The sequence below is a fragment of the Gastrolobium bilobum genome, unplaced genomic scaffold (assembly GCF_033153095.1).
Source record: "Gastrolobium bilobum isolate Gb01-03AN ecotype WA unplaced genomic scaffold, APGP_CSIRO_Gbil_v1 utg10138, whole genome shotgun sequence".
Lineage (NCBI taxonomy): Eukaryota > Viridiplantae > Streptophyta > Magnoliopsida > Fabales > Fabaceae > Gastrolobium > Gastrolobium bilobum.
Window position 1 is genome coordinate 86,145 of NW_026898403.1, and position 144,179 is coordinate 230,323.

The 144,179-nt window shown below is 33.7% G+C and overlaps 11 protein-coding genes across 18 annotated transcripts; 6 read left to right on the forward strand and 5 right to left on the reverse strand.

Moving 5' to 3' along the window:
* Positions 1-3,933: 3,933 nt before the first annotated feature.
* Positions 3,934-5,775, reverse strand: LOC133315802 (CCG-binding protein 1). The gene is made up of 3 exons (XM_061517474.1): positions 5,504-5,775; positions 5,180-5,253; positions 3,934-4,372 (listed from the first exon to the last, which is right to left on the reverse strand). Exons 1-3 carry the CDS (start codon positions 5,709-5,711, stop codon positions 4,061-4,063), a joined length of 594 nt encoding a protein of 197 aa, XP_061373458.1. The 5' UTR covers positions 5,712-5,775; the 3' UTR covers positions 3,934-4,060.
* Positions 5,776-16,880: 11,105 nt separating this feature from the next.
* On the forward strand, positions 16,881-26,750 carry LOC133315776 (uncharacterized). The gene is made up of 15 exons (XM_061517438.1): positions 16,881-17,228; positions 17,807-18,209; positions 18,298-18,475; positions 18,560-18,699; positions 19,680-20,547; positions 20,715-20,815; positions 21,130-21,274; positions 21,374-21,442; positions 21,566-21,611; positions 22,334-22,806; positions 23,627-23,706; positions 24,503-24,638; positions 24,992-25,181; positions 26,118-26,200; positions 26,324-26,750. The coding sequence occupies exons 1-15, from the start codon at positions 17,129-17,131 to the stop codon at positions 26,447-26,449; spliced, it is 3,138 nt and encodes a 1,045-aa protein (XP_061373422.1). The 5' UTR covers positions 16,881-17,128; the 3' UTR covers positions 26,450-26,750.
* A 2,270-nt stretch (positions 26,751-29,020) lies between these two features.
* Positions 29,021-36,479, forward strand: LOC133315767 (uncharacterized). The gene is made up of 5 exons (XM_061517429.1): positions 29,021-29,298; positions 34,546-34,785; positions 35,437-35,520; positions 35,740-35,869; positions 36,235-36,479. The coding sequence occupies exons 1-5, from the start codon at positions 29,021-29,023 to the stop codon at positions 36,406-36,408; spliced, it is 906 nt and encodes a 301-aa protein (XP_061373413.1). The 3' UTR covers positions 36,409-36,479.
* Positions 36,480-37,890: 1,411 nt separating this feature from the next.
* LOC133315785 (uncharacterized) lies at positions 37,891-50,092 on the reverse strand. 2 transcript variants are annotated; one of them, XM_061517455.1, is made up of 15 exons: positions 49,871-50,092; positions 49,556-49,775; positions 49,198-49,277; positions 47,694-47,732; positions 47,516-47,534; positions 45,028-45,081; positions 44,068-44,195; positions 43,923-43,991; positions 42,677-42,762; positions 41,987-42,096; positions 39,771-39,821; positions 39,153-39,211; positions 38,863-38,907; positions 38,634-38,708; positions 37,891-38,224 (listed from the first exon to the last, which is right to left on the reverse strand). In XM_061517455.1, exons 1-15 carry the CDS (start codon positions 50,045-50,047, stop codon positions 38,105-38,107), a joined length of 1,332 nt encoding a protein of 443 aa, XP_061373439.1. In that variant the 5' UTR covers positions 50,048-50,092; the 3' UTR covers positions 37,891-38,104. The 2 variants fall into 2 exon arrangements, 1 of the variants encoding a protein (XP_061373439.1); XR_009752144.1 differs by lacking the exons at positions 37,891-38,224; positions 38,634-38,708 and adding an exon at positions 39,306-39,450 and having other exon boundaries at positions 38,861-38,907.
* Positions 50,093-50,351: 259 nt separating this feature from the next.
* LOC133315786 (protein THALLO) lies at positions 50,352-61,203 on the forward strand. Of its 2 annotated transcripts, none has more exons than XM_061517456.1 (16): positions 50,352-50,532; positions 50,698-50,789; positions 50,991-51,075; positions 52,635-52,780; positions 52,945-53,091; positions 53,245-53,348; positions 56,995-57,082; positions 57,913-58,092; positions 58,634-58,807; positions 58,908-58,985; positions 59,144-59,283; positions 59,362-59,482; positions 60,091-60,356; positions 60,509-60,569; positions 60,662-60,730; positions 60,828-61,203. In XM_061517456.1, exons 1-16 carry the CDS (start codon positions 50,415-50,417, stop codon positions 60,951-60,953), a joined length of 1,995 nt encoding a protein of 664 aa, XP_061373440.1. In that variant the 5' UTR covers positions 50,352-50,414; the 3' UTR covers positions 60,954-61,203. The 2 variants fall into 2 exon arrangements, with proteins under 2 accessions (XP_061373440.1, XP_061373441.1); XM_061517457.1 differs by having other exon boundaries at positions 59,147-59,283.
* Positions 61,204-61,827: 624 nt separating this feature from the next.
* On the reverse strand, positions 61,828-67,509 carry LOC133315779 (eukaryotic translation initiation factor 2A). Its single transcript, XM_061517448.1, has 14 exons — positions 67,408-67,509; positions 67,102-67,148; positions 66,651-67,005; positions 66,043-66,229; positions 64,897-65,131; positions 64,734-64,802; positions 64,225-64,326; positions 63,962-64,002; positions 63,207-63,340; positions 62,928-62,991; positions 62,742-62,838; positions 62,540-62,658; positions 62,373-62,395; positions 61,828-62,280 (listed from the first exon to the last, which is right to left on the reverse strand). Exons 2-14 carry the CDS (start codon positions 67,139-67,141, stop codon positions 62,193-62,195), a joined length of 1,554 nt encoding a protein of 517 aa, XP_061373432.1. The 5' UTR covers positions 67,142-67,148; positions 67,408-67,509; the 3' UTR covers positions 61,828-62,192.
* Positions 67,510-81,601: 14,092 nt separating this feature from the next.
* On the forward strand, positions 81,602-87,258 carry LOC133315808 (uncharacterized). Its single transcript, XM_061517481.1, has 7 exons — positions 81,602-81,871; positions 82,823-82,894; positions 82,988-83,052; positions 84,808-84,943; positions 85,022-85,105; positions 86,307-86,402; positions 87,116-87,258. Exons 1-7 carry the CDS (start codon positions 81,602-81,604, stop codon positions 87,119-87,121), a joined length of 729 nt encoding a protein of 242 aa, XP_061373465.1. The 3' UTR covers positions 87,122-87,258.
* A 5,432-nt stretch (positions 87,259-92,690) lies between these two features.
* Positions 92,691-93,904, forward strand: LOC133315793 (uncharacterized). Its single transcript, XM_061517467.1, has 3 exons — positions 92,691-92,803; positions 93,001-93,484; positions 93,527-93,904. The coding sequence occupies exons 1-3, from the start codon at positions 92,691-92,693 to the stop codon at positions 93,902-93,904; spliced, it is 975 nt and encodes a 324-aa protein (XP_061373451.1).
* A 9,138-nt stretch (positions 93,905-103,042) lies between these two features.
* On the forward strand, positions 103,043-108,589 carry LOC133315777 (transcription factor bHLH153-like). Of its 6 annotated transcripts, none has more exons than XM_061517444.1 (7): positions 103,048-103,508; positions 104,269-104,325; positions 105,476-105,601; positions 106,779-106,844; positions 107,140-107,205; positions 107,573-107,620; positions 108,134-108,589. In XM_061517444.1, the coding sequence occupies exons 3-7, from the start codon at positions 105,503-105,505 to the stop codon at positions 108,284-108,286; spliced, it is 432 nt and encodes a 143-aa protein (XP_061373428.1). In that variant the 5' UTR covers positions 103,048-103,508; positions 104,269-104,325; positions 105,476-105,502; the 3' UTR covers positions 108,287-108,589. The 6 variants fall into 6 exon arrangements, with proteins under 6 accessions (XP_061373425.1, XP_061373424.1, XP_061373428.1 ...); XM_061517439.1 differs by lacking the exon at positions 104,269-104,325 and having other exon boundaries at positions 103,050-103,202; positions 103,327-103,508; XM_061517441.1 differs by lacking the exon at positions 104,269-104,325 and having other exon boundaries at positions 103,043-103,512; positions 105,483-105,601.
* A 1,486-nt stretch (positions 108,590-110,075) lies between these two features.
* On the reverse strand, positions 110,076-112,083 carry LOC133315800 (uncharacterized). The gene is made up of 4 exons (XM_061517473.1): positions 111,865-112,083; positions 111,565-111,623; positions 111,063-111,244; positions 110,076-110,438 (listed from the first exon to the last, which is right to left on the reverse strand). The coding sequence occupies exons 1-4, from the start codon at positions 112,043-112,045 to the stop codon at positions 110,366-110,368; spliced, it is 495 nt and encodes a 164-aa protein (XP_061373457.1). The 5' UTR covers positions 112,046-112,083; the 3' UTR covers positions 110,076-110,365.
* Positions 112,084-112,855: 772 nt separating this feature from the next.
* LOC133315784 (BAG-associated GRAM protein 1) lies at positions 112,856-130,300 on the reverse strand. Its single transcript, XM_061517454.1, has 18 exons — positions 129,865-130,300; positions 129,380-129,430; positions 129,137-129,234; positions 128,210-128,285; positions 127,324-127,452; positions 127,152-127,198; positions 126,864-126,978; positions 126,580-126,696; positions 125,724-125,753; positions 125,523-125,622; positions 124,577-124,683; positions 122,983-123,126; positions 122,793-122,897; positions 115,188-115,334; positions 114,942-114,995; positions 114,028-114,091; positions 113,231-113,292; positions 112,856-113,117 (listed from the first exon to the last, which is right to left on the reverse strand). Exons 1-18 carry the CDS (start codon positions 130,087-130,089, stop codon positions 113,001-113,003), a joined length of 1,788 nt encoding a protein of 595 aa, XP_061373438.1. The 5' UTR covers positions 130,090-130,300; the 3' UTR covers positions 112,856-113,000.
* Between the last annotated feature and the right edge of the window lie 13,879 nt (positions 130,301-144,179).

Sequence of the window (144,179 nt, forward strand, 5' to 3'; positions counted from 1 at the left end):
GTGCAAATGATGGCAAAAAGGTACTTGTGGCGGAGAGGTTGGTTCCAGATCCCTTTTTGGCGTTGATCTCTTAATCAACGGGTTTGAAGCTATGCATATGTATTGGTCAATTTTAAATTAGATGACGATTTCTAATTGAGTTATGTGTAGCCAGTGCAACACCCCTGAGTTCCCGGTTTGTTAATATCATAACGGTATCAAGCGCAACGTCAGAGGGTGGTTAGTCGAAGGCAAAACTCCACCCTATTGTTATGGGGACCATAGATCGAGCCCTATTTTCAAATCTTCCTTTCTTTGCTTATTTTTCTATTATGATTAGGGTCAGCAAAATGGGCTTGGTTCGATGGGTTAATCAGTCCCACCCGTTAAATGGGGCAGATTGGTCTAAGTTTTTCAATCCATATCAAAGTGGGGCATAGCAGAACAGGCTCATTTTTTTGGCGGACATAGGCGGGACAAGATGGGTTAGTATAAAATAGGTTCGGGCTAACGAGCTAACCTGCCTAATCCGCCAAACGGGATGGGATAAGCCGAATTTTTCAGCCCACTTTTAAAAGCGAGGTGGGTTGTCTAATTTTTTGACTGGTTAATGACGGAATGAGACGAAACATGCCGTCCACTTTACTACCTCTAATCATGATGAGTTTATGTCATTCTCTCTTTCTTCGACTTATCACCGGCAGTTTGCTGGATTCCAAACTCAATGCAACTAAACATAAAGGTTGCGCTCACTGTGGACTTAGTTCAATGACACGAGCCGACGGTAATCATGTACTTCATATGTCTGCATTCTCAAATGAAATTCTCAAATAAAATAAGGAAAATTGGAGAAAACGTGAAATTATCACTCATTTTTCTTATTCATTTTCCATAAAAAAAAAAAAAAAAAAAACATGCATGTATGTAGGCCCCAAATGTACGATGGTTATACTTTAATGCACAAGTATAATGGTTACATTGTACACCAAAAATTATAAGACATAAAAAAAAAGTACCATACACATAAAAATGCATGTTTTACAATCCTTTTTATTTTTTGGAAATATTTTTCTCATTTCGTTAGAGATAACTATCTTATTTTATACACTCATCGAATTTTGTGCTAGCTTTTTCTATTTCTTTTTTCTTTTGTTTTAAAGTGTAAACCTCATATATTTATCTCACACACATGAGAGAATTATCTCAAGCAACATGAGATTAGTAACTCTCTTTTTTTATATACATAACAATTATTTTTTAAAATTTTTCTTTAAAGAATTCAATATATTATAATCGGATGCTATCTACTTAAAAAACATAGTAATAATCAAATGACTCGATACGAACCAACCAAAATTGCTTAAGTTGGCTCCGTTCGTGTTCAATTTTTTTTCTTCCCAACCATACTTTACAATTTTAATCCGTTTGAATTTTGATTCTCCATAACCCAACTAAATTTGACCCATAATTATTCCTACTCATCTTGTTAAAAAATTAAGCCTATTTTTTAAAATTTACATTTGACTCTTTCTAAGCTTGATTGTTATTATTATTTTGGTAAATTAGAATGTACATGACAATCATTATGTTCCCTAACACTATTTCTGAAAAGAAACAATTCTTTTCTATTATTGTACCTTATAATAATTTCTGAGAAAAAAAATATGTTTAATAACATATTCTATTTTTATTCCGAAAATGAAAATTGTATTTGATAATACAACAAATAAAAAATCATTTCTATTAAATATAAAAAAAAATTGGATCATCACTTTCCTTTTCATATGATATAATGGTGGTGGTTGTGGCATGGTGGTAGTGATAGTGATGGTGTGGTGGCAATGATTGCAGCAATGGTGATAGTACTAGTAGCGATGGTGATGGCATGGTGGTTGTGATGACGTTGGTAGTAGTGGCGGTGGCATAATAGTAGTGGTGGTGGTGATAACAATGGCTGCAGCAATGATGGTGTAATGGTGGCTATGGTGGTGGTCGAGGTGATGGTGATGATGATGGTGATAGTGACAACAGTGGCTGCGACGATAGTAGTAGTGGTTGGTGACGATGGTAGTGATGGTGGCACTGGTCATATAGAAATGGTGATGACGATGGTAGTGGTGAAGAGTGATTGAAAGAGATAAGTGTTTCTCGTTTTGAAGATTTGTTTTAGTGATCCCAGTACACATGTCCCATTCCAAAAATAGTAAAAGAACAAGGGAGTGCGAGGAAATTTTTAAAAAAGTGAGGGTGAAGCATATTTTTCCAAAAATAGAAAAAGGATCACCCAAAAAAAATGATCCCGGATCACTTTAAAAAATCTCCTCATTTTGTGTCCAATAACAAAAAAGCATAAATTTTTTGATTTCCTTTTTATGTTCCCAAACATAAAATTTGAATTGATTCATTCTCAGAAACAAAAATAATCCAATTTTGTCAAACATTATTTTTATTATCGAGAACAAAAATTGAAAAAAAAAAACTAATTCTGAGAAGGTCATCATGCACACCTTTAAATTTAATAATTATTTAAATATGATGAGTTAAACTCAAATAATATAATTATTTTAAATTTTTATATATTTTAATTGAAAATATTTGACCAAATTTTGAAACTAATCAAAATCTCAAGAGGGGAGAGAAAGATAAAAGTTATTTGAGATTCTGATCAAATAATATTTTAAAGTAACACAAAAATAGACAGAAAAAGAGGTAGATAAAATAACATATCCTTACCTGAAGATATAAAAATTTTAAGATCGATTTGCCTAATAAAATATTAAAAGTATACTTTAAGAATATTTGAAATTACTCTAAAAACAGAAAGATTATAAAAGCATGTTTCCGGAGTCAAACCAAAATATAAAAATAGGGAACAAGTTTTAACAATAGTGGAATGCAACTTCCATTCCAAATAATTAATTGCTTAGATAATGTCAAAAGTCAAAACACTCTTATCTATTATTTTATAAACACAATTTTAGGCTTTATTATGCAACTACATTTTATAATTCTAAAATCTAATATAACTTCAAATATAATTCTAAATTTGATGCAAGTTTCAAAAAATCAAGAGCCTAACCTATAATTTAATAAGATATTTTATCTTATTAAAGTTATAGGCACGGATCATGATTTATTAATATGTTTAATTTTTTGAAATCATATTCCTTTTCTTTTCTTTTAATAAAGAACACAAAGTCATGCATGATTATCGATAATTCATAGATAAAAGTTGTATTTCACATGCATGATATTTTTTTCTTTATTATATTAAAAAATATTAAAATTTAACATGACCAAAACTATGTCTTTATTCCTCTCCATAAATTTTAATTGAATACTATCTATTTAGAGCCCGTTTGAATATATTTTTTTCTCAAAAAATTACTTTTTTATAAATAAATAAAACACTTCTAAAAAAAATCTATTTAGAGATCTGTTTTAAAAACAAAAGAAGTCAAATGTCAAATGTTTTTTTTTTCAAAAATTATATATTTTTTAAAAATCTAAATAGCTATAATTTTTGTAAAAAAAAAAACACTCTAAAAATAAGCAAAGCATAAAATAACTTTTTTAGGAAGGCGAGACTTCAGGGGACGTTTGGTGCAAAACTTTTTGTAGGATTTCCGAAAAATTAATTTTTTCTAAATTTTTAATTTTCGAATATTATCTTAAATTGAATGTTTTCGTCATATTTCTGAAAATCGAGATTCTTGGGTAAAAAATTTCTCCTCTACCAAACATCCCTTAATGTCAATGAAGAGAAGTACAAGTTTCCATATAATTCTATTATGTGAACTTTTAGAATTCATTCTGAAAAATATTAATAAGTTATGCATCAAGGATCCAAATTAAAAAAATTAATAATAAAGATAAAACATATTTAAACAAAAAACAAACATATTTATAGATTAAAAAAAAAAACTTGACTAAGTCATGGATCAGATCCAGAAACAAAAAAAAAAACCCCACAAATTTCACACTAATTCTATTCACATGGTCATTCACACAGGGAATAGCTAGGCCACTAAATAGAGACATTCTATTTACTATTTGCTTAAAGATAAGGTGGGATTAATTATCAATCTGTTTCATGATCAGGTGCAGGAGAATACCATGCAGGGAACCTGCCTTTGCTTCTAAGAAGCCTAGTATATGGCGAATCAGGCATTCTAGCTTGCTCTTCTTCCATCATTTCATCAGCAGATCTTGGCAATCCATCTGGTATAGGACAAAGTCTCTTACCTTCATCTGATTTTACATCCTTGGCCAAATTCAAATCGCCCTTCTTTAATTTATGCATAAGTGCAATCCCGTGCAAACATCCTATCAAGGATTTTACACCACCAGTCTCAAGAATCAACCTCTCTACGTCTGCTTTTGGTGACTCTTTCTGTAAAAGATTACGTGAAGAACTGATTTGTTAAGGCACCAACAAATATCCTTTTGTGTTTTTTCAAAACACGATTTCAAAAGACAACATAACAGAACATGGCTTATAACATAGGAGGATGCAAAACATATCATGCGAGAAGAATTGCAATAAAAAAGACTATCAGCTAACTAATATAATATGTTTTCACTCCTATTGAAACATCTTTCCATTATTTTTCTTGAAATATATAAAATCATTAATGTAGCTTGACCCAACAGCTTAAAGCTTTTGAGTTGAATTGGTTCTTTACATGGTATCAGAGCCTCGTGTCTCGGGTTCGATCCTCGCCGCCCCTCACTTTCTTTAGTGGAATCTCTTTCTTCGCACATGTAAGTGAGCATGTGCATCGTCCATCCTTCAAGCCAATAAGCTCTCGTGTGAGGGGGCATGTTTAAATATATAAAACCAGCCTCACCCAACAGCTTAAGCTTTTGGGTTGAATTGGTTCTTTAAAAAAAAAAATTGGGGCTGAGACATTATTAGCTTAATATTTTTTTTTAAGTTTCTTCCCATATAATATTTCATAAAGGCAGAGAAAGAAGTTTCTTCAACTTCAATTTTCTTCCTCTTATTACTTCACAGATTTGAGAAATAAATTTGTCCAGAAAAGCTTTATTTTAGTCTATAAACAAAACACAGAAAAAAGGTTAACAAAAAAAAAAAAAAAAAAGCAATTTCTTTCTATAAACTAGATCTGAATTACCACAGAACAAACAAGGAAAAAAATAAAAAATAACACCACAAGCTGAAGAAAGAAAAACATACTTCAAGATCTTTCAGCTCAAAATAAGCCTGCCAGCAACTATAGGATTGGTCACCTTCAAGCGTTGAACAATAATCTGTAAAGTTTAAAACAAAATATGAATATAACCAACACAACATAACATGATAAAAATTATAATCAGACTTACATCTTTTCCAGCAAGAAAATTTTTGCTTGCAAAAACTCATATCATTAGCGAAGGAGGGGGGAAAATCATAAATTGATAAAACAAAATAAAAATACATAAAGGGATCTTTGGAATCGTTATAAAGTTGGAAAATTTGGTAACGAGAGATTCAAAGAGAAAAGAAGAAGACGTAAAGCACCTGCGAGCTCTTTCTCAGATTTTTCGATCAAAGGAGGGTCTTTGACGAGCCTTTCAAACTTGGTTCGGCTAAAAGGTTCAAGCTTGGGGATATAAGGGTGGTTCCTCGATGAACAACAAATAGTGAAAGCATGTGTTATTGAAGAGGCTCGGTGATGAAAATTCTGAAGCAGCGGAGCAGAGGAAGGACGAAGAAACGATGTCTTCATTGTTAGGGGTGTTAATGATCACAACCTCTGTTCTATTGAAATAAAAAAAGAAATTAGAAAGAGAGAATGCTTAGGATAAGGTTATATGGAATGAGGACGCAAGATATACTATTTTATACTGTGAAATTCTGTGGGAGTGTCTCCTTGGATAAGGATGATAGTATTGTAGATTTTTATTATTATCATCATGAATCCGTGTAATTAACAAAAGATATTATGAAAGATATGTATAATTATGGAAAGGATCAATTTACATCCTGTATAATGAATTTATATCCAATTTAATCTAATTGCATATGGTGAATATAGCAATAATTAGAAAAACAAATATATAACTTTTTTGGTAAATTAAAAATGAAAAAATGGAAGTATAATGTTGTTAGGTTATGTTATAGAAATAGGAATTGTGGGACCCACACTTGTTTTACTTTTTGTTTTTTGAAAATAATTGTGGGTCCCACAATCCCTATCGCTATAACATAACCTAACAATTGTCCTACAACATTATTCTTCTTTTTTCCATTAAAAATATATAGTTAACTTAGGAAGTTTTAAGCTTAGGGTTAAAAAAGTTGATATAAATGTTTTTTTTTTCAAATGTAATAAATTAAAAGATTATCATTCCAAAAAAAAAAAAATTGGTTTGGTTCTTGATTGGTGCTTGCTCTTTTTGGTAAAGTGGGACCATGCTAGAGTGCACTTTTTTTTTTTTTCTCTCTCTTTGGGTAATCCTTTATGGTTGAGTTGAATGGTATATTATTGGCTGTGGGTCACCCCATTTGGTGGGGAGAGAATGAGTTTGGCGTGTAACGCAAATTCGAAATAATGGTTAACGAGGGTGGCGGTTTGTGAGAGTCGATGTGCGGACGTACGACCCATTCTTATACCTTATCCTATGCCAACGGGATATTTTTACTACTCGTTTAGATATTTTCTCGCGTCGCCCATGGTTTTTTGTCTTTTAATTAATAGAATATAAATTAAACTGACGAAAAATTTAAATTATAGTTTAATTAGTTCCATCAACTAAAATAAAATTAATACATAGTTAAATTGAATAATATTAAAATTAAAAAAACTAATTTCTAGTTCAACGCTTTAAGCTGATCAAACTGATTTGAATTTTAAAATATTACTTTTTAAAGTACTCAATTTTAGATACGTTTTTTTAAAGAACAATTTGTTCATTATTAATTTCAGTTGTGAATCAATAATTATGAAAATAATAAATAGTTCTTTAGTAAATTATCCACATAAAATTTATTATTTAGTTTTTTTCTTTTATACTATTATTTAATTATTTTTTGGATATATCTATCAATTCATCAATTATCCCACTAGTTCGATTCGACAGTATCGGATTTATTATCCAAGGCACAAATTAGAGATATCTAATTAAAGAAAACAAACTCCCAATCATAATTTTTATTAAACTGTTATTACTAATTGTTCGGTCTTATTAAATTGTATAAAGATACCTTAAGGGTATACGCTTAGAGATATCTAAGAAATAGATATCCGATTAGCTTATAGCCAATACTCCAATCACTAAGCACTATCAACGAACGTGTAGCCAAGACGTGGGTGTGTGCACGGTGTTGGCAGTAATAATAAATTGATCAAAAGTGTGTACCTGGATCTTTAGCCTCTTATATATAGGGATTATCTCTTAGGCTTAGGCTGTTTAGATCTCACAGTTGATGTGGCTGTGCCTCTAGTTGCTAGGGATAAGGGTCTTATCCTTTTATCTTTATCATATTTATTGTTGAGATATGAATAAAATATACCATAATTCTCTAATAGATATGCGATTAAGATATGGATCTAGTCCATAACACTAATTATTTAAAAATAGATAATATTAAGTTATAAACATATTTTATTTTGTACTTCTAATTTGTAGCTACCATTAAACACCTTATAATTTCACACTTGCATTTACAATTTACTAGTCACTTCAAAAACTTTTTATTCATTTTGAAACTTCACTAAAGAAAAATAAAATAATGAGTATGTAATAATACTCAATATCTTTTAGGGATATGTTATTCTCTCCACTCTTAATTTGCCTACCTTTGCCTATCTCTCTCAACATCGTTAGATTATAATCTCATCCAACGGTAAAGATTTGCAAGATAAAATAAACCCTTTTACACAATTTTTTCTCCTCACTTCCGCCTACCCTTTCTCTCTATTGATGAAGATAGAGACACAGAAGCACATACAATCCAAATACCTTATAAGTCTGAATTGGTTTCTTGTTCACATATCTTTTTTATGACTCTGATAAAATAATTCTGTTGAACGTGGTTGATGCCAATAGTATGACAGTTATTTGAATACCAAATCCCTAACTCTCTTTCTCTTCAATGGCGCGCAACTAACTGAGTATCAACGCAATTGACTTGATAAGATCGCATGAGGATGAAATCAACAAATTAACCAAAGATCCATAATTAATAATAACGTGAATTTGACATATATGATTAATTAGCAAACTCGAACAAAATTTGGAATAGTATCAATTACAATGGGTCAAGGGAAAAAATAATCGTTGGCGAAAGAGAAACGCCTTTTAATTTTGAATTTTTGACTCTGCCCTTTATAAAATTTCAAAATTGATGGTAGGCTTGACGAAGATGATGGTCGTTCAAGGGGGTGGGAGGTAGTGAGGAGAAAGAAAGGGATAAAAGAATTTATTTTATCCTGCAAATCTCCAACATTGGATGATATTATAATCTAACGATGTTGAGAAGGGTAGACAAATTAAAAGTAGGCAGAATAACATATCTCTATATTTTATAATAATATATGAAAAGTTAAAAAACTTCCTATGTTTGAATCACTTACCCTTTTATAATTTAATTTTTATAACTTATCTCTCATATTATTTTTTTAGAGATATTCTAATCGGTTCATCGTTTCGTGACTAGTTTGATTCGGGACGAGTTTCACAATTAAGACTTTAAACTCCTATAAAAGATGATACTGGGAGGATCAAATATATGCTCTCACCCCACCTGCTCAATTTCCTATCACCAATGAGCTACTATTATTTGATTATCTCTCCTATGATTTCGGCTCATTGATCGGTGCCTCTCTCTCTCTTTTCTTCTTCTCTACTGCTTGATTTTCTCTTCCTGCAACTCATTACCCATTTAACATTTGAGCTGCCCATTATTATGAAAGTTGCAGCCAATCGTTTTCCTTTCCTTTTAGGAAGATGGATTTCTAAATGTTTTATACTTGTATTGCAGGGATTTTCAATATTGGTGGAGAGAACAAAGTGAGGTTGTACAGGACACATTCAAGCAGTTGGTCAACTGGAGCTCATGTATTCATCCATCTAATTTTCCTTCAGTACAAGGGTATACTGGGCCGAGTAAGAAAAAAGTGGGAATTGATTCTCTCACATAGAAAAATGATTATGTGGTCATGTTATTTGATCACAGTCACTCATTAATAATGAGATAAGAGAGAGAAAAGTGCATAATTTTTAAATAAGTGATGTGATCAAATAACATGACTACATGATTACTTTTTCACATGAGAAGATACATTCCTAAAAAAAGTGGAGATATGAAATATTTGTAACTTAGTCTTCCACATTCCCACTTTCCATCTATTCAACGAGGCACGTACTTAAAACTTAAAAACAAAAGTATTTTTTGTTTTGTTGTTGCAAGTCATGAAAATTGATCAATGATCATTATTGTTGTGCTTCGAAGTAGTATAATCACATTCAATTGCAATTGTTGAGAATTTAAATGTGAGTAATAAAGTCTCATGTTGATTGAGAATGGAGATGCAGATGATTGTACAATTAATTTGTTAATGAGTTAAGGTATTTTTTTCCCACTTAATTGAATTTAATTAATACTACATGTGCACAACTTACATTTGTAGATGTCAAACTAGATGATAAACCTTCACTATACTTTGTTCACTGTCAAATTCATGAAAGCATATTATTATTTGATTGGTTTTTGTGTTCGTAAATTTTCTTTTGAATTTCTTGTTACTGCCGTATTATCTAAGGTGAAGAGGAGGGTAGATTCTAAAAGTACTAAAAATAAAGCTCTACTTGCTAGAAGGAGGAGCAATGGGAAAATGAAATCTGGTTAGATAGGTAAATATAATAGAAGGTCTAAATTTTGTGATAAATCTACAGTACAGTGTAAATATGTTGGGCAGTTGAGGTAAAAATCTAGGTATAGAGAAACGAGATAAATCATCATCTTCTAATACAAAGAAATGTGACCACGGAGTTGAAACTCTTTGAACCAAACGATGATAATTTAGTTGGCGTATAAGAGCTGAAATGGTAGGGGTGAGAGCTTGCATTTGATCCTTGTTAGTATCACTTTTGGGAGGAGTTTAAAATCTTAATCTTGGACTCGCCCCGAATCAGACTAGTCGCAGAGTGATGAACCGATTGAAATATTTCAAAAAAAAGAGAGAAAGAAATATGACGACGATATTATTCTTTTATATTAAAATAAAATATATTTATTATTTTAAAGGACACAACTTTATGTTATTTTAAAAGAAACTATTGTGTTTTAATGCATATTTAATGATTTTTTATATTATCTCGGTTTTATGGAGGAGAGAGAAAGCAAATGAGAAAAAAGAAAAAAAAAACTACCAAAACATAGTAATTTCACTTAAAATAATACAAAGGTGTGTCTTTTAAAATAATAAATATTTTTTTCTAAAACAATACATGATAATATTATTTTAACATGTAATATTATACACACAAGTTTGGAGATTACCTTTTTAGCCTTTTGTTGGAGACAAGCAGATAATTTTCAATAACTTATCACAAGGCATTTGATTTCTTACACAAGTATGAACCACCAAGACAGGGGAAAGTGTCGGGAGAATTATATGTTGCAAAGACATGACACATATCCATGTCCTCCTCCCCGTTCTTCATTGTTAGGAATTGAAGTAAAAGTGCGAAAGAATCATATTGCTCTCTCTCTTTCACTAACTCAAAAACACCCCATCTTATCTGGGTGGAAAGCTCCAAAGTTAAAGGGAAAAGAGGAGTCTAACCATGTTGGTAAGTGACTGCTTCGCACAAAGAAAAAGAAGACTTATTTAAACTAGAGAAAATAACTTTACTAACTTCGTTGGTTTAATTTCAATACTTGGAAAAGTGAAAAAGAAGAGTCATTTTGTGTTCATGCTAGTACTTAATATCAATAACACTTAATATAAGTATCAAAGATTCGGTAATTAAGAAATGTTTTAGACCTAAGCAACAGACTCACAACGTATCTCTTTTATTAGACCGATGTTACGCCCCAACATCAGAGGTAACTAATCATTAATCAACATCAAATTCGCTTGTTATAACATTTTATTAATGCACATTATCTCACTTCTCATCATTTCACAAATAGATAATTTTCAATATGACCAGCATCACTTGGACACTACAATTTTTTTGTGTTCATGCCAACCTATATTTGAATGTGTTGTATTTGTATAGACCAACAAATGACTTGAATAAATTCATGTCATATTCGTGTTAAAAGTATTCATATCCCTATAAATTAAATAATTATATGTTTACTCCACTTTTAATTATTGATTTAAAGTTATTTTAATAATTTTTATTCAGAAAATAAAATTAATGAGTTAATCATGTTGTGTTAAACAAGTTATATTCAAATCGAGGTTTAAGACGAATAGCTATTAGTATGATATTCATGTTAATAGTATTTGTATTCAGATCAAATTTGTGTCGACTCAAACTCGATCCATTTACCCAAATCTATCACCCCTATCTACAAGAGTCTTAACTTTCATTTATACACAATTTTTTTTTTCGATCCTTCGCCTCATTGACATACCGACTTTGTTTGGCCTTATAACAAAGTCATTTAATAAAATTTGAGCATTTAACAAATCTCAAAAGCCATAAAATAAGTGAGATACATAAATGGAATTTAATTTCATCGTAGAAATCATGTGAACAGTTGAAAAAATTGAAAATGAAACAAGGACACGGGACAAACAACACCATTTGCAATATTTTGAAAAAAAAATAATAATATAAAAGTTGGGTTAGCTAGTTGTTTGGGTTGGTCATAACCCGACCCAAATTTTGCAGGTTAAATATATTTAAATCGCAAACTTAAATAATTCATTATTTTTAGACTGAATCAAACTAATGAATCAATGGGTTAATTTAGGATTATTTTACGTTTGGATAAACTTTTTTTAAAAAAAAATTATGCATTGTTTTTTTTAAAAGGTAAAATTATTTTACGTTTGGATATATGATTTGAAAATCAATTTTACATAAAAAAAAGTTGTTTGGATGTTAAAATAAATAAATAAAAAACACTTTTAGATATACAATTATAATAAAGGATATGTTCAGTCATCTTTATAATGAATTTTTTCAAAATCTCTTAAATTAATTTTGCTCCTGAACTACGCAAAAACCTGTTTCTTCCACACACGAGCTCAATTGTCATTTAGATGTACATTTATAAAATCAATTTAATACAACTAAATTTTCCATACCATGTTAAAAAAGTTATTTAGATATACATTTATATAAATCAATTTAATTAAAGGCAGCACTTGTAGGACCTAGGTTTCAATCATCCGTAATACGCATTATTTTGGTGAAGGAGAAAATGGCATGGAATAGCAATCCACTTGATAAAGTGATAGGTTGTTCGAAGACTAGCTAAAAAAAAATAGCGTGCGATAAAGAGAGATAAAATAAATATAATAGGATGAGGTTAAAATTATATTTTAAAAATTTATATTATCTTTTTTTCAATAAAAATAATTTATATTATTTTTTAATTTATGTTTTTTTTAAAAGTAATCAACTACTAGCTAAAAAAAATAGTATTTTAACTTTTATTTTAAATTTTTCTTTTTTAAAAAATTGTTATTCAAATATCTAAAAATTCTCAAAAAAACTTTAAAAAAAAATAACTTTTTTAGGAATAAAAATCTATCCAAACATGCACTTAACCGAACAAACATACCTAAGTAGTTTTTGACTGCATCCTATTATGGGAGAGCTACCTAGTTTTCATTTTTGTTTTATTGTATTGCTTCTCTGTTTTGCGGGTTTTTGACTAAAAAAATGCAAATTTCAAAAAAATCTACCTGTTTAGTTTGTTGACCAAATGTTATACCGGACTAATATAGGAAGACACGTTTTAGATGGTTACGTGTTTAGTCGCGTAACTGACACATGTGCGTTTATGATAAATCTGAACATGTCTGTACCAGGTACGTGTCTGAACACGTCTGTACCAGGTACGTGTTTCTGACTAGTCTGACGAGCACAATACCAAGATGTGTCATATTCAGGCACGCATGTCGCATCACAGTCAGAAACGTGCACCTGGTACAGACGTGTTTAGACACGTACTTGGTACAGACATGTTCAGATTTGTCAGAAACACATATGTGTCAGGTGCGCGACTAAACGCGTAACCATCTGAAACGCGTCTTCCTACATTAGTCCAGTAAAATGTTTGATCGACGAACTAAACAGGTGGATTTTTTTAAAATTTGTTTTTTTTTTGTCAAAACCACCTGTTTTGCTTTTATTTTTTCTTGCGTAGTCTTTCTCTGTCTAAATGGGAAAAAAAAAATCATGATTAAACATCTTATATATCAATGCAATTGAAAAAAAAAATAAACAATTAACAATTATTAAAATAAAAATTTCGGTCAAATCCAAAAAAAGAGAGAGAGAATCATAATGATAAAAGTGCTAATTTAGATTGCAATATCATTAATATTAAACAGTAGATAACTATAAATTGATCTGCAGTCACTGCAGAGCTTTGTCTTCTCCTGTTGAGACAAAGACATGGTGTGGCTCATTATGTTTTTTTTTTAAAAAAAAAACTAAAACTAAAAATTTGGTTGAGTGTTTCCCCCTATAAATTTCTCTATATTAAACACATTCTAAAAAAAACATATAAGGAAGAATTTATAAATTCCTATGATTTACTCTTTTATCATTTACATTCCTACACTTTTTTCTTATCAATTATCTCTTGTGATTTTTTTCTTATCAATTAACACCATTAGTAATTGAATTAACTTGCTCATTTTAATATTTTGGCTAAATTATATTCGTATTACAGAATATTCAAATCTGTGATGGAAGAATCGAAGATAGCAATAAAGGCAAGAGAAAGAGAAGAAGAGAAAGAAACTTGGAAAGAAGAAATGTTGAAAAAGAGTACAATAACATATAAATATAATTCAATATGAATAAAACTACCATGCCAATCCACAAGTAAGCCTTTTAACCGAGAACTATAAATTCATAAATTAAAAAATCCATAAATCCTGTGCTTATAGAAATTAAATTACTATGATTATACCACATGTTTAGGCAAAATCCTCCATGCCAGCAAATGACTCCCATCCTTTTAAGGGTGTGTTTGGTACATGAGAATTTTTTTGGTGACCGGGAATCATGATTAATGGGAATTCAGTAGAAATTGAGTTTACTTGGAATCTTACGAAATATGTGTTTGGTTCGCCAAAATATTACCGGGAAATACTGGGTAAAAATTACTGATTCCATATTTGGTTTAGAACGAAATATGACTTAGAATATGAGGTTATTTTACAAAAATAACCCCAAACTATTTTTACTTTTGTAATTGATAGATTGGGTCTAGATTTTTATGTGTATTGGGGTATTTTTCTCAAAATTTATTGTTGTGCTTTCCTTTTACTTGGTATTCTGATTGGTATTCCGAATTACCATATTATTTTTGGTAATCTGAATAGTGACTTTTCTTTATAAATCAAATTACCGGTAATCCTTGGATATCCGGGAATCGTAATTTATTCCTTCTACCAAACGTGGTAATTACATTTACCAAAAAAGGATTACCGGTAATCCTCTCCAAAAACTTGAACCAAACACCCCCTTAAGGTTTTGGGTTGAGATATGGTGTCGGATCCACTTGCTACGGTTGAAGTAGCTTAGCTCATTGGTGGTGGTCTCCTGCTACGGGCTTCCCTTTAGACCCGCCTGACATTGGTATCAAAGCCGGGTTAGGCTCGAGCTAGCCTGATGATTGGCTAGGAGGAGGGTCGAGTACTTTGCGCTTGTGGTACTCGGTTGAGGGGGAGCATATCAATGGTGGGTTTCACACTTGAGGGGGAGATTGTTGGGATATTCAAGTGTGCTGAGTCCCACATTAGTTGGTAATGAGCTAAGTGAAGAGTATATAAGTAGAAGGACCCATGAATCCAATGCCTTAAGGTTTTGGATCGAGACATGGTGTCAGATCTACTTGCTACAGTTGGAGTAACTTAGCTCATTGGTAGTGGTCTCCTGCCACGGGCTTCTCTTTGGACCCGCCTGAGAAATAGTTGTTGTGCCCCAAACCTTTTTATATTAGATTAATTAGTAATATTTTATACAAATAAAATACGGATAAATAAACAAGTTAGTTTAATTTCTAATAGTATTAAAATCAGTGGCGGCGGAGCCACAAATTTTTTTTGTGAGGGGCAAAAATTCAGAAAAAAATTCAGCGAAAACCCTCCTAAAATCATTCGAATAGGCTCGATATAGTACCCACCTAAGGTACAATTCTTTGTGAATTCATGGGGGCTGAGAGTGGCCCAGTCGGATACACTCGCAATGTCTCTTTAACTACAACTTGAAGGTATACTAATCTATTAATGTTGAACTTTCTTCAAAGCAGGGCGATTATTCAGCAATGACGACAGCGCCCATGTTATAGTAAATGTTGTAGTATTCGTTGCCCCAGCAATTAGCGTCTGCAAAATGCCCTGACCATAACCTCAGAATATGGGCACTCCATATCTGCAAGCACCCTTAGGTGTGCCTGCTCCAACAGGGTGACTATGTTGAAACCCTTTGTCAAGAAAAATGCCAAATTCAACGACTTCGACTTGCATATCCCTCTGCTCATAAAGTCCTTCACAAAGCGAGCATGTGCCATCGGATCATGGTTAAACAAGTAACCAAATGGCATATTCAGAATCTCTTCCTCAGCTGGCCTAGATGACAATGACCCGTCATATTTGGGCTTAGATTTTTTTTTTTTTTTTGTCGTGATTCTCTTTGAAGGATGTCTTTCAGCCATGAATTTCAATTGCAAACCTGCAAAAGCACATAAAAATAAAAATTAATCAACAACACAAAACATAACATAATAAAAAACCAACAAAATAGTGAAGAAATCGTCCAAAAAAAATGAAATTCAAAACCCAAGGTTCATAACAAAATCGAAATTAAAAATCAAACAAACAACCCAAAAATCTAACAAAGAAAGTAAAAATTCAATAAAAAAGGGGGAATTTCGGTTAGGTTTCATAAGAAAAATCTAAATACATACCTAAATGTGATTCCAATCGATTGAAGAAAAAGAGACGGATGATGAACAAGGAAGGACCGATTGATTTCAGCAAGATTTTTGGGTGATTGCACAAAATTTTAACTCCTATTCGAAGGAGTACTCGAGTATATAAGACATTGCTTTTGGCTGAGATGAGAGTTTTATTAAAAAAAAAAAGAACCAGCTCGTGCAAGATACTTTTTTAAAATATTTCAATCGGTTCATTGTTTTGCAATTAATCTGATTCGAGGCGGATTCAGAATTAAGACTTTAAACCCTTTCCAAAAGTATTACTGGAGACATTCAAATATATGTTTTCATCCCCATCTATTTAACTCCTACACACCAAATGAGCTACCACCATTTAATTCGTGCAAGATAGTTAAGTATTTTAATGTCACTTTAAGTCATGTATTCAAGTATATAACTCAATTAATGGTCTAATAAGGACGGGGGAGTGAAATATTTTGATACGAGGGCTAAATTATTATAATATTTATTTTAATCAGCGTCAATCACCCTATATTTACTTAAAATTAAATAAATTTTAACTAAACATTAAAATATCCGATTTTACCAATTTGAAGGCGGGGTATTAGTTTGACAAGATTCGTTAAAAAGAATAAAGAAAACTAATAAAAATATTTATTAATCGGACGTTACCTATTAAATGAAAAAAAGAAAGAAAAACAAATATAATTTACATTACCGAAATATTGTTGGAACGAGAAGTACAAATTCTAATACGAAACAGGACATGTCGCGCACGTTATCATTATCCCCGTCATCTCCAATTCGAAGTTTGGGCATGTTGAATTGATTCTTTAAGGAGAGGACCAACTCACGACTCATAAAGAATATTAATATCTAGGTGTTCGATATCAAATTCCAGTTGTTATTGTTGCTTGAAAACCCTCGAAGGAATCAAGAGTGAAAAATCAAACCGAACATCTAGGTTGTCCGTGATTCTCTGTCGGTGTTGTCTCTTGAGATTCTTACAGAAAAAATTGGTCAAGTCCTAGAAATAGGATGAAGCCCATGGAGAGTGTGTATGATCTGATCCAAGAAGCCAAGGTTCGCACTCTCTGGTGGGCCCTCTCTATATTCGCCGTTTCCTATTTCCTAACTCGTAAGTGATTCTTCCAATTTTTCTTTCACTTCATTTGATTTCTCAATATCTATGTTTACTAACTCCTAACGAATCTTGTGAATTTAGAATTGGTAGCTCGAGGTTTATCAATTTTGCTTGCATAATCTTTATCATTGCTGCTTTAGCTCATTGGTAATAGTGATGAATTAGTATGGAATTTCATAGATGAACTGAACTTACTGTGATTGTTTAAGTGCCTATATGTTTTGGGGGTTGACTCTAGTTTGACTATTCATTATGGTTTTAGTTGTGACTTCAAATGGGGTGTTCCTGTCTTTGTTAAAAGGAAACAAGGAATAATAGAAAACCACTTCCCGTTCAACTCGGACTAGTGAGGGTGTGGTGACGGAAATTCTTGTAATGCTGCCTTACCCTTGTATGAGATTGTTTCTTGGATTCGAACCCATGACCTTTCAGTTACAAAGGAGCATTATTACCACTACTCTAGGCCCGCCATCTCTAAAACAAGGAATAATATATTATGATTTTCATTCAAGTGGCCTGCTATTTTTTTTTTTTTGGGTACTCATGTTTTATATGATGATTATCTGTCACAGATACAAGTAAATCAATGTGGATGAATGTACCCATGTCAATCCTTTTTGTTTCTGCACTGCGTATTTTTTTCAATAAGGTGGAGTTCCGTTGGAAGGTTAAACAGCCTAGAGCACAGACTTATCTATCTCATTTGGAGAAAAAACAGTTGTCTCTGAATGATCCACGCCTCTCCAGTTCGCCTCCCCCTGCGAAATGGAAGAGGAAAATTGGTTCTCCTGTTGTGGAGGCTGCAATGAGTGATTTCGTTGATAAGATATTGAAGGATTTCGTGGTTGATTTGTGGTACTCGGAAATTACTCCCGATAGGGAGTTTCCTGAGCAGATACGTGCAATAATCATGGATGTTCTCGGTGAAATATCAGGAAGAGTTAAAGAGATAAACCTTGTTGACTTGCTGACAAGGTATCTTGTTTTCCCTCTCTTATATTTGCTGCCAGACGGAAAGTATTAGAAAAACTACTAATTGTCTTATGTTTCACTCACATTACAGGGATTTAGTTAATTTAATAGGTGATCACTTAGAACTTTTCAGAAGAAATCAAGCTACTATAGGTGTTGATGTTATGAAAACATTATCTTCTGATGAGAGGGATGAAAGATTGAAATTCAATCTGTTGAATTCTAAGGAGCTTCATCCGGCACTAATATCTCCTGAGAGTGAGTACAAGGTGTGAGTGGAGTGTCCTGATGTTATATACGTTTCTTTTGAGAATTATGTTTCGTATCTTATCTAATGAATGCTCTTCTTGTAGGTTCTTCAGCGGCTAATGAGTGCAGTTTTAGCTATAGTACTGAGGCAACGAGAAGCTCAGTGTCCTGTGGTTCGTTCTATTGCTCGGGAACTTTTAACTTGCTTGGTAATGCAGCCTATTATGAATTTGGCAAGCCCTGGGTATGTTGTTGAATACTTTGTCTTATATTAATTTTTGTAATAATTCATTTCGGGGGGGTGAGGGGATCTTAACAATATCTACTCTATGGAAGGGTTGCTGCACTATATTCAAGGTTTAAATACTACTTTTTAAACTTTTGTGTGTTTTCTAGGGGGTGGGGGGTATTTTTTTTTTATTGTTCTTGGTTGAAACCATAGTTTGGGCCTGCATGGTTAAGCAGGTGGAAAGTGGAAAGTTGCAAAATAGAGGACGGAATGGAAATTATATCAAGCAAGTGTAAAGTGATTTTCATTCCAAATTTTCCACATACTTTACTCAACCAACACAAGAAAACCTCCCTGCCATGATTCTGTTCTGGCTGTATGCTTTTGAAGTTGTAGATTTGCAACTACGAGGCTAGAAAAAGTGGGAGGTTATGGATGATAAGCTTGGAGGTTGAGAGGTGAAAGGGTAGCTACTGGACAGAAAAGTTTTAATATATTTTGAATGTCAAAGCAGAGTGTGAGGGGAAATGTTATGGGATTTAGGGTATTAGTAGTTTAGTGATGAGTCTTTGAGTATGCAAGAAAAATGGTACAGAACTTAAGGGGCTGTGAATTATTACCTGGGGATTAGATATGTATGGATTAAATCTAAAATGTACTAATCGACTAATCCTAATTATTATGTTTCCATTTTGAAACAATGGGTTTGGGCTTTTCCCATCTATCATCTGTTAAACCCTCCTGTTTCATCAAAGAACAATTCCTAAATAAAAGATTTATAAATAGGTTTAAAAGAGCAAAACATATTGTTTAATAGAGACAACTGATAACATTTCAATGCACAAGTATTTTAGAAAATATTTGCTTCCTAATTTCTGAAATAAACATATCACGTTGTCATCTATGAGACTGGAAATTGTAATAGCATTTTAACTATGTTTCTTTATATTTATTGCAATTCCCATTCATAATAATATATTTATCTTTATGATCAGGTATATTAATGAGCTGATTGAATCCCTTCTACTTCTCCTTAATGATGATGGTGCAAAATGGATGGGTGGTGATCAGTCAACTAATGTAGCAAGTCATCATCATGGTCATTCTTTTGCTAATGGGGGTGAACATGACAATATCAGGGCCTCCGATAAACATTCATCTCTAAATCAAGGAACTGATATTAAAGTGGCTAAAACGAGTGATAAGGGAGATACATCATTACAATTTAACACACTCCGTCAAGAACCTTTGCAGGTCAGACATGCTGATTGGGCTCAGTTGTTGGAGGTTGCAACTCAGAGGAGAACTGAAATTCTTATGCCTGAGAATCTTGAGAACATGTGGACAAAAGGAAGGAATTACAAAAGGAAAGAGAACAAAGTTATCAAAACTGGCATTCAGGATGTTCCTGCAAAGAATCCTCCCATTGACAGTTCACTACCTTATAGAAAATTGGCTCATGAAACATTGGTGAGTGAACTTGGAAAGTATGCAGTTGCAGAAGGGAAGTCTTCTCCGCCACCAATGCATGCTTTGGGTTCAGATCCCGTAAAAAATGTTGGAAGTACAAATAGTTCAGAATCTTCTCGAAACCCTTACAAGGAATTATCTTTTGAAGGAGAGCTTGGAGTTGATAAAGGGAAGGGTATTAGGGATCTTACTTCTGATGGGTATAAAAGTCTGCTGAAGAGGTCAAACAGTGCTTCTGCCTTGGAAACCCTACCTAATAAAGATGGAGGCTCCATAATTTCAGAGTTGTACAACCCTGAATTTGAGAGGCACAGTGAAGGATTTCGGGGAAAGAGTTCTTCTGACATGATTGTTAGGAAAGAGGTGCAATTGCTTCCTAAGCTCCGGTGCCGGGTATGCACTTTTGGCTGTAAAAAAGTTTTAGATATAGTATTCTAAAAATCGATTTAAAATCTATTTTGCATACTGGTATACCCTTTATAAATCAGAATGGATTTGACTTCCACATATTTCACTGTGAGTACTTGTTGATTGTTTTTTTCTCTACTGGAGCATTGCAGGTTATGGGAGCATATTTTGAGAAACTTGGATCCACATGTTTTGCTGTCTATTCAATTGCAGTTGTTGATGCACAAAATAGAACTTGGTTTGTAAAAAGAAGGTTTACTTCTTTCATACATTCTTATAGCAGTGAGAGTGAACAATTTATCGTTGTCTAAAATTTGAAATTTTACAGACAATTTAATTGAACTGGGTATATACAGGACGTAATGTTTTAAGTTCTAACCATAAAATAAACTGCCAGGATCACTGAATTAGATTTTTTTTTTCTAATCTTTCTCTTTCCTGTTTCCCCCATTTTGAGTTTAAACTGCCTTATCATAGAGAATAAACATGTTCAAGTCTCAAAATTGTTTTTTTTCACCTTTATATCTGTGCTTTGACCTTATCATAAATACTTTTGGTGATATTCAGATACAGGAATTTTGAGAGATTGCATCGGCATCTTAAAGATATTCCCAATTATACATTACATTTGCCTCCCAAAAGGATATTTTCCTCAAGCACAGATGACGCCTTTGTGCATCAACGTTGCATTCAGCTTGATAAATATCTCCAGGTGTTCATTGTCTAAAAATAAACCTCTTTAAAGACATAGTTTCCTTTTGTACTTTTTAAATAATCATGTCCTTGCTTAAATTATGCTGTCTTGCTTCAGGATCTCCTGTCAATAGCTAATGTTGCAGAACAACATGAAGTATGGGACTTTTTTAGTGCTTCCTCAAAGGTGCGCATCTGCTTGTTATTACTTATCATAACTTACATGTTATCATTTCTCTTGGTAATTTTTGGATGCGAAAATTGACAATCTAACAAACTGTTTTTTTTCCTCTCTGTTTTACCCCTGAAGAACTACTCTTTTGGGAAATCTTCTTCAGTGATGAAGACCTTGGCAGGTATCTAGTTTTAGGTTCTAACATTTTAGTTTTATGTCATTATGCAGTTTAAGTACTCAGGATGTAGCTATTCTATGTATGGTGGCCTCTCCTGTTAATCTTCTCTTGAGTTAGTGGAATTTTGATTGGCAGTTCTGTTTTTTAAACTTAAAAGTCTGGGTACAGTTAAAATATAATAAAAAGAAAGATTGAATAGAAGTGGGAGAAAAAGCTTCCTGCTTTACCTACCATTCTTGTATACCTCTTCTCTGTTATTTGAGGATTCAAGCCCATGAGATGGAAAGGTTGGACAGGATAGAATAAAGGGCTAGGCAGCTATAATATGATTGAACATTTTAGTTGAAATTAAATATAGCTCTTCTTTGTCTATAATAGCTGCAGTTATTTAGTTGGAAATCAAAACTATGTTAATATAGAAAATTCTCTTTCAATGAATTTATTTACCTCTAGTTTATAGAAACTTTTGCATGAAGGGATTTTTCTTTTATTTTCTTTGTAATGTGGACTGGAATGCTGTATAGCTACTTATAAGAGGATTGTGTTGAAATAAATATGTCATTTTCTTATTCAAAAATCAGTCCTTTCTTTGTTTTTCAATGGTATTGCATATTTATTTTTTGAATTTAATCCTAATTTGCAAAAGGTTTTTAAATGTGGAGATTTTTATTGGCTTTTGTGGGTATTAATTCCAAGTACAACATTTGAATTTTTTATATTAACAGTCAATGTAGATGATGCTGTGGATGATATTGTACGCCAGTTCAAAGGGGTTTCAGATGGTTTAATGCGGAAGGTTGTTGGTTCAACATCCCCCTTCAATGAAGGTTCTTCTACATCTACCACACACAACTTGTCCTGGAATGCAGATGAAATAGATAAAAGTATTCCAAGGCTAAGTCCTACCGAAAGTGTGTTAAGCTCTGATAATGAGGAAGGTGAAAAGAACAGTAATTTTGGCCATGAGAATATTGATAGAGAAGTAACACAAAATAATAGGTGGCATTCTGACAAAGCATCGATCTTGAAGGACACATCAACGGTTATAAATCGTGCTGAAGAGTCTGGCAACTTAGATTTAGACAGAAGGCATGATGTGGCAGTGGAAGCTAGGGTTGGTAATGATGTTCCAGCTACAAATTTCATTCTTGTTCATGATAATTTGGAGGATCCAGTTGGAGTGCCAGTGCCACCAGAGGTCTGTGTAGTCAACTGACTTTGCTTTTCTTTTCTGGTTTACACGTTGCATTTTAACTGATGATTGATAAACCTGGTTCTCTGTTATCTATTGTTATGTGCTTAGATTATTTATTAGCTGTTTATTGTTTCTGGGACCAGGCTGCTGACTAGAATGCTGCCTACTTGGCCAATTTGGGATTGGGAATAGCATTTATAACTGAGACATGATGAAACCATTCAACATTAATACTTCTGTTGCACTCTTACCTTCCTTTATGAAAAAATAGTGATCCCTCCAAATAAAAAGTATGAAAAGAATCTGTACTTTTACTGAGTTTAGTCATGAGCTGGCTAAAAGCTAGTTCTACTTTCTTGCATGAGCTTTTGATTGTCCCATCAGCATGTATCCACCAAATATTTGAGGAAGCTGAGCTATTATCTGTCATCCTAGCTTTCATAGATTTGTTCTGGTCTTTAAGTCCCTGTTCCCCCAAATATTTACCAAATCCTTAGGACGGAAGTTGTTTCCAGTGTTTCTTTTTCATAAATTAAAAATGAGAAGCAGGGGGCAAACATATTGGTGTTCCAGAAAATGTTTGGAAAACATTCTCAGTGGTGTATTGTAGCCCCTCCTTTTCACCTTCTCTCATTCCAAGGGAAAGAATTATGATTTAAGAACCAGAAGAAAGCAGGACTAGAGTTTACTTGGAATTTCAAAAGCAGGATGTTGTCAGGATCTTTTTGCTTTCCGTTTTTCTTCATTCTTTGATGAGAACTTTTTTGTTTGTTTTAAAATACACTATGAATATTCATAAGTTTGATATTTTTCATTTTTGCAGTGGGCCCCACCTAACGTGAGTGTCCCTGTTTTGAATTTGGTTGACAAGATATTTCAGCTTAAGAAGAGAGGCTGGCTAAGGTATACTACACTATCTGGTTGCTCTGTAATTCAAGTCAAGTAACTGCTTGAACTTGTGTCTGTAACTCTATATATTGTCTAAAATTTTAATCTTATATCAATTTGCATAAGCTTCTGATGGAACCTAATATTATGTGATTATGCATGTTGTTAGAGACAAGAATCATTTCTAGGCTTGCATTGCACCTAACGTTCGTAGAATATAATCTGGTTTGTTACACCACACGAACCAGCCCCTTGGCTGTGTTTCACTCTTTTTCTTCTCTCAGTCTGTTAAGGGTAGTTTTAGAGTGGGCAGAATAGTAGAGAAATGACAGAGAGAAGGAACAGGGAGGAAGGATGAGAGAATAATAGGAAGGAAATAGTTTCTTCTTGTTTATTCCATTTGGCCTTTATAACATGGATTTAAATACTAAATGGTAAACCCAATAAATGGTAATCCTAATCGATACCAATTGGGACCAATTGATATCAATCTAATCATTTTATTAATGCTAATTGAAATGCTAAAAAGGGTAAAGCTAATAAATGCTAATGTTGATTGATAGGGATCAGGGTTAATTGATAACAATCTAATCCTTTATTAATGAAAGCTAGTAAATGTTAATTGTTGCCGCTAACGATATGATTAGAATCTCCCATAGCCACTTTTAGGAAGGTTTCTGTGCCTGGAGTAAATGCGCAGACCCTGGTGTGTAACACAGTCCTTCTCTATTTCCTTGTAGAATCGTATCTAGACTCTTGCCCTGCACCTGTTGATTGGAAGTTGATAATATTATCATTTCTGTACTTGCAGAAGACAGGTCTTCTGGATATCAAAACAGATATTACAGCTGGTGATGGAAGATGCTATTGATGATTGGCTCCTAAGGCAGATTCAATGGCTCCGGAGAGAGGACAGTATTGCCCAAGGGATTCGATGTGTCCAAGATGTAAGTACAGAGCCAATTTTATGCCAACTCAGAGAAATGAAGCTTTTTATACAAATTAACAGTAGTAAAAACTAGGTTTGACTTAATTCTCAATAGGTTGATTAAATAACCACTTCTCTGTCTGATGTGTGCATCTAGAGCACGGTATAGTTGTAATGGGCTAATGGTTGTCTGTTAATAGATACCATGATTGGACAAAATATCCGACTCACCTGTACACCTAAGAGAAGCCATATAAACAATCTTGTACCGTACCAAGAGTAGTAAACAATTGTGCATTCCACTCAAACTAAAGACACCAAACAACTGCATGTTGTGTGCAAATGTTTCATGTTGTTTGCTCATCCTTTCAGGTCCTCTGGCCTGGTGGTGCGTTTTTTTTAAGAGTAGGGACTCCTCAGATAAGTAGTAGTGGCAGTGACCAAAAGCCTCCTACAATAAGAGGATCTGGTGGAAGCAATATCACCAAATCTCAGTTGGGGTCTTTTGAGGAAGAGCTTGAGGCTGCTCGTAGAGCAAGTGACATCAAGAAACTGCTTTTTGGTTAGTTTTATTTTCAGTAGAGTCCTATGTTGAATAATTTGAGATTGGTTACTAATGGATATTCTTGCACTTTCGAAGTTTTATTTATTCTTCTTTCCTGTATATTTCATCTGTCTTCAAAGGTGAGTGCACAAACACGCCAATTACTTTTACTCATTTGCACAGAGATCTCAAGGCTTATTTGTTGTGAACACACCCCATGTTTAGTTATCTTGTAATTAGACCCTTTCTATATACTCTCTTTACAAATTGATTGCCTAAAAGTAATATGTTAATTTGTCAAATGTTCAAATTGTTTAATCTGGTTATTACTTCATAGTGATATGAATGAAGAAATTTATATAATTCTAGAATTTATCGTTGATCATCAAATTTTTAATGTTCTTTTGTTGTGTTATTTAAAACTTCAAATAATCATATGTATTGCTCAAATTGCACCAACTTCTATAATTTATTTACGAATAACTAGACCACACAGGGCGTGTAAGTGTACTTGCAAGTTTGCAATAATTGAAACTTAATGTGGTAGTTGGATGAAGTTATAGCATATATTTCTTTTACCTTGTACATAACTTGGACGTTATATCTCATCTTATTTATATAGTTATGGAATTTTTTGTTCCTTAATATATCTTTTGTTATTTGAAAATGCAATTGAATTATGGGTACCATTTCTGCAACCATCAGAAAATGTGAAAGGATATTTTTTTTTATCATCACTAATTAGTTGAAATTCATGATTTATCTACATTTAATATTCTCTTGAGGAGAGGTTTTCTGGTGAACTTAGCGGCTGAAGGTCTTTGAATGTTACTGTATTTTCATGTTCTTTATATGGTCTTTAGAATCTTGGGATGGTTGAAATAAATAGCTGTTCCATTCTCAGAATTTACATCACCAGACTCTGACATATAAAGTTTCCACCGTTCTTATCAGATGGAGCTCCAACAACTTTAGTGAGCTTAATCGGGCATAAGCAATACAGACATTGTGCCAGGGATATATATTACTTTAGTCAGGTTAAATCCCCATCCCATTGCTGTGTGGTGCAGATTTCTTTCTTGTGTTTTTGCCTTAATTTTTGTTCTGTCTGCTTGAAAATTTTTCTGCTAAACTAACAATTCTACCTTCTTGCGTTTCAGTCTACTATATGTGTGAAGCAACTTGCTTATGCAATTCTGGAACTTCTACTTGTCTCCATCTTCCCTGAGATACGGAATGTTGTGTTGAGTGTTCATGAGAATATGCATGTTCACCAACCTGTATAGAGTTCCATATCACCTGTTATAGTGGCCTGCATATGCTGTAGATGAAATTGGGAATAACACGTTTTTTTTGTCTGGTGTCATTGGTTTTATGGCTTTGCTGGCTTGTACCCTTTCCAGATACAAGAACAGGAGCCATAACTAATGATTTGGGAACTTGGTGATTGGTTTTGTATCTAATGCCATGTCAACTGTATAAAACTTAGATTTAGGGCGTGTACAGAAACAATGATTTTTGTGGATTCATTGTGCTTCTTTGTCAAGGCATACCCCATTTCCATGGGGATTTTTGTATTGTTAGAGACTCGAGAAAATGCATCTAGTGAATATTCTTTATTCGTTCACCATTGGGATTTGAGACTTTTTCATGCTCCTCAGTAGTACTATAATGTTTTCTATTTCCAGTTTCGCGTATTATTTAAGGTAAAACGTGTACGATGTTCGGGACACAGCACCATATGTCTCTTCATATTATATTATGGGGTTAAGACTTTAGAGTTTAGACATTGCCAACTCAATCTCGCTGGTACCGCACTTGTCTCCTTTATTGGAGTCAATTTGCCTCGCTCGTTCTTAATACAGTTATCTAAAAAGTTATTATATTAGTTAATTTTTATAAATTTTGTAATTTATATGAAATGATGGATTAATTTTAAATTTGTCATTTGTTATTATATAAATTTAATATAAAATAATTTTTAGTAAAAATGTAATAGGTGTGTTTTAATATTGTTCTTGAACGTGTTTGGATTTTTATCCCTAAAAGATATATCCTAATGTTAACTATCCACCCTAATTTTCTTATATATATATATATATATATATATATATATATATATATATATATATAATTGTTAACTACTTAGTGAGAATAAATATTCACTCATCCATTCACAAATTTTTTAATAAGGATATTTTTTTATTATTAAAATTTAATATTTTTTTTCTTTAAACAAACTTTGTATAGTTGTTCTTAATGATTTAAATTTTTTTTATGTCAGTCAAAATTAAATATTTGTTTAATGGTATTTAATTAAACTTAATAGTCAATAAACATTTGATAAGTCACTTATGCTACAAATATTCAAGAAAAAAAACTGACACCAAAATAATCCATATAAATGTTTTTTCTATCAAGTTTCGTGTTTCATATAACGCATCATTTTGATGTTGTTTTTAAATATTTAAAAGTCTAGTTTCATGTCAAGTTTTTTAAAGAACTAGATTAGTATCAAATTAATCTTTAACAATATGTTTGAAAGATTTAAAAAAATGGAAATAAATATATGATAATATAATGAAATGAAATTATTAAAATGGCAAGCAAAATATACATGTTATTCTATCATTTGGTTACTGATCAGTCTAATAAATATTGATCTGAGCTTTAATACACGCAGTTGAGAAAAGAGGATGTTGATGAAGAGAAAGAAAGTTGAGCAGTGTATTGCCGAGATGTTAGGAAGCTTGGCGAGATGGTTTGGAGCACTTTGAGTATTTGGGCAATTTGGAGGAGACTGGGGGTACCTGCATGGCATTCTGACACTCAAGTCAGTTCAATATTCAATATGGTCAAAGTATTCAAAGAGAAATATCATATCTGGGCTAAATGACTCTGTATTTATAGTGTAGAGCACCTTTGTTTCATACCACCTTTTACATGACGGTGTTCTTGTTTATTAGTGGAGAGGGATGACATCTCTCAGGCTATTCCTTAGCGGTCAAGCCTAGGGTCAAGCTAGATTCAGTAGACGTAGTGGCAAGCTAGAGCTGTCATTCGTTCATTTGGTTCAAGTGGTGGCCAACTTGTCTGAGCTATTGATCTCGACAATGATGATTCCTTTCATGTTAAGTCATGTTTGTCTTGTTAGTCAAGTAAATGAGATCCCACAAATGGATTGCCTTTGTGGTCAATTACAATGGGTTTTCCGGGCCATTTGAACCTTTATTGGTTTGGTTCTGTATCTCGCATGTAGTAGGTCCATATCAAATGCTAAACTCCTTTATTTGAAGGGATACAAATTTAGAGTTGTGAAGGGATAAATATCCGAAAATCTCTCAGTTATTATTCCATTATTTCTCTTCTAAAAAACTCTCAAATACCTAATTCATAAAATTTACCATGTCATTTGGTGGCATATAATTAATTCCTATCCGACCAGACCTACTACAAACGGAGCACAATCTTAGTCTAAATTCAGAGCCAAGTATAATCATCTTTCTCATATTTACACATTTTTTACTTGCTAAGCATATCTTTGAAGTTTTATCAGATAATGGATCCTTCACCACAGTCTTGTGGGCTTGTGACGATTTTTGGGCCTGAAGTATTGGTCCAGATTATCATCCATCCAAATATATTTAAAAGAGTAAACTGTTAGTTTAATCTAAATTTTTTAAATTAATCTTTTTGATTAGTGAATTGTGTGTATCCCGCTACTATTTCCCATAGGCTTAGATTTCCCACCATTTCCTCTTCTCACTGTTGGCCAAAACAAAAAGCCCCATAACTGAGTCAGTCACAGTCACAGAACCACACACACTGACTCTACACCTTCTTCATCAACAGAGAAAATGAAAATGGGCACTCGGAGAAAAAAGAGTGAAGAATCTTCTGATTTTAAAGATGGTGACACTGAGAGTGAAGGAAGCAAAAGGGCAAAAAAAGAAAGTGACTTTTCACACTACGAGCAGATAAGGGACCAAAGGATCAAAGAGAACATGGAGAGAATGCAGAAGCTGGGCTTATTGGACCTCTCTCTTAAGCTCAAGCACCAAAAGAAAAACTCACACGACAAGAAGAAGATGAAAGCTTTACCACCCAGCCAATCACCCTCAAGACGTTCTTCCAGGTATTTTAACTTTGTTAACACAAGTTTTGGTGAAAATGAAACGTGAAAGGAGCAAAAAAATTTCATGGGTTTGTTTTTTTGTCTTCAAAGATGTTAGCTTTTAAATACAAAAAAAAAAATGTTAGCTCCCACTTCCAGTTTGTGTTTGGTGACGACAAAGTTGGCGGTGGAAGCTAAAGGAGAGCAAGTGTTTCACATTTTTTGTTTTTTCTTGTTATCTCTGTTGTAATGTAGGAAATGATACAGATGTGAGACATGGAATGGACTTTAAAATTTTAAGTTATTTGTGTGTAAAAATTTGGTTTCTATTATAGGTAGTACCCTATCATTTATTTAATTGTTATGGTATCTTAGTGTATGAAAATTTTAAAACTAATTGAAAGATTAGAACTTAAAAGTATTTACTGCTTAAAGGTATTCGAAGAGTGAAGATTTTTAGACAAGATACTACTAATTTGACATTGGTACCACAACTATTTTGAAATGACTTGAAAGAAAAGGGTATTTGAAATATTATTGAATTGTGTTAATAATCTGGACAAAGAGGTCTCTATTTATAGAGAATGAAAACCCTAATACTTGACCTAATGGGCTTGGTCCAATACAACAAATATTAATAATAATAAAATAACAAATATTTACAACACTCCCCCTCAAGCTGAGGAATAGATATTTATCATTCCCAGCTTGCTAGTAAGTTCTTGAAATCTGTCTGAAGGAAGTCCTTTTGTCAATAGATCAGCTAATTGACACCCAGTGGGAATGTATGGAGTGGTAATCAACTCGCTATCAAGTTTCTCTTTGATTAAATGGCGGTCGACCTCAATATGTTTAGTGGATCATGTTGAACTGGATTATGAGCTATACAAATAGCGGACTTATTGTCACATAGCAGCATCATAGGTCCCTCACATTTTATTTTGAGATCATCAAGTATAATTTTCAGCCACAGTAACTCACAAATGCCTTGAGCCATAGCTCGAAATTCAGCTTCTGCACTTGATCTGGCGACCACATCTTGTTTCTTACTTCTCCATGTCACCAAGTTACCGCAAAGAAACATGCAGTAACCAGTGGTAGAACGACGGTCAGTCACGGATCCAGCATAATCAGCATTAGTGTAAACTTCTAAAAAGAGATTGCCATCACGTCGGAATAACAATCATTTACCAGGAGTAGCTTTAAGATACTGTCTCTCTACTGCCTGCATGTGTTTCTCCTTTGGATTGTGCATAAACTGACTGACAACACTAACAGCATAAGCTAGGTTTGGTCTAGTATGAGCCAGATATATCAATTTCCCAACTAGCCGTTGATATTGTCCTTTATCAACTGGAGGACTCTCTTCTTCATAGCCTATCTTGTGATTCTGCTCAATAGAAGTATTAGAGGGTTTACACCCGAGCTTTCCTGCTTCTTTGAGAAGATCAAGAACATATTTCCTCTGGCTAATAAAAATTCCTTTCCTTGAATGAGCTACTTCTATCCTAGGAAATATCTCAGTTTCCCAAGGTCTTTGACTTCAAACTCAGAGGCAAGCCGTGTTTGCAGAATCTGTTTCTCCACAAAATCATCACCTGTGATAATAATATCATCAACATATACAAGGAGCACAGTAAGCTTCCCATTATAGGAGTGCTTGAAGAAAAGAGTGTGATCTCCTTGACTCTGTCTGTATCCTAAGGTCATCATAACCTTAGTAAACCTTCCAAACCAGGCACGAGGTGACTGCTTCAATCCATACAAGGCCTTTTTTAATCTATAAACTTTATTTTCTCCCTTCACAGAATCAAAACCAGGCGAGATTTCCATGTAGACTTCTTCTTCTAACTCACCATTGAGGAAAGCATTTTTTACATCAAATTGATTTATATCCCGATTGTAATGGGCAGCAAGGGATAACAAGACTCTCACCGTATTCATCTTTGCAACTGGAGCAAATGTTTCTTCATAATCAATGCCATAGGTTTGAGTGTAACCTTTGGCAACTAATCGAGCCTTGTATCTCTCAAGAGTTCCATCAGAATTATATTTCAGGGCATAAACTCATCTGCACCCTACTGCTTTCTTTCCATTAGGTCTATCAATAACCTCCCATGTTTTATTTTTCTCCAACGCATTCATTTCCTCTTGCATGGCTTGAGCCCAATTCCTATCTTTCAAGGCTTCATGTACTGATTTTGGGATTGCAATAGAGTCTAGTGCTGAAACAAAGCTTTTGTGCTGCACAGAAAGATTAGCAGAGGAAACAAAATGGGAGATAGGGTATTGAGTACAAGAGGGACAGGAGGGACAAGATTTCTTGGGACAAGCTCTTTTTCCTTTTCTAAGAGCAATGGGTAAATCATGAGAATCAGTAGTAATGGGTAAGTCATCAGAAGTATTAACATCATGATCAGAAATATGAGATTCAGGACTTACCAGTGGTTCAGACGATTGAGGTTGCTGCTGAGACAATGTGGGCTGTTTCCTTCTTTGATATACCAACTCAGGTGTCATAATCTTCCGTATCTCTGGTGTACTTGATGTATCAATCACAGGAGAATCAGTCACAGGAGGATTACTCACAGGAGGAACAGGACCAAGAGGAGGATACACTGACACAGGTAAAGGAGTAGACACTGAAGATTCAAACTCAAAGAAGGGAGGTGATGAGATCTCTGGTGAAGGATTCTCCCCCTGAAGATGAGGACCTTGGAAAAAGGACTCAAATTCCTGAAATGTAACATCCATAGAAACAAAAAATTTCCTACTACTAGGGTGATAGCACTTGTAGCCCTTCTTATCAGGAACATAACCAAGAAAAACACATTTAATAGCCCTAGGGTCCAACTTACTGCGATGATGTTTATGAATATGAACAAAAGCAACACACCCAAACACTCGTGGAGGAAGACTCATAGTTGGAATAGAAGGGAAAAAAGAAGTCATAGAGTGAATAGGACTTACATGGTCAAGTACTCGAATGGGTAAACGGTTGATCAAGAATGCTGCAGTAAGAATAGCATCTCCCCAATAGTATTTGGGTACATGTGTCTGAAACATTAATGCACGAGCCACTTCAAGAAGGTGACGATTTTTTCTTTCAGCAACCCCATTCTGTTGGGAGGTGTCAACACAAGTAAGTTCATGAATCATACCGTTATTTCTTATAAATTGGGAAAAACTGTGATTAACATATTCAGTACCATTATCTGTTCTTAGTCTCTTGATTTTTTTACCAAACTGGGTCTCAACCATTTTATAAAATTGAAAGAACAGTTGTGATACCTCAGACTTTTCACGCATTAAGTACACCCAAGTTACACGAGTGCAATCATCAATAAAAGAAACAAACCATCTATTTCCAGAAGCATGAGGGACCCCAAACATCAGAATGAATAAGATCAAAAGGTTCAACACTCTTAGTAATACTAGAAGGAAAAGACACACGATGATGCTTAGCAAATTCACAAACATCACAATGAAAAGACTCAACAGACTTAGACAAAAACAATGACGGAAATAAAGATTTGAGTAAACTAAATGGAGGATGATCTAAGCGCTTATGATGAAGCCAAATCAAAGAATCAGCCGTTGATTGACCATGAGACATCAAGATGTGATCTGTTACTTTATTTGCAGGAGGTTGTGACACCAGATAGTACAACCCACCTTGCTTTTTAGCACTACCAATCGTCTTCCCGGTGGCGAGATCCTGAAAAACACAATGGGTAGGATAGAAGGTTACAGTACAATTCAAATCTTTTGTAATTTTATGAATAGAAAGAAGATTCGTGGAGAGTTTAGGAACATGAAGAACATCCTTAAGATGTAAGGACTGCTGTAAGTTTATGTCACCAGAACCCGCAACTGATGTATGAGAGCCATCAGCTACGGCTATTGTATGAGTTCTAATGGTAGGATGATAAGAAGTAAAGGAGTCAGCACAACAAGCCATATGATCAGTAGCACCAGAATCAACAACCCAAGAATGTTTAAAATCAATACATGAAGAAAGGAAAGAATAAGTTTTGGAGCTCATACCAGTCATAGTCAAAGCACTAGTATCAGATGGCTTACTCATAAAATCAAGAATGGTTCAGAGCCGTTCCAACTCATCTAGCGAAATGCGCTTGACCACGCAACCTTGCCATCTTTTCTAAGACAGTTTGCTTTCCATGGAGGCAAAAGCATAGATCTTTGATATGACCTGTTCTTTTACAATAAGAACACCATCGATCATCTCTTCTAGAAGATGCACCATCAGAAAACTTGGTAAAGGAACTCCTTTGAGAAGAAGCCATACTGCACAAAACTTGTCAAAGAATAGCACCAAGTATCCAAAAAATACGGAAAAAATACCAAACGACGTCCGATCTGAGAAAAAATCACAGATCCAGAAAGAGGATGAAGAGACGATCAGAACGCCGTTGACCGGAGCTGGAAAGAAGTAGTCACGCGCCTCCACGCGCCGGTGGAGGTGTTTGCAAGTGGGCCTCACTCGCCGGGAGTGTGGAAGCGCGTGGGAGCGCGTGCGGCGGCCGCCGGAGCTGGGATTTTTACCGTGAGGTCGTCCGGAGGTGGCGGTCCCTTCTGTGGCTGAGCGGAGTCCAAACGGTCACCAGAAAGTACTGTTCCAGTGATGAACAGTAGTGGGTTTGAGTTGTTCTTGAGAGATCCGGCCGTCAATTGATTGTAAAAGGTCCACAGACTGATAGATCAGAGAAAAAAGGTTTGAAAACAGGTCCTCTCGGTCCAAAAAAGGTCCCCGAAAAAAATTTCCGGTGGCGGCTGATGGGCGGCGAGAGGAGGAAAGGAGAAGCGGTAATTGCGGAAGCAGGGCCCTCAGGATCGAGAGCTCTGATACCAACTTGAAAGAAAAGGGTATTTGAAATATTATTGAATTGTGTTAATAATCTGTACAAAGAGGTCTCTATTTATAGAGAATGAAAACCCTAATACTTGACCTAATGTGCTTGGCCCAATACAACAAATACTAATAACAAATATTTACAACAAAATGTCATTACTTCTTTGGGGTCTGATTGATTTGGTGTCTTAGATAGTATGGAAGCATTGCCTCTTCTCACTCTTACCATTACATATAATACAAAGATAAAAGAAAATAAAAGGGATAATTTTTTCAAACTTATTTTCTGATTTAGAATTTGGTTTTGCATTATTACCAGAGTTGAATTCTTTTGTTGTTTGAATTTTGGTAGCTATGGTTGGTAAATCTAATTTTTTTATTTTATGGGGTTACAGATTATTGAGCGTGGCCCCAGTTGACTATAATGAGCGTCATTCATCTATTAAGGAAGAGAAGGAAGAGAAGGAAGTAAAGATTTTTATACCAGAAGGTAGAAACCCTGAAGTTTACACTGAAGAGCATGAGAAGCTTCTGGGAGATTGTGAAACCATTTGGGAATTGTATGTAGATGGATATGATGAAGATGGGGAACGTATATATGATGCAGTCAAGGGAGAGTCATGCCATCAATGCAGGTGATATATTGATTTCCTTGTATGGTTTATTAGTTTCTAATTTCTACATGACATAATTTCTATTGAAACAAGAAATCAGAAGCTTATATTGTTACAAGAAGATACAGAATTCTTACATTAGAACATTGCCGTGTCTTCTCCCTGTTTTATTTATGTTTCCATTTATTAAAACTTTCCTCTCTTTGACTTATGTCCTGTATTTCCAAAATATTCCTATTGTAATACACCCTAGATTCCAGTTTCATTACATGAAGCATTTTATCATCCCTTGTGTTGCATTTTTAGATTGCAAATTTTCTTTAACATGCTTGGCACATAGACATATTTTATTTTATAAAAGGAGATCATCATGTTTGATCTACAACATCATGGGTTCTGTTGCTGTTATATCAATAAGTTGGAAACTTGGAATAAGAAGGCTCTTGCAATTTAGCTACTCATTTTTTTCTGCAATTAGTACTTGTATGCCTTTACAATGATCTTGCCTCAGGGAAAATGGTTTTAGGCATTGGTGTTTTGATTGAAGAACTAAGATCCAGTTCCTTTCGTCGTTAATCTATAAAGTTGACACATCAAGTCTTACATAACACATATGATACTTGTTTCCTTGATCATGGTGAAGTTTTTGGTAAATCATTTGTTTTCTTGCAGGCAGAAAACTCTTTGTCAGCATACCAGTTGCAACAAATGCGAATTATCTCAAGGGCAACTCTGTGGAGATTGCTTGTACACGAGGTAACATTGTTTAAGCCGAGGTTCAGTTCAGATTTTGAAAAGGACTTCTCTTTTCATTAATACTTCAAAAAATGCTGGTGTCTGTTATTATATTACCACACAGTGATGAAATACTGTGGCTCCATCTAAAACTTAACAAGTATAGATATTGCCTTGTGTCTGCTGCTTCTTTTATGCTGTCAAGTTTGATGCTAGTCATTTTATATTGATGTTTTGTAGATATGGAGAAAATGTGATAGAAGCAAACCATGATCCCAAATGGACTTGCCCGGCTTGTCGGGGAATTTGCAACTGCAGTCGTTGTCGAAGGGAAGAAGGTTGGATGCCTACCAGTAATATATACAGGAAGGTTAGTTATTGCACAATCTAACATTTGCTTTTTGTTCTATTTTCTTCAGACTTCAGAGTATGGGATAAAAATAATTGCAGGTCATCATAAATGAGTACATATATTTGCTTCAACATTCTTTCAAGAAAGTGTTTCCCCTTCTCTTTTCTTTTTGCCATTTGGGGTTTGGGATGGAGGTGTTGAGGAGGAGAGGGTTGTGTTTATATCTCTCTTCATAAATATTCACAAATTTTAATTGGATTCCACCACATATTTAGTGCTTATAAAGAGAGATAAGTACAAAATTCCGTCATGTGAAATTTGAACATAAGAGGATTCATTTCCATTCTGAAATTAATTGTTCCTTTTTGATTTGTATTTATAAGGTGACAAAACTGGGTTTCAAATCTGTGGCTCATTATCTGATTAAAACCCGCCGCTCTGAGATATGCGAAGGGTCAGGTGCTGAAAATATCGTAGCCGAAGAAGAATTATCAGAAACCTCTGCAGATACGACAGTGAATACACCAGTTCGCACAAGGAGGTCCCTGAGAAGTTAAAAGGTGATCAAAAGGATGCAAAGACCAGAGCTGAGTAAAAAGATTGGCATATACATCTACATGAAGATGATGACGTCATGTTTTTATAATGGGGAAATGCTATTTTTTCTTATTTTGTTTGAGACTCGTACAAGGTAAGCCATTTCACGGAAGAAGTTTGTAGCCATTTGCCATGAATTTTGACAAACATTTTGCTAAGATAGCAGTTTCATGGAGTATTAAAAGTTGCATATAAGCTACATGTAAAAGACCTATTAGACATTTTGATCCTGAATTCTGAGATACTCCCGATTTCATCAGGGATTGTGACTGTATTTACTTTATGTTAAGGATTGCATATTAGATAATACCCTATACCCACACAAGTATTGGATGGTTTTATTTTATTTTGGAACAAATGAAAATTAAAAAGGGGAAACAACTCAAAGGAGTATCATACAATAGTAGGATGATGTCTCTGTAGATGTGTGTTGAAGATACCAAGAACCAAAGTTGCTCCTTCCAATGAAGAACCATAGTTTCTTTGGTTTATGTTTCTAGTATACATGATTCTTCAGTTTTAGTTAGTAGTGATCTCTTTTATTAGTTATTTTTATTTAGTCATCAACATTTAATTAGAAGATGATTAAAGATAAAAAAGAATTAAGACAATTTAGGATTCCCTCTCTAGTCACGAAGGACCTAATTCTTTTCCGAAAGAATGACGCATCACGCTAAAATTATCAGATTGTATGATTAAACTCTATATTGTGATACCCCGTTATCTAGCAGGCATGGAGAAGATGAGTATTAGGTGGAACTCTTAGCTCTGGGTTGCTACATAGGTAGAGGTTGTTGGGATGAGGTCATCAAGTATTAGGTTATTCACTGACTATCTATATAATCATTCTGTTAATTGGATGTGTATAAATATGAATAAAAGCCTCTTCACCTTCAACAGATATAGATTTTGTTGAGTTTAGTTACATTCCATCATGGAACATAATATCAGTGCGTTTTGAGTCTTGACTTCAATTTGGCAATTCCCTTAAATCTTCTGCTACAAGTTTCTTAAAAGTTGAGTCTTCGACTTCAATTTGACATTTCCCTCAAACCTTCCTCGACATGTTTCTTAAAATCTACCGCCATTTAAATAAATACAATGATCCCTATTTGTGCCTCTATCTACTGTATATGCTCTTCACCTTTTTGTTGAGATATATAAAAACCATTAAAAAGCCTTTATCCACCAGCTTAAGTTTTTGAGTTGAATTGGTTCTTTACATGGTATCAGAGCCTCGTGTCCCAGGTTCAATCCTCGTCGCCTCCCACTTTCTTTCAAGTAGAATTTCTTTGTTCGCACAGATAGGTGGGCCTGTGCATTGTCCACTCTTCAAACCCAGTGGACTTTCATGTGAGAGGGTGTGTTGAGATATATAAAAACCATTAAAAAACCCTCACCCACCAGCTTAAGCTTTTAGGTTGAATTGGTTCTTTACAACCTTAAACAAAATTTATTCTTTCGTCCTGAGAAGAACAAACTACAAAGAATAACCAAAAAGTAAATTTGGCCCACCAGAATGCATTGATTTCAGAACAAGAAAAACTCATGCTCTGTTTTCTATATACACTTAAATACCCTCGTGTTGTTCCAGTACTGGCATGTTCTATTCAAAGAATCCCCTCTGTGCAAGAAAAGCTTATGACTCAATGAACTTCATCTTGAATCCAACTTTCTCCACAAATGACATGCTCTCCTGATGATAGGATCAGCTGAAAACCCTTCTGCGTAGGCACCGATAGCGGTTAAGAGACTGCTGAATTTGCTGCCATTGTCCTGTGCACAATTTATTTTTACAATGTTTAAAATACATTGTGCAATGTCAAGTATAATAGCATTCCACCAAACATCCATAGTACTGATATATTATTGAATTTGATAACATGTATTCAGAAATGCTTGATCATGTCTTAAGTGAAGTTCCAACTGATAATTTGATCATAAGTTATCTTTTTATTTATTTTCCCGAAAATATTCAAATAATTATTCCCAAACATCTTTGCTGTTGCTTCTATTCTCAATGTCATCTACCAGCACAGTATTAATGCAAAGACCAACCAGTTATGGCCGTAACATGGTTATGCCTATGGCATAAAAACTTGATTCAAATAGAAATGTAAAGACCCCGCCAAAAACTAGTAAAAAATATAAACGGAGAGTTTAAAGTGCCTTCGATGCCACAAACCTGTGGTTTATTAAATGCGAGGTCTCCTACGGCAAAGGGCACCATGTAGAATGGAAGATCAGAACGCAACAATGCCTGTCATAATTTAAAGCACTAACGTATGAAGACAAAATAGTAGATTACAGGGGGGGGGGGGGGGGGGGGGGGAATGCTAAGAAAAAGAAGAAATAGATAAAAAAAAAAAAAAATGTAGAAAGAGAAAAAGAATATCAGAGATTGAGATGCTTGCCAGTTCCTTGCTTAAGACAGCCTGCTCAGCATTTGCAATCAAGGCCTTCAACGAAAATGGCAAATGAAGTCACAATATCAGTATTGCGGTAGAATATGAAGGTGAATTAGATTAACTTTTAAAAGGTAAAACCACTATTGTCATAATTGTCATATACAGTAAAGTTTCACATAAATGCATCAAGAAACCTTATTAATCATGTTGAACCAGACATAACAAGTTCCAAAGAGAACATTATAACCATCACGTGAATAAAATTGCACCAGAAGCATAACATTGATCAGGAATACCTTTCTAATACGATCCTCTGTAATTTGATCAACACATTCCAACAACCTCTCCAATGTGCCTGTTCATACAAGTGAAGAGATATGGCTTACAACCATACATGCATACATTCAAAAGTATATGAAGGTAAAGACCAAGTAACTACAAACAAATACTTTTTTCAAATGAGTGTCTTCTAGAAAGTTAGAGTCATGAACAGATAATATTTCAAAACCATGGAAGTGGCATGCTGACTTGCTGAGTCCTATTCGACTGTCCTCTCACAATTTTGGCCATCCACTATTTTACTAAACTTGTAATCTAGCAATAAAAAATATAAGGATCAGAAAAAAAAATTATTAATTACATCAATGAGCCAAAAGTTCTGAACTATCAGAGTCCATAACTCTCCTTAGATGCTCACTTTGGGCATAAGCAAATAAAAATGTTTGCTTATTAGATAGGAAGACAGACTATTCTTAGCAGTTGAGTTTGTGGAAATCAAATCAGAGACCACAGTACTGGGTGAATATTGACTTCTCATGATGCCAAAACATGCTTTACCACACTGGATGAAAATCCTCTACCTAACACGATGTAAACTTTCGGAAAAAGAATGAAAAAGTTCATAAAAATCTCACCAAATTTACTGATCAATTGCACAGCATGAACGTCTCCAATTCCATTAACTCCTGCATTTGTAAAGTACTGAAAGTATTAAATGCTTGATAAAATTCCAGAAGCTTATATAACTAATTATCCCCTTAGAGCATGCTTGTTACAGAACAGTGATCCCATTCTTGTCTCTATGCTGTAGGAAGGATGATTCATTAGTCTGTCATGTAAAAAGAAAGGGAAAAATGATTCGAATCCAGACCTTGATTCTACAAAACAGGAATAAAATAGAGGACGGGACTCCCTGTAGAATGGAATGAATTAATGCTGCTACTTTTTTACCTTATTTACTGTTGTTATAATTATAATTCCGTAACATATAAATTCCATGTACCAAACATAACAGTAGAATGGGCTATAATAAAATAGATTGTATTCCTGAGCCAACCAAACAGAAAACGAATGATCATCCCATTCTCATTCCAAATTGGAATAAATTGATTCAATGCAACAAACATACCCCAAAAGTAATGTGGTCAACCAAGTGTTGAAATCTGTTAGCTTTCCTCATTTCCCATAAAGAAAAGCTAAGCTTTATTGCTCTAAATTAGTTAGCTATGAACAAGTTTTTCTACATTTAGGAAACCCCAATTTTTATGAGTTGGCTAAAGAAGTTTTCTTTTCCTTTCCAACAAGGTTAAAGGAGTATATTGAGAAACAATCTACTAAATATGGGAGAGCAACATTCCAATATTTTTAAGTAAGATATACCATGAAAATGAGAAAGTAAGATATACCATGAAAATGAGAAACACCTGAGTGCATAAGATATACTTAAAAGATGCCAAAGACATGGTGCGGGAAAACAGTAAGCGCACCTACTTACATTTTTTATGTGATTCCAGTCAAGAATTAAGTTAAGAAGTCGATGATGAGAAGAAAAAAGAATGTCAATTTCATATTGATAGAAGAGTTACACAATACTTCAAGTCTATCATGTTTGACAAGTGACTTCCTCTTTTACCTTTTCTACAATGTTAAAGGATATTGGTCATATTGAAATTATAGGGAAAAGATAGAAAAGAGAAAAGGGAGAATAGATTTTACTAATAGGACTGAGATGTTATGATGATGTATTAATATAAAACACTTAGCTAATTCTACTATTCGTACTAATAATCCAGGTTAAGTACTAGTACTAAAGTACTAACACTTTATAAAAATATTAACATCAACAACACCTTTATCCCAAACTAGTTGGGGTCGGTGGTAGACAAACCCAGAAAAAGGTACGGAAAGATTGAGAAAAAAATGATAAAAATAAACTTTAAGTATATATATTTATATATAATATTATCCATACAAAAGTAGTACACAATTATAAGGAAAAATAAATCAAAATAAAATACAAATAAGGATATACAAGGTGACAAAAAAGAATAAGAAGGTAAGAAATAAAAATTAAAAAATAAATAAATAGATAAATGAAATAAAAATAAAATAAAATAACATAAAAAGGAATATAGGGAAAGAAGAAAAAGAAAAACACATAAGTAAATAGGTAAGAGAAAAAAGATTGAAAGGAAAAATGGAAAAAGAAAATGACTAAAAAAAGACCGTCTGGAACATAGGAATAAAAATGGGTCTACCCCTCCACCATGCTTATATAAGCTTTTCTCCATTCCGTCCGAAGTAAGCTTTGGTCTACCTCTATCTCTCTTTATGTCAAGCTCTTGGTAACAAACTTTTGTTCTTAGAGGAGCATCAAATGGCCTTCTCATTACGTGTCAAAACCACTTCAATCTATGTTCTCTCATCTTTTCTGCCGCCGGTATTACTCCCACCTTTCGTCAAATATCTTCATTTTTTATCTTATCAATTCTCGTATAACCACACATCCACCTTAACATCCTCATTTCCGCTACTCTCATTTTATGCTCATGTTGCCTATATGCAAGCCAACATTCAGCTTTATATAACATTGCAGGTCTTACTGCCGTTCTATTGAATTTTCCTTTTAGCTTAAGGGGAATTTAGCGGTAACACTTTATAATAATATAATACTAAAATAATAATCCTAATATTCTAACAGGTCAGATTACCCATTCATTACAAAGGTGACTAATAAGAAATTAAGCATATCCTCAAATTCGAACAGCTTCTCAGGCTCTATATAAACCTTTTCCATTTTCCTTTCTCATATTTCAGAAATGATATTCCAGACAGAGGAGCACAAAATAACCTGGAATATTGTCAGATCTGTCACCAGAAAGTGAAATCATATCAGCAAACTGGGATGGTTTCAGGCCTCCATATCGCTTTTCAAAATCCTCAACTCCAAATGAAGCCATCCTGTTGAAAAAAATAAATAAATTGAAATAGTCTGAAAACATAAAAGTAAACTACTTTGTGATTTGCAACCGTAAATAACAATCACGTAATAAGGCAATTAAATATTTAAAACCTTTCTTATTAGCCTTGTTGCAATTTGTTTTCAATTTGATTTATGACGAGGCATATTACTGAAATGTTATCCAGCATGCAGCACCAGCTTTATTCCATGGAATAAAGGTTTTGCATTATTAATAAGTGAAAAAATTCATGCAGCACTCAAGAAGTGATAAAAATGACAAAAATTGTTGGAGATATAGCAACATGGGGTAGCATAATAATTATATTGCCAATGAGTTATAATTGTGCACACTCTGTAAAAGAGCACAGCTAGGGAGTTTAAATGTAAAATGGGCCTCTTTCTTTTTCAACTTCTTTTGCCTCTGGTAATGTGATTTTTTATGTATAAAAGAGTAAGTGGGAGAAAAAAAAAATGTTTTCTCATTATTTTAAAGACAGAAATAAAGTGCTATTAATTATTGCACTAGATCATTTAGCTAGCACAAATGATATAAAAGCAGAAATCATGTCTGATACTAACTGATCACCACGTGGAGCAATTCTAAGGAGACGTAATGAAGGAGATAGAATCTGAAAAAAGTCTTTGTCTGGGGAGACAACTCGTACCTATCATCAATATAAGACAATCATTAGTGACTTAGTAATGTTATTGAAGGCGTTTCCATAATGAAAGCAGAACAATCATGCTATTTAGAATTTTACTATTTCAAGAGTCCCATAATAAGTTGCCCCTTCCCTTGTCTTTAAAAAACAATCATCAAAATGCTACTGCCCATCCAAGAAGAGTGAAAAACAAAAATTTCATCAAGTCTCAAGAATCACACTAGTAATTAGCATGATAATGCCAAACAAAACATCGGCACCAACGTAATATCATCAATAGATTGCCAGATATAAATAAATATCAAATAAAACAGAATTCAACGGTATTTTGTCAATACTAAATGATAACTACTATCAAGGGGAGGCAATTGACAACAGAGGACAGGACAAGGAGGCAAATATTCAAATGTCAAACCACAGACGGTAAAGTGAAAACTAAATTTATTTCACATCTAAGATAATTCTAACCTTCTTTTTTTTTTTTTTTGGTAAACATTCTAACCTTCTTTAATAAAGCTTCCATATCACTACTCTATTCTTTCTACATCAATTCAATTCAACTACAACGAAACCGATACTTGTTAAACAATGTAATAATCTCATTTAAAACCTAGAAAATTAAAATTTCAAAATTCAACTGATTAATAAACTCAAAACATGGAACAAGAAACACTATATATTTGCATAACAATGGTAACATTGTTACTGTTAGAATATATTAGATATGATTAGATATGATTTATCCCAAGGTTCTTATCAAGTGGTATCAGAGCTTTGTGTCCCGGGTTCAAACTACGCCGCCCCCCACTTTCTCTTGTAGAATTTCTTAGCACAGGTAAGCTGGGCCTGTTGCATCATCCACTCTTCAAGCCCAATGGGCTTTCGTGTGAGAGGGCGTATTGAGATATATAGTCCCACATTAGTTGTATGAGCAACTAATGTGAAGTTTATAAGGCCTTAGGCTCTCCCGCCCTTTGAGCTAGCTTTTAGAGTGGTGTATCCCAAGGTTCTTATCAAGAGTTACAAATATGAATGCACACTTTAAACTATAATAGAACACTTCATTTGGTCAAGAGAATAAAAATTTCTCAAAATCTAAAAAGCTACATCAGAGTAAAAGAGTATGAGCCATTCTCTATATTCCAAACCATTAAGAGGATCACCTTGTATCCAGCATCAACACTCCTTAACGCTAATGTTCCAATCACATCATCTGCTTCTACACCTGGAACCTGTCATTAAATGAATATAACAATAAAATACACCCTTAAAATCTGTAAGCAATATAAATCCACAACTTGTACTTGCCTCAATGACTTTTATGGACATAGCATTGATGGACGCTTTCAAGTATGGAAGCCCCTGAACGATGGTATCAGGAGTTGGAGGACGATTGCTCTTGTATGCGGGGTATAGGTTGTGCCGAAAATTCTTGCCTTCAAATAACGTGCACATAAAATCAGGTATATTACATTAAGAAGCTGTAAAACAATAATAGTTTTAAAGTAAGACATGATCAAAGAATAAAGGTAAAGCTCAATTAAAAGGTTCATTACTCAGTCAATTGTTATTCTAAATTTAAATACCGCAAACATAATATTAACTACCCCAGCCCAATTCGAATTGAACTTGAAGCACCATTAAAACCAAAGTCAGACAAATATGAACATGATAAAAGATCAAGGCCATGCAAAACCACATTAATATAGCTTATAATTCTAAAGAGATAGATATTGTGATCGAAAATGAAGCTTGAGGAAGGATTTAAAGATGTTAGAGAACAGGCCCAGGAAGAACATATTTATGTTGAATCAATTTGGCTTAGAAATACAACTGAAAAACATTATATCCTCCAAAGTCCAGAACCTAACTATCTTGACATGTCCCCCAAAACAGTTGAGATTATTATCTGGATTATCTCCAAACTTATGATGACCAATAAATCATATGAATGAATTAACCCAGACACATGAACCTCAAAGGGTACACTAGTATCACCTATATACAGGGGAGGAGCTAGAGGAGTTTTGTTTGGGGTAGGCAGGGGCAAAGTAAAAGAACACTTTATTCGGGGGAGCCAAATATTTTTTTTTAATTTTAAAAAACATATATAAATGAGAATTTTTTTAAATTTTTTTTTGGGAAACTACACTTCACTCCACGCTTGTCCATATATAAGCAGTAAAGAATGGGGTTCAAAATCTGGTATTGGTCTTATATTCCAATTTCATCACGCACAAAAATACTGAAACTCAGAATCGAACATACCTTTTGCAGTAAAACTTTCTTTTGATGAATTATAAGTATGACCAAAAGGAATTCCTGAAATGAAAAGCTTTTCTTTATTAAAATTGTACCTTTAGTGTGGCTTTACAAGCCAAAGAACCTAAGAAATGCTACTTGCTGGGAAGAAAGATACGCAAAATAGTGTGTTTCAAATCCTTAATATGCCAGATACCACCATTACATCAATAGCTTCTAGAAGCAATCTGCCCTCAACTGATCATAATATTCCTCCTACGATACTTTCTTCACTGAAAATAATAAGTTTCCTCTAAATACTACATCCTTGATTTTAATGCAAGAGTTTGGTGGGGAATCATGCAGCCAATAGTACTTATATATCTATTTATGCTTTCCAAGTGCAAAAAGCTTCCTTTCTGTTCAGTTTCTAACCTAACTAAAGGATGCTGTTCCTTAGAAGTTAACCATTGGACATCAAATTACTTTTATTTCCTCTTATATTTGTCTTCTTCTATTTATGATTAAAGTAAACCACGATGTGAATGCATCAGTATAAGATAAGATGCCAAAACAAAAGTACTCAAAGAGCTTGCACAAATAGCATAAAAGCATTCAACCCCATCATTTTTATTTTGTCATAAAATTGCTATTGTACTATGTGAATGGCTAATACTTCAGCAAGAACTGCAAATGTAGTCCAGCAGAAATAGTGCATAAATCTATACTCCAAGTTTTAACAAAACACACAATACAAGAATCGTTTATCAGTTATGCTCAACTGCAAATCTTAAATACTTCATATAAAAGAAAATTTAAGAGTATAAGGCCAATATTACTAGCAGGGGATGCTCAAAGGCTTAATATTATGACAACATAAATTCTTTAAGGCCAGTCTGGAATTCAGAATGAAAAGAATTAAAGTTTAATCAAACTTAACCATATCAATTATTCTATTTGTATAACCAATTTGGCACATTCTCTCTTCTTTTTTTATTTTATTTTAAACTTCTTGTAGACTAAAATGGGTTGAACCGATGGGTCAACCCAGGTTGGGTTGTGTATTTCAACCCATGAACCTAAATAATCCGCCTATATGTGGGGCGGGTTAAAACAGGTTATAGGCAGGGCAGGGCAGGTCAACTTGCATGTAATTTTTTTTTAAATATATATATTAAATGTTAAATTATGGCTTGATTGGTCTATGTGAAAGGCTATTATGTGAGACAAAATCTTTTCTTTTAGGGTTATAATGTTATTATTTTCCTGCGAATTTTTTTTTTGGTAGAATGCGAAGGTTATTTTTTATTCACTTTTGATTTGGCAGAAAAAGAGATTAACACAAAAAATAAAAGAAACTTAAGCTTGTTTTTGGATTTAAATGCTAGTATCTATACAAATCAAACTAATGCTTATGAAATTCAAATTATAGAATGCAATGATGTGTTTATTTGCATGTTTGATGTCATTATTTTGTTATATAATAACACTGAAATTATTAATTATTAATCTTAAGATATGATTTGTATAGTTATGTTAAATGTATAGTTATGTTAAATGAAATTATTGGTTTAAATTATTCTTTTGTCTTTAACTTATTGCTTGATGCTTCTTTTAAACTTGACAAATATTTAGATGTTAGAGATTAGAATTAAAGATTAGTATTAACATGTTTAGATATTTTTTTAATATTTGATTTTTTAGGCGGGTTGACCTGCCAACCCGCTTCAAAACAAGGTGGGTTGGTATTTTCAACCTACTCACCAATGGCGGGTCAACCCGCCCCGCCCCTTTTTTATGGACTTATCAGTCGCAAATCCAGATCTAATTGAACAGTCCTCCTAAAGACCTAATTGAATATATATATATATATATATATATATATATATAGGGCTTTACTTTTCTCCAGCCGCTTTATGTGCAGCGAATAAATTCGGGAAATCATAACCATACAAAGGTGGCTGAAAGCATTAAATGCGGGGAATCATAACCAATCAACAGTATAAGATTTATTGCTAGACATCCAGCAACTGGAGAAATGATTTTACCATATATATATATATATATATATATATATTTGTTTATTCTTCTTTTACTCATAAGTCTCCACAGATTTCCTTCACAGACACATGTCCAATTATAGGGCTTCATTCATTATGTCCATCTTGCTATCCTTATATTCCTTGTTTTGCCTCCTGGCATCTTTATTGTCATTGTAGACTGTAGTCAATAAAATTTGTTTTTGCACTGTTTTTTGTCATAAGACAAGACAACCCTAATTGGTCGAGAAAACCAGCACAATCTTAATCAAGACATAAGGAGCACAACTCAATGCGACATGGAAACTATAATTCAGAATTTATTATTGATGCAAGCATACACCCCAATGAGTAAAATAATGCAGAAATCACAATATTTTTTTTTAAAAAGAAAAAGTTTAAATTTTTATTAGCATGAAGGATCTAAAAGGGGAAAAAAATACTAGCAAATATATAGGCAGAATTTTATAACTCACCGTCATGATCAAACACTACCTGCATGGAAAAGAAACAAAACTATATCAGCAAGATTAATTGATTGTAAACATGGGAAAAAGAATAAGATGGAATAATGGGAAAAAATAGTGATGATGAAGAAATTTAAAGGAAGTAAATCTTTTTCACACACATAAATACATGATGGACAAAACTTACCACCACATGGGAAGGGATAAATTCCAAAACATCAATCACCTGCAAGAAAGATGACCAAGAATAACTAGAAGATTAAATAACAACATAAAAAAAATGAAACTTCCCTGTGTATTCAATCACAGTTAAAATTATTATATACATGCTGTATTGTCAATGAAAGTTGAAAAACAAATTTGTGGCTCAATTCAAATGATTTCCAAGAACACTGCATTATTTTTCTCCTTTCTTGATTGAGGAAAAAGCACAGCAAAGTTTCTTTGATGTAAATTAAAATTATTGCTGATTAAGTATCTGAGATTAATCAAGAAGACATGTGCAATAATAATGCTGGAAAACAGTTAAATTGTAGCTCTTACAAGACCACATGTTTGTTACTGGAACTTCAGTATTTGTGAACTCAACAAATACAATTATTTATATTATAAGGCTGCCTATAGTCCAACCATATGGCCCACATGTTATTGCCTAATGTAGTCAGTTGACATATAAAAATGTGAGAGATACTTCAAAGATTATGTTTATAGGTATAATTTGATGAATATTGTACTTACATAAAAATTTTATCAATTCTACTCAACAGGTTAATCTTTTACACAAAACACACTGATCAGCTTCCCCCCTGAAACTACAAGCCAATACCCTTCACCTCTCCTTGTTTGGCAAAATTGCTCTTCAAATTATCTTATATTCGTTTTACTTCAACTTATTTTCGAATCTACCACAATTATCATTTTTCTTTCTCTATTGTGTAATCTTTCACAGATTGCAATACATTATGGAGGCGAAGATTTATAATTTGGTTTAATGACTAATGAGTCACCAACTTCAATAAAAAAATATTTGATTTCAAAGCTCTGATAATTACTACTCATATGAGCATACAACGACTAGTGAAAGAGAAACTACAAGTTCTCACTGAAAATTGGGCTTTGTTCTTCTCCTTTCATGGGAGAAGAATTTTTTTTGCAGCTCACACAAGTTTTTAATGGGTCCCACCATATATTAATTTAAAAAATAAAATAAAAATTATAAAAAAAACAATGTGTCATAGGCAGGAGAATAGCCTTCTGCAGTCGCAGCAGAAGCTATTCTCCCCTGAAAATTACATTTAAACTTGGAAAAAACAAAATCTTGATAAATCATGTCTACAGTCTCACAAGATTTGATTCAAAGAATAGGCCACAATAAATTATCTTGAACCAAAGCTTTATTTGTCAATTGAAGTCTGTCATCAAATTAATTTTTTATTTTTTATTTTTTATAATTTGGTAATTAAAATTAGTATTTACCACTAGAAGTTTATATTTTGCCATAAAAGACAGAATAGACTTGATGAGCTGCAAATGCTCTTCATCTACAGCTCCACGGTTCAGAGATAAAATAGCAACATAAAAGAAACAAAGCACCAAGCTGACAAAAAACTGATGCCAGGATCATATAAAATTTAATGAATTCTACAAATTAAGATGAGAAAATCGAACATGTACACACACAAATAACTTACAAGTGATAGAGCTGTAAATATCGTTAAAACCCAATCTCCATTTCCATCCGCATGTGTTAGATGACCATGGTGCAATTTTGCTATCACACCATATAACAAGGATTAACAACAATCAGCTACACTCCTTAAACGAAAAGCCCAGATTACAAAAAGAAAAGAAAAAAGAGGAAGCTAAAACAGCTTATAGAAACAGCAAAATATACACATATACCCAAAAGTTTTATCAAACAACAAAATCAATCGTAAATGCACATCTCCCAAACAGAAAAACGATTCAGTGGAAACGAGGTGAACATGTTCAAAATCTCATAATAAGATAAGATCATGATGTAAAAAGAGTAAAGATAACGATGCATACCTAAAAGCTTGTAGTATGCTCTATAAATAACCGATGTACCATCAATGAGCATAACTCTACCATCTAAAGGATCGGTGTTTACGGCACGTTCCGCAGTTCCAACAGAACCAAGCTGCGGAGCTTGAACGGGTCCACCTCTAGTTTCGGGAACCAACGTATCGGCACTCGGAGAAGTTGCAAGACCAACTCCAGGCGAATCTGAAGATGCACTACAATAACCCTAACGAAGAAAAGCAAAAAACGAAAACGAAGAAACTTCAACAACAAAAAGAGCACAGTGACTAATATTCTAGTAATAACTCCTGAATACGTCACCTTCGAGACCAGTGTGCGTGAAGAACGAAACAGATTCGGCGCTGGAAGATTGCGTGAGTAACTCGTGGCTATGGCGCTTGAGAAATTTGAGCGAAAGCGAAGGCAAGGTAATGAAACCATTCTCCAGAAGGAATTAGAATGAAGAAGCAAACACTGATAATAGTAGCAACTTGCCATTTGTATTCTGTTTTTATAGCAGAAGCATCAGTAACAGCATTGAAGTTGAAGGCATGGACAAAGAGAGAGTGTGAAAATGGAAGAAAATGAAACGAACCTTGCAGTTGCAGTGTCCGAACGGAGGTAGCAGAGACATCAAATTGGGCTGGGCCTGTTATACGGGAAGGCCCATTGTTTTTACAATTGTACATGAAGCCCAATTCACATAAAGTAAATTAAGCCCATAAAATTCTAGGGATTGTTATTTGTTCGTTAATGCATGCATCTTCTCTCAGATTCTGAACTATTTCAGTTTTGGCGCTGTGTTTTGTGTTCAGTGCTCTTCCGACGAGGATAGAGCGGTGAAGAACGGAACAGAAGACATAGGATGGGGAAGAGAGGAGGGAGAACTCGTCAAAAGAATGATGTCAAAAAGGATAAAACAAGTTCCCGTTATGAGCCTGATGCTTTCAGCAGTGACGACATGGACGATGAGATTGATGCCTGTAACTCTATTTTCTTCGTTTGTTCTTTCTTTCTTTTTTTCTCGAGTAAAAAATGAATTGATTTTTATTTTTCTAATTCTACTAATATGCTCTCTCTTTTTCAACATAGTTATGAATTCGGCTTGCTTGTCACTGTTTCACTTGTGTTATGCTTTTCTCTTGTAGTTCATAAGCAGAGGGATATTGTCCCTCTTGACGTAAATGATGGTGGTGAAGAATCAGATGAAGATGATGAGCTCCCTATTTTCGATAATAAGGTTGCCGTTGCCATAAGCTCTTCTTTTCTTCTTCTTTTTTTGGAATCATATGAAACCTCTTTTTCTTTTACTCAATGAAACATGACACTTCAGACTTTTTATCTTTAATTTCTGTGCTTTATAATTAAAATAGAACAGTTGATGACATTTTTTTTGGTTTGTTTTTGTTTCATTTCTTTAACTTTCAACTGTTGGTTAAAGGATATTGATAATGATGAAGATGACGATGAAGATGAAGATAATGATGAATCTGATGATGATGATTCAAATGACGATGTGGCAAAAAGTAAGTATGATTTTTTTATGTACATATATATATTCGTCAAAGTAGTGCAGTAAATTTGATTGAGATGAACGATTGGGATTTTTTAATTGAGACAGTGCTGCACATATATCATTCCTTCCCAAGAGCTGTAGCTCAAGAGACTGCTTGACCTCAAAATTGAATCACAGCCATGCATTCCTCTTTTCTGTACTTCTTTGCTCCCTTTCCTGAAAAGATGTGTCAAACAGTCCATTCTGTTACAACCTTTTTATCAATGTAAAGGAATGTAAGTGAGTTGAGCTATTGTGAACTATTCGTGCTCTACTTGTTAAATGCTCGATCAAGCTTGTTTGTTTTTCTAAACAAACAACCTCAAAGCTTGGCTTTAGGTCTAAGTATATAAATGAGTCAAACTCAAGCTTTATGGGCTGAAATTAATCTAATTACCTTAAATTTCGTGTTCGAAGATTCTTTTATTCTCTTCCTCTTTCTATTTTTACTTCATCTTTTAGCGTGAAAATATCTTGTAAATACTGAATTAATAAACTTAAAAATACTTCAAGGAGAGTTTTGATAAAGGGAAAAAAATTAGTCAAGCTATAAACGAGCTAAACAAGCTCAGTTCAAGCTTCATATTTTTAAACAAGCCAAGCCAAAGTTTTAAATTTGGCTTGTTTAAATTAATGAGCAATGCTTGACCATCATCTTTTTTTTTTCTTTGCAAGCCAACCCTGAGCTTCAAGAGCTCAGCTTGGCTTGACTCGCTTAAATTCCTATAAAGAGGTCATACAGTTTTTTGCAAATAACGACAAGGCTATATTAATTTTCAACTAGTTTTTGTAATAGAAACTAGAACAGCAGATTTACAAGTCTTCCGTTTGTTAGCAATAGCATATTATATATTGTTGTACATACCAAAAATTTTATTGAATCTATTTATTTTGAAGCTTAAAGTCAATTTGAAGCATGGTTAGTTAGTCTTACATTAATAAGAGAAAATTTGGACTTAAATAGTTGTATATAAAAAAACCACTCCCTATCAAAATCTGACTAGTTTTCCGGATTTAAACCCGTGACCTTTTAATCACAAAGGAACAACTTTACCACTGCTCCAGGCTCGCCCTCTTTTACTTAAATAGTTGTAGATAATTTATAAAAATAAAAAACACAAGCATATATCCTATGTTGCTACCTGATTTTAATTAATTCATATCGGACATTTTGTATTCCTTTAGAAATATATAATGGGTAAACCCTAGTGCATAAGGCTCCCCGACTTTGCGATGATAGGGATGAGAGTCAATTCTATGTAGCCTTACCCTTGCATTTTTACTAAGAGGTTGTTTCCCGTAATCTTACTGCTACTCCAAGGTCCGCCCTCATTCCTTTAGAGATACATATAGATTTATTAATCCAGCAGTGTTCTGTTTGTTGAAATTCTCAATGTTAAGTATATATGTTTTGTTTGGGCTTATGAAAAAAATTCTTGCTTATTTCATTTTGTTACTTTTGCAAGTTTTTAGAGTGAGTTTATTCAAGAGTATAATTTTGCTAAATATATATATGTATATTGTGCTTAGTTATTAGGCAAAGGAAATATTTACGAGCAAAGTTTGGCGAAGGAGAGGACGAAATGGAGGATGATGACGATGAAGATGAGGAAAATTATAAACTTACTTTGGGTGGGAAAAAGTTCTCACATGGTGCTGAGAATCGTAATTTTGAGGTGAGGATTTGAGCAATGCATCTGAAAAGGATTTTTGCCGTTTATAATATTTAAGCCATTGAAGAATAGATGTTCTCCTTCTGTTGGATCCTATTCTAACTTGTTACTTATTTATTTGAGCAATGTTCTCTTTCTGGTGAATGATTGTAACATTTTGGTTTAAGATACAATCGAGTGATGATGAGGCCCCAAAAGAAGAGGAAGAATTGGCATTACAAATGCAAAGGGAGAAGGCAAAGTCTTTAACATTGGAAGACTTTGACCTTGTGGATATAACTGATGACAAAGATATTGAAAAAACAACTTTGAAGGTAAGTGCTGCTGATTATCTCATTTATTTTGTTAATGGAGGAAAAACATGTGGAAGGGAGGAATGACAGGGAGAGCAAAAAAGGGTGAATATATATGATTACAAGATACAGCATCTGTCAATAAACTTTTAGTAAAGTTCTATATCTTTACAGGATGCATCAAACGGAGCAATAAAGTCACTGGATAGAGATTTAACATTCGTGGTTGAGGATTTGAATGCCCTGTCAAAGGAGGAGCAAATGAATGTTTTGTATAGGTTAGGATGTTACCTTTGTCTTACAGCCTTGATTTCTATTGATCATGTGTTATGAATTATGACGTTACCTTTTCCTGCATTGTACCTGTGTTATCTAACAAGATAATTGACTTTCCATCCATTTCATTCATTACTCTAAGTAAACTGGAGATAACAAATTTGATTTTGAGAGTATGCTAATACTGGGTTGCCAATCCAAAACTGAAAAGATAAATAAAAAGCCAAAAAGAAAAGCAAGAAAGGAAGGAAATCTATTGTTTGTGATGTTCTATTAGAAAAGTCTTTAATCAAGGGTAGACAAGTCAAAACTACCTTCTTTAAACCATTGGTGAATAAAAAAGGTAATATCAATATACTCAACAAAAGATTGAGGACCTCAGCAGAAAAGTATGCTAACCAAAATTGAAACGATAAATAAAAATGACCAAACATAATTGATTGAGAAATAAAAAGAAGGTAAGAAAGGAAATCTAGTGTTTGTCCTACTTTATTGGAAAAGACTTAAGTTGAGGGTAAACAATTGAAAAAGGAAAAGTTGAGGAACTCAGTAGTGATGTGAGCTATTGTGTTGATAATTTTACACATGCAGTTCTCGTAGGAAAATTTAGTTAAATCAACATCAACAATACCTTTATTCCAAACTAGTTGGAGTCCGTGGTAGATGAACACAAATGAAAAGTACGAAAAGATTAAGAAAATAAAGATAAAATTTAAATATATATATATGGAAAAAGTGTTTGTCATTTTAAATGATATAAAATTATGTCATTTTAAGAAAGAGATAGACGCAAAATAATATTTTTTTATTTAAAATTTAAATTAAAAAAAAAAACAACTCACTTTCTCTCCCATGATTTTCATTTCTTGTGTCTATCTCTCTCCTAAAATGATATAACTTATGTCATTTAAAATGACAAACATCAAACCCTATATATATATATATAACATTATCCATTAAAAAAATATCAATAAACAATTAAAAGGAAAAATAAAGTGAAAATAAAGATACGTAGGAGGACCAAAAAAGAATAAGAAAGTAAAAATAAAAAATAAAATTAAGAAATAGAGAGATAAAAAAAAGAAAGGTAAAGAAAGAAAGAAAAGGAGATAATAGGGCAAAGGATTAAATAGGGACCATCTGGAACATTAAAAGAAAAACGGATCTAATCATCCACAATGCTGATAGCTTTCCTCTAATCAATCCTGAGACACATCCTCAGTCAATATATATCTCATTCCATTAAGTCTTATTTAACTACCTTCCCCCAAGTAAGTTTTGGTTTACCTCTTCTCTTTGTGTCAAGCTCTTCGTAACAAACTTTTGTTCTTATGGGAGCATCTAGGGGTCTTCTCATTACGTGCCCAAACTACCTCAATCCACGTTCTCTCATCTTTTCAACCACTGGTACTACTCCTACCTTTCGTTGAATATCTTCATTTCTTATCTTATCTATCCTCGTATGACCAAATATCCACCTTAACATCCTCGTTTCCTTTACCATTTTATGCTCATGTTGCTTATGTGTTAGCCAACATTCAACTCCATATAATGTTGCAGGTCTTTATTACTGTTCTATAGAATTTTCCTTTTATCCTAAGGGGAATTTTGTGGTCACACAAAAACCCTGATGTACTAAGTCATTTCATTCATCCTGTTCTGATTATATGATTTACATCCTCATCAATCTTTCCATTTTTTTATGAAATTGGTCTCAGATATCTGAGTAGTTAAATAGGAAAATTTAGTTAAATAGGCCTTAAAAATACATTTAATTATGGGGAATGTTTTTCTCATGTTACATGAGAAAACTTATCTCATGTTACACACTCATCGAAATTCGAACTAACATTTCTTCTTTTTTTTAGTTGTAGGACCCACCTAATTATGTCTCTGCATAAGACAATACTATCTCATGTTACATGAGAAAAGCATTGCCCTTTAATTATTCAGTAGAGCATTTTGCTTTTTTATCTTCATTGCTATTGCTTAGAGGAAAATTATTTTCTAATGAAAGAATTTTCATTTCTTGTGATGTGATTCCACTTGTTAAATTAAGGGTAGAAAAGGGTAGACAAGTCAAAATTACCTTCTTTAAACCATAGGTGAATAAAAAAGGAAATATCAATATACTCAACAAAAGATTGAGGACCTCAGCAGAAAAGTATGCTAACCAAAATTGAAACGACAATATGTGAGCTATTGTGTTGATAATTTTACACATGCAGTTCTCATAGGAAATTTTAGTTAAATCAACATCAACAATACCTTTATTCCAAACTAGTTGGAGTCAGTGATAGATGAACGCAAATGAAAAGTATGAAAAGATTAAGAAAATAAAGATAAGATTTAAATATATATATATATATATATATATAACATTATCCATTAAAAAAATATCAATAAACAATTAAAAAGAAAAATAAAGTGAAAATAAAGATACATAAGAGGACAAAAATAGAATAAGAAAGTAAAAATAAAAAATAAAAATTAAGAAATAGAGAGATAAAAAAAGACAAAAAAAAGGAAAGGTAAAGAAAGAAAGAAAAGGAGATAATAGGGCAAATGACTAAATAGGACCATCTGGAACATTAAAAGAAAAACAAATCTAATCATCCACAATGTTGATAGCTTTCCTCTAACCAGTCCTAAGACGTCAGTCAATATATATCTCATTGCATTAAGTCTTATTTAACTACCTTCCCCCCAAGTAAGTTTCAGTTTACCTCCTCCTCTTTTTGTGTCAAGCTCTTGGTAACAAACTTTTGTTCTTATGGGAGCATTTAGGGGTCTTCTCATTACGTGCCCAAACTACCCGAATCCATGTTCTCTCATCTTTTCAACCACTGGTACTACTCCTACCTTTCGTTAAATATCTTCATTTCTTATCTTATCTATCCTCTTATGACCAAATATCCACGTTAACATCCTCATTTCCTTTATTCCCATTTTATGCTCATGTTGCCTAAGTGTTAGCCAACATTCAGCTCCATATAATGTTGCAGGTCTTATTACTGTTCTATAGAATTTTTCTTTTATTCTAAGGGAAATTTTGTGGTCACACAAAAACCCTGATGCACTACATTATTTCTTTTATCCTGCTCTGATTATATGATTTACACCCTCATCAATCTTTCCATTTTTTTGTGAAATTGGTCTCAGATATCTGAGTAGTTAAATAGGCCTTAAAAATACATTTAATTATTCAGTAGAGCATTTTGCTTTTTTATCTTCATTGCTATTGCTTAGAGGAAAATTATTTTCTAATGAAAGAATTTTCATTTCTTGTGATGTGATTCCGATGTATTACTATGTAACATGAATTTTTGTTGGAGCTTCCTGATGCTAAGGGCATATTTTAAAGTGGCATTCAGCATTAAAGTGGGTACTTTTCAGCCTAACAATCAATTTCTAGTAATATTCAGAAGAAATCTGGGGAAATATTCAGCTTGAGGATGCTGCAGAATCCTTACAGAAATCTGGCCTAACATATACACCCTCTTCCTTTTCAACCCACTTTTGCTACCATACACTGATAGATTAAAATATTGTCAGATTCATTTGTATTAAAACATGTCTATGGCAAGGTTATCATAGAATGTATTTTCCTCTGCTTCTTCTTAATTAGTGATTATCTTCTCTTTGCAGGTCTGCTCCAGAATTAGTTGGTTTGATGTCAGAACTAAATGAGGCACACAACGAGCTCGAATGCAAAATCAACCCTTTTTTAAGCAAGGTTTTTCCTCCTCTTGTGATCTGCTTTTTCTTTTCCTATTCATTTTTTGTGGGAATAGTTATCAAAACCATGCAAAAAGTGTTTGACTTGTACTTATAGGAAATATTCTGGGACTACAGCAATTAAGTTTAATGAATATTGCCTTTCTGTTTGGTCAAAAAAGAGAATGGCCATGCTAAGATGGCTAAATCATGTTATCTGCTGACAGCATGCCCAATGTGGATGACTTGGAATGGCATGTCCCAGCAAAACAAATTCTGGGTCTCTGGATAATATCTCTAGAAAGGCTTTCTTGTGAATGTCTTGGTTATTTTTTTCTTTCTTTTTTTTTTGTTTCTCTTTTAGCCTTGAGTTCTTTTTGTTTCATTCTTAACTGAGATACTGGGCCCCTGTTAGGAATGATACTTTTTTTTGTTATAATTATAGTTTAACTATTTTTAAGTTTTAAATGTTTTTAAATCTGTCTCTTGATATTTCTGATGTTAGGATGTTATTTAGAATATAAAATCTGTGGTCCATACCCTTCTCTGTGTATAGACTACTTTTTTTTTTTCCGTTTTCTTTCTTTCTTTTTTTTCTTTTTTTGAGAGTGAACTTAGAGCAACGATAAGGTTGGTTCTTTGGACTGAAAAATCATGTGATCATGTTTAGGAAATAGCCTCTTTGGAAAAATGCAAGGGTAAGGCTGCGTACAATCAACTTTCACCCCTATCCTCGCAAAGTCAGGAGCCTTATGCACCGGGACTTGCCCTTTTTGGGTTGTTTTTTCTTTTCCCTTTTATGTGCATGAAGGCCATAGTGCATTACAATTGATTTTATCTTTTGTGAAGGTTAAAAAGGGGGAAATAATTATGGAAGGAGGAGTGCGTTATTTTGAGTTGAAGCAGCTTCTTTTGCTGTCTTATTGCCAAGCTATAACCTTCTACCTTCTCCTCAAGTCTGAAGGGCAGCCAGTCCATGATCATCCTGTAATGACTCGCCTTGAAGAGATCAAGAAATTATTGGATCAGGTCTTGTTATTTTCAAACTAGCTAATATCTCTGTCTGTAAAATCTAGTTTACAAAGTCATTTATTTGTTATATGAATATGGTTGGCATGAATGAATAAGTTACGTAATGAAAATATTACTAATTATTTGAATGTCTGTGCTTTCGTCTATACCAAATTGTCCATTAATGAAGAAATCTGCACGTACTATATCTATAGGAGTTAGACCTGTTATAATGATATTGTTTCATTTGTCCAGTTTTTAGATAATCAATGGTTCAACTAAATTTATTGGAAATATCTATGCCTATATTGGATAATTTATGATATTTGTATAGACTCTATGTTGGTAAGCCTTGCTTACACGTTGGAGGAATTGGAATAGTACTAATATAGTTCATGCTTAGATAATGTATAAACTTTCTAACGTGATGTTAATGAAAGTGCATAGTTATATGTAAATATTTACACTATTGCACAATTTCAACAAATATCAGTTTTGAGACGAAATTCGTTTTTTCTTTTAGATTTTACAATTATCTAATGTGTGCCTCACTCAACAGATAAAACAACTTGATACAAAACTTCCGGTTGAACTTGAGGATATTCTTAAAGGAAATAATGGGTTAGAAAGAGTGGTGAAGTCAGATAATGACAATGCTCCAACGGCAACTGATTCTATCACTAAAAACCAAGAGCATCCTCTTGTCTCTGCTGAATCACCGGAAGTTGTAGTGGTAGTCATCACTTCTTAATCTTGGCTTATATATTTCTGTCTTCCAAATGATAAAAAGTGACCTCAACAGTCTCTATTTTTTATGTATTGCTTTGCTGCAGCCAAACCAGGTAGTTGAGACACAAAAATTAGAATCCTCAAAGGATAGTGTACAGAAAGCAAGAAAAGTTAAACATCAGGTGAATTATAGATCATTAAGTATGGTGTTGTTTTGTATCTTTGCTTTGATTTTATTGATTATTAACATAAAATACCTATGCAATGTTACCTTTATTTGATTTATTTTTGTTGCATTAAAAGGTTACTAATTTGACTGAAATAAACCTCAACATGGCAGAAGGATCACATTGGTTTGCAGAGTTTGGAAATGTTAAAAGTTAGAGCTTCCCTTGAGGAAAAATTGAAACAAAAGGGTTTGTACGGTTCGATTGCTCCAAAGCCTAGTAGTACTGTAAAACGTTTGAGACCAGTTAATGGGTAGAGCTTCTCTCTTATTCCTTTACATTATTTGTTTCCAACATCTGGGAACTTATTAGCAACTTATAAATTTCACAGCCAGCTTGAAACATATGATGATTTTGATGATGATGCTGTGGATGTTAAGGGGGCAGCTAGTAACGGTCCTGTCTCCAGTAAAGTTTCAAAGTTTCTTAATGCTAATTTGAAGAAACCCAAGGTACTGAACTTGAGATTTTTGTAAGATGGATGCCGATTTCATTTGCAATTCATAGTAACCTTCATGTGTCAGCTACACATACGAAAATTGTCATTTTAGAATTATACTATATTACTGGGGTTAAAACTTATGTCTGCCAATTATCATTATTGTATCCTAGAATATTGTAAAGTATCTTGGATGATTTTTTAAGAGTGGTTTTCGTATTTCATTATATTTCATGATTTGTTTCCTTATTTAATTATGATTAGGAGTCTAGTATTACTATATACAAGGGTTAGTGTTTTGTCTTTTGTAATATATTATTTTCAATATACACGACAAATTATTCAGAGTCTGTATTGTCTCCTTTCTTCCTTCCTAACCTAAATCCCTATAATTTCAATACTACGGAGTAACCATAAATGAGGTTGACAACTGAACTATGACCCAGTCTATTTTCAAATTAGGTATAGTTTGTTTATGTATAATACAACATCTGCATTCCATGCTATTCATGATCCCAACAAAAAAAAAAAAATCTTTCCATTGTTTTAGGCTACAAATTTTATTTATTTTTTTTATATCACCTGCTTTGGAAACATCTGACTGATCCCTTTTTTCGTAAGGTGGTTTCTGGTGATGATGATTTACCAAAGAAAGATGATATTGGCGAAAGACGAAGGAAACATGAACTTCGGGTGTTGGCTGGTGCTGGAATTAAGACTGAGGATGATGATGATGATGATGATGATCAAACAGGTGATCCTGGAACTAATGAGGTTGCAGACGAAATGGATGATGTTGAAAGTGGGGACTCAGAAAATGAATTTTACGAACAAGTGCAACAAGTGCGAGCTGCAAAACTGGCTGCAAAAGCCCAGACTTACTCAAGGTGAAATTTGGGTACCCTTTTGGCTTTTTTTAACTTGTTCTGGATACATTGCTCTGAAATATGCCTTGGTTATTTTATCTGATCCGCTGCAAGGAATTTTCTGTCCTTCCAACTTTTTCAATATGAAAATAACAACTGATTTGCTTTTGCAGGAACACAGCGGTTCCCTTTTTACCAGAGACTGTAGAAGGAAAGCGCTATATCTCTTCTCAGGTTCTTAATCAATCTATCATGGTTTTCAATTTGTGTTCATCATTTCTTACAAATTTGCAAGTTCTTACTTGTGTGTTGCCAATATGCTGTAGATGGAGAAGAACAGGGGACTAACTCGAACTCGCAATAAGGAGAAAAAGAATCCCAGAAAGAATTACAAGGTACTTTGACTAAAAGCACTTATTCTTTGGGGTTCAATGTTTAACTGGTGTATTTCTTGTTTGCTATTTGTCTTACTCTTGCTATCTCAATGTGCAGCTCAAGCACCAAAAAGCTGTTAAGAATCGCAAGGGGCAGGTTCAGAGTATCAGAAAGCCCACCGCTCCTTATGGTGGGGAATCCACTGGAATTAATGCAGGCATCAGTCGAAGCATCAGATTCTAGAGCTGATATTGTCAATTAGTTTTGCAATATCATTCTAAAGTTCTCAAATTTTGAATCATCTACGTAGATGGAAGTATGTTGTTCGTCTTTTGTAACAGTGAAAGTATAAAATGATTATTGATTGGGAAATAGACATATTTGGCATATCAAATTTTTGCAAGTTGATCTAATTATTTCAGAGTAACGTGTTGTATCTTTTCAACTTTGTAAATGGCACCAAACGAGTTGAAGATGAGCACAGGCACGAGCTTCCCAAGAAATCTAATGGACTCATATGTAGAAAGAGAACTAAATATCATCACAGTAACAATAATGTTTTAGATCATGAGATGTCATGTTTCTAGAAGGATAGATAAGTGCGACATGGATTAACCAAAAGCGTTTTGCCAATTGTTCTTTCGTAGCTTGGTAAAGCGCTTTTTAGTGCCCGTCGTTCTAGTTTTAGCAAGCCAATCAACGACAGGTTGAGGAAGAATGCAAATGAATAGTTCTATCAATCTTAGTTATTATTGAGAAAATTAGTTATTTACATTGAAAAATATTTTTAAGCTGAGTCCAAATAAACATAAACGACATTTGATGTCGTTTCAGAGTCAATGGAAATCTCAAGTTGTCCGTAACAAGTACCCCCATATGTACACATTGATGGATGATACAAGAATACACCATGTCATATCTTTTTTCTTTAATCTTTTTCGGAAGTCGATATAGATAATTTTTCAAGCTCTTTATTTTAAGATAACTGTTGTGAATAAAATGTATCGTAGTCTTCTTTCTGCCAACAAAGTACCTAGATTTTCTAGTGTCGAATACTACTGTAAACGAATACCAGAAGAAAAGGGTACTGTCCCATGGGGGTTCCAATAGAATGTTAATATATTATTCATCGTAAAGAAATAAGTGGAACCAATAAGAGGGAATATCATGCATATAAAGGCTTTGGGGTTTATGCACCGTTTACTTTTGAGCTGGCGTTTATTTTTATTCCTATCTTTTCTGTGTGTATATGTAATTATCATGCTCATTATTCCACTTCTCTTCCAATGGAGGCAACTCTCACCATTTATATCCCAATAGGAAACTACAAAACCACAAAATTACAGTCACATCAAAATCTGATCAAACCAAAACTGCCCAAGTTCGCTGCCCCCACGTGATATAATTAAATCTAGGAAACATAAACCAGAAGACTCAAATTTTCATGTAGTAGTAGAAAAGGAACTTAGAATGGGTCAGGGATCACGAAGAACTGGCATCAGAAGCAGCCTTTTTCTCCCTCTGTTTCTCCCTCTTTTTCTTGTTTCGTAACGCATTCTTGCTCATTGATCTAAATTAATCAACAATTAGCATTTAATAACAGAACATAAATCATAAGAATGGATAAAACAAGAGAAGAGAGGAAGGGGAAAAGGTACTTACTCTGCAGAGCTCTCTCCAAGCAACTGCAAATACAAGTCATTTTGGCATCATTAGAGACATAAAACTAAAAGATTAAACTCAGCTCCAAGAAGTATTGCTGACAATTTATATTGACAAATCAAAATAGAAACTATGACAAACAGAGCATAGATTATCGGACTGTGTACCTCTGCCTGAATAGCAGCTGCATTCTTAGCGTGTGGTGGGCGATAAGCAGCAGGTTTTTGTACAGGGGGGTTGGCAGAAGAGGCTTTTATAGAAGCCTGGGTTGATTTTGGTCCTTGACCTGCAATTATTCCATGTTCTTCAAAGAACAAAATAATATAAATCATGACTCAAAAAAATATTAGGATAAGCATGGAAAAGGACCTGCTGGTTTTTTATCTTCAACTTTTCCCAAGTCTAGAGACTTGATTAATTCATTGATGTCACCAAACTTACTTGGTGACTCTGGTTTCCAATCAGCCTGCAAATAATTTGCATACAACTCAACGATGACTGCAAAAAAGGGAAACAAAAACCATTTAATCATAATAAGTACAAGATACTACTGACCTGGTACAACTTCTCAAACATCTTGTTGAAGTACAATGACCCATCGTAGTGAAAAATCTTGATCCTTCAACAGAAGAAAAATAAAATAAAAAGGTTTTCCTTGCGAATAAGTTAAAGACTATGACTACCAGTAAAGTGGAACCAACTTATAACAATCAGCAAAATATTCTCATATAAATTGTTTGGTTTGGTAACCTATCGCCCCATAAATGTTGTACAAATTAATCGCATATTATGATGAGTAGACCAAAGTCCCACTAATGGCCAAATATAACATACCCATTGTCAACTTGAAGCCTTGGAGCTGTTGTCGCTGTCATGAAATAGCACCCATCCGGAGACCATTCACTAGTCACGGACCATTCAGCTTTAGTTGCTTTAAGCTGTTTCCTATCTATGTAATCCCAGAATACCTAGAACATCAAAGCATGAAAAAACATATGAACTACATATAGATCAATACATTCAAGAGATTAAACCTCTCCAAGGAGCACTCTCCTTCACTAACTTCCTTTACATAAAACAATATCTGCCCTGTTTCCTAACTGAGGAGTAATTTATCCTCTTATTACAATGTCTGAAACTGCCCACAGATCATAAACAACACATATCTGCCTATAACTAACATAACACACTATTATAATATAGTAACTACACTTTATTCCTTCTAGTATAAACTTTGAAAGGTTTAGGGCCACCAATTTCCTTGTGCATATCATATATATACTTAAATTATTGTTTTGATCTACCAAACATGGAAAATACTAGAAAATGAGAAAACACATATACAGTTAATCATTAAACATGAAAAGGTGAAAAGATAGATGCATTCAGTACTAAGAACCAAAACGCAACCAAGACACCAACAATTTAACATATGTGACAAGCATCTAAAAGTGATTGTGAGTTATAATTTGGTTTTTTAGCAAGGTGAGGCAGCAGTCCAAGATAAGCCAAAAAGGCATCAAATCTCTTCCATCACAAAGGAAAAATTAAAAGAAAGCATAATGATTCAATCAGTCAGGAAAACATACCATATCACCAGGCAAGTTACCGAAGCCAGCCAAACATAAAACTGCAAGCCAACAGTCAAGGGTGCAAAATACAACTATTTTTTACTTTTACCCAGATGTATATACTTATATCTAAAGACCAATGAGCCGCTTGAAATCTCCATCCCCTGCCCAAAACCCTCAAGGGCCCTTTAAAGATTCAAAAGAGGAAGAAAGAAAAACACTAAGCATTTAAAATTTATTTCATTAAATACAAAGAATGCCAATTCATCAGCTGAGGATACATTTGCCTTTGGGATTCCATCGAATAGTGTTGTAAGGACCAGTTCCAAGCTCCAGCAAAGGATTGCACTTCTTGTCAAACAAAGTTGCTTTAGCAGGCATAACTAAATCAGGTTAAGGAAAAGTGAAACATTCAAGAGATCTATTAAAAACCGTTTAAAAGTGATTAATATAATGTGGAAACCAAATACCCATCATCTGACTTCTTAATAATGTATAGTTCATTAGGCATCGGAAACTATGCAGGAGACATAAGAAGGATTAGTTTTTTATATCAAAAAGATAGAAAGAAGCAGCTGTAGTGTTTTTTTCAAAGTATTTCCTGACATGGGTCTAAAATCATCCCAAAATAATTTAGAGCTTTCGCCAATCCAGGTACATGACTTTACCATAAGTAAAGCTTCTGAATTAACATATCATACCTGCCCTAGAATTTCATTTTATGGGATCTTTAGCAAATATAAAATATTGCGAACTTATCTCCTTGTATATATCACTGAGAAAAGGATACACCCATATACAACAGCAAATTCCAAGCCAGAACATGACCACTGAGCATCATGAATAGGCCCGTCTTTCTCTGCCAAATTATTCATAAAATGAAAATGTTATCCTTATTATGGTTATTATAGCCAATTATCAGTTCTACTTTTACTATAACAGTAAGGACATACGAAGAGGCACAAGTCCTTCATGCATCCCATCTGTTGTAAGGTAGCACAACTTTGATTCTCCATAGTAACTCTGATTAGTTTTGTCAACATCTGACTGCACCACCACTAGAAGCCCAGTAGAACCACGATTCCATTTAAGTTGGGTGGTTGAACATCGGAAAAAACTCCGTCGAGCAATGGGTTGACTTTGAGAAGCATTTCCACAAGCAAATATTTGTACACTAGCAGGACCGCCCTACAAGGTAGAAAACTTTATAACATATGCATCAAAATTGAAAACATGTATAAAGAATCATTATTTCTAGATGTCTGCCACACAGGATGTAAACCTATACTCAACCTTTATTTTTAATAATATTGACTACCAATAGGACTTGAGGAACAAAGAAGATTGCATATGTAAACAAATTCAAATTACTCCTTATTATGTAGTCTGTGTTTAGGACAATAAAAATCCATAAGATATAGCCATCAGCCATTCAGAAGCTACCAAATTGATCTGACAAACCCAGGGAACTGCAATAATTAACAATTTATTTTGAACGTCTCACCAATTTTGGTAAAAATGATTTTATAAAGTACTCATTCCTTGACAGATATACCATTTCTCAATTTGGCTCCCCACTTTTGATTTTCTAAATTGAATGTCTTTATTTGTTTCAATTTGGCCTTTCTGTACAACCTATACTTCAAATCCAACACCAACTTACATCATTCAAGATTCAATTGGAAAAAACAGAAATAAAGGACTGAATTTTGAAATGCTAATTCTTTCGTAAACCAAAATAGCAGTTTACTTTATAATGAATTGTTTATCTCCAACCACTTGGCTCAACTAATCATCATAAATACACAATGCATCAGCAATATCAGATTAAAATCCTTTCTTATGATTGGAACAAAGAATTATACACAGTGCACAATTCTGAGATTCAATTTATTCACAAACTATCCGAGAAGACAGAACAAACTGCAAGCCAGTTGTCCAAATATTCAACTTTCATGCTCGAATGGTTCATATAATTTTATATATTAAAAACCTAACTAACAGCATGACAATTTGCCAATAATACCAATTTCTTATTCATTTGTTCACGAAAAATGAACTAAGCCTCCATGATAAGCATTAAGTAGAGGGAAACAAACCTTGGATTCTGGAAAAAAGGCAGCTATATGAGACCCAGGTGCACTTGAAAGCTCAATAGCAGCAACTCGTGGAACTCTTAACCGATGGATAACTCCTTTAGAGAAATCCCCAGCATCAAAAAATTGTACCTCATTCGTTGCCAACCGGCATGCGGTAGCTTCATCGGAGCTGAATTGAATCGCAGGCCTGAACAACAGAAAAGATGACAGTTAAAAACAAAAGCTGCAATGAGAACATTAGGCATTAATCAATAAAGTATACACAAATGAAGACGCAGCGTCATGATAAATTCTCAAATGGCCAAATCATAATCTTTTTCAGAAAAGGAAAAATAATATGGTTATGATAACTTGAATAGAAGGGGAGCCTTGCACATGTTAGTGTTGTCGCCTTCTGATCCACCAGAAGGCCACAAATTCGAATCATGTAATCAATCTCTTGCAAATGCAAGCTAAGGCTACCTACTATCTTCCCTAAACACTATGCATAGCAAGAGCTTTATTGCACCAGGCTGCGCTTTAATGATAACTTAAAGTATATAGCTAGAACTAAACTTGGTAAGAATAACTCTTTTGCTCTCATAATTCGTTAATAAATAGTTACATACCAATTGGTCTTTGTGATGTTCTTTTGGGAGTGTTGATAAACATGATCACCAGTCTCCGTTTTCCACAGTGTGACGTTCTTTTCTTGTGGCACAGAAAGTTTTTGAAATGTTTGCAAATAAGTACCACATGGGGACAAGATAGCAGCTCCAACATTGGGCACTTCAAAAGACCTAATCTCTTTAGCATTTTTGCAGTCATAAACACTAATCACAGAATTGGATTTCATGACCATGAGTTTAGACCCATCATCACTGAATTTTGCATTCACACAATTAACTTTTTCGAGCTTAACACCAGGTTGGCCATTGGCGAAAGGGGGTCCAGTCCACAGTGAAAATTCTTCAGGTTCACGAACTGATACAGAAGCAAATAATAATAATAGTAATAACAATAATAACAATGAAAGAGAAACAAACACAGCAATTGAATCAGAAAGCTATTAGTGAATACCTAATATCTCCAGAGACAGTGAGTGGTCATCTGATGCCATTAGAAGCCTAAGAAGAAAAATATTGCAAAAGCAGAACAAAACTACAAGTTAGTCTCTTAGCTTTCATACATTTTGTTCATCATTTTCATTGATATGTTTATGGAATTCAAACAAATTAAAGGTAACAAGATCGTTGAGTGAATGGAATTTTTTCTATTTTTTGCGGCTAAATAGTTTGCAACTTCCGAAAGAGTAAGAGTGAAATAGAATTAGATTCGTTATTGTGTGAAAATAAAAAATAAAAATCAACGAGGTTGCTCTCTCACCGGAATTTGTAGCGGAGGGACACACTACAACTGGTCTTCACGGCAGATGACAACTCACGACTCACTTCACTCACAATGTTTTAAAATTTTATTTATTTGGTTTTAATGTATCTAGGATATAAATTATGTGTTTCATGTTTATAATTTTAAATGAGTTAAGCTATGTCATTTTAGGAGAGAGATAAATATAAGAAATGAAGATCATGGAAGAGAGAAAGTGGGTGATTTTTTAATTTAAATTTTAAATAAAAAATTTATTTTGCGTCTATTTCTCTTCTAAAATGACATAACTTTATGTCATTTAAAATGACTTCTCTCATAATTTAATGTTTTCAAAATGAGAAAAATATTTCTGCAGATAAGTTATCTGCATTTATTCTCAAAATAACGTCGTTTTGGTATTAAAATCTTAAAAAAATTATAAATATAAAGACTATTATAACCCTGAAATAAATTAAAATTATAAACACACCATAATTTCTGCCCCAAAACGATGTCGTATTGAACTTACTACAGATAACTTATCTGCAGTAACTGCAAACAAAGCGAACCCTTTAAAAATATGTGTTTTTTTTTCTGTCTTCTTTTTCTTTTCACATAACCTTATATATGCCTTACATAATTTTATACGTGTACATAAGAAGATAATTTAATCGCGTACAGGCTAAAAGTAAACCGTGTGTCTTGGACGGTCCAAATACAATGTTTTAAAACGAGTCACCCGGCTAGCTATAGTGTAATCAATCTAATGTCAAGTTTTGGGCCGTTGACAATCCATGATGCAACAGGAAGGTGGATCATTGGCTTCTTCAATAAATTGGGTAGCGGATCTGCTTTATAGGGCTTGCTCATTGGGATTCAGGTAGCCTGGGATCTTGGTCTCAAACAGGTTTGCATTGAAGGGGGCTCCCAAGTGGCAATTAACATGGTTTCGGGCCATTGTGTAGGGGTGGCAATTTGTGTCCCGACCCGCGAACCCGACACGAAATTTTCGTGTATGGGTCAACCCGTTTAATAAATGGGTCGTGTTAGGGTTGGAAAAAAAATAACACGAAAAAATCGTGTCGGGTTACGAGTTAACCTGTGAACCTGCTTTGACCCGTAAACCATGATATAAAAGGAAAAAAAAATACCTAGGTTTCAATTTACTCCAAGGCTCCAAGCTCCAGCGCCGCAGCTCTCTGGCCATTTTTTAGTACAACAATACCGACGACCGTTCGCTTGCATTTTCCCCTCTCCTCGGTAAGACTTCATTTCTTCCCCTCTCCGCTTGCAGCTCTCCCCACACTATACTGTTCCTTCATTTTCTGTTCATTTTAACGAAATCTCTTTGGCCAATAATTAGTCTAATAGTTGTTTTGTTAAATTATTTGGATACAGCGACATATTCAACTTGGTAGTGGGTTGTCTTCTCCAACCACAAAACATATGTTATCATTTATTTTTGGGTAGACGCGAAAGCTGATGATTTTATAAACAGGTTTAAGAAGCAACTTAGGTTGCAGAGGGTTGATTCTCTTCTCCGTTACAGAGATATGCTCAGAGGAAATTGAGAAGAGAAGAGAAACCCTTCTTCACTTTGAAATTGAAGTCATCACTGTTTATTGACGGTGAAGAAGGAAAAGCACAAAACAATGCAGGCTTAACGTCTCTTGTAAAAGGTTAAAAAGGTCGTCGTCGTCCGTCATCGTCATCATGGTATATGGAATATATGGAATATGCGTGTGCGTCTCTTCGTAGTTAGGTGATGTTCTTTTACCAAACAAGAAAAAAACTGGCTAAGTTTGTTGTATTAGTGCTTGGAAAATAACAGTAGATGCGTGGATTGGTTTTGTAAAGTGATGGAATAAAGGTTTCCAGCTACTTATTTCTTCACTGTCAATGGTATATGGAAAATATGTGGGTTTAAATTCTTTTACTAGAATGTTATCATTTATTTTTGGGTAAAGGATTTCTCTATTAGCTTTGGAAGAATTGACAGAAGATATCATGGAACAATTGAGTCTACATTCAATAACTGATCATGGCGCTCAAAATAGTTACTCGGTTGTTCAATGACTTTTATATTTCAAATTTTCAATCAGTTAATTATGAGACATTTGTAATCTTAATGTGTATTTTGGATTTAATTATGAGACATTTGTTGTAAGAATGAAACATTTGTTGTAGGTTGCATTTAATTATGTTTTGATATTCAGTTCAAATCAAGTTATTTTAATTTGAATTAGATTAAACAGATTTAATATGATTTGAATTAATATCACTTTGTGTTTACTCGGGTCGTGTTGGGTCGGGTCGGGTCGTGTCGTGTCGTGTCAATACAGGTTGCCCTCAAATTCAGGTTGTATCGTGTCAACCCGTTTATACATGGGTCGTGTGTGGGTTGAGTTTTATAACACGATTTGTTAATCGTGTCGTGTTCGGGTTGAGTCTATTCGTGTTCGTGTCAGATACAGGTCGACCCGAACCCGACCCATGAACACGAATTGCCACCCCTACCATTGTGGTAGGCAGCATTCGCTTGCTCTCTTATTGACCACATCCAGAGGCTGATCAGTGAGCCTTGGAGGACCACAGTCCGTCATACCCTTCGAGAAGGCAACATGGTGGGTGATGCTCTAGCCAAGCTTGGAAGTGAGGTAACTGACTGGGAATTACATTCTGTAATATGCCTCCTATTGAGTGCACAGACCTCCTTAACAGGGATTTGATGGGCACCTGTAGCCTAAGGATGTGTAATTTGTCTTAACGTCTTTTTGTTCCCTTTTATTACAAAAAAAAAAAGTAAGGGTGTATGTATTGGATCGATTTTGTAACGTTCAACCAATGATTATCTCACAACACTAATACGGGACTTTTCAAGCGTGCTTTATTCTTATTCACACACTTCCTGGTGGGCGTTCAAACACGCTGGTTGTAACAGCCCGTTGTACACCGGTATTGTTAATATTAGTTATGATATTAAGCGCACTTACAATCACAACAATTTATAAAATGATTGGTGTTATAATGGCTTCTATAACTTCTAATCGTTCGAGGGTCTTGATAAATGGTGTGGCTTCGGATTGCATAGTTCCTCAGAGAGGAATTCGTCAAGGGGATCCAATATCTCCTTATATTTTTGTGTTGTGTGTTGAGAAGCTTTCCCACTTGATCGCTGAAAAAGTGACTATGGGTTCGTGGAAGCCTATTAGAGTCTGCAGAAGAGGGCCGAGTGTATCCCACCTTTTATTTGCAGATGATATCATTCTCTTTGCGGAAGCAGATATGGAGCAAGCTAAGGTGATTATGGATTGTATTAATCTCTTTTGTGAGATGTCGGGGCAAAGTGTTAGTGCAAATAAATCTTTGATTTATTTTTCCCCGAATACTGATACTCAAGTTGCTACAAGGATTGTCAACAGAATGGGCTTTAAGCGCACTTCTAGTATTGGCAGATATTTAGGCTCTATTGTTAAACAAGGGAGATATATTAAAGCAGACTATGGAGCTATCAAGGATAGGATACGTTCAAAACTGGATGGTTGGAAAAGCCATTGCTTTTCTTTTGCTGGTCGAGTTACTTTGGTGAAATCGGTCATTGCTGCAATCCCTTCTTTCCATATGCAGAATGGTCTTTTACCAGTAACGTTTTGTGATGAAATTGAGCAGATACAAAGGGCTTTCATTTGGGGAGATCAGGATAGCAGAAGGCGGGCTCATTTAGTAGCTTGGGATCAAATGTATAAACCCAAAGATAGAGGTGGTTTGGGAATAATTAACCTTCGACTCCAAAATGAAGCTTATATTCATAAACTGGCGTGGAAGGTGTTAACTAAGAAAGATGATTTATGGGTTAAGATTTTAGTAGCCAAGTATGGTAGAGGTCAAAACTTAAGGAGAGGTATAAAGGCAAAATCATATGACTCTAAACTTTGGCGTGATCTTGCTAAATGTTGGAGTAATTTCCTTGCTGGTCTTAGATGGGAAATAGCAGATGGTTCTGAAGTAAAGCTTTAGACTGATAACAGGTTGGGATGGGAGGAAAATTTGCAGCAGTTGTCGAGCAATCAGGTGCCGTGGGAGGAGAGTCAGAAATCAATTGCAGATTACATGGTGGATGATGGTTTCCGTCTTGAAGTTGTTCATCAATTTCTGGAGTCAGATTTGGCTGATGCAGTAACAAATCACCTCAGGCTTATTCCAAGGAATGGGGAGGATAGATTAGTTTGGATCAATAATCATCACTCAACTTCTTTGGTTAAGGTCGCTTACTGTAATCTTATGAACTTCCCAGCAGATGTTCACACTAGCTTATGGAAAAAAGTTTGGTTGTGGAATGGACCAGAACGAGTGAAAGTGTTTATGTGGATGACTTTGCTTGCTAAACTTTCAGTGCGCAGCAGAACCAGTAAGTGGAGCGGAGGTTCAAATGTCTGTCCCAGTTGTCCAAATCATGAGGAAACTATTATTCATGTTCTTCGTGATTGTAGACATGCTAGGAAAATTTGGCAATCTTGGTTTACAGGTTCGATACCCAATTCCTTTATGAATTCGAATTTGCAGGATTGGTTGACTTTAAATATCGATAACATGTGGTCCTCCAATAAAGTGTAGGACTGTAGGGATATTTTCTTTACTACTTGTTGGTTTTTGTGGAAGTGGAGAAATTTGGAGATCCATGAAGATCATTTCTGTCATGATGAGCAATCACAGGCTTCAATTTGGATGTTTGTCCAACAGATTCTGCAAGCCCGAATTTATCAGCGCCGTGGTGATTCCAACGATAGTGTTTGGACAGCCCCCAAGCAAGGGTGGGTTAAGTTGAATTGTGATGGAGCTTCTTCTAGTGGCATGAAAAAAGCTAGTTGTGGTGGTATATTAAGAGATCACAATGGATCCTTTTTGGGAAGCTTCTATTGTAATTTAGGTTCCTGCAATCCTCTTGATGCAGAATTATGGGGATTACTGAAAGGTTTGGAACTGCTTTGGGGAACAGGATTAAAAAGAATAGAGCTAGAATGTGATTCTAGCCAAGCCATCCAGATGTTAAAGGAGCAGCATGAAGATCCTAGGGACTCTCAAGTCACTAGCAGATTGAGATTATGGTTAAAAGCAGATTGGACTATTCATCTTGTTCATACCAAGAGAGAAAACAACAAATGTGCTCATTGGTTAGCTAAAGCTGGGCAGACTAATAATCTCCATTTCAAGATTTTTAAAGATCCTCCTCCTCAGTTGATGGAACTTATAGTTGCTGATGCTAGAAATATGTCTAGCTTGTTAGTTTCTGATTTGTAATTTCTTTCTGTTTCTGAGGCTTAGCCCCTCTTTATTTACAAAAAAAAAAAATGCAAGTAAACTTTTTTCGTTTATTACGCGAGCATTTAAAACAATAAAAGTCGTAATAAATAAAAGTTGTGAACGTAACTGTAAACTCTTTGCGGAATAATTATTTAAACTAATTTTATATCATATATTACATCTTTCAAGTCACTAAGGGGTTCCCATAAACCAACTTAGCTAAAATCTCACTTTTACGTTTTCTACCTATCCGAACATGGTTCGGTCTTTGAATTACTGCGGACAAAACGCATTCTACAAGCCTCTTATCTTTTAGTATGTTATTCTAGACTTAATTACCTTTCTAGGAAGCTATCACACGAGTCATAAAGTTCTCATTTGTTCCAGATATCGCCGTTTGAAGTTGGACAAGCAAATCTGCCAGCCAACCTCAATAGGCTCCAAACAGCCTTCACTCAGTCAATTATTCTGGAAAATTCACTCAACCAATTGCTCTCAAATTTTTATACAGTAAACTAGACACCTCAAGCTTCAATTTTACATATCGTACACCTAATTTGACCAAGAAACGAAGCAGAAATAATTTTCCCAATCTCGCACCAGATCTGCCACATGTGCAGTGGCCACATGATCAGTCTGTGCTCTCTGCCTTCTACAGGCCGACTCCTAACCCAGAATTTCCTCAAATTTTAACCCAAGATATAGGACATCTCAAGCTTCAAAACGGCGTATGGAACGTTCCTATCGGACTTTTGTGGAAGGAGATATGCTCTCCCAAATTTCACCTAAATTCTGTCAATTTCTAAAAAATTCGCCAGATTTTTCTTTGTTTTTCTAATAAATCCCAAATTTGCAAAAGTGATTTCTAACCTCAAATTGTACCTAACAATTATTGGGTGGCACACAAGGACCAGCAATGTCTTGGTGCTCTTACAACCCTTCACAGTTTATATCCAATTTAATCAATATGCATAATTCATAATTACTTTCTCAATTTAACTTATTTCAATCACAAGATCCCATTTGCATGTATTCTTTAAATCATAAAGCATCATTCACATCCTAGAATAGGCCTATTGCCCTTTCATCATATTACATACTTCATGGTTACATCAATTTTCCATATTACAATTTACAACTTCTCAAATGGACATATTACAATCTTCCTTCAAGTATACAAAATAAATGCTCCAAAATAAAACATGATAATCAAAGACTAAACTTAGACAAAATACATCATGAACAAAATGATAACAATAATCCTAATCATATGCATTGTTCATAACCTAAGTCTAGCCTAGGCCCAATGGCCAACAAAATGCAAAATAGACAAAAGTCCTCTTGCTCAACCTATGGGCTTCTTGTCTGTCGCCCTGACACCACTGCTACCTCCTGAAATGAAGTCCCGAAAGCGGGGTGAGACATATGAATATATCTCAGTAACCCAGAGGTTCTGGAAAATACTCCGCCCAATGGCTCACTTCGATGCATATAAGTAACATGACATAACATCTGAAAATGGGATAAAGCAAGGGATTTAGTGAAATAGGGGAGCATAGGGAACAAAATACGACGAAGCTGGAATGGTCAATGCCAAAACCACGCAATGTCCAGCCTATTGGCTCAGCATATAAGCCTACGGGTTTCAGACCAAGGCGTGTTCCCAGAACATCAACCAAGGCACCCTCCATCCATATCCACTCCAGACTTCCTAGTGTGCTCCTATCCGGATCACACACCACGACCCCAGGTCAACTGGAACTCCCTCACAGAGACCTATCCAGTGGAAGTCCGTAACTAGGGGTGCTAAACGAACCAGGGGTTCTTGGCTTGGCTCGTGAAGGCTTGAGCTTACATGTCTAAAATTGATTGTTGAACCAGGCTGGGACTTGTATAAAAGCTCGTTTAATATAAAGGCCTCAGGCTCCAATTTAAAAGTTCGGCCTTAGAGCCTCCCAGGCTGGCCTTGTAAATTAATTTCTATTTTTATTTTATATTTTTCATACTACTTGTAATAGTCTTATCTCTCTCTTCAATTCATTTCACCTCAATTTATTAATTAAACAGACTTTTTGAATGATTTTGTTATATATTATGTTGTTTGAATATACTTTAAATTTATGAATATTTATGAAATTACTAATACTGTTGAATGTATATTCTGTTTGGATAAATTTTTGTTGTCTTTTTTTTTTTAAACAGGCTAAAGCAAGCTTTTATTTTTTGTAAATAAGACAGGCCACATGCCGATTATTATACTCATAACAGGTAACAGGCTTGGTCAAGCTGACACATTTAAACACAGGCTTAGCCTTTTAACACCAAAGCTCGGCTCGGCTCGGTCCGTTAACACCTCTATCCGTAACGCCCGAAGGCAAACATTCTACTGGCCAGAGACACGGTACATCCTATGTACCACCACAGATACAATATGCATGAACATGTTATCTTATATTATTCACATACATTTCCTACCATTACCCTCAACGAGCATGGTGGAACACATAAGGGGAATCAAACCCCAGTACCAAGGGATTACCTTACTAATCTCCTTCAATAGCTCCAACGCAATACTTCTCGAGCTAGGTACACAAACAAAAATGCCTACACAGAGGACATTCCCAATTAATTTCCATCCATTTAACACATGCAATATATCAAGCACATAAACATGGTTCCAAAATACTTACCACAATCCCTTTTGGTCCGGGACCAAGGGCAACCCACCGAGCTCACGGTTCAGGGTTCAAGTCCGCGGAAGGCAACCTACAATGACCATATACGGATCATCAAAACACGATAAACCCACCAAAGTCACAAAACATCAATTTTCCTCCCCCTGCCAAGTGAGGTTCTACCATACATGTGTTAAATCACAAATTATTTTCAAAATTTTCTTTTTATTTTTCTTTAGCATCATAATGCTACCCCAACATCATTTTATGTGTCACTTTCCATTTTACACCATCCTAACATCATTTTGCCATATTTTCCAGTCTAGGTCCAATTACCAATTCCACACATTCCCACCATTTTTCCTTTGATTATCAAATCATCCAATCGTCACACAACCCTTCTAATTACCATTTAACAACACAACATATCAATCATACAATTTCACAACATCAAATCTCCATTTTTCCTCTCATGGCCGAATTGCACCTAGCTATACACCAAGGGTTTTTCAATTCAATTCAACTACTCCACACCTCATACAATCCTATTATTAACTAATACAACTATACAACAACTCAATTACACAATCCTAAAACCAACCAACATCACAAAGTCATGGCATTTAAACACAAAATCCACTAAGTTATCATACAATTCCTCAATAATTTTTAGTGCATTTATCACTCTAAAACATCATTCTAAATCACTTTCATATAATACATAATTTTCATTTGAGCTCTCTAACTACATCAATCACACAAAATGCTTTTAGGGTTCATGAAATTGAATCAACAAATCCAACTAATAAATTATGATGAAACTTACTCAAAAGCTTGACCTAGGACTCCTCCTCAACATACTAAACCATTGGAGAACCAAACAACTCCATGAGTGAAAATCTACACCAAAGGGCCGCGAGTTTGGGCGGGGGGAGATTTTCTCAAAATCTAAGGAGTTTCATGGCTCAAGACTACCACCATTATGTTTGGGAGGTGATTTTCAACAAGTTTCAAGACAAACTTTTCTTGATTTGGTTATGTTTTAAGTGAGTTAGAGGAGAGAAAAAAAATTGAAGAGAAATGGGTGTGGGGAAGGGAGGAATAAATCTGTGGTGCTACTGTTGCACTGAGATTCAGTGCATCCCACCAATGGGAGTATTACACATGATAGGAGAGAGAAATTTTTTGGCAGAAACAAGAAAATTTTAGCTAACATGTAATATTTTGATTGGTGGAATGTACTGAATCTTTGGTGCAACAGTAGCACCAAAGATTTATTCGGGAAGGGAGAGGGCCGCGGGTTCTTGATGGAAGAGGAGAGAAGAAGATGGTGAATAGTGATAGGTGTCAAGTGGCTTAAGTGACTTAAGTGAGGTGGGCCCCACCGTCACCTCACGCGATTTCAAAATAATTCAAAACTCTCTTCGATTCCACTAAACGTCCATAATTTAATAACCTATTTAGAAACTCTAATTTTTAACATTAACCATTGTCCTTTAATTACCCTTGATCAGATGAATCCAGAGTTTTTCGGTCGTTCGGAGAAATTGCAGTTTTAAGCTGTTACGCGCACCGTAGGCACGCTTCCCCAAACTTACTAATTTTCGTCAGATTTTATCAGAAATCATATTTCCTAATCCTATACACCATTTATAACTTATATTCAAACCTAGAGCTCAAAATTTCAACGGCACGCTTTACGGTGCAACTGTACCATGGTATTTTTACCCGGTAAAAACACTACTCACCAAATTTTTTGAAACTTACCTATCCACTCAATTTTTCTTATGAATCCATTTCCAGAGTTATTTTTATCATTTGAGACCTTTTACTCAATTTTACTTTCCTAGGGTTACGTGTTTGGCTAATTACCGTTTTACCCTTCCTTTGTATTTTGACCTAATTATCAGGATTTTCACTAATCCTACCCTTTAATCCGTATTTACTATATTAATACATGTTTTAGAAGTGCGAGGTGTTATACTGGCAGGCGTTCAAACATGCTGCCCGGAATCAAAACGAACATTGTTTAGTAAAACTCGCATAACTTGTGTTACAAAGCTCCAAATTGAGTGAGATTTGGACCTACGTGAAGCTAACACATAGGGCTATAATCCTGTAAAATCTTCGAACCATTGGTTAAGTGTGTCAATACCAGTTTAGAATTGAAGATGATGCTGCAACTTTGAAAGTTTGATTTCGTAAACTATTTTGCGAGTTGAATAACTCTAGCTATTCTTAACCAAATGGTTAATGTTATACCTTTCTAAAAAGCCCTAGAAGTGTAGTTTCACATACTAAAATATTAGAGTTAATAGATATGTTCCTGTTGATGTATGGAAACTCCATAAACATACCTGTTAAAGAACGTTATGATATTAAGTAAGAATTTAATTATTTCGCAACGTCATACAGTTACACTTATCTCATTGGTTATTTAAAATACGGTATTGTTTAAAAGGGAAAGAAACAAGTTTTTTTAAAAAAAAAAAAGTTTATCAGCGTTTTAATTGCACCAATGTGATTGTAATTGCGCTTAATATTATAAAACAATGATAACAAATCGGTTCTAGAACGGGTGTTACAAATTTTTAAGTAAAAATCATCTAATCCAATCTTTCGATTTTATCATTTAATTATCCATTCTGTTGAGATTTTTTTTAAAATTTAATCCAATTTTATTCAGTTTAGATTAGATCAGTTTTCGATTTTTTAAAAAGTATAAAATTCCAATCGTACAAATCTCTAACTATATTAAAATAAAGTTATTTAAAGTTACAAACCACTAAAAAATTCAAGTCTTCAAACTAAAAAAAGTCTTAAAACTCAAAAAGAGGAAAATAGATTAATAGACAATATAAAAACTAAAACAAGATAATTTGCTATCAATAATATCCAAGATTCCAAGTCACAATCTTTCAAAAATAATAAATACATAATACTTTGGATCAGTTTGGGTTGAATTGATTTTCACCAACCAAACCGAAAATCAGTGAAATTCAATTAAAATATATGAGTTTTTTTCCAATTTTTTGTTTTTCGATTATCAGTTTTTTTGGTTCATTCACCACCTATGTTGCACCGGCACCGACACCGACACGGGACATGTGATACGACACGACACGACACTTCGACACGTTAATTCTAAAAAATATTAGATTTCGACACGTTTTGATATTAAATAATATTTTTAATTTATGTAGTGTATATTATATTTAACATTCAATAGTTTAATAAAAAAATGAAACTAAACTTATAATACCCATCAATTTTGCAAAGATACATAAGACATTCCAAATATTTATATTAAACTCAATAAAATGGTAATCGCAATTCAATGAATCTAATAGTTTGAACTAAAAACGCAACGCAATACAATATTTGATTCCTTTTTTAAACTTCTGCAACGCATGTTGGAGTGTCAAAAAATATCAGAGTGTCGAACATGACAGATCAAATTTTTTGAAGTGTGAGTGCTCGATAATCTAATATCCCTCTCAGTTACTCCTTTAATCGAGGATACGCTCGTTGATCCATTTTTACACTGACTCATTAATTTTATTGACTCGTTAATTTTTACACGGTCTATATAATATTAAGGCCAAATTACAATTCTTTATTTAGGTCCAGACTTTCAATGAAACAATTTTATATAGTACATCATCTAACTCCTTCTCGCCAAAACCCCAATTGGTTCAGCCTCGACCCCATTCCAGTGCCTTTAGGTTATTTGATGTTGATGTCGCCACTGAATTCAACTCCGACGAACCATGATTATATATAGTCACCAAAATTTTTAATTGATTGAAGCCTTGATCTTCATTTATGTCCTAATCATGCCACCACACACATACAGATTGTGTGAGGGAAATTTTAGTCGGTTACTTTTTTGAAAAAAAAGTTTATCCTTTTAAATAACAGTTATTTTAGTTAAAATTATTATTTTTATTTAATATTTAAATTAAAAAAATATCTCACTTTTCCTCACCATGATTTCTATTGCATAATTATTTCTCTCACTATAAAACACAATAATCTTAATTAAAATAACATAATTATATATCCTTCAAAAGTAAAAATATTAATCCCTACTTTTTATGTGCTTTTTATATGTATGTGTCTCTTGTTTCGTTTTTTTCTTTCTTATGTGCCTCTTGTTGTACACTTCCTTTATGGATTTTATTCAACTGCTCTTAATTCTCTTAATTATTTATTCTTTATTTAATCATTGTTTCATTATACATGTAATATTGAATTGATAAACATGTGTACATTATTGTCTAACTTCATTTCTTATGATTTTTTTTTTGATAGACACTTCATTTCTTATGATTTACTACAATAATACGAGCTTGAGAGAAAATGGTTTATTCGGATTAAGCAAAAATATAGAAATGTTATGACATGAGAAATGTAGTAAAATAAAATGTAATAGAATGGAATGAACTATGAAGTAAAATAAAATTCAGTATTACTATTTAGATTATTATTTTTTGATTTAGTTACCAATTTATTTAAAACTTAACTAATTCAATTTGAGTTTTATCGACTTATATAAGGAATACGTCCAACAATTATTTTCGCTATTAATAGGATTCGAATTTGAGAAAACTTATTATTTTTGAGTATTTTATATAATAAAGCATGAATTATTTTAATTTTATTATTTAATAAATAAATAAAATAATAAAAGTTTAATAAACAATAAATAAATGTTACTTCATACCAGTGTTTTAAAACCTGAATCGAACCAGTCAGGTCGACCCGGTTACTCACAAATCAAGATGTTTTAAAATTAGACAGAAAATTTCACTTCTAACAATGGTTGGGAATCAAATCGATCCTATGAAAATAAATAGTATTATCACTTATCACTATGTTACCCTCAATTATTGGTCAGAATGACCCTTATAATATATTTATTATATTATTTAATACAAATTTAAAACAAAATATTTCATTTTTGATGGTGGCTAGGAATGAATCCAACCAATGAGAATGAGTGATGTTACTCTTTATTACTAGGTTACCCTCGTGTATGGGTCAAAATACATCATATAATATATTTATTATATAAATATAAATTTAGTTAACTTAATTGAATTAGTAATTCATTAATTAAATCAATAATTCAGTATTTCAACCGAGTTTTAAAAATATGCTTCATGCCTCAAATTTGAAAAATAAAATAAAATATATTTCATTGTAATTTCTTATTTCTATTCTATTTTAATAATATAAAAATCGAGTATTGGGATTATTCATTTTCTTTCTAATTTTCATCAAAACCAACGTTGGCCCTAAGAGCAAACTAACCAATGATAATAAAATCAGATCGCCGAGCCAGATTGATTCGAAAATCAATAAATCGGTCATATAATCAGTTTGGATAAAGCAATGGATCGGTCATGCATCAGATTCGGTACGACTCGGCCGATTTTTGTGAAATCTGTGACCCGACCCGGTTCAATTTTTTTTTTTCAAAAAAAATCATAATGGATATATCTGAGTATTTTTTACTTATTGACTTACATAAGTTATGACTCACAACATTAATATTATCTCAATTATGCACTATGCAATAAATTTTGATTTGATTTATAGTTAGAGATGTCGTTTACAGAACCTGAAGTCCAGTATCACGATCATTATATTTTTATTTGTTTATTTATTAGATAATAATGTGTTGTTTATTATTTTTTATATTAAAATATTTAAAATATTTTTTTTTAAATATTTAAATATGTTTATAATTTTTTAATATAAATTAAAGAATTGCATATAATTATTAAGACATATAATTTAATTAATAACCCACTGATTAAACTATAATCAATACCTCGATCGAGTCATAATCAACCAATTTTAATAATATTGAAACTAAGTTTAAAATAGGTACCTCGATCGAGTAAGTAATCGGCAAATTTTAATAATATTGAAACTAAAGTTTAAAATAGGTTGGGTAGGCATATATATAGGGGTATTTGTGTACGTAGACAAGAAAGAGAAGCGGTTTGTTTCGTAAATTCCGTCAGCGCACCATGGAGAGTGGTGAGTGTGTGAGTATGAGTGGTCTTTCCCTTTTGGAACCCACGCCTGTTCTAGTGTTCTTTACTCACTCACTCACTCACTCCACCACCCACCCTATTTTCTTTGTCCTCTTCTCTTCCCTCTCTTCTTTTCCATTTACTACTACACTGTCTCTTTCTCTCTCTCTCACTCTCACCAAATAAAAAATGATGGACGAGTTCATTGTATGCATTGATCGGATTATAGCCTCCACGGCTTGTTTTGGTGAAGCAGTAAATGGAAGAGAATGTGATGTTGACTCAATACCTGTTTCTGAGAATGGTGGACAAGGAGAAGGGTGCTCCTCATCTTCTTCTTCTTCTTCAAACAGGGATGATGATGATGTTGTTGTTGTTGTTGTGGAGTGCAGAATATGCCAGGAAGAAGATCTACTCCAAGCCATGGAGGCTCCTTGTTCCTGTAAAGGCACTCTCAAGGTCTTCCCTTTCTGGGTTTTTCTTAAAGTTGTTCTCTTTTTGCAAAAAACTGATCACCCCACATAACTACTACTGCTACATGTTGGGAAGAAAGTTAATTGATATAAGAATACCAACTTCTAGAAAGTGTTTGTGAGCAACTTATTCAACCATGTGAAACACCTGCTGTTGCAATTGAGTTGGTTCCCCCAATGTTAAAGTTGCTCTCTTTTTGCAAAAAATTGAATACCCACATAACTACTTCTGCTACTCCATGTTGGGAAGAAAGTTAAGTGATATAAGAACACCAACTTATAGAACCATGTGAAACACCTGCTGTTACAATTGAGTTAGCAACCCCAATGTTAAAGTTGATCTCTTTTTACAATAAACTGAAAACCCACGTAACTACCGTTTCTACATGTTGGGAAGAAAGTTAAGTGATATAAGAATACCGCCATGTTGTTGGGGTTGTCTTGTTTCTTGTTCTAGGGGAAAATAATAATAATTATTATTATTATGGAAGTGTTAATGAGCAACTTATATAGCAATGTAATTCTTCATTTGTTGTTCATGTAGTGTTTGGGTTTTTCGTTTCTCCTCCTATTCCCTTCTACATATTGGAATTCGTTGGTAGTCCAATACCACTTCTTTTGTGTTCCTTTTGCTTTAAGTTGTCATCCCCTCCTCTTTTAGATAGCATGAGTCTGCTGACATACACTTTCTTTGCTTGCCTTGATGCGATGACTTCTTGAGCTAATTCAATTGGCATTATTCACGTTCACTGTTTGTTGCTTCATCTCATGAATCTTTAGTTCATGTTTTTGTTGCATCTGTACAAGAGGAGGAGGAGGAGGAGGCTTGATCTATACTGGGTTGGGATTGAGATTTTTGTGTATCTTTTTGGATACTAAATGTTTTGACTACAAATGGGAATGTGAACATGTTAGCTCACAATTTATTGGCATGCAGTTCGCTCATAGGAAGTGTATCCAGCGATGGTGCAATAAGAAAGGAAATACAATATGTGAAATCTGTAATCAGGTTGGGGATTTCAACTCATTCATGTTCTTTAATCTTCATGAGTTGCCTAATTTATTATTAGAAATTATGAGTTCTCTATTTTTCACTCTTTAGGCATTTTCACCAAATTATTCTCTTCCACCAGTCAGAAGCAATGACATTATGGCAATTGATATAAGGTAACTCTGAGCATGTATTGGTAATCTGGTTGTGACTGGGTGTAGTGTACTATCCCATAATATATGCTTTTGCAGAAAACTGATTAAATTCGCCAACTTCTTAGCTTCCATGTTCTGAAAGGTTTTGTTTAAGGGTTTAATATTTATCATGTTGTAGGAGATAAATTCATCTCCTATACACACATAAAAGTGTGTGGGGTTTATATTTTCTTTTTTCTCTTTTCTCTTCACATGGGTCCAACACGATTTTATATATGAGTAGGAGATAAATTTATTTCCTACAACATGAGAAACATTAAACCTTTTGTTTAATGGCCGTGTGTTCTATGAGCTGGGGTTTTCTATGCAAGCCTGGTAGTTGCCTCTGCAATGTATATTGGCTGCTTATTCTACATTCTTCTTCGTTCTAAAATATGCCAAGAAAAATTATCCTGTATGATTTTTAGAAACTTGATTGAATTAGTATTTTTTTTCTTTTTTTCTTTTTGGGTAGAAGTTTGACTCTCTAATAAATGATTGGTATGGGAATAAATTTGATTGATGGACTGAAAAGAAGTTGCAGTAATGAATTTAGATGCCTTTTTATACTGGCGCAGTTACTTCTCTTCAAATTTATTTTTAAATGGTGGTACCAGAAATTGCATATCACCAAATATTTGAGGTCAAGATAAGGATCAAAATTTCATGATAGTCACTTTTTTTAGATTTTTATTAATATTTGGTGATTATATTTGATTCGTCTTGTAAAGCTTCTAGGCTGTATACCAGATGGTGGCACCTCATTTCTTAATTTTAAATGGTTTAAAGTATCTGAGAAGTTGGTTAGCTTTTGCATCAAATATCCGGGGTTAGCTTAAAGCTGGTTGGATCTATCATCTATGATACCCTTTTGATCATTCATAATTCAACAATATGATTCATTGTATCTTTAGATATAAACATTCAAACCCTCATCAACTTATGCATCTCGATAACTTCCTCTTAGATCAGCACGTAGTGCCATATCCCTAAATTTGTATATTTAGGTATCATGCACAGCCAAAAAATTAAAGAGCCTCGATTTGCAGCTTTGAATTCCGAAGAGGTGATAAATGAAAGTTGGTTCACATAGAAATTGAGAAGGCTGACAAACTTACCTCATTATGGTTGAAATGTCAAATTTCAATTGAATCTTGTAGCCAAATTCAATTTGAATATTTTCATTTCAACTAAGTTAGACATCATAACAAGTGATTTTAGTAATATAAGAGTTGGCTTTTCATTTTACAAGTTTTGACAACTAACTTTAGGTCAGCCATGTCCCAAGGATGGTTGCTTTTCTCACTTTCTGTTGTCAGAACAATCTCAGTATTGTGATTGAATATAAGTCTTAACCAACAGGTATCAAGTTCATGAGGAATGTTAAGATATCACAAAACTGAGGGACATTCATATAAGCTAATTTGTACACTTTTATCCTTGTATTGGCATTAACAGCAAATAATGGGTCCTCCCCTATTGCTTACCCTCTAACAACCCCTTCCGGAAAAAGGGAATTAATTGATACATGGTATTGTGATATTGTCCCTATTCTGAATGTAGGGTATGTGTCATCTATTTTTATTTTTATTTTTTGCAATTTGTAATAGCTGCTCTGGGTTCGGGAGATGTAATGCTTATGTTCGTCTTTATTCTTTAGTCCTGGTTTTTCAATGCTTCTTTGTGTATCATGATAATTTTTTCCTTCAGTAAAGTTTATATTGCTCCCATATACAGGCAAGAATGGGGGCATAATACTGATCTCCGTGTGGCTCTGGCTTCAGCAGAGCACCAGTTGCTGCAAACTGAGTATGAAGATTATGCTATTACACAAACCAGTAGCGTTGCTTGCCTTCGCTCTATCACTCTCATTGTAAGGAAACAGATGTGACCTTAATGCATGTTTTTATCATACTTTCTAAGAGCTGATGTGGCTGATGATAATATACAGTTGGTTATAATTTTGCTTGTACGCCAAGCTTTAATGGTCATGAAGAACTCTACAACTGGGCAAGATTCATCCATACTCTTTAATGTAAGTAGCATGTTCTCACAACTTCCCTTCTTGGCACATTCACAGGTGTGGTTATGCATATTTTTTTGGGATATATACAGTGGCGGACTCAGAAAATTTTATCTATGTCGGAATATTTTTTTAAAGAAAGTTTTAAATGTATTAAAATACAAAAGAATATAAACAACAAAAGAAAAGAAAAGAAAACTTCAACTTAACATAAAAAAATAGTAATCAAGAGTCAATTACAATAGAATGATTACAAAAGCATTCTTCGATTCTTCAACATGAAAGTTTCCAAAATAGATCCATGTTAGTACTTTTGAGGGACTAATGTGGATCTTCTTTGAATTTTAGAGGGATCACGATTTCGACTAACTGAATTTATTTTGGAATTCAAAAGGACTATGAGTCGATTTTTTTTCTAAGGGATTAAATTGGACGCCGTGATTTTTGTTGAGGACCCAAAATGTATTTTATTCTTTTTTTGCCCCGAAAATTTGTGTCTGCACTTGCACACAGTTGCACAAACACAGGTCCGCCCCAATGGTTATATTGTGTTATTTGAATTACATGAGTTTTGGTGTCAACTATGAGTGCATGCTCAGACTCTATACCTTAAAACAATAGCAACACGTAAGTGAACCATTTAGCATCATTAAAATGGCTCAAGTTAGTGCATGCATCTATTTATTGAAATTCCTTATTGCCAACTTATTGAGGAAAGAAAAGGGAAAAAAGTTATGTTTGTGAAAAAGATGCATAATCTGCAGGTTCAATTATATGTATTATTATCAAGTTTGATGGGTAAAATGAATATACATTTTATAACTGAAACTAAAGAAGAACTGAGTGCTTTTTCTGCCAATTATCAAACTAGATGGATTAACTTATGGTTCTTATCACTGGGTTAGTGTCAGCGTGGGAAGGTTAGGGATTAAAAATAACCTTCTTGAAACTATTCATTTGCCACCGTAATATTGTCAACGCTAACATGTTGTGTTGGGTCAAATAGCAAATTGAGATTCTGCAGTGACTCTGAACATAAATTTAATGATTTCAGTCTCTGTCTCATATCTGTCTTCCCTTTGAAAATTTCTTAGGTAGATGTATCCACTTGGGTACATCTTTTTTCTAAAAGTGGAAAATTTTCTCCCCTTTAAATCCAGCTTTTAATTCCTTTGCTGGGTACTTAGTGCTAACTTAAAATGATTGATGGCAGTTTCAGATGTCATTCCTTCAATTTGCTGGTGTTCTTTTGCCATGCTGTGCAATGGCACGTTCCTGGTACGTCATACAGAACCGAAGGAGAAGACAGGTATGGCTCTAGATGATGCTATCAGAGAAATATATATATCTACATATATGGAAATAATGGGAGTTGCAGGAGATAACTTCATCTTTTTTGCAGGATAAATGTTAATCCCTATATATATAATGAGTTCGTTTTTTCGGTAGTTACGGCAGATAAGTTATCTGCAGTAAGCCCAATACGACGTGTTTTGGGATGGAATCATGATGTGTTTTTGTAATTTTAATTTATTCGAGGGTTATAATAGTCTTTATATTTATAATTTTTTAAGATTTTAATACCAAAACGACGTCGTTTTGGGAATAAATGCAGATAACTTATTTGCAGTAAATGCAGAAACATTTTTCCCATATATAATTGATGTTTCTCATATTGTAGGAGATAAATTTTATCTTCTACATGTACATAAAAGTGGTGGGCCCATGTGGAGCTATATGATGAGAAGAGAAAGAAAAAGAAAAAGAAAAAGAAAATACGGACCCCATATATTTATATATAAAAGATAAAATTATCTTCTACAACATGAGAAACGTTAATCCCAAATATATATATATATATAGGTTGCCCCATGTTTTGTATGTATGAATGGTCTGATGAGTGATGGTTATTTTCTATACACCCGCTTGTTTCCCTCCCAGCATCCTTTAGGTATGAGAAGAGAGAAAAAGAAGTGAAGTTTAGGTTCATTTTTTCATATATGTTTTTTCAATCTTTTGTAGGGTTAAGCGAGGGAAACATAGATGACGATATCTTCGTTGGTTGTCACAAAAAAGGAGCAGTTACAGACAGATGCTATGTGATTTTGTTTGTCAAACGTAATGAAGTTGTATATATTTATTTACCATGGCATGGTAAAAAATGAAAAGGGATCTTTCTAAGCAATTTTCTGCTCCTATTTCTTCCCTTTTACATGGGAAGGGAAGAGAATAAATAGAAGCATATCTCAAGTGTAGTGCACTGTGCACAAACGTGAAAATTAGCATTTGGGTAGGGGCGGGGCCAGAAATTTTTCAGAGGGAACAGGGTCTAAATGTTTCACGGCTATATATTTTTATCTACCCTTGAGGTAAGCTACGCTAGCACTAGTATTTAAGTTTGAGTTATTGATATTTTGGTACATCAAGCTTATGATGCACCATTTTACTATGCAGTTGAGTCTTTTTCTGGCTTACAAAAAACAACTATTAGATACACTTTCTAATTAATATAAATAAATTATCTAGACTAAAGTACTTCTAGGAATATTTAGAAGATTTGCTTCAAATAAGAATCTGTGTTTATTGAATTTACTGTTATCTTCTAATTGATAATATGTAACCAAAATTTACTATAATTTTTTTTTTCGGGTGGGGGTATGTATTATTATTATTATTATTATTTTGTGGTATCAAAGAAGACTCGTTTTACAAAGTCTGGTATAAGCCGTGGGACGAAATTTCTATATGGAAAATATGTAGTTACTTTGTGATATCTGGTTGACCTCTGACTAATGATTATTCAATATTTAATTCTCAATAAGGGCTTGTTTGGGATGGAGATTATTTTAGAAATCCTGTGAAAGTGGGGTGGGGCAAAAAAAAATTTAACCTTTGGTACGATGAAACTGAAAATATTTTTAGAAATTTTTTTTCTTCATTATTTCAGTTTTAATTACAGAATCTTAAATGAAAATAGCATCTTATATAGTGTTTTTATTTTCCTATAGCATTAGTATAATTAGCCCAACATTCTTAGAAAAAATTTGGACCTACCAAATACCTTTTCATAATTTATTCGAGAAAAAAAATTCACTATATTCCCAGAATTTTTTTTCCTGATAAAAAAAAATCTCCTCTATCAAATGTCCCATAAGACAAAAGAATAAGATAAAAAAGAAATAGAAGAAAAAGAAATTAATGTTGTATGTTTTCAATTTTTTTTTTCTTTTATCCTCAATCTATTTTTTTATTTAAATATACTTGGTCTTTTTTCTATTTATATTTTTTTCACTTTTAGTCCTCTTTTTTCACTGTTAAAAGATATAGAAAAAAAAAAAGACAAAAAAGAAATTAATGTTATAAGTTTTCAATATATTTGGTGTATTTTTTTTTACTTTTGTACTTTATATATATTTTTTATTTTATTTAGACATATTTAATCCTTTTTTTCCTTCTATTTTTTTTCCCACTTTTAGTCTTTTTTATCATTGTTAATAGAAATATAAAAAAAATGAGACAAAAAAGAAATAGAAAAAAAAAATCATTGTAATAAGTTTTTAAAATATTTGGTTTTTATTTTTTTGTCTTGGGTCTATTATTTTTATTTTTAAAAATTTTAGTGTTTTAGGTAAGGGTAAATGATTTCTCCAGTCACCAAAGATAAAATTATCTCCAGTGAGTTCAAAACGATGTCGTTTTGGGACGGAAATCAAGGTGTTTTTGTAATTATAGTATATTGCAGGGTTATATTATTCTTTGTCATTATAATTTTTTAATCTTATAATCCAAAATGACGTCGTTTTGAGCTCACTGAAAATAATTTTATCTCCGGTAACTGAAGAAATACTTTTCCCTTTATGTAATTGTTGTAATTTTTAAATATATTTGTTTTTTTTTCTGAATTTTTTTTTCTTTTTGATTAAGACATATTGAGACTTTTTTTTCTTCTATTTTTAACTTTTTTTTTTTACTTTTAATGGTGTTATTGTTTGTGGGTGGGAAGGCAAAAGCTGTTTCCATTCGTAATCATATTCATACACATAGCTTAAAGTGTAGAAAACGGAAGGTTCATAGGATATCATAACTTTATATAGGATATAATGTCGAAGATTTGGTGTCACTTGTCATTAGATTTAAGATTCCTGATTTTGTGCCATAATTCCCGTTGCCTTCTAATCCGTAGTATCACTCGTGTGATGGAGCAACAACCAAGCACAGAATATTAAGCCGAAGCTTGGACTAATAATCAAATAAAAATTATGAAACCCACCTTAAGCTTCTGCTTTTTTCTTCTTTTTTATTCTGCTGCACTTTTCTTCCGACATAAACTAGACAGGAGATATAGATAATCGAGGTGAGATGTAAAAATAATTTAATATCTAAGATGATAAACTGCTTGGTCAAGTTATAATCACTTCTCCGCAAGTGTAATCGAATGACAAATATGTATATTTTTTATTTAGAAACATTATAATTATAAGAATTCAATTGGCATGTATTGTCAGAAGTTTTACATCTTCTTTACACTCACATCTACTAATATTTTGACACACAGTTATTTATTACTTTTATTTTAATTAATGAAAGAATAGTAACAATGTGTTTTTTTTTTTTTTTTGATAACATAGTAACAATGTGTTAAAGTATTAGTAAATGTATTTATAAAAAAAAAAAAGTATTAGTAAATGTCAGTGTAAATTTATTTTACGCTAACAGGACATACTAATTATACTTTAATTGTAATTATTTCTTTTAATATTTAGTATAGATCATAAAAAAAATTGTCAGTGGTCATGGTTAATTTTTATTAGTTGTATTTGTAAGTGAATCTTTTACGTATATACTTAAGAACGAATATTTTTTTATCTATTTTCTTTTGCCTTATTTATAGTGAAATTGTTTAAAATGTTACTTTATTTATAATAAAAATTAATTTGTAACAAATACACACAATCTATATATAAATCATAAATTCATAATGTATTCTTCTAAATTAATGACTATTAATCTTTGTTTGACAAAATAGTATTGACATAAACTTGTTGTCGTTGTAAATCCCATAGTCTTATTATGAATGATCAACTTTTCATTAGATGGAGGTGAATTAATTGAGATACATGTAGGCTGGCCTTGAAGCCACTTAAATGCAATAAAAAATAGAAAGTAGAAGTTGGGCTGTTTCAACCTTTTGCCCCTTATTAATTAATTAATAATCATTTTGCCCCTGATTCGAAACTATCTATCAATCTGCCCCTCTTTAATCGACTACCTTGCATTTTTAATCGACTAAATGGCCAAAACAGACAAAAAATGGCTGTTGGGAGATTTAGTCGACTAAATCTCCCTATTTAGTCGACTAAATCTCCATATTTGACAAAAAAAAAAAATAAGTCAGTATGATTTTAATCGATTAAATAGGGAGATTTAGTCGATTAAATCTCCCAACAATCATTTAGTCGATTAAACATGCAAAGTAGTCGATTAAAGAGGGGCAGATTGATAGATAGTTTCGAATCAGGGGCAAAATTGTTATTAATTAATGAGGGGCAAAATGGTCAAATAACCGTAGAAGTTGTGTTTAAGATACTTAAACTATACATTGTTATTGTTAACTCATATATTATACACTTGTTTTGTATATATATACTTATTCTTATTCTTTCAATCGAAACTCCTTTAATTTCAATGCTTTTCTATATAACTTCAATTTAGAATTTACTCCTCTTAACCGATGAACTATTGCTATTCACGCAACCAATTAGTATGTATTAATACACAAAATCATTATCTTTGTGAAATTTTTATTCTCGATGTGAATAACTAGTTTTTAACTAAACCAAAGAGATAAATTAGTTGAGGTGCATGTAAGTTGGCCTTCACATCGCGAGATTGTAATAAGAAAAATATGTATTCAAGATACTCAAACCATGCAAATTTCTCTAACTTTTACCTCTAATTCGGTAATACACTGTTAACTAATGTATTGTTAAACTAATTTTTCATATACTTAATCTTTAATTTTATTTTACAACTAAAATTTGGTATTTACTACTCTTAAGTCTTAACTAATGAAGTATTACTTCATACTCCCATCACTAGAAGGTTGCCTCATTCGATATAGGTTATAGAGAAAAAGATCCAAGCAAGAAGAATAGCTTATAATTTGTTCAGTAGATAGATGGTCCAAGCAACCATACATGCATTTGTTGTTCGCGGCCCTGCGTCGAAAGAGGAGTTGGATAATCTACAGAGAAGCACACAAAAATACAAATTGGGAGAGATTCTTTCTCTAATGGGCACACCCCCGCTCAGAGATGAACCATGGATGGATGGCCACGAAAGCTTCAAGGAGGTTTTGATGAGATCCAACGGGGAATGGATTTCAGATGAGGAAGACAAAATAGAGGCTGAAGATGGTATGGTGGTTGAGGGCAATCATGAGAGGAGGCAAGGTGATCAGTTAGGTCTGGAGGAGGTGACACTTGAATCACGAGAGGATGGGAGAATAAATTTCAAACTCTCTGATGATTTCAAAAAAGAGGCATGGAAGCCTTGGGGGAATCGCTTATTGTCAAGTTCTTGGGTAAAAAACTATCGGTGAATTTCATGAAGAAAAGGCTTGAAAACATGTGGGGAAGGGAAGGCGAAATTTTTGTGACAGACATTGAGAACGATTACTTCCTGGTTCACTTTGAACATAAAGATGATATGGAATTTGCTTTATTGGTTGGGCCATGGGTTATGTTTTATCACTATCTGGCCATACATAGGTGGAAATCATATTTTTATTCGTTGCAGGCATCAATTGGAAAGATGACTGCTTGGTGAGGCTCCCGAGCTTCCCATTAGAATATTTCAACACATCATTACTGAAGAGAATAGGTAATTGGATAGTGACATTCATCAAGCTGGATGCTGCTACAATGAACCTAGCAAAAGGAAAGTTTACGAGAATTTGTGTAGAATTGGACCTAAGCCAACCTTTGAAAACAGAATACTATATAGAAGGTAAATACAAGCAGATTGAATACGAAGGGTTGCATCTTATATGATACAATTGTGGTATGTATGGCCAAAATTCAGATGCATGTCTTAAGGCCTTTTACCCTGAGCAAGGTCTGATGTTAGCTGGCGTGACCTCAGCAACAAAAATTGCAGATAACGAGAATGCCCAAGACAAAGCTAATGATTGTGTATCCAACTTTGGCCCTTGGATGGTTGTCTCTAGAACTAGAAAAGGAAAAGGCCAAATTGGTAAAAAGGGTGGTGCACTAGTAAAGGAAGCGAAGAAAGACCATAAGAGAACCCTTGGGACTTTGAGCACATCATCTACTCAGCATGAGGAGATTAATGAAGAAAGCCCAAGGGATACTGTTAGGCAAGATAAGACAACTTTGAGGCATGTTGATCGTGATCAACCCAAGCACCCAGAAAGAGGCAAATGACCTGCTAAAGAGGGGGTTAGGTTGGTGGAAACAAAAATTGCTTACAATCTGGTTAGGGAATATAAAAAAAAAAAATCAATGATGGACAGGAACAAGTGAAGAGGGATACCGTTGTGAAAACAAGTAATGATAAAAAAGGAACTACACAAAGGATGGGGGGAAGAATTCCTATGATGTGTAACATTGAAGATAACGTATCTCTTAATCCACAAGATATAAAGTTTGGCTCCTATGAAGCAGTGGTCATCGATGAAGTCATGGGGACGTAGGATGCAATGGAGATTGAAAAAGCTCCCAACCCCCTTAACCCTATGTCCATCTTGGATCGGCATTCAATCGAAGATACAAAAATTCATAATGAACAAGCTACTGACGAGTAGCAGAGGAATTTGCTGCAGGTGCAACATTAACCTACACTTCCTTTTGGAAATATTTAATGTCTTTGCTTTTTTGGAATTGTAGAGGAGCTGCAAAAGTGAAACATGGTCTCTCCCTTAAACTGAAGGTAGATAAGCATGACATATACATTGTTATTTTAGTGGAAACGAGAACTCCTGACGTCAATAGTAACAAGATCCTGAAGAGCTCGAAGTTTGACAAGGTATTAGTGGAGGAAGCCAATGGTTTCTCTGGTGGCATTTGGGTAATGTGGAACTCAAAAAAGGCTAAAGAGCAATCCCTTTCACAAACTTCTCAGTTTATTCATATTTGTATCGAGGTGGGGGATCTCAAGAAATTTCTATGTACTGCTGTGTACGCAAGTTTGCAAGAAGAAACAAGGCATGGTATGTGGGAGGATGTCTCCTTGCTCAGTCGTTCTATTATTGATCTTTGGATATTGGCTGGCGATTTTAACGATATTAAAAGTAGCTGTAAGAAGAAAGGAAACTATAATCTGAATCTAGCAAAATGCAGAAGGTTCCAAACCTTCTTAGACAATTGTCAGGTAATGTATATCAAATTTTTCGGTGCTAAATTTACTTGGCAGGGCCAAAAATGGAATAATCATGGTAGAGTTTATAAAAAGCTCGATAGAAATTGTGCTAACTTAAGGTGGAAGATGGAATTTGAAGACGTAGATGCACGTGCTCTCCTAAAAATTCTTTTTGATCACAACTTTTTTATCCTATCATTATCCAATAAATCTCAGCAATGGCAGGATGTGGGGGAGGAGGTTAGGAATGTGTGGAATCGGCTATGGGCTTGGAAGGGACCTCAAAAACAAAAGTTTTTTATGTGGAAGATTCTCCATAATAGGTTGCTTACAAAGCTGAGGCTCTCTCAATGGGGTGCAAATGACCCTACTTGCCCTTGTTATAGGCTCGAAGATGAAACGATTATCCACGCTCTAGGAGATTGTGGATGAGCAACTCAACTCTGGCTGAAACTAAAGCCTGAGTTATAAGGGTCATCGTTCTTCATAGGAGACTTATCACATTGGCTAATAGGAAACATTGGTAATGTTTCTACTGGGCCTGCTTCGGTTTCATGGTTAAATATATTTATTTTAACTTGCTGGGAAATGTAGTGTATCATGGGGGTGGAGCTCCCCCTTTAGAGGTTAAGGAATAGGTGATCAAAGACTTGATGTTTGATGTTGAAAAAGCTAATGTCGGTGTTGTTGGGTAGCGTGTCAAGCACCGACAAGATCCACACTAGCATTTGTTGACAGTTTTTCGATGTTGGGTTTGTCAAAATTAATTCATATGGGGCGACTCGTGGCAACCCTGGTCCAGCAGCATGTGGGGGAGTGATTTGTGACTCTACGGGCAACTGGTTGTGGGGATTTGCTCTTCATCTTGGTGTGTGCTCATCTTTTAAAGCTGAACTTTGAGGCATTCTTCGTGGTTTGAAGTTGGAGCGGAATAAAGGATACTGGAATGTAGTCTTAGAAAGTGATTCGAGTAGTGCAATCATTGTGCTCACTTCTTATAATGCAGCAGTCCATGAGTTTCATCTTGTCTCCTGTATACTGACATGACTTAACAAGACTTGGGATGTTCATTTGCATCACACAAACAGAGAAGGAAACATGTGTGCGGATTGGTTAGCCAATTCCATTCTGGATGATAGGGACCCAGGGGATGAGATTGTCCTTCAAGAGCCTCCGGGTGATATTCACTTAATTTATTTGGCAAACCTGACTGTTGTAGGAAGGGATCGTGCCGTTGTCTATTCTTGATAGGGTAGCAGTAGGTTTTCTTGTTTCGTGTTCTGCCTTTCTTTTATGTTTTTCTTTGACTGTTTGCTTTGTGTGTGAACTCTAGACCCTCTTATTTATATATATATATAAAAACTAAGAAAAACGAAGCATTACTTTTCATTTGTAAGAAGAGTTTGTATTAAGACGCAAACTGATAAGTTTGATTCATATATATTTGCACAACTACTATTTAATTTGTTCAAGTATAAATGTATCTAACTATTCTCACAGCACCCTTTTTTTTAATACTCTAAAGTCTAACCTAAACAAGCAGATGCCATGACAAACATGGTCCAGATGCTATGACAATTAGGACATTATTCATTTATTTTGGAAGTTAGCTGGCTTTCCAATGTAATTATAATTGTATCATAATAAACATGGTCCAGATGCCATGCAAACTATGGTCTCAGATTTTTCCTTTTTTTATGTCATATATATTTACCCAAACAAAAATTTATGTGCATTTGATCAATTAAATTTATAGTTGTTTTGATGTATTGAAATTATTAGAATTATCGAACTCATATAAGCATTCTTATTATTATTTTAATGGTTGATAATAGTATTCGATTGGTAGGTAGGTAATTCTGATTATTTAATTTCTATAATTTAGTCAAAGCCAAAATATCCATCTTGAGAATATGAAATTTATTACAATTTAACATTAAACAATTAAAATAAATAAATCCAAACATATAATCGTACATACCCTTACTTCTATTTAAGACTCATTTATGTAGCCACTATTGTGATTGGGGAAATGCTTCCCAAAATCACCGTACGAAAATGCATCCTCTTTTGATTAACATGATAATTTTATGAGATTTATTTTTTTATGTTGCATAAGAACAAATTTATCTTCTATACACATATAAACTTAAGATGGGTCTTATCTCATTCTACTTTTTTTTTCTCCTCTTGAAAGTGGACTCTATCTGCATAAATGAGTCTGTAGGAGATAATAGTTATCTACTACTTCATGAAAAAACTATTACCTTAATTTTATATGGAGAAATTCTATACTTATAAAAAAAATTAATGATGATCATTTTATAATTATTTATTTATATATATTTTATTATTATTAATTCACTTTATATAATTATAATTCTTCAATATAACGTGATCATATTAATTAATTCATAATTTACTCCGAATAAAGTATACATTTATGTAATGTAATGATGCATATCATTGACAAGAGTCTCTTGAGAAGTAGGGAAATTCAAAAAGGAATTGGAATTTCCTAGGACATAGGCTCGTACTTATAGGCTTAGTTAGAGTAATCAAATCTAGATGAAATCTTAATGATGGCGAACTGCCCCTAAACCAGTACAATTTATAATTAGTCAATCTTTTTGCGTACGAACTAGTAAAACAGTGTGAACTGGGCAGTCCATGTTTTATAAATATTTACAATTGTATAAATAAAAAAATTACAATTAAATATCAATTTTTTATAATTAAAGTATTTATAAAATATTATATAACCTTCAGATATTAATTTATTCAGAGAAATATTTATACCTAATAATTGTTTAATATTTTATGTGCACAGAGGATATATATTATTGATTATTTCTCATTTTATTCTAGTATATTTTAAAAATTTTAATCAATGACGCGTTTTTCAATTGTTGAACCAACTGTATTCCTCGGTTAATATTGAATCCAATTTCAATAAATGTTATATTATACATAAAAAAAGATTAAAAAAAAAATCTATTGAATCCATGTACCATTATATTATTATATTTTACATAAATCTACAAAATGCTCTAAAAGCCAACTATTTTATTTTGAGTTTTATTAATCTCATGTTAAAGGAGATAAGTTATCTCATGTCATAGAGATAAACTTGTGGGTTCCATCACTTGAAAAAAAAAAAAAAAAAATATAGCACAGTTATCAAAAGATGTGTAGAAAAAAATTATCACATGTAGCATAAGAATAATTTTTCCTTTATTTTTTCATAAATCTTATCAATTATCATTTTCATTTAAATAACTAGAATGGTTAGTTAAACTAAACCCCGTTGGTAGGTACGCAGCTCCTAATAATAATAAAATAATAAAGCACGAGGCTAAGGAGTAAAAAATAGGAAACAAAAAAAAGGAGATTTTCGGCGACATCATTTTCAAACTCTTTAACGTATTAAAAAAAAGAAAAAAAGAAAAACCAGGAACTGAAGAAGAAGGATTGGACGAACCAAGAGAAGTCGTAGAAAAAAGAATGCAAAGAAAGAAAGTAAAAGCGCGTGGGTCCCGAAAAGATGACGAAAATCGTTTTGTTCGTGGACTTTCGAGGTGCACGGTCGTAGAAGAAGCATTTCGTGGACCCCACTGTTCCAGAACATCTCGCTACATTCGAGAGTTGTTGCACCGGAAACACTTGTGGAGTGACACATGGACGAGGACGCGCTTGGAATGCACGAAGATGTAGACGCGCGTGGTTGGGGTAGGGTCACGGGTTAGGTTTCTAGGAAAAAAAAAAGAAAAAGAAAGAAAGAAGAGAACGAAGGTGGGACCGGGTGTCGGAAAGAGAGTACCCGATGCTGAAAAACTGCACTGATATGATATGACACCCCACCGGTTTCCCGCCAAAACAGATAAACTTCCATAGGTTGGCTTTGTTATGAGTTGATAATTAAATTGTTGCTATTGCTCTTATTAGTGAATGGTGATGCTTCACATAAACAGAGTACTAAATTAATTGTCAAAATATTGTTAGGAAAATTATGTAAACTTAAGGGATAATATGTGTTAAAGAAATTGCTTCAATAACACACTTAATTTTATAAAATACACACACAAAAGTTAAAACTTGTATAAAAAAGAGTAAACACCCTTTTTAGTTCCTGACAATATCTACGAAGTTCTTTTCAGTCCCTAGCAATAAAAAAGGATCAAATTGGTCCCTGAAAGTATAAGAAAAGGGCCACTCTACATATTTGAGAGTTGACATAAGGACTAACATGACCTTTTTTTTTGTAATTTCAGAGACCAATTTGGTCCTTTTTTATTGTCAGGGACTAAAAAGGACTTTGTAGATATTGACAGAGACTAAAAAGGGTGTTTACTCTTAAAAAAAATAAAAAATAAAAACCTACATTAATAAAAAGTTAAAGCATACCGTTGAAAAGTATACCAACATAACAAGGAAAAATTCGAGTTCAGTATTAGACTTATGTCCTTAAGATAATTTTTCTCTTCCTGTGATGTCCAAGATTTATGAATAATTATTTTCCAGAATAGAATGGATTACTCTATTTGTTGATGACACTCTTAAACAAGCAGCAGTGATAGAATCACAACTTACATTTGAATTATCGCTCGAAATGAATACAAGAATTCAAAAATCGTTTTGACAAAAATTTAGTATAAATCATAATTGGTCAATGGTATTTATCGGCGACGAAGAGTCATGTCCTTTCACCGTAAATAGTTATGTTCGTTCAATCATAAATAGATACATCTCTTCACAATTAACTTCTTATTTATAACATTTGAATTCTAAAAAGTATTTTTTTTTAAATTTGTTTGATAAGTTATAGGTTGAAATTGATTACTTGCTTTATGATTAAAAAAAGTAATATTTTCTTCCTTTAGCATTCTTTTTTAAGAGGAAAAAAATGAATCCGGCTACCAATTAGTTGAGAAATGATTGGCTCAATTATTATTGTTGGTCTAATTTAAAAAAATAGTATAAGATAATTATAAAAATATAAATTAATTTTAAATTCAAGTTGGTGGAATTTTACTTCGTTTAACTTATTGGATCGATTAAGTTTAATAGAAAATAATTAGATTCTTCAACTGATCTGATTAAGTGACCGAATTATTATTATTTTTTATTTGACTCTGAGCGTTTATTTAATTTTGAAAGGATGCTATACACACAGTTGATTTTATTCATAGAATTCAATTTTATTTTACAAGATTTAAATATGATTGCTAATTAAGTTAAAATGATAAGAATCACTCGTTTTAAAAATATAAAAGTGTTTATCTAGTCAATGGAAATAAATTATCTGTAGTGAGTCTAAAACGACGTTGTTTTGAGTTATAAGATTAAAAAATTAAAATGATAAAGACTAATATAACTCTGTAATTAGGGATGTAAATGAGATAGACCGGTCTACAGGGATCTACGACCTAGCATATATTAGGCCAAACTTGACCTATTTCAAATAATAAAATAGAGCAGATCTTCACTATTTAAAAAACCTATTTAGAAAACAGGTCAGACTTTTTTTATAAATGTCTGGCCTATAAACCTACAGGTCGGCTTATATCATATTATTTATTTTAAATAAAATTAATAAACTTATTATTTTAATAATTTTAAATAATAAAGTAATATTATTTTAATTATTCTTTTTAATTATTGAATGTTTAATAGGCTTAAACAGGTTAGCAGGCTTAGGTCAAAACTTTTATTTTTTAAATATAAGTCAGGTCAGACTTGTAATTTGGGGCATAGATAGTCTAACAGGCAGACCAGACCCAATATTTTTTACACAGGTTTGGCCTATTTAAGCCAAAGTCTACCCTAACCTAACCTATTTACACCCCTACATGCAATAAATTAAAAAATACATTGATTTCCGCCACAAACGATATCGTTTTGGACTCACTAAAGATAATTTATCTCTATTGACCCAAAAAATCCTTTACCCTTTTAAAAATTAATAATAATGTCAACTCATTCTTATAAAATTATGACAAAAGTAATATAACTATTATTCATTTTTATTAACCATAAACATATTTGTTGAGATATATAGTCCCACATTGATTGTGTCCCACATTGATTGTGTGGACAACTAATGTGGTCTTTATAAGGCTTTGGGCACTCCCACCCTTTGAGCTAGCTTTTGGGGTGGTGTATCCTAAGGTTCTTTACATGGTATCAGAGCTTGAGCTCTCACCGTCTCCCACTTAAAAGTGAAAGCACAAAAAAGCTAAACCAAAAATTGGGTCTGTGCAATTCCACGCTTCTAGCCCAAAGGGCTCTTGCGCGAGGGGGCGTGTTGAGATATATAGTCCCACATTGATTGTGTCCTACATTGATTGTGTGGGCAACTAATGTGGTATTTATAAGGCCTTAGGCACTCCCACCCTTTGAGCTAGCTTTTGGGGTGATGTATCCCAAGGTTCTTTACAATATTAAAGATGAAATCCAATTGCAATGTCATATAATGTTGCATATTTAAAATATCGTTATGCTTTTATTACAAAAAAATACTTATTATAACAAATGCGACACTTTATATTTAGTGATAATATATATAAAACACATAGATAACTGATTAAATTTAAATTCATACGTTTAAGTTTAAATGATACTCATTTAGAAGCTTTGTACTTTTTCAAAAATTCGATAAACTCTCAGTGTTTATTAGAATTAATATGGTTTCTTTTTTTGTCAATGAATGTTGGATTAATTCGTTTAAAAGTTTTAGATAAGATTCTGCGTTCACAAATGCATGATTTTGATATTAATCATCAATATTAAGTAACCTATTTTTATAATAATTTTTATTTCTTCGCCAGTTTAAATTATAACAAAACTTAAAAAAATAAAATTGTAGATGGCTCTTGCATTCTCGATTGTGGTTGTGGATGGGCACACTTAGCGTTGGACATTGACCATTGTGCCATCTCTTTAATAAAAAATTACCTGATTGCTAAGCTTGAAAAAATTTATCAAAATGTCACGTCACAATCTCGCTGGTCTGACAAGCGAGAATGGACTGGACACGTGTCAGCGTCTGAATGGTCAACCATTCTCGCTGGATTGCTCAGCTAGAATGACAGAATGCTGACACGTGGCAAAAGTACAGACATCCAGAGAATGCCTGTACTTTTGCTACGTGTCAACATTCTGTCATTCTAGTTAGGCAGCCCAGCGAGAATGATTGACCATTCAGACGCTGACACGTTCTAGTCCATTCCCGCTTGTCAGACCAGCGGGATTGTGACGTGGCATTTTGGCAAAAAAAATTTCAGGCGTGACAATCGGGTAAATTTTTGCCCAAAAAGTGGCAATATGATCATTGTCCCCAGCTAGCGTTCTCATGATTCTCGTGACTGAACTTTTGGATTTTTATTTAATTAGAGGATAATATAAATCATTAAAAAAATCCTCATTTAATATCTTAAGATTTTGAGTTAAAATAATTCTTTATATATTATTAGCTTCAGTGATTACATGGTCACAAATTTGATTTTTACCTCTTTCACTTGTGAAATTAAATAAGCATAAGGTAAATTAAAAAGAAAAAAAAAATAGACCTATGCAATATCCACACTTTAAGTTCAAAAGACTTTTATGTGAGATAATGTGTTAAAAAATAATATAAATCATTAAAAAACTATCCCCTTAAAATTTTGGATTAAAATGATTCCTTTTTACCCTAAAAGTGGCTTGGTAGGAGCATGTGTCTTATTATTTTGGGTTAGACATAAGAAATTTAGTGGTTGAGGGTTGCAGGGTGCACCCTGTCCCTTCCGTAAGCAACAATGGTGGGTTCTATTAGAGGTCCCCTAAATGGGAATTGAATTGTTCCGGTGACTTGTGAATTTCGACAAGGAAATTGAATGACGAATTAGATAATCACATAAAGTCATAACTGAGATGGGGTTGCATGTTTTTGGTGTTTCTGTTTTTTTATAGTCAGCACAAACTAATTATTTCTTTGAAACTAGTTAGTTTTTTTTTGCTGTATTTCTATAAGCTTATTTGAGTTGGCTGAGACTAATCCAAAATGTTAAGAAGGAAGATATTTAAACTTCTTGTAAAGGTGACATGTAAGGATTGAACCGAAACTCTTTCATTTCTAATTATTTAACTCCCTTGTTACCAAATTAACTATTGATTGATATTTTAAGTTTTGAGTGTTGATAGATAGAATCTAGTTGAATTTGAACATGTCATTTATTTTTCTAACATGATCTAATTATTGATTGACTTGAGATTGAATTAACTCAGTATTTAGAGAGAATGTACAAATTTAAATATTAAATATAATAAAGTCTTAAAATTTAAAAAAGAAAAAACTAAAGAATGTTTTATAAATTATGTGTTTCAAACAAATTATATTAATACCAAAAATATTATCATATTTTACATAAGATATTAATATAAGTTAAAAAAATGTATATAATATTGGATAGGATTAGACTAACTCGTAATATGGTATCAACTTGATCTAAAAATACAATAAGTTTGTACCAAAAAAATAAATAAAAATACAATAGGTTCAAATTTCATATCCAAACTTGATCGACTATTTTTTATTTTTGTAGTAATTACCCGATTATTTAAAGGGCCAAGATAAGATACCTCAATTAGCATCCACCAAAAAAATAAAATAAAAAATACCTCAATTAGCTGACTAAATCTTAAATACCCCTATTCTACCTGATTAATACACTATATGCCTCATGTTGTTAGTGTTTTCTTTTCAAGTCTTATTGTTATATTAGAGGCCTTAACCCTCCTTAGTAAAAAATATTTTGCACAAAACAAATTGGTATCTCTTTTAAAAACAGAAGTGAAAACTTCAATAATGAGTTCTCTAAGATTTTTTTTTTTTTTTTTTATGTATATTGTTAATTTTTTACTCATAATTTAAAAGCATTAGAAACTTACTATGAGACAATTTTAAATTCCACAAATCTTTTATTTACAATATTTTTTTTAATGCAAAAATCATTAGAACAAGGCCCTACCCTACAGGCGTTATTTTATGTTGTAACAGGATTTCATAAATGAATACTCATGTGGTTATGTTACAAATATTTGTCTTCTCGGGAAAGATAGGGATTCCTGATGTAGACAAATTTAATGTTATTTCTCAAAAATATTTTGTTAATTAATAGAAAAATAACCTTTTTTCATTAAAAAAAAACCTCTTATTTTACAGCCCCAAGACAGAATTATATCTAAAAACTGATGAGCCATGTTAGCTTTAAAAAAATAATTTCACTATTGTCTTTTTAAAATAAAAGAAACATATCATAACTAAATTATACTTAAAAAAACATTATTAACTTTTTTTTTTTACATAAACTCATATACAGTTCACCAATTTTTAAATTTATTCTTAACGTTTGTCTTTTCTTTTAAGCATGGTTTATACTTTATATAAAAAGATTACGAAGAAAAATAAAACTGAAAAAAAAAAAAATGTCTCTCTTGGTTGTATATTAGCTGTCAAGTATATTGATGACAATAAACCTTCAAAAATCTTACGTAAGGAATTATTGTATTATATTAATTTTAGCTTTATAAAAACACATTTTGACATTAACCTGTTCCCCCCTTCTTCTCCTTCTTCCTTAATCCTTCATTCTCCTCAAGAAGCCACACTTCTATTTCTCTCTCTTCTCCTTATTCTCTTCCTCCATTGATGATGAGTCTCCACTAGTTTTCCTTTTCCTTTCAAACAACAGTAATACTTAACTTACTTTATTATCCTAGTCCTACATGCCTATGCTAGTACTAGTGTCTGTAACTTTTATCAAGTTTTTTGAATTTTCCTGCAAAAAGTCTTAGAAATGAAATTCTAATCACAGGCACTGCTTAAAGTCTCAAACTTTGCAACTTTTAGAAGATACCCACAAAAAAAATTTGCAGTCATCACTTGCCTAAAGTAGAGAGGGCTTTTGTTTGGCTTTGGTTTCAACCATTTCTGCTTTTTGCTTCAAAGTCATAGATGATAGCCAGCTCCTTCTGCAATGCTGATTCTATGTTTTCAGTAAGTTCTTAATTTGATTCAACATCACTACTCTTCTTTTTTTGGCCTTTCAAGTGTTTTCTTTTGTTTTCACCTTTCATGAAGGCTAATGATAAATGGGCCTTTTCATTATTCCAGTTTTGCTTGGAGATTGTTAAGGGAATTTTTGAGAATTTATATTGAAAATTACTGTTGTTATTGTTGTTGTTGTTGTTGTTTTAAGTTCTAAATCCTCATCCTTCTACTCCAATCAGTAGAGAATATATGATCAGAATTGTTCTCCTTTTAAGCACATACGAATAAATAAGTGGTTGGGTTGGGTTGTGTTTCTAATTTGTGATTTTCCAAAACCCAAGCCCAAACACTGGTCTTCTCTCTCTCTCTCTCTATATCTGCATAAGTCGTTGTCTTTTTCTGTAAATAATTAATGATTCCTATGACCTTATGCATGTTGTCAATTAAGATATACTTTGACATTTTAAAAAAAGTGGTTGGGAGGATTTTGTACGCAAATTAGATTCGTTCATGCAAGGTGTAGGTGTATGTGTACGCGTATGAGTGTGTCTATACATATGTTTTTGTCAAAAATCAAATTGTGGGCCCACCACAAATTTGAGGTTATTGGCAACGTGAAAAGGTTGATAAATAATAATTAAATAATTATTTTGATATGGTAACTAAAATCACAATCTTGATGATTAAAGTACTTACTTATTTGGACCATTAAAAAAGTGTGATTAGTTCTAAGCCGTTGATTTATGGCGATCAATGTTTGTGACAGTGATGACCCTTGGCCTGATCGAAGGAGCTTGTGTGGTTTGAATGCAATGCATGGCTGGTTGGTTCATTTCCCTTGTAGTTTAGCATCTTGGCCATGGGGCCACTTTTGATTCTCGGTTGTTACCTTTTTGTATTTTTGAGGTTATCTAATATTTAATAAATGATCTTATTATTATTATTTTTTTATGGGGGGGGGGACGGTAACGATGATGACATTGTTTGTCTTTGATAAATGTCAGCATTATTCTGACTACAACAGCGCATGCTGTTATGATATATTAATAATGGGAAAAAGACTTCTCATGTTGCTTGAGAAGTCTCTTCTTTTACCACTCTCACTTCGATGTCTGTGTCAATCACTTTTTTTTTTTTTTTTGTTTAAGGTGAGCTCCTCCTCTTTTTCTCTTTGTAGGAAAACTTGAATTTCTCAAGTGAGGTGACCCTAGAGCAAAAGCTACCCATTGGATGAATTTTTTTTTTCTCCATTAAGATATTTTTGGTACACTCTTACATCTTTTATCAAATATAGAAAAAAAGTAACACATTTATACTACCTCATAATGGTTAATTTTTTTCCCCATACGTTTCCAACTTCTTTAATACTATAACTGTTGAACCAGTTGAGTGAACCTGCATTAGCTCCTACTTGCATTTAGTACTTCCTCAATTTGTGGCATTGAATTCTATGGAACATATTTCGAACTTAAAAAGTAACTGAAAAATATATGAGGAAATGAGGAAAAGGAGTACGGGACTTGCTTGCTTTAGAGCTCGTTTGGATTGACTTGTCAAAAAAGTCCTTTTTATGACTTCCTTATTTTAAAAGCACTTTTTATAAAAATTACATTATAGCTACTTAGATTTAAAAAAAAAAAGTTCTTCCAAACGGGCCCTTAGTTGTACTGTCAAAAGCAAGATAATTTCATTTTAAATTAGTGATTATTAGATCATTAATCTAGAAATTATGGTGTAATGAATATATTGAGATTTGCCTTTCTGCTGTGTGTACTGCATATGCACTGTGATTATGTGTGTAACTCTGTGTGACAACTATGAACAAAATATATCCTCACCGTTGAACTGATTTAGATTACTTGATACTTGCTACTATGGTGAGAGGAGATGTTGATAGTTTCTTATCATTCATGCTGCTATGATATCTGCTATCTTGTTTTATTCTTATACAAGATTTTTCTTTATTGCCACAGAGAGAAGAGGGGATAGATGTTAGAAAGATGATGGGACATAAAAGGAGCCCATGCTCTGTTGATCAAAGCAATTATACTTCTATTGCATCTAAAAGGCAAAAGGCTGATTTATCCATCACTACTAAGGTTTCTTTTGTTTCTTTTTTACCTCTTATTATTGTTAGTTATTTAGCAATTATTTTATTTCCTTTTTTTTTCTTTCAGTATCCACTTAAATGTATTTACAACATCCTAGCTTTACTATTTGAAGTTTTTCATTGAGAACCATGCAATGGTGCCTCTTCTCTATAAAAACTTCTATGAATCATAGTGTTTAATCTTAGAATTGTCACATATCATATTGTTAGTTGTTATCGTGCATTGCATAATTTCAATCCTTCAATACAGCTGTCTTATGGTTATTTTCAATTTGTTTTATTTAATTAATTACAATCTTTACTTTAGGTTGATAATTGAGATCAATATCTTGGTCAATGCTAAGCCTATTCAACTGTACTACTAAAAATCAACAGATAAAAGAGAGAGTAAACATCCATTTTGGTCTTTGAATGGTTGGATTGACATCTTTTTGGTCGTGTTAGAGATATATAAAACCATTAATATAGCCTCACTCAACCGCTTAAGCTTTTGGGTTGAATTGATTTTTTACATAGTATCAGAGCCTCATGTCACGGGTTTGATCTTCGCTATCCCCCATTTTCTTTGTGGAATTTCTTAGCACAGGTAGGCTGGGCATGATGCATCATCCACCCTTCAAGCCCAATGGGCTCTCGTGTGAGGGGGCGTGTTAGAGATATATAAAACCATTAATATAGCCTCACTCAACAGCTTAAGCTTTTGAGTTGAATTGGTTCTTTACAAGTTTTTAAAGATAGGTGACATCAATTAGTTCCTCAATCATGAAAACTGATATCGAAATAACCTTTTTGTGCAGAAGTCATGAGATTGAGGAACTAAACTAATGTAATTTCTTATTATCGAGGGACTAAATTGATGGCAACTTTCTGTGAGTGATGGACTGAATTGATATCATTTTTCTATCATTGAGGGATTAAATTGATGTCAATTTTTTTAGAGAAATGGATTGTTGTCACTGTACAGCTTTCAGCACTAAATTGTCCAATCCTTAAGGGATCAAAATGTTTTACTCTAAAAGGAATCAAAAGGGTCTTAATAACTATATACTCCAATGTCCTTGATATTTTATCCTCTTAAAGGCAATACTTGTATTCAACCAACCTGTTGCATAGAACTCTCCTTGATGCTCGAAGTTGTATAACATTTCTAATGTTTCTGCAAATAGGAGAGAAAGGAAAAGCTTGGCGAACGAATTGTTGCGCTTCAGCAGCTTGTTTCACCATATGGGAAGGTATACAGCAATTAGTTCCTGCCACAATGTCTTGTCTGACATCTTACAATTATTTGTTTAATATCTGATGGAGTTTACTGCAAATTTATCCCAACCTCCTGTCTAAAGCTTCATCGATGATCTTACTTAAGATATATCAGAGGCTTGTCATATGTCATACTTATTTGACTTGTATAGTAAAAGAATTTAAGAAGTGTTTATTTGAGTTATGTAATAGCTTACCTATTATTGTTCTCAATTAAATGAATTTTTTTAAGTTCCTGTTAGTCTAAAGACTATCTAATTCTCACTGCAGACAGATACATCTTCTGTTCTAAAGGAGGCAATGGAATACATAGGGTTCCTTCATAAACAAGTTAAGGTTTGGCCATTCTTGCTACATTAGCTGAAATTATCGTCATAAATATTCCAGTGACTGGTTTCATATACCAAAAGCATGCTTATCAAGCCATGAAACAAGATATTTATTTTCAGTAAATCTGGGTCTCTGGTGTCCAAATGAAGAATTAAAACTATAGTAATGTAAAACAGCTCTATAATGGGACTGGGTGAAGTTAAAAGAAAGGTCTTATCATTTTCTTGGAAGTGGAAATGTAAAGTACGGTGATGACTAGCTTTATTGTTGCTCCATATGCTCAAATACATGCATGTATATAATAGAAAATTCTAAATTATGTTCATTATGACTTTGATCTTATGCAAAGATTTTTTTCTTCCTGTTTTAACAGCTGCTTAGTGCTCCTTACCTCGAAACTTCACCAACGAACAAGATGCAGGTGAGCATAACATGAACACTACCACATTGGCGTAGGTCAAAGCATTTTTTGGCTTTTTCAACATCACACTTATGAAAGACTTATTACTATAACAATGAGAACCCTTGGTCAGAGATTTAGTCAACTTGTCCTTAAACCATTCTTATTGGTGGTTCATATGCTAGAAAAGGAGCACATCAAATTTGACGGATCAAATTCCCCCCTTAATAATATTCATATGATATCTTGGATGAACCTATGGTAATCAGTACAATATAATTTATTAGCATTATTGCTGGTGTTGAATTGAGGGCGAACCGGAGCAGTGGTAAAGGTGTTCTTTTATGACTGAAAGGTCACGAGTTTGAATATAGAAAACAGTCTCTTTGCAATTATGCAAGTGTAAGACTGCGTACAAGGATTATCTCTTTCTCACACTCACGGGTTTAATGAGAAGTTTTTTTTTTTTTTTTTTTTTTGTTTTTTTTATTGCTGGTGTTGAATTGGGTTGTGATAGAGTTATTGCCTCTACAGGGTACAGAGCCATGCAGCCTGAGGAGTAGAGGGTTATGTCTTGTTCCTGTCTCATTTACTATTGGAGTTGCTGAGAGCAATGGTGCAGATATCTGGGCTCCCATCAAGACTACTTCACCTAAACTTGAGAATGATGTGTCGCAATTTCATTGACAAATTTTGTCAGCTAAGCAGTCTAAAAGGTTGCCAAGTTGCTGAACCAGGCTTGTAGCTTGAAAATGTATTATCATACATCTAGATGGAATCATAATAGCTAAAATAGTTAAAGCGTTAAAAAAACTCTTATCAAGAAGCTGGCCCACGCCTTTAAGATTTTAAACTGGTGATGGGGTTAAGCTTTCAAGTATGCCATATGTATCCTTAATTCCCTGTGCTGATTATAAAGTGTATATTTAAACATTGCTAGTTGTATAATGATTCCGTGTACTGATTAGCTTAATGAAAGTTGTTTCTAGATATGATGAAGTACGAATGTCAATGTTTCACTTTGTGTGCTAATCTAGACATACGATTTTTTTTTTTTATTTCAAGTGTGATAGTACCCTTTGACCCTACATTTATCAATGATCTCATGTCTGAATGGGGTCGACCAGATGATGGTAGTAACGTGAAGAGAATAACATAAAAATTGGTTCTGAATTATATTTATTTTTGGAATTTATTTTTTTTATTTTGCATAAGATAAGAGCAATGTTCCTACACTCACAAAAGGAAGAGAGAGGAGAGAGAATAAAAAAAAGAGAAAAATTTAAAGTGAGTCCCAGGTAAGATTTGTTTGTGTAAAAAGATTGTTTTATCTGATGTAACATAAGAAAAACAATCCCCATTATTATTTCACTAGAATAGTTTGTCTTTGAAAGGTAAAAGAAGTTGCATTTTGGGCTAAAGTTTCTGTCAAAGTAAGTACGAAAGTGGATATGTTTTTATTTAATTTAAAATATAGTGAATTTTAACTCGATAAAGTTAAAAAATCGATATACTTTTACTTCTTTTGAGAGACAAATTTAGTATACTTTTTAAAACATTTTGTGCATGAGATAGTTTTTGATAATATATCTTAATAATTGTTAATTGTTGTATTCAAAAAAAAAAAAAATTGTTAAATGTTCTTTATTTTTTAATATTAAAGAAATTTTAGAATTAGTGGGAACTATGGGGCGGGGCCATATATATTATTATATGGGGTCATATATAGTGTTCAGGGCCCAATTAAAATATTATTAATTAATAAAACTTACATACATCTTATAAAGTCATTTACAAGTAAATTAAAAAACATGAGATGAAATCTTGCATTCATTCCCTTATAATCAAGTGATCTACCCAATGTAATGTATGCAGTAGTATTGGTTTTCCTGAATGTGTTATGTAAATGAATTGCTGATTGAAATGTGTAAGGTTTCTCAAATCAACTAACTATCTGAAACAAAATGGATGATGGAGGCCTCCCTTAGCATCAACGACCGCATCTGAAGAGACAATTAGGACACGTTACAAACTTTAATTAGCATTAGGGTTTACACTTTATAGTAACAATGAAAATTAAACCTGAGCCTTTCAAGAGAAATCCCTCAATACTTATTATTCAAATCCTGTTGGCCATTAAATGTGCTTCAACTTGGTATAATATTTTCAGTTGCTGCATCTTTCATTAGGTAAGGACCACAAGCTGCAAACAAGAAGCTGGGGAATAATTCCTCATCCATGTTCTAATCCTTCAAATATTGATGTCCCTACATTAATTCCACTCTAGAAGGCTGTTTTGCAATCCACATGCAAATGCTAAATCTTCATAAAATCCAAGATTTTTGTTCAAAAGTGGACAATGTGGTTGGCCAAGAAGGTTTTGACCACTTTATCAAAACACGAATTTGACGGGCGATGAAACATTGATAGAGAGACAAATTACGCGTTCATAACTTTTTTTAAAAAATAAATTCCATAGCTATACACGTATTATCACTCTGATGAATATTGAAACAAGCTTGTCACCAATGAATATTACAAGACTTCAGTTGCCATAAAAACTGGGAAAAGGAAACTGCCCTATTGCAATCAATTGTCAGAAATGCTCAGAATTATCTCAAATTGATCAAACTACAATATTTTATACGTTATTCGGGTGACTAGTAACCAGGGCAAGTTTGATTAACTTGTCTAAGTTACCGCATATATTCTCTCACTCATTTTTTGTTAAGTGGGAAAGCATGGCAGTGAACGGGTAAAACCTTCTCAAACAGCTGCCAAAGGCTTCACCTTCTCTCGCAGGAACTGCAGTATATGTTCACGTTTCCAATTATCAACTCTGCAACAGACAAACAGAGAAAAAAACTTTGATCAGAAACAAGCTAAAGTTCCCAAATTTTTTTAAAAAAATTATTTTACTTCCTATAGTACAAAAAACGGTAAAACTGTTTTTTTGTATAGAGAATGCACACATCCACAAGTTGTTGTGGCTGTTCTAGTATACTCTTTCCTTCATTAGAGTCCATACAACCGTCAACAAAAAATTCAAAAAAGTTTTTTTCTCTTTGGTAGATAATTCAAATAGTTATTTACTAGATTCTTTCATTTCAATGAAAAGATCATTTTCCTCACAAGCCCGCTATACACGCATCCACAAGCTTAGTGCCACTGATTGATTCCCTAATGAGTAATGTTTCACCCGCTCTTAGAAAACATAGTAACTAAATGTTGCAAACCCACTAGCAATTTTCGATCATTTTATACCTTAGTGAAAATACTACATCAATTTTTATCAGAATTATGTCATTTTATTTCACTATTCACTTCATCCTTCTGATGGCAACTAAAATACAACATCTTTAAAAAGTCATAGCATTCCAATCAATTCCTTAGTATCAATCAAAAACCAAACCAATGATGATGCTAGCAAGGTATTTACTTGCGGATTATCAACAAGTCTCACCTGATTGTTTCCTTCTGTTGACCTGCATCATCCAGCATGATTAGCTTTGGTGGAGAATTAAAAACATATTGAACTTTAACTGATGGAAACTGATCCTTTTCCTCTTCAATAAAGCTAACAACTTCAGGATAGAAAACAAGTTTCCTCATGCAGACTTCCAGTACAGCTCCAGAGTAAGTAATCTAAAGACAAAGAATTATGAATATAATAGCCTTGCCTTAATCTGAGATAAAAGGGGGCAATACATGCTGGAAGGACGAAATGACACCAAAAATAAACGCAGTGATTGCATCGAAACTCTAGTGAAGGATCCTGGTTTTGTTGTAAGTTCGATACTGGACAAACTAGTCAAATATTGAGATAACGTTGCTTATTATACATAATATATAATTTTCAACCATGTTTGTTTTTTTTTTTTTTTTTGTCTAAATGGTCATGCACTTATAATTACTGGTAATTACTTCCAAATTTAGCATTCCTTTAGCCAAAATGGGTCACATACCTTGGTAGTGGCATCATTGGAGTCTTCCGTGCAACACTTGAAACAATCCGATACCAACTCTGCAACCGAATTTTGAGCTTAGTACAACCGAATTTTGAACTAGTAACTTGTTGCCAAGTCAAATCACAAGTGTCCTATCATGTAAGCGATGAAACTAAACCCTAACCTATGTGCGATCCTATTCGTGCTTCAGTGAGTAGCATAATAATAGTCAAATTCAAAAAATTAAGAACAAAGTAAAATTTATTTTGAATGAAACGTGAGAAAGAGAGAGAGAGAGAGATCCGAAATCGATTTTACCTTTGTCCTTGACATATTCGGAAAAAGTATTGCAGTCAGAGCACAAAGCGAGTCCGGAGAAACCGAGGTTCTCGCATTCTCTTGAGCTCAGTTGCTCCGTTGATGCACCCAAACTCAAACTCAAAGCCAACACCACAACCACGGCAATGCCATAGCCATAGCTACTCATCGAACCCTTCATCTCTCTCAACCTGAACAAGCCACCCACGGGAATGTTCAAGGGCCGGGTTGACTCCATTCTTTCTGCTGAAATATGGGCCTAGGCCCATGTTACAACAAAAACCTCGCCAATCTAATGTTTGTTATATTCTAAAATTGTTTTTTGCGTATTTTTCCAATTTAATATACAATTTTACATTTTAGACTCCTCTCCTTTTTACACACACACACTACTATTTTATCTACCAATAATCTTATTCTTCATAGACCATGTTCATTGCATTATTTTTACACCACCTTTTGAGAATAATAAACAACAAACATACACATTCCAACACATTTTTGTCTACACCTTTATTTTCCCAAACTTGAAAAAGTATACAAGTGGCGTAAACATTATTGTGTTAAAATAACAAAGTCCTTTATCTACTACGGAAGTCCGTCCACAGTAACAAGTTGATGATAATAGAAAGGTTTACTTCTTATAGTTTATTTAGAGAAGAAATCACTTAAGTCTGGATAATAATTCATTTAATCTTATTTTTGTCAATTAGTCGGTCTTTCAACTTCATACACTATACAGAGAAGCCACTGCACAGATGCTTACTTCGGAATTTATTTACAACTTTTGTTACATGATAATAATAGTTATGTAACGCCCATTCAACTTCATTGACAATCCAATTCTTTATCAACAGGAGTGCTAGGTACACGGCTTTTCTTTAAAGGCTGATCGTAAAGTAATAAAAAAAGACAAAAAAAAAAAGAAAATTTCATTTTCCACGGAAGCATTTCAAGAACAAACATGGAAACAACAGAATCCCCTATGACAAGCAGAAAGTTACCAACAGATATACACTGGCAAAAAACTATTGCCATCAAAATATACATATATTTCGGCTCTTCGTATTACAAGAATAATAACAAAAGAAAAGGAAAGTTACAATATTGCACATATAAATAAAATCCCAGAAATATTAGTTTTCCGGAGTCTCCGCAGGGGACGAAGAGGCCCTATCAATCTCGTTATTAGACGTATGCGACTTTATATATGAACGAGCAACATCTAGCATCACCTCAACTTCTTTCTTGTACTACATTGATAGATTTTTTTCAATTAATTAAAAAATCTGTTAATACCTACAATTCAAAGGAACTGTTGTATAATAATGCAATAACTATGTAAATCAATCAAAGATCTACCAACCTCATTGACTGCCCCTGACTTTATTTTGGATTGCATCACACACCATTTCTTGAAATGTGCACCTGCAGAAATAATTCACCAATTTGCTTATCCTTGATCCTGAACAGGGGTATAATGAAGTGGAGGAAGGAATTGCACTAAGATTTTATTTTTCACTTTAAAATGCCCGTAATGATTTTCATTTTGGGCACCTAAAGTCCTGGAATTCTAGCTTGTCCCTGGTTCAGTAGTTTAACATGGTAATCGGAGAGCATAGACTATGGGTAGAATAAGAAGATCAAAAATATATTACCAAAGTATCCAGAAATCATCTGAATGCAACTTATTTTGAAAGGTTCACAAAAGGGACTCCATACCTAGGAACAATAAACTATAAAAATGCCAATATATCCAACTGTGAAGAGAAAACAAGGTCATACTTTATATTTGATTCAAGTTCCGGGACTGAAATTTGAGTTTCTCGACAATTGTTGAACAGGATGTTAGGATAAATAACAAAATAGTATTTGCTATGCTTTGATCCAGAAGCTGGTCAGTTAGTTCAAGCCTTATTTTTTATGTTAAATTTGACTATGACTATCTTATAAGGTAAATTTTTTGTGAATTATGATCTATAGTTTTCTCATTTTGGATTTTATTTTCCCCAACATTAGCCTGCTTAATCTTTTAACCCAATTAGCAATTTATTATTTCTTTATGGTTGGTGATTAGCAGAGGACTGCACCATCAATGACAGACTTAAACGGGGATAAAAAATATGAGTGGGACAATACTAATGAGTTTCGACCAAAACTTACCCACTTTTATGTCCAGAATACATGAACTTTCATTGGTCGTCTCCAAACTCCATTTGCAGTGTACCTGTATGATGACCAAGACTTTAAAATCATCTTTTATCAGAAAAATATATAAATATTAGAATAAATATGTGTGAGACGAACAGAGCACAGATAAAGGAGTAACTACTAGTATGCTTTCTATTCTATTTCATTCCGTAATGCTTGGTTGTAATCCTTCCCATTATCAGAGGTGTGGCCATCTAGGATTTCTAGAACAGGTATTTTTCATTAGTGTTCATTTGTTCTCCCTTTTGATAGGAAAGCCACTAATGAACATCTTAAAAGAAAGCTAATGATAATAGAATTATCTACATTAATATTTAAAATGAAACTATTCTTCCCTTTCCGGTGGGTACTAATTTAATTAGGTATATTAGTAGCTAGACAGGATTGTACACCTTAACAAAAGCTAGAATACAAGTGACTTTGGTAGGAGTTGGAAACCATGTATATTTTGGTTCATTAAACTTTTCTGGTTATCTTCTTCCTGTTGTGTAGTTTACACACATGAATTTCACCAAATGTCTCTCGTTTCTTCCTTACTTAACATGGTATTAGAGCCTCACGAGAGTAAGATAATGTAAAATCAACTCTCACCTCTACCGTCGCAAAATTGGGGAGCCTTTGTGCATTGCGGTTTGTACTTTAATTTTAGTAGCACATAGTTTACAAGCAATGCAAGCTCTTCAATGACAGTGGATCATATGTAAAACATTTTACTGATACGTGCCTCTATTAAAGTAGTGAATAATAAAAAATCATATAGAAATGAAATTGATCCAAATCAGATCTCAGGAACTAAAAATATATTAAAAGAAAAAAATAGCAAAAACAGCTGAGCATTCAGATAAGATATCCAAAGTATTCGGTACCTCGAAGTAGGATCCAAATGGAACATCATGTGCCTGCTGCACAGTCTCAAAAACCTAAAAGTCACAACATCCCATTAGATATTTTGAACTCAGATAAAAGAAGAGTTGGCGGGGGCAGAGAAGAGTAGGATATGAGTTGCAATATTTTTCTTGGATATATCCACGAACGCAATCAACATAACAATATCATTTATCAATATTCTTCTTGGATATATCATCATAAGTAAATACTAGCAACAGTCTAACCAGGTTTTTCTTGTCGGGTGATAGAACATGATGTTGCCACTCTGTCATGGCTGTGTCCGGAGGGCACATAGGGCTGTTACAAAGAGATCTGAAGGTTATCTCTCGGACTTGACCATCATATTCGTCTGCTGTATGCCACTGTCCCATCTAAAAAGAGCATTACCATAGAGCAAACCAACAACTTAAAAACAGGATGCCACTTGGTTATCAAAATTTATATCCATGCACAACATATACAATGCAAAGCATGAGCATTAATATGAGCACATGAAACCTCAAGTTTCCACAACAAGATTAAAATTAAACATCAAGCACCTAAGCCCTAACAGTTTCAAAATGTTGCACTGAGAAAAGCAATCTAATTTTGAATTTAACCATCAAATAGTCTTATGCAAACAAATCATGATTAATTATACCTTTTCGTAATCAAGTAAACACATTTAACCTATTACAAGAAAAATCAATAAGCTCTGCATCCCCTTTGCAAATTGTTGTGACCCCCCCCCCCCCCCCCCCCCCCACAAAAAAAAAACAAAAAACAAAAAAAAAACCAACAACCCACTTCCCTCCCTAAAAAACAATAGAAATAAATCAAGTGTTGACACACACAGAGAAGTCAAGAAAACAATTCTGTTCTACGAGAGATGTAGGGGAAGAATTATCTAAACAACTGCTCATAAAATATTCTGAAATGCCAAAGCCACCAACCAACCTCACAAGTTCTAGCAGATGATATCATAAATTGATGATGACATGTACACCAAAACTTAAATTAGAGGATGGATGACTATCAAGTTTTGCAAGTTGGGCTGGTTAGGTGTCAAAATATACTTAACAGGAGGTAGACTACGCCCAATTCTAGAAACGTGTCACAAACAGATTGCTTTGAAATTATAATATAAAATTAAATTAGTAAGGAAAACTAGACTGCAGGCATAGAAGACTGGAAAGATAGCCAGCCGTGACCAAGGTGAAATGTAAAAAAAAATAAGATTGATGTCCTTATAAAGCAAATAACCCATTTGATCCAACAAGGCCAAACCATATATGGATCTTGCTTGTCTCTTTTCAATCTTCACACTGTTGCTATCCTTGAATATTGCAAGAATATCCAAGTTTTAGCCCCTCCCTTGCACCCTTTTCTTGTTGCAACCTAAAATAGAGGTCAACAAGGCCAAACTATATAAGGATCTTGCTCGCCTCTTTTCAATCTCCACACTGTTGCTATCCTTGAATATTGCAACAATATCCTAGTTTTAGCCCCTCTCTTGCACCCTTTTCTTGTTGCAACCTAGAATCCAAAAGTTCATTTCCTCCTCGTTGATCTTCTTAACACATACCCCATATAGCAGAAACACAAAATCATGAACATGCAATATAAATTCTAAATGCAGCTTTGCAACCAGCATAATCATAGATTTGTTGTTATAGTCAAAATTATATTCAAAACTTTTCCGGCACTCAAACCAGCAAGCATAGTTAACATATACTGATACGTATATTTAAGGAGAAAACTAATCAGATTTATCTAGGCATATTTTTACCAAGCATATTTTTTAATTATAATCACAATGATGTTCAGACCAAGCAAACATGGACTTTCAAGTATTCTAACATGCACACATAACAATGTATCATCCATCATTTTGACATGAAGCTGAATTAATATGGAATCAGGTTCATTGTGAACCCTGTATGGGGCAACATATCCAAGGGCTGAATTTTATTATACGTAATTATTTATAATTTTGAATTGCCTGTTGAATTTTCTACATGTTGCCACACGTAGGGTACACTCTGAACCTGAATCTAAGTAACACCACTCTTTGACATAACCGTAACTAGCTCATATGATGTAATTATTTATATTATTATATGCAATAATAAAAATTATTCATATATAATTATTTACAATTTTGAATTGCCTGTTAAATTTTCTACATGTCACCACATATAGGGTTCACTTTGAACCTGAATCTAAGTAACACCACTATTTGAGATAACCACAACTAGCTCTATTAGAATTCGTCCATTGAAGGAAAGTGAGAGAAAATCATGAGAGAGAAAACTCAAAGAGGGAACCATTTCTGTTATTGAAAGAGAGAGAATAAATCGAATACAAGGAGATGCCTATTCAGCTCTACTTATAGAGCTGAATTACACAACAGAAAGTGAACAAACTTAACAGACTAAACCGTATCTGATACAAGAGAAAGTAATCAGCTACAACATATATGCAAACAAAGTAAATTACTACTAGCTAATACTCCACCTCAAGCTCAGCAGGGTTGGAGGCAAGGCAGAGCCCAACACTCTGAGCTTGGACCTGAAATCAGTAAAGGGAACAAGTGCTAGAGGTTTGGTAAACGTGTCTGCAATTTGATCTGTAGCAGGAATATGAAGAACTTGAATATTCTTGGCAACAACTTTTTCACGAAGAAAATGAAGATCTAGTTCTAGATGTTTGGTGTGGGCATGTAAAATGGGGTTGTGAGCTATAGCCATTGCACTAAGATTGTCACAAAATATCTGAGGAACAGACAGAGGAAGCTGCAGTTCATGGAACAGAGACTTAACCCATAAAATTTCAGCACACACAAGTGCCATACTTCGATATTCAGCCTCAGCAGTGGAGCGGGCTACAAGGGACTGCTTCTTTAACAACCAAGAGATCAAATTTGGTCCAAGGAAGATACAGGCACCAGAAATAGATCTTCTGTCATTAGGGTCACTGCCTCAATCAGCATCACAAAAGGCATGGAGAGGAAAAGAACCAGAGGCTGAGGTTACTGACTAGAAATGCAGGCCAAAACTGATGGTGCCTTGTAGGTAGCGCAAAATGCGTTTAACAACCTTCCAATGCTCCAACAGTAGTTGGTCATAAACTGGCACACCTTGTTCACAGAGAAAGAAATCTCAGGTTTGGTGATTGTTGCATATTGAAGGGCATCAACCATAGACCTGTATAAAAGAGGATCCTCAAAGAAATTACTGCCAAACTTGTTCAATTTACAGCCTGACTGCATAGGGGTAGAAATGGATTTAGCTTCAAGCATATTAACCCGAGTGAGAAGGTCCTTGATGTACTTGGATTGGCTGAGAAATAAGGAACTTGAGGACTGCCTTTTAAACTCAATGCCTAAAAAATAATCAAGGTCTCATAGATCCTTCAAAACAAAACTGGAATGAAGCTGTGAGACAAAGTTCTGAATAAAGGAAACATTATTTCCTGTAATGATGATATCATCAACGTAAACTAGCATGTAAACCCGCAGGTTACCAGCCTTATAGATGAATAAAGAAGGATCACATCGACCATCTTGAAAGCCAAGGGACAATAGAGAGACTTTTAATTTGTCAAACCAGGCCCTAGGTGCCTATTTGAGTTCATAAAGAGATTTGTAAAGTTTACAAATGAGACACTTGTTTTCAGACTCAAAACTAGTTGGCTGCTCCATATATACTTCTTCCTTTAGGTCCCCATTTAGGAAAGCATTATTAATAACAAGTTGTCTTAAAAACCAACCATATTTAAGAGCAATAGACAGCACAAAACGAGCTGTGATAGGTTTAACAACTGGAGAAAACGTTTCTGTATAATCAAAACCTGGTCTTTGATGAAACCCCTTTGCAACTAGCCTTGCCTTGTACTTGTTGATGCTCCCATCAGGATTTTCTTTTACCTTGAACACCCATTTACACCCAATAGCCTTCCTGCCATGAGGTAAAAAGACGAGAATTTTGTAATTCCATTGCCTTGTGCCAATGGGGATTGGCCAAAGCCTGCTTAACAGAAGAGGGTTAGTATGAGTGAGCAAAACTTGAGTTCTGTCTAAAGTTTTGGACCTTGTGATAATGGAATGACCAGGTGAGGACAAACCTGGTGAATCAGAAAGTGCATACACAGAATGAGAGGATTCTAGACTGGAAGAGGAACTAGAAACGGGACTGGAGATATCGGAATGCTGAGCACTTTGAGAAGATGATGACTGCAGTGAGCCAGATGGTGATATAACAGATGTAGAAGAAGACTCAGAACTAGAGAAGTGATTGGATTGCTGATTATTACTGACAGATTCAGAAGAAAGAGTGACTGGAGTGACAGGTTACACATCAATAGGATGATCTGTAGGAAACTCATTAGTGTGAGGAGTTATTGGACAAGTGTTCGTATTTGTTGAGTGAAAAAGTTGAGTCAGAATAGACAAACAGATATAGGAGCAGGTATCTGTGGAGTGATAAGAGTCTTCTTGTTATGCCATTCCTTATAGGGGAACCTATACTCATTGAATAGAACATCTTTAGAAATAAAGATCCTGTCATCTGGGCTCAAACAGATGTATCCCTTGTGGTTTGGTGAGTAACCAAGAAAAATGCATTCTCTTGATTTGAATTCAAGCTTGTGTTTGTTGTATGGTCTGAGAAAAGGAAAGCAAGCACATCCAAAGGTTCTAAGGAACTCGTAGTCAGGTTGTTGCTTGTAAAGTTTAGTGTATGGAACCTCAAAGCTAATGGCAGAGGAAGGGAGTCTATTTGTAAGGTAGATGGCAGTAGTGAAAGCATAGTCCAAATATTTCATTGGAAAAGAAGAATGGGATAAAAGGGCTAAACCAATTTCCACAACATGTCAATGCTTCCTTTCTACAACACCATTTTGATGAGAGGTGTGAGGACAAGTATCTCGATGAGCTATTCCATTCATTTTAAGATACTGAGTAAAGATTCTAAACTCACCTCCCTAATTTGGAGTGCTTTTAAAGGTAGCTGAAATTGATTAGTTACCGTGGCATGAAACTGTTTAAAGATGGTTATTGCATAAACTTCTTCTTTAATGGGTAAAGCCATGAGTATCTAGTGTGAGCATCTACAAATGAGATGTAGTAAGTGTTACCAAGGGATGATTTTAGAGGTAAAGGTCCCCATAGGTCATTGTAAACAAGACTAAATGGTTCTTTATATTCAGTATTAGAACGTGAGGAATGTTGTCTATGTGACTTTGCACAACAACAAGAAGAGAAAAATTCTGCCATTTTATTACTAAAATGTATATTACAAGATTTCAGTACATTTTCAAGGGAGTCTAAGTGTGGATGTCCCAAACGACAATGCCACAGAGTACAAGGAATCAGAAGGTGTACATGCACTATCATGTGTATCAACTACAGCTCTAGAAGACTGGACATTGGAGTTAACACTAGGACTAATGAGATTGACAAAACTGCTTGCAAAAGAAGAACTGGAGCAAGGTTTACTTGTAATTAAAGTAGGATCTTTGGACAACTTAAGATCTGGAAAATAATACAGACCATCAATACCAACACCACCTTGAAGAAGGACTTTATGTGAAACCTGACATTTGACAAAACACACATCAAAGTGGAATTCAAAGAAGACTGAGTTATCTTTGGCAAACTTGCTAACACCTATAAGATTTTTAGTGATTGAAGGAACTAAAAGTAAATTAAGGTTTAAGTGAGTGTTAGAATCAAATAGAAATTGAAAGGATGAAGAACCAATAGCTGTTACAGGCAGACCTTGGCCATTTCCCATCAAAATGTGATTTGTACCACTAAGTTGTTGTCCTTGCACAACATTCTGTGATACTCCAGTGACATGATTCGATGCTCCAAAATCAAGTAGCCATCCAACTAATGGTGCAGCGTTTGAAGTGGCAGGAGCAATCATGTAAGCATGTGGTTGAACTTGTGATCTATTGTACTGAAATGATCTGACATTTTGAGGTTTTTGCTAAATAAAATACTGTGGATAGGAAATGTTCTGTGGTGGAGGCAGGCTCGGAGCGAAATTCTCCTCAAACCTATGCTAGCAATCACACACATCATGACCAAACTTATAGCAAAGTTGGCAATGGACGTTTGTTCTGTTACCCTCTTCCACGATTAAACCTTCCACCAGATCTGGCTTTTCCTCTGTTTTCACCATTTGATGCATTGAAATGTCTAAAACTTGGTTGCTCTGTTCGACTCTGTTTTCTGGTTTCAGAAACAGATTCACTGAAGCTCCTTCAGCCAAAAGCTTTTCATTCTGCTTGATTACAAGTTGTTCATGAGCCATAAGCTCTACTCCGAGATTCGCCACTGAATAGGCTCTGTCTTGTCCATGTATCATTATTACAAATGGATAATAATCAGAGGATAAATCTTCGAGTATAGTCTTTGTGTGTTCTTCCACTGAAACTGGACTTCCAATCGATTTGAGCAAATCACAAATCGTCTTAATCCTAGCGAGATATTCTTTCGCTGTCTTCGTCCCCTTTCTTCATCGTCTTGAGCTCAGATCTCAGTTGTCTGGCTCGCGATTTCATTACGCCATGGAACATCTTATGCACATTCTCCCAAGCTTCAAACGAATGCTTAACAGGAAGGATATCGTTTACCATTTGTTCAAAGATGGTTGATAATAGCCAAGTTAGAAGCATCTGATCTTGCAATAACCACTCTGAATAGGCTGACTGAAATTGTTGTTTTCTCAATCCTCATCCGATTCGAATTTGAGAGGAATCTTCGGATTCACCAAAAATCGCTGCAATTGGTGAGATGTGATGATTGGCTCGATGATCTGGTTCCAGAAGAGGTAGTTATCTTCGGTCAGTTTCGCAGAGATCTGGAAATTGAAGAGTGAAAAATGATTCTTAGGTTCCATTGTAGATCTGGAAGTTGATTTGTTTTGTTGAGTTGAAGTAGCGTCCGAATTGGATGCGGAAGACATGAATGAAGGCTGTTGTACGGATTAGGCCCTAGGGTGAGGGCTCTGATACCATATTAGAATTCCTCCATTGAAGGAAAGTGAGAGACATTAGAGATATTTAAAACCATTAATGTAGCTTCACTCAACAGTTTAAGCTTTTGGGTTGAATTGGTTTTTTACATGGTATCAGAGCCTCGATGTCCCGGGTTAAATCCTCGCAGCCCCCCATCTTCTTTGTGGAATTTCTTAGCGCAGGTAGGCTGGGCCTGATGCATCATCCACCATTCAAGCCCAACGGGTTCTCTTGTGAGAGGGCGTGTTTCAGATATATAAAATCATTAATGTAGTCTCACTCAACAGCTTAAACTTTTGGGTTGAATTAGTTTTTTACAAGAGAAAATCTTGAGAGAGAAAACTCAGAGAGGGAACAATTTCTGTTATTGAAAGAGAAAGAAAAAATCAAATATAGGGAAATGCCTATTCAAATAGAGCTGAATTACACAACAAAATACACAACAGAAAGTGAACAAACTTAACAGACTAAACCGAATCTGATACAAGAGAAAGTAATTAGCTACAGCACAAATACAAACAAAGTAAATTACTACTAGCTAATAAGCTCATATGCAAATATCTAACACAAGAAAGTTATATTATGTAATCACAAAGATTAAACAATTTATAAACAAAGATAAATATCTTAATTTGAAGTATCTTGCATTGTGCATCTAACCTTGCTTTCAACAATAGAAGACCTCAACAGTTCATCATGACATCAAATAGCAGTCACCAAACATATAACAACAGGCAAGCCTTTTTATTATTTCACATTAGGTATCCACTCTAGCCATTTAAGGAATTGACAACTTTTAACAAGAATCACGATAGAAAACTTACCACAAGTTTAGTATCCTTTCGTACTGAACGATACTCGCTAGTAAATTTTGAATCATCATTTAATAGCAAGTTAAAAAACAGCTCAGCTGTGGTGGGAAAGACATCCTGGAGAAGGATCACTCACTAGTTATATACTACTAATAATTAAGATGATAATTAAACTCAGACAAAAGTAGAAAATGATGCATACATTGTATATACCAACTAAAGCCTCTTCTTTGATAAAAGGTTGAAGTTTTCCAGTTTTTGGCATGCTTTCTTGGGGAACCTTTTCCAGTATTTTACTTCCTCTGACAGAACTGCTATGTGCACGGAGTTCTGACTCAGCATTTTCCTGTAAAACGAAAAACATTGAATCACATGAAATTGTTTTCAATTTATCCAGAAATTTCCGGGTAAAAATTCATTTAAAATCACTTGATATTCAGAGAAGAAATCTGATTGAGTGATTTTGTGTGTCTATAACAAAACACAGTCTCCACATATTAGTGCAGGTATTCATTAGAATGATTCAATCCCTGATATATGTTATCCTAACTTATTCTATAGTATATACATGATATCCTATGATATTCTAACATCCTTCGAGCTGGTGTGTATATATCATATATGCCAAGCTTGTCATATATATAGTTGACTCAAAGACCTCTAAGTAACTTTGTGAAAATATTTGCAAGTTGATCATTGAAGTTTACAAATGTTGTCTCAATCTCTCCCCAAACTGAATTTTCTCAAGTGACAATCAATCTCAATTGTCCTTAGTCCTTTAATGAAAGATGAGATATAAGGATATATGCAATTCAGCCTGATTGTCGCAAATTAGCTTCATTGACTATGGGTCACAAATGGTCAAATCTTAGAGTAACTGTTTTAACCAAATGAGTTCACAAGTTGCGGTTCCCATCGTTCCATACTTAGCTTCTGCACTTCATGGAGCACTCACAGTTTTGCACTTTTGCTTCTTAATTTTCCACGAAATCATATTTCCCCCAAAAAAGAGCTTAGTAGCCTAAAGTAGAGTGTCCATCTGACAACTCATAACTTTGTGGTGCTTTAAGTTTTATATACTCAATTAACATTCTACCAAGGTGCCACGAACTGATTGATTCCAGATGCAGCTCTACATGATTCAAGCTCAGCCTAAAATTAACTATCAAAGAAGAGAAAAAAAGCGTAATAATAATTAAGATCATTAAAAGAAGGAAACACTAAGTACTTATTATTCATCAAGAGAGCTTAAGGGCTTGTTTGAATATTGTTTCTAAAAATAGTTTTTTGATTTTTAGAACAAAAAAACCCGTTTGATAAGACTTGTTTTGTTAAAAAAATAAATAAATGAAGAATCGTAACTTTTTTTTGTTTTTAAAATCAAATTTAGGAAACATGTCTGAGTTGTTTTTGTTTTGTGCTTTGACTTTTAACTTTCAAAACAAAAAAAAATAGAAAACATCTATTTCATTAACTATTCTACATAACAGTTTCAAGAAAAAAAAAAAAAAACAGAACAGAATCAAACAGACTCTTAAGTTTTTTAAACAAGTGACTCCAAAGTTTCAACATAGTGGTGTAGAGACAAAATTAGTTAGTTGGAGCATATGATTTTTCAGTTTCATAATGTATGTTCCCAAAGTACAACCTGGTGTAGAGGTACTATTAATAATTTTAAATCTCTTGCAGATTGTATAACAAGAAGCATCTTACTCAAAAAATAGATATAAATCTCTATAATCATAATTTTGTAATACATATAATGAAGACCAAATTGATTAAGCAAGAGTTGTAACCTTCTTCTCAGCTTCCAACATTTCATGGAAATTCTTTGCCGCCCGTTGTAGGTTTCTGAATGCATGATTCCTGTTCCAAAATGATGCAAACTTATATCTGACTCTACCTGAAATAAAGAAGACAAATAAAGATCTAATCAAATCATCTGATAACAGTCATCTCATTTGTGAAAAAACATGGTGCTCACTTTTATTTGATAAATAAAACACTCATTGATATATTGTCAACATCAACATCAACACCACCTTTATCTCAAATTAATTGGGGTTGGTGGTAGATGAACCCAAATGAAAGGTACGAAGCGATAAAAATTAAAATAAATAAAATAATATATATAAAAGTAAAAATAAAAGGGGTGTAAAAAAAAGGATGGGGAAGGGGAAAAGAGATAAAGGAAAAGAAGGAGAAAAGAAGAAGAGGGGGAGAGATTGATGAGGATGTAAATCATAGAATGAGAGCAGGGTGGATGAAATGGCGTAGTGCTGGGTTTTTGTGTGACCGCAAAATTTCCCTTAAACTAAAAGGAAAATTCTATAGAAAAAACAGTAAGGCCTGCAATGTTATATGGAGTTGAATGTTGGCCAACATATAGGCAACATTAACATAAAATGGGAGTAACAGAGATGAGGATGTTAATCAATTTGGTCTTCATTGATATATTGTAAGAGAAATATTACCAGAATTCAGAAATAACATTAAGACCAGTATCAGATTTTTATATTTTGATAAAAAAGAGAGCCAATGTGTAATAAATGCCATTGTGATACATATAGAAAACATCTATAACCACACCAAAAAAAGGAACCAAGCCCACGCAATACCTTGTGTTTAATTGAATTGAATTTATTTATGAAAGAATCTGGATAAACATTGCATCATTAAGCATACTTAAAAGTTCTTCCAAGAAAATGAATAATGAAATAGAGTTTACAACCGATTACTAACCATCAGGACTTCCCAAAGGAGGGACACCATGTCCACCAGCACCCATGCGAAGAATAATTGTTATAGCAGGATTAATAAATGCATGTTGACTCCTCCGAATCTTAAGAAAAAGCAGAATAATTACACCATATGTAAGTTTTAATGTAAATGAAATATGAAGTTGGGCGGGGAGGGGGAGAGAATAAGCAATAGAGATTGCACCTCATCGATATCTTCAAATGGAATGACAACCTGTCAAATGTCCCGCAACAAAAAATTCATACTAGTAATTTATTCTAATAAAAGAAAAAGACAAAATAAATACAAAAACCAAGGAATCAACAACAAATAACAGATTGGCAGTGTTGATAAGTGGGAAACGGCTTGTTTTTTATAAAGTCATACATATTAACAATAAAGTTTCAGTAAATATAGGTCCAGGCAAAAGCCTATAACTTATAGTACAACTGTTTCCTCTAACCAGAAACTTAACATGAAAGCTAAATTATTCCAACTCCAATTGTTATCAATTTGATAGAGACCCACCCATGACTAAGGTTACTAAGGAAGCATTACAAAGATCTTGTTATCCAATTCTGTTATGTAATGCTGAGTCAGCAGCAGAAGAGAATATTGTCAATTCTGTTGCAAGGGAAATCAGTTAGAATTAAAGGAAGTTGTGGGAGTGCAAATCCTATGCTGCCTAAAGGGAGGAACTGATGAAGCATCGACAAAGAGGGGGCATTTTTGGGCTTGGAATTGGAACTAGGGAGAGACCAGTAGCCTTTCTAATTGTTCTGGGTTATCTTTTCATTCATCTGTATTTCATTATCTCTGCTGTAGGTCATTTTTCTCATCACCATTGTGTAATCTTGCTGGATTCTCGTTGGACCAGTATCCATTAATACAATTCCCCTATTATTTTCCATTTCTTATCCTATTTCTTTAAAACAATTCACTTTAAAACACTGAGAAAATCTTAAAATTAAGAAGCCAACATGAGTGACGGATCAACCACCTTATAAATGAAAAAATGTACGCTAGTGTTAACCTTGGCAAAAAGGAAGTATAGTCTGACCTTCATTTGCTTTGAGAACACATTGGAATGGAAACAAATGTGCCATGCTGAGACATACATTCGGCCATGATACAAGAAAGACCTCTCAAGTGCACAAGAATAACTATGATCAACAGCCTGAAATAGATATTTCACTCATTAGATCTGCAATCACAATAGAATAAACAGACTAGAAAATACAGGTCACACATGCATGTTTATGTGTGCGTATATATGACCTAAGGAAACACTCCATACTGGTAATCCTTAATAAAAAACCAACAAATTTAACTTCTGTTGGTAACCTCATCTGGAAGAAGGTCAAATATTGTTTGAAGAGGCCCTGGCTTTTGATGAACTACAGTGGGCCCCTGTTTTTCCAAGGGAATCCTTTTTTTGACTCCACCATAACCATTTATCCTATCAATCAAGTCAATTAATAAATATAAGAAATAGACAAATATACGATGATAATAACAGCACCGAAGTATCTTGGACCGACATAATATACATATTTTAAAAGGAGTAGCTAGACCACTAAAAGGAAATGTAAATTAATAGAAACAAATCAAATATAAAACCAAAAGGCCCACCTGGAAGAATTTGCAGATATTTTTCTCGTTTTTATATGAAGACAAACCTGACATTCAATTAACAATCTATAATGGTATTTGTAAGGCATAAAAAGTACTAGCAGGTCATATAACTAAAAGTCAAGCAAAAACTATGAAACCAAATAAAATTTCTTCTGAAAGCAGGTATTACCTGTCCTGATGTGCTATCCAAGGCATGCCACTCTGCTCCAGTTTGACCTTCACTTTCAACTGGAACAGTCACTGAACCAAGAACAGCACTTTTCCAAATTATATCCCAATCATAAATTGTGACATTAATCTGCTACGTCAGCAGGGAAAGAAATCAGTTTCACGAAAACCTACATAACAGATTTAATCTGTCAATTAAAAAGCAATACTGACATAAAGCATTGAAATATGCTGATACTCCTCCATAGTAAGATATCAATCTGCGCAAATGCTCAAGACATTGTTTGACCACTATGATTAGCTACCAAAAACTTCACAGATATATTTATTTTCAGTATTCTTCTCATCTTAGTTTTTGGTCTAATAAATTAAAAAAGAAAAATGTGCTATTGCATAAAATTTATTATGAGAACACACTTATCAAAACACTGCCAAATCCAATAAGTAAAAGGTTATTCATTATTAATTACAATGAAATAACACACACCAGAACTATCTCAACAGAGGACTAGTAGAAAATAAATTGCATTGTCAATGAGATAAAATCAATTCATATATGGAAAAATTAACATATAAAGCATTATCAACTGCCAAAAATAAATAAAACTTGCATGAAATGTATAGCTAATAGGCAGGTGAAGTTATTTGGCATCTAAAGAAACATAAATCCAGGTAAAGAGGGAAAAAAGATACAAAACAAGTTCTTAGAAGATAAGTATAACAAATATAACAAATTTCTTGGTGCTTAATAGTAAGAATAGCTTGAACATCACAATCAGTCTGCTTAGATAAGAATTGAACCTCAAAAACCAATGAAACCATTTTCAGCAGCTACAAACATTTTGTATAACTTCTCTAAATCAAAACATAGATGATAAGCCAGCTACCTGGACAGGAAGTTCATCAACAGAAAAATTGAACTCCTCCCCCCACATGGGATTTCTTGAACCAGGGACCATCGAACTGCATCAGCACACCAGAAGATCAACTTATAATACAATGTAGAGCAAAAATATTGCTTCTAAGAAGAAGAAGATATGCTGAGTATGGAAAACATATATTATCAATATGTCACAAATCAAACAGACTCTGATGGAGCACATTCTTCATTTTCTTTTTAGTCTAAGATCAATTCTGATAGTACATGAATTCAATTTAAAGTACAAAATTTCTGCAGCTTTACATTTATATTTATGTATGCATACATATGCACAGATGGGTGCTGTGTGCACCTATCTTTAATATATATTTTAAAGTAGCAAAAATATTGTTTCTCCTAAAAAATTAATACTACACTTATAAATGCCAAGTACAATAAGACTAGCAACTAACTAAATTTCTTTACAAAAGAAAGTGGGAGAAATAAGGTTGTTTACAGTAGATAGCTCTAAACCTAAAAGTCAATGGGCAACTAAAAAAAATAGTCAAAAGCAAAATTGGAAAGTATCTGCCTATACCAGTTTGCCACATAAAGCAAAAAATCCTAATAGGCTAATACAGTAAAACCTAAGCCTAGTATCAACTCAAACAAAGATTCCAATATATGCAAAGCAAAAACCTGTCACCTGCAACCTGAATTGTAGAATAATTCAATGGTATAGAGGTCCATAACTCCACATAAATAGTTTACGCTTTGTTTAAGGCAAAAAATATTACAGGAGAATACATTTAGAGAAAGAGGCAGCTGTAAGCCTCCCTCAATTCCTTCAAAATATAAGACTTTACAAAGATATTTTTTTCTAATTTTTTATATCCAAAGCAAATTTCTCCAATAAAATAAAGGAAAAGAAAAGAAAAAATCTAGATCATAGAACCTGAATCGCTTTTCATTGCCACATGTGATGATAGCATAAGGATCCGATGTGCCATTTAAGTTTGCGCCAACAAGATTCTTAGCAGCCAATAGTTCTAACTGCAAAGAAAATTTAAAAAGAAAAAGAAAAGTCATATATCAATCACTTATATCGAGAAAAGTCAATACGCAAGCTTTAATTCAATTTGCCTGCCTTGTTTGGGGAAGATGGTTCAGACTAAACATTGCTAGAAAACCTAAATACCTTAATCAGATACCCCGAACTGGTTTGAGAATCTCCTTTCAACTGCCCGATCTACAAAAATAAGTGCAGAACTGCATGTCAACAAGTTAAAAATTACTTCAGGAAGCAACTAACACGAAAATGTTGAACCATTGAGTTACACAACCGAACAGTATTTTCGTTCTTAACAAGCCACAACGGCAAACGAACTTGCGATGACAATTTTCAATCTTAAAAAACTAACTCGTGGCAGAAACACAACCGAATCCACAAATGCTCCACTTCAGGTAAATTTATCAATTCCTCTAAAAGAAAACAAAATTAAACACAAAAGCGCAAGATAATTGTAAAGAATCAAAAAAGAAACTGACAAAAGGTCATGGCATAAAACTTCCCCTGCAAGATTTACAAACAATACGAAGAAAGCACGGCAGAAATAGTAACGGAGCATTGAAAGCGCGGTAACGGTTGAACATTAGAAGAGCTTCGGTAATGACGAAAATAACCTTGTCCTTATCGTCGGTAGCATCACCGGCGGCGGCAGAATTGTCAAGAAGCGATCGATCGGCGGCGTCGCGGTATCCAGTTCTGTAAGTGAAGAAACAATAGGCGAGTATGACGAAGACGGAGGCGGCGACGGCGACTTTGATCTCCCAAAAGGACGGGAAGAGAAAATCGAGAAAAGCGGAATAAACCGTCACGTTCATCGTTATCGGAACGGAAATGGACATAATAATAATTATAATAATAATAATAACCGATCAGAAAGGGAAGGTAGTTGAGAAATTGAGCGGCGAAGCGGTTCTAGGGTTTAGAGAATGAGGTGGTGATGCCATGGGTGGAAAGAAAAGAGGTGCATTCAAAGAAGACCGGCACTTGAAAGAGAGAGAAGGGGGAAAGAAAAACAAGGAAGAGTCAAAGTTGGACCGTTGGAGGAGAAAGAGAGCGCAAAGTGTCAAAACAACCGCATTCGTGTATGCTTGGCTATGCTAAACGCCAGAAAACGTAAATAAACTATGTTCTGAAAACGATGTTATTCTTTCTAAATATAGTAGTAATTAGTCCGCCTAAGTTTTTTTATTTTATTTTCTTTTTTCTTCTCATTTAATCTTACGGTTACATTTTTTGGAGTATATCTCCAAATTTATTAGCATCAGATATACTTACCACTGAACATTTTATCACATTTATAATTAACCTAATCATAATTAATTTTTGTCAATTTAATAATTATAATTTATTTGATTTATTAGAAATTAATTAATTAATTAATACGACTCAATAATTTCTAATAAATTATAACCGTTAGATTAACGAAAATCAATGGTGATTAAGTTGATTGTAAAAATGATAAATTTTTTTGGTGGTAAATATATCCTTTCCCATATATATATATATATATATATATATATAAAAATAAAAAATAAAAAAATAATCCTATCTACGTCCCTATCAATAACGAATATTCGTTATATGATTTGCCTACTTAATGTAATATCCTTCGTGGATTTAGTTAGACTAACTTGTTTTATGATCTAAGCAGTTTGTAATAAAAAAACTTTTTTTAAAAAAAAAAGCAATTTTTTTCCTAAAGAAATAATCAAATTTAAACATGCTACAAATGGATGCTTAGGTAGCCTTTAATCGTTCTTGAATACGGGAGGATATGGAACTCAAGAGTTGCTTGGAAGCGGCTTTGGCGGCAATTCCCGTGAATGTTACATTGCCATGGGAGATTAAGAGGTTCTTTGTATGGACTTTTGAAAAAAAGTCCTTTTTATCATTTTTTATTTTAAAAGTACTTTTTATAAAAGTTACAGCTATTTAGATTTTTTTAAAAATATTGTTTTTTGAAAAAAAATATTTGACTTTTGACTTCTGCTTTTCTTAAAAGCTAAAATTTTTAGCTTCAGAAAAAAGTAGATTTTTGACTTTTTTTATGACTTCTGCTTTTTTTAAAAGCAGACATTCAAACAGACTTTTTTCGAGAAGTGCTTTTTTTCTTAAAAAAAACAGCTTTTGAAGAAAAAAAGAGCCATCCAAACGGGCTCTAATGGTGGTTCTTTGAGGGGTGCTTGTATAATGGGTGCATGACTACCTTCTCGGAATCAATTCTTTTTTAATTTCTGTTCTCGGGAACAGAAATGTATAGGAAACTCGTTTGGTAAAATCGGTTTATTTTTTTGTTCCCGAAATGAATCGGTTTAATTTTTGTGCTGGGGAACAGAAAAAAGAATCAAAAAAATTCTATTTTTTTGTTTCCGGGCACAAGATGAGAAACACTTATCCCTCTCAATCACTCTCCACCATCGTACCACTAGTGTCGTCGTCACCACCCCTCACCACCATGATGCCACCACCACCTCCACCTATCACCACCACAACTACCACCATCACCACACCACAACTATCACCGCCGTCATCGCCATCACCACCACCATCATCGCAACCATTGCCGGCACCGCCACCATCGCCATCACACGCCATTGCCATCACCCTCATCGCCATCACTACCACCACCACGACGCCACCACTACCATCACCACCACGACGCCAACCACCACTACTATTGCCGCAACACTACCGTCACCACCACCGCTGTCACTAACCACTGCCACCATCGTCACAGCCATTACCGTCACCACCACCATCATCGCCATCATTATACCACCTCCGCCTCTACCATCATCACGCAATTGCCACCACTATCACCACCGCCACTGTCACCTACCACCACCGTCACAGCTGCAGCCACTACCACCACCATCACCATGCCACTGCTACCATTGTTGCTGCCACCAACCACCATACCCACCGCCATTGTCGCAATCACTGTCGTCACCTCCACCACCACCATCCCCACCACTACCACCGCCGCCTCCACCATTACCACCGTCATCGTCGCATCCATTTCCGTCACAACCACCACCACTACCGTACCGCCGCCGCCGCCACCACCACCACAACCACACCATGTGGAAAGGAAAGTGATGATCCGAAATTTTTTTATATTTAATAGGAATTATTTTTTATTATATTACTTGTTGTGTTATCAAACACAATTCTCATTCTCGGAATAAAAATAAAACATGTTATCAAACACATTTTTTTCTCAGAAACTGTTCCATGGCACAAAAATAGAAAAGAATTGTTTCTTTTCAGAAATAGTGCTAGGAAATAGAATGTTGTTTTAGCTACGGCAAGAGCAATGTTGTTAAAATCAAGATTTTAAGTAAAATTGAAAGGAGACTAAAAAATCGTAAAACGTAAAATCGTAATGTAAAAAAATCGTAAAAAATCGTAAAAATGTAAAAGCGTTTGAAATATTGATAAAATCGTTTTGATGAAAAAAAATTGTAAAAACGTAAAATCATAGTGATAAATCGATATTTTAACAACTATGGACAAGAGGCTTTTAAAGGAGGCCTATAATGGTACATGGGGAATTGATGAGGTGGAGGTGAAACTCATGGTTTGGGCGTGTAAAATCGTGGCAATATTCTAGTATTTTAAAATGGAGAGGTTACATTTTTAAAATTCATTTTTACTTACAACTTCTTGTAATTATTTATTTATTTATTTTTGGATCAAAATCTAATTAACAATTATAAAAGCACATTAAGTAAGAATAGCTGATTTTGATTCAAGGATAAATAAAGTGGTTATAAACAAAAATTGGTTATAAATACAATCCTCTCTCTTTAAAAATTGCATGATTCTTGTAAAAATTATCTTGGATGCTTTTCTAATAAAGTAAAGGGGAAGGATATACCAATTACCACCAAAAAAAGTTTACAACATTTACAACTAATCTAATCACCATTGATTTCTGTCAATCTAACGGTTGTAATTTATTGGAAATTATTGGGTTGCATTTATTAATTAATTATTATTTTCAATAAATTATAACCGTTAGATTGACGGAAATCAGCGATGATTAGGTTGGTTGTAAAGGTGGTAAACTTTTTTGATGGTCAGTATATCCTGCCCTTAAAGTAAAATAACCAACATATACTAAATGTAATAATCCCTTTTATTCGAGCTATGAAACGAAATTTGAATCAAATTGAATACAATTTCTACGAATCATGTATAAGAGTAAAAAATGTTTGAAAAAGATTTCAACATATATTAATATCATATATCTTTAACCTAAAGCTAGTTACTTGTTCCTAAATTGTTAGGAATCTTTTCTAAGGCTGCGCATGACAATCATTCTATTCTCTGGCACTGTTTCTGAAAAGAAATGATTTTTTTTCTATTTCTGTGCCTTGGAACAATTCTGAGAATCAGAATTACGTTTGTTAACATATTTTATTTTTGTTCCGAGAATCAGAATTACGTTTGATAACACATTTTTTTCTTTTTCTTTTTCTTTCTGTCTTCGTCTTTATTTTTTTATTTTTTCCCATTTTCCAAAATGTTACTCACACAAACTATTTGTTGTACAGAAACCTCACTATAATTGGTTTACAGAAGTTTTATGAGTTACAAATAAAATGGTTGTTTAAATTTTTTCTAGAATGGATTTAAAATTTGTGAACTATAAAAAATAAAAATCCTATGAAGATGGACTGCACTTTTCCAGATCCAAGGTTGAGCTATAAAATAATTCACTATATTAAATTATTTTTATTTCAACGGACTGCACTATAATAAGATGAATAAATTTGTTTCAGACGTGTAATCCTTCAAGAGCCCTAACCCCAATTTCAAAAATTCTAAAATTTGCAACTTATGTGTGAAGGGAGGGATTTGTCGTCCGATGATATGGTTGAAAGCAGTGCTGGTTCGGTGTTGGTGTGTGAGCGGGTACGGAGTCGTGAGAGTGTGAGAGAAATCTGATTCTCTTTTTGTGTCCGGAATAGAGAAGCATAATTTTTTTGATTCTTTTTTTTTTGTGTTCCCCGCACAAAAAAAACCGGTTCATCCCGGGAACAAAAAAATAAACCAGTTTTCTCAAACGCAATTCTCATCCATTTTTGTTCCTGAGAATAAAAATTAAAAAAAAAAAACTCATTCCGAAAAAGTTGTCATGCACACCTAAGTGTAAGGAATTGAAAGAGAACACATTGTTTTCAATTCTGTGGTCGAATACTAAGCAATGAATAATAGGCCAATATTCAAATATCACACAATGGGTATTTGAATATTAGTTGTCCGGTGTGTATTAACAATTATAAATAGCTATTTTTTTTAAAAAAAAAACATTATAAATACATTCACAGCGCTAAACAAGATGAGTAATTATTTTTACACATTCTAAGAGTACTTTGGGAGGAATTGTAGCATCACACACATTAATTAAGATTAGATACATACATTAATCAATATTGTGCTCATCCTAGCAAAGTAACTTGGAGCTTTAATTTGTATAATTGCTATTTTTGAGAGCTATAAATAATCCTTCATCCTACCCTTATAAATTCATATTTTATGGGCACTAAGAAGCTTGGAAGCTGAAAAGTTTATAACACTCATAAAGCTTGGTAGAATTGAAAGGTTTCGAAGTACTAGGAGTTTAGAGATTGTAAATATTTGTAAAGCACGTGTGAACCTTGACATAATGGAGTAAATCTTGAGATAAGGACACATATAAAAAACGGTGGTGGTTAAATAGGGATAAATAAAATTTGCAATTCTCTGAACCCTTAATCTTTAATTTCAAACACTTTAATCAATTCTTGTATATCTTGTTTTTGCTAGTAGAAATTGTAGAATTACGATGGGAAAAAATTAAAATATTATTGTTTTAATAATTAATTACGAATAGGTTAGTTTAGAAACTATTTACGAATTTATTGCATTCATTCACGTCCAAATTAGGCGTGACTCCCAAGGCATTCACGCCTAAATTAAGCGTGAATCATCTGGTGTTGACACGTGACAAAAAAAGTCAACTTACGAATCGAAAAACTTTGTAAAGTCATAACTTTTGACTCGGGTCGGCGAATGAGGTAATTCTTTTTTTGATTCCACATAACTTTTCGAGATCTACGCAATGACATCTCATTTGATGTATTTTATCTCTCACAAACACAATTCAAATTTGCTAGAGATTTAAAGATTTAAAAAATTTATTATATAGTGTATTACCAAAAAAAATTAAAAAAAATATTATTAATAAGAAAAACAAAATAAAGATTTAATTTGTGATTTAAACCAGTGTTATTAAAACCGGACCGGCCCGGCCGGTCCGACCGGTTGACCCGGAAACCGGTCCATCAACTAGTTCGGTTATAACATTGGACCGCTTAAGTAATCGACCCGGCATTGACCCAGTGACCCGGTCATAAACCGCGGTCCGACCGGTAAACCGGTACCGGTTTGCCCTTCAAACCGGTTTTTCAAAATTAGTTACAAAATCTTTTTTTGCAGCAAGTGAGATTCGAACACACTACCTTGGCGTAAAGAGAGCCGTTTCCTACCACTATGCCACCATCACTTGTTGAATAATTTATACCATTTAATATATTTATCATATAACTTTTAAGTTAAGAGAATTATTTCAAAAACTGCATGTAATGGGGTTCGAACCCCTTGCATTAAGGATAAACAACATAGCAAATACCAATAAACTACATCAGGTTATTGTGTAGATGGCACCATTTAATATATTTATTATATAATTAAGTATAAAATATAAATTTATATATATATATCCGGTTCATGCGGTTCAACCAGTGACCCACCGGTTGAACCATTGACCCAGTGACCCGGTACCTAGACCGGGTCAATGACCGGTCCGGTTCTAATAACATTGATTTAAACTCAAAAATTAATTTGAAAAATCTGTATTAATAAAGAAAATAATTAAATAAATATTATAAACACTTGGTAGAATATTATATAAATTTGTATATATTTTAATAATTAAATAAATAAACTTGTACTTCTTTTCAAACACTTGGTAGAGGGAAAAAAATTAGAATATTGCTTTTTTAATAAATAATTACGAATAAGTTGCCGTTTTGAACCTAATTACGAATATATTGCACTTATTCATGCCTAATAATGGTACTATAACATTAAATTCAAAATTCAAATAACCTCCAATAAGTTGATTGCATTTTGTATTTAATAGGAGTTGATTGTGTTTTGTATTTAATAGGAGCTGATTGCGTTGTAATTTTATGAGTTGGTTACAGATTGTCGCCAATTCAAATAAATTTGCTGGTGGTTATTTGAATTTGGAATTTAATGTTATAGGAGTTGATTGCGTTTTGTATTTAATAGGAGGTGATTGCGTTTTGTATTTAATAAGAAATTTGGTACCATCTTATTTATAGACGAGTTAATCCACTTTGGTGCCATCTTTATAGTATCATTGTTTTAAATTTGAATTGTGTTTGTGAGAGATAAAATATATCAAATGAGATGTCATTGCATAGATCTCAAAAATTTATGTGGAATCAAAAAAAGAATTATCTCATTCGGATACCCGAATCAAAAGTTATGGCCTTATAAAGTTTTACGGTTAAACTATTAATTTTTTGTGTCACGTGTCAACATCAGACGAGTCACGTCTAAATTAAACGTGAATGCCTTGGGAGTCACGCTTAATTTGGGCGTGAATGACTGCAATAAATTCGTAGATAGTTTCCAAACTACAACATATTCGTAATTAATTATTAAAACAATAATATTTTAATTTTTTTTTGCCGAATTACGATATCTTTAATGTTTGAGTCATATTCATTTATCCATAATTATTCATTCATCTAAATATAATAAAAAAAAGTGCAACTAACTTTGAAAAATAGGTCCTTTGTGAGAAAATTGTTTTAACACTTAATTCCCCTTTTTTTTTAAGTATGGAAGCAATATGTCTAACAAAAACTGATGACTTGACTGGTTCACAAAAAATTGGACGGGTCATGCATTATATATATATATATATATATATATATATATATATATATATATATTATATAAAGAATCTTATGAAATGTTGTTTATCGCAACTATCATCGACCAACCACATGATAACCATTTGGTTGAATCTGTAGCATCCCAATCAATAATCGATGCGCCTAACCACCACAAAACTTGTTCCACAACCACCGTGCACGTCTATACTTCTACAAACCACCTTTATTGTGCAACCGTGAGCTTAGCTAACAGCAACTTACAAGCTATGTATGCAGATGCTAGTAATAACCAAAGTCATTATGCGTCATCTCGAAAACTATCCTCGTATTTTTGTCCCTATTCTCTTATTTAATCTCATTTAGATTATTAGGACCAATCCTTTCTTTCTTTTTGAAGCAGACTAAGGGATTTGCACACAAGTGTAAGGGGGCTCGAGGTTGCGGTCCACTTTAATAAAAAAATACAAAGAAAAAAAATATATGTTAGATTATGATTTTTCAAAATGTTAAATGTTAAGTATGGACTATGGACCGTTACATATATATTTGGTTCAAGCGTTTCAACCAATGAATCACTAGTTGAATTATCAACCAATGAAACCCATTATCCTGACCGAGTTGATGGCCGAAACAAGTTTGATAATATTAGGGAGAACAAATGTCAATTGACACATATAAGTTGTTAATTGTTGCTCTGTATTTGATGGATTTGAGGAAATTAGTGATGATCTTGGTTGATGTGTGTAACATCCTTCAATTATTAATCATTTTAACTCTAATTAATTATATACGTATATTATGCAAAAGACTTGGAATATAAATCTTACTGAAAATAACTTTATTCTAAAATATCAAAGTACAAATAATTAAACTAACATAGGGTATTAAGTCACCCTTACAAAATATAAAATATTGCAACCAAAATAAAATTATAGTCTAGCACGTAATTTCATAACTAAATAAAAATGTAGACTTTATTGACTAATAGCCCTTCCTTGCACAAACACAACATCTACTTTAGGCTTTGTCCTTCGTATCTGAAAATGCACACTTAAATGATATAACAATTTAAAAGGGTTTTCGGAGAAGTGTAGTGTTCCCAGCCATAACTTAATATGAAAGATCATCCATGATTTTAAATGAATAATGTTAACATCATGATATTTTGAAATAGTCCAACATTGCAAATATATATAATATTATCTGTCAAGACATTTTCCAAAGCTCTGTACTTTGCAAGGACATCCCCATGCCTCATATTGTTTAAGGAATTTGTTTATTGACTCAAAAAATCCAGTTTCTTAACCATGCACATACTTAGATTACTTTATGGGAAGATTAGCATACAAGTATATACAAATATAAGATAAAATCTCAGTAATATTATAGTTTTTATGATATAATCAATCTGACCGCTATAACGAAAAATATCACTCTCTCTAAGCATATTTATGATAAAAATCTTTATTTCAATAATAATTATAATTATAAATATAATAAAGAATACACAATTATTTAATTGAAACTACTAAATGCATAGTCTGTGAGGGTCTCTGAATGTGAAAGGCTAATGAGTGGCTGAGCTATTAGCCAATGTAAAACATCCCTTAATACATTACCGTCTAATTTCGAACTTTTTTGGCTCAGTTCACAATTGAATTTTCTGTTGAAAATCATATATTCTTTATATATTTATTTGGCACTAAAAGAATATAAATACAATTAACAAATAACAAATCAACGAGTTTCAAAGTATTAATCCAATACATTTTCATAAACATTGTGAGCATATCGAACAAAACTATGAAATCAAAATGTAGAGTAATCTATAAGAAAATGATTTGCCACAACAATATTGCTTCTACAACTTAAGAAAAATAGTGTACACCGAAACTAAAAAAGATAAAAATTCAAACATAAAAACAAATTTAAAAGGTAAAACTATGAGAATGAATTTTACACTCAATATTATACTTTCTTTTCTTTCCGCTTATTTTTCCTCTTGTAAATCACTTTTACCCCTTAAGGGGCATTTGGTATAAGGCAAAATTTTGGATTCCCGAATAACTGATATTGGTAATTTTATTTACCACGTTTGGTAGAAAGATTTTGAAAAATTTTCTGTGAAAATCAAATTCCCAGGATTTGAAATTATGACGCAGATTCTAATTCCAAAATATCACTTGAACGGATGATATTTCTAAAATCCCACCCAGTGGGAAAATTCATCAATTTTTTCGGGACAAAAACACCCTTTGCTCTTCGTTCCAAATTTTGGAAATCTTTGCTGCTCTCTTCTTAAGAAACGTAGCAGTGTCACTGCAAACAAAAATTATGGAGTGGGGAGGGAAGAAGAAGAAGAAGAACATTACTGTTATTGAAGACAGTGGGTGATATTATATCACTAAAAGATTTGAACCCATGTATAGAACCAGAGGAGGTAGATGATCATAATTATCACTGTGCAATTATAAATATTAAAATTAAAGAACTGACTTACTTGAAATCAGATGATGATGCAAGCAGAATGATAGAACAGATAGAATGATATGTCAGAGGTAGAGGAATTAAATCCGAGCCCACAGAACGTGTCTCCTTAAGACAATTTGCCCCCTCACTGATGCCTAAGGTTGATGGACACTTGTCTCCTAGGATAGAACGGATTACGTCTGAAGAATGGTGGCACTACCAATCAACAGCCCAAACGAACACAACAATTGCCAGAGGAAATCACACCGGAGGATGAACCACAGTATGCAAAACCGGAAGGAGAAAAATTCCGGCAGAGTTTAAGTGCAGAAAATTGGATTAATTTTATGAAGGTGTCAGTGTCTATTTATAGACACTGACCGGTCACGTTTCAAAAGGCACATATTCGACGACGAAACAACACATCCGTTGGACACGAAAAGACACATTCGTTCAACACGAAAAGGCACCAATTCAAGGATGAAACAACATGTCTGTTAGGATGAAACAACATGTCCGTTAGGATGAAACAACACATCCATTAGGATGAAACAACAGATCCGTTCAGATGAAACAACACATCCTTTAGGATGAAAAGATACATCTGTTTGTCGACGAAAAGACACACTCTTTCACTACCAAACTTCTTATTCATAACCAATATATTGTCTACACAATTTATATATATATATATATATATATATATATATATATATATACATATAAATTCCAACAATCCCCCACATGGATAAGAAGTCAAATCATCGTGACAAAAATGCATAAGAATATAAATGCAAAGTGTAATTTCCTCAATGAGAAATAACTGCATCGAGATAGGTGGAGTTACCTTTGAACCTTCTCTAGTGGAAACCTATCAGATATACTTGGTCAATCGGTGGTCTAGGTCGACTTGAACCGTCAATCTTTAGTGTATACCTAGACAATAGGAGTCACACAATTGCTTCTCTAGCATTGTTGGTCCTTTGTTGCGCCCATTTTGGCCGTGGGACACCTGCCTGGTTCTGCGAGTGTTTTAGAGAATCGGCCTTTGAAAAATTCTCATAGAAGCGGCCCTCACTTCACACTCACATAGGTGATTTCTTGTGATGTAACTCACTTATACATCATCTGAACACAACAGATTAAGAAATCATTAAAAGCCTAAGTGCTTACCCTCATAAATACACTGTCTTGTCTTAGGAATGAGTATGAGTTTAAAAACTCCACAGTGTTTAAACAGTCGACCATCACTTAGTTGTCTCTTTGAACCTAGTTCATGGGATCTCCACTCTTCTAGGTAGAGTTACCGCAATGCTCAACAATTGATAGGCCTTAAACCCATTCCTTTCGACAAATTTTCAACCAACTCTCTAGGAATCCCTTTGGTTAACGGATCCGCTATGTTTTCCTTAGACTTAACATAGTCAATTGAAATGATTCCATTCGAGAGTAGTTGTCTTACGGTATCATGTCTATGACGTATGTGTCTAGACTTACCGTTATACATGACGTTCTTGGCCCTTCCATAGCTGCTTGGCTATCACAATGTATGCATACAGATGGTACCGGTCTTGGCCAATTAGGAACATCCTCAATAAAATTACGAAGCCATTCGGCTTCTTCACCGGCCTTATCTAAAGCAATAAATTCTGCTTCCATGGTTGACCTTGCAATGCAGGTTTGCTTGGACGATTTCCAAGACACAGCACCTCCACCGAGGATGAACACATATCCACTTGTGGATCTAGTGTCGTTAGAGCCGGTGATCCAATTTGCATCACAATACCCTTCTATAACCGCGGGGTATTTCTCGTAATGCAAAGCGTAATTCTGAGTATACTTCAAGTATCCCAAAACTCTTACCATAGCTTTCCAATGATTCTCATTTGGATTACTGGTAAAACGACTTAACAGACTTACTGTATAAGCAATATCAGGTCTGGTGCAGTTCATAACATACATAAGGCTTCCCAACACTTGAGCATATAGCTTTTGTGCTGTAGCTTTACCAGTGTTCTTTAATAAACTCAGATTAGAATCTACAGGGTTCCTCACAGAAGTTATTTTCAAACTCTTGAATTTCTCAAGAACCTTAGCTACATAGTGAGCCTGTGATAAGGCCAACCCTGTAGATGTTCTATGGATTTTAATACCTAGGATAATGTCTGCTATCCCCATATCTTTCATATTAAACTTACTTTTAAGTAATTGTTTAGTAGCATTAATCATTTGATTATTACTACCCATGATCAACATGTCGTCTACATAAAGACAGACAATGGCAAAACCTTTTTCAGTATTTCGAACATAGACACATTTGTCACATTCATCAATTCGAAATCCATTTGACAACATAACGTTTTCAAATTTCTCATGCCATTGCTTTAGAGCTTGCTTTAACCCGTAAAGGGATTTTATTAAGCGACAAAATTTCCGTTCTTGTTCTGGAACAACAAAACCTTCAGGTTGTTCTAAATATATCTCTTCTTCCATGTCGCCGTTTAAGAAGGCGGTTTTAACATCCATTTGATGTATTTGTAATCCATTCAATGCAGCTACCGCGATCAACATCCTAATGGATGTGATCCTTGTAACCGGTGAATAAGTATCGAAATAATCGAGACCTTCACGTTGCCTGTAACCTTTTACCACAAGCCTTGCTTTATATTTATCAATAGTGCCATTCTCTTTCATTTTTCTTTTGAAAACCCACTTACTTTCTAAAGGCTTATTGCCAGGAGGAAGATTTACCAATTCCCAAGTGTGGTTGGACAAGATAGACTCTATCTCACTATTGATAGCCTCTTCCCAGAATGGTCCTTTCGGGGACGTTATAGCTTCCTTAGACGTTCGAGGCTCATTTTCTAATAAATATGTCATAAAATCATGTCCAAAGGATGTGGCGGTCATTTGCCTCTTGCTACGTCTAGGTTCATCTTCTACATCCTCTACAGGATCAGTATCAGTTGTAGCATCCTGAGGTATCACAACCTGATCATCATTATTACCACTTGATTCAGGTATCCTCTTATACGGAAATACGTCTTCAAAGAATATGGACCCATACGATGGGCCCATTAAGTAACAAGCCCAACAAGGGGCAATCCAAAAGCTGATGAGTCAGCACAGCTATCCACTTGATGTGTCAGCATAGGTATCCAAGCTATCTACAGGTAACCTCTATAAATACCAGGGCAAACCCTAAAAGGTACACACATTCTCTCTCTGATTGTTATGCTGTCACTGTGCACACACACCCCATTGGCTAACGCCATCATTGTATTCTGTGCACAATGATCTTCCCGACTCAAGGGTATCTCTTATGCTGTCACTTGTCCCCTCACTGATGCCTAAGGTTGATGGACACTTGTCTCCCAGGATAGAACGGATTACGTCTGAAGAATGGTGGCACTACCAATCAACAGCCCAAACGAACACAACAATTGTCAGAGGAAATCACACCGGAGGATGAACAACAGTATGCAAAACCGGAAGGAGAAAAATTCCGGCAGAGTTTAAGTGCAGAAAACTGGATTAATTTTATGAAGGTGTCAGTGTCTATTTATAGACACTGACCGGTCACGTTTCAAAAGGCACATATTCGACGACGAAACAACACATCCGTTGGATACGAAAAGACACATTCGTTCAACACGAAAAGGCACCCATTCAAGGATGAAACAACATGTCTGTTAGGATGAAACAACATGTCCGTTAGGATGAAACAACACAGTTGTTCAGATGAAACAACAGATCCGTTCAGATGAAACAACACATCCTTTAGGATGAAAAGATACATCTGTTTGTCGACGAAAAGACACACTCTTTCACTACCAAACTTCTTATTCATAACCAATAGATTGTCTACACAATTTATATATATATATATAAATTCCAACAATTACAACTTGAGAATCAAACCTATAAGAAACATCATGTGAAAGAGAGGGAGAAAGAGAGAGAGAATTTGTAGAGAGAGAAACAATGGTGTTGTGGGATATAACACTGGGACCTGCATTTTTGGTGAATTTTTGTAATTGGTGATGAGAAGAAAGAAAATGTAGGGGAGCTAAAGATAATGGGAATGCATCCTCTTGTGTGAAAAAAAAAATGATATGATCATGTGGGAAGATCATAACCATACAAAGGTAAATCAACGGTTATGATTTTATAACTATCTATCTTAACATTTTGTTCTCTCCTCTTTTATTACCATTGATTCACCTTTGTATAGTTATGATTCCTCACATGAGAGGATCCAGATCCAAAGATAATGATCAGAAAGAGAAGAAGACGACTCGTGTGGAGGACGAAAAACACAAGATTGATCTGATTCACAAAATAGAGGGTTGTTTTGTAAAATTACTCTTATTCCCAGCAATATTTTATCATTAACCAAATATAGCATCAAAAAATTGACCCAATATTTATGGGAATATTTTGTCTTACCAAATAATTTTTTGGTAATATTAATTTACTTT

Coding starts and splice junctions, on each gene's coding strand:
- LOC133315802 (XM_061517474.1), bottom strand. CDS start 5,711: ATGAAGACATCGTTTCTTCGTCCTTCCTCTGCTCCGCTGCTTCAGAAT. Junction 5,254..5,503: donor ATCTGAGAAAGAGCTCGCAG/GTGCTTTACGTC, acceptor TAAACTTTACAG/ATTATTGTTCAACGCTTGAA. Junction 4,373..5,179: donor TTGAGCTGAAAGATCTTGAA/GTATGTTTTTCT, acceptor AATCTTTTACAG/AAAGAGTCACCAAAAGCAGA.
- LOC133315776 (XM_061517438.1), top strand. CDS start 17,129: ATGAAGCCCATGGAGAGTGTGTATGATCTGATCCAAGAAGCCAAGGTT. Junction 21,275..21,373: donor AGCTTGATAAATATCTCCAG/GTGTTCATTGTC, acceptor GTCTTGCTTCAG/GATCTCCTGTCAATAGCTAA. Junction 21,612..22,333: donor AGTGATGAAGACCTTGGCAG/GTATCTAGTTTT, acceptor TTATATTAACAG/TCAATGTAGATGATGCTGTG.
- LOC133315767 (XM_061517429.1), top strand. CDS start 29,021: ATGAAAATGGGCACTCGGAGAAAAAAGAGTGAAGAATCTTCTGATTTT. Junction 29,299..34,545: donor CCCTCAAGACGTTCTTCCAG/GTATTTTAACTT, acceptor ATGGGGTTACAG/ATTATTGAGCGTGGCCCCAG. Junction 35,870..36,234: donor CCAGTAATATATACAGGAAG/GTTAGTTATTGC, acceptor TGTATTTATAAG/GTGACAAAACTGGGTTTCAA.
- LOC133315785 (XM_061517455.1), bottom strand. CDS start 50,047: ATGGCAAGTTGCTACTATTATCAGTGTTTGCTTCTTCATTCTAATTCC. Junction 49,776..49,870: donor CACGCACACTGGTCTCGAAG/GTGACGTATTCA, acceptor TTTCTTCGTTAG/GGTTATTGTAGTGCATCTTC. Junction 44,196..45,027: donor AGAAAGTTTTACTGCAAAAG/GTATGTTCGATT, acceptor CGTTATTTGAAG/GCAAGAATTTTCGGCACAAC.
- LOC133315786 (XM_061517456.1), top strand. CDS start 50,415: ATGGGGAAGAGAGGAGGGAGAACTCGTCAAAAGAATGATGTCAAAAAG. Junction 50,533..50,697: donor GGACGATGAGATTGATGCCT/GTAACTCTATTT, acceptor TTTCTCTTGTAG/TTCATAAGCAGAGGGATATT. Junction 59,483..60,090: donor CTAATTTGAAGAAACCCAAG/GTACTGAACTTG, acceptor TTTTTTCGTAAG/GTGGTTTCTGGTGATGATGA.
- LOC133315779 (XM_061517448.1), bottom strand. CDS start 67,141: ATGGCATCAGATGACCACTCACTGTCTCTGGAGATATTAG. Junction 62,659..62,741: donor TGAAGATAAAAAACCAGCAG/GTCCTTTTCCAT, acceptor GAATAATTGCAG/GTCAAGGACCAAAATCAACC. Junction 62,396..62,539: donor CAGCTGCTATTCAGGCAGAG/GTACACAGTCCG, acceptor TTGTATTTGCAG/TTGCTTGGAGAGAGCTCTGC.
- LOC133315808 (XM_061517481.1), top strand. CDS start 81,602: ATGATGGACGAGTTCATTGTATGCATTGATCGGATTATAGCCTCCACG. Junction 82,895..82,987: donor TATGTGAAATCTGTAATCAG/GTTGGGGATTTC, acceptor TTCACTCTTTAG/GCATTTTCACCAAATTATTC. Junction 84,944..85,021: donor TTCGCTCTATCACTCTCATT/GTAAGGAAACAG, acceptor GATAATATACAG/TTGGTTATAATTTTGCTTGT.
- LOC133315793 (XM_061517467.1), top strand. CDS start 92,691: ATGGGGGGAAGAATTCCTATGATGTGTAACATTGAAGATAACGTATCT. Junction 92,804..93,000: donor ATCGATGAAGTCATGGGGAC/GTAGGATGCAAT, acceptor TTGGAATTGTAG/AGGAGCTGCAAAAGTGAAAC. Junction 93,485..93,526: donor CCTTCTTAGACAATTGTCAG/GTAATGTATATC, acceptor TTTACTTGGCAG/GGCCAAAAATGGAATAATCA.
- LOC133315777 (XM_061517439.1), top strand. CDS start 103,467: ATGATAGCCAGCTCCTTCTGCAATGCTGATTCTATGTTTTCA. Junction 105,602..106,778: donor ATTTATCCATCACTACTAAG/GTTTCTTTTGTT, acceptor TTCTGCAAATAG/GAGAGAAAGGAAAAGCTTGG. Junction 107,206..107,572: donor TCCTTCATAAACAAGTTAAG/GTTTGGCCATTC, acceptor CTGTTTTAACAG/CTGCTTAGTGCTCCTTACCT.
- LOC133315800 (XM_061517473.1), bottom strand. CDS start 112,045: ATGAAGGGTTCGATGAGTAGCTATGGCTATGGCATTGCCGTGGTTGTG. Junction 111,245..111,564: donor CCAATGATGCCACTACCAAG/GTATGTGACCCA, acceptor CTTTGTCTTTAG/ATTACTTACTCTGGAGCTGT. Junction 110,439..111,062: donor CAACAGAAGGAAACAATCAG/GTGAGACTTGTT, acceptor TGTCTGTTGCAG/AGTTGATAATTGGAAACGTG.
- LOC133315784 (XM_061517454.1), bottom strand. CDS start 130,089: ATGTCCATTTCCGTTCCGATAACGATGAACGTGACGGTTTATTCCGCT. Junction 126,979..127,151: donor ATATCTGCAAATTCTTCCAG/GTGGGCCTTTTG, acceptor CTTGATTGATAG/GATAAATGGTTATGGTGGAG. Junction 115,335..122,792: donor GAAAGGATACTAAACTTGTG/GTAAGTTTTCTA, acceptor TGCTCTTTTTAG/ATGGGACAGTGGCATACAGC.